This window comes from Malus sylvestris, chromosome 11 (genome assembly GCF_916048215.2).
Source record: "Malus sylvestris chromosome 11, drMalSylv7.2, whole genome shotgun sequence".
Classification (NCBI taxonomy): domain Eukaryota; kingdom Viridiplantae; phylum Streptophyta; class Magnoliopsida; order Rosales; family Rosaceae; genus Malus; species Malus sylvestris.
Window position 1 is genome coordinate 16,989,204 of NC_062270.1, and position 144,179 is coordinate 17,133,382.

The 144,179-nt window shown below is 39.2% G+C and overlaps 8 protein-coding genes across 9 annotated transcripts; 4 read left to right on the forward strand and 4 right to left on the reverse strand.

The window, feature by feature from the left end:
- Nucleotides 1–7,787: 7,787 nt before the first annotated feature.
- LOC126589632 (protein FAF-like, chloroplastic) lies at nt 7,788–61,101 on the reverse strand. Of its 2 annotated transcripts, none has more exons than XM_050254990.1 (2): nt 61,086–61,101; nt 7,788–9,070 (listed from the first exon to the last, which is right to left on the reverse strand). In XM_050254990.1, the coding sequence occupies exon 2, from the start codon at nt 9,022–9,024 to the stop codon at nt 8,050–8,052; it is 975 nt and encodes a 324-aa protein (XP_050110947.1). In that variant the 5' UTR covers nt 9,025–9,070; nt 61,086–61,101; the 3' UTR covers nt 7,788–8,049. The 2 variants fall into 2 exon arrangements, with proteins under 2 accessions (XP_050110947.1, XP_050110948.1); XM_050254991.1 differs by lacking the exon at nt 61,086–61,101 and adding an exon at nt 41,003–41,013.
- On the reverse strand, nt 16,832–23,157 carry LOC126589631 (rho GTPase-activating protein 5-like). Its single transcript, XM_050254989.1, has 5 exons — nt 22,433–23,157; nt 21,420–21,540; nt 21,133–21,252; nt 18,206–18,436; nt 16,832–17,679 (listed from the first exon to the last, which is right to left on the reverse strand). The coding sequence occupies exons 1-5, from the start codon at nt 22,855–22,857 to the stop codon at nt 17,095–17,097; spliced, it is 1,482 nt and encodes a 493-aa protein (XP_050110946.1). The 5' UTR covers nt 22,858–23,157; the 3' UTR covers nt 16,832–17,094.
- LOC126589638 (uncharacterized) lies at nt 44,932–45,823 on the reverse strand. Its single transcript, XM_050254999.1, has one exon. The coding sequence runs from the start codon at nt 45,690–45,692 to the stop codon at nt 45,135–45,137; it is 558 nt and encodes a 185-aa protein (XP_050110956.1). The 5' UTR covers nt 45,693–45,823; the 3' UTR covers nt 44,932–45,134.
- Nucleotides 61,102–67,531: 6,430 nt separating the features above from the next.
- LOC126589635 (germin-like protein 9-3) lies at nt 67,532–69,836 on the forward strand. The gene is made up of 2 exons (XM_050254995.1): nt 67,532–67,577; nt 69,247–69,836. Exons 1-2 carry the CDS (start codon nt 67,532–67,534, stop codon nt 69,834–69,836), a joined length of 636 nt encoding a protein of 211 aa, XP_050110952.1.
- Nucleotides 69,837–72,590: 2,754 nt separating this feature from the next.
- LOC126589634 (putative germin-like protein 9-2) lies at nt 72,591–73,326 on the forward strand. Its single transcript, XM_050254994.1, has one exon. It carries the CDS (start codon nt 72,591–72,593, stop codon nt 73,221–73,223), a length of 633 nt encoding a protein of 210 aa, XP_050110951.1. The 3' UTR covers nt 73,224–73,326.
- A 1,658-nt stretch (nt 73,327–74,984) lies between these two features.
- On the forward strand, nt 74,985–77,044 carry LOC126589637 (germin-like protein 9-3). Its single transcript, XM_050254998.1, has 2 exons — nt 74,985–75,270; nt 76,698–77,044. Exons 1-2 carry the CDS (start codon nt 74,985–74,987, stop codon nt 77,042–77,044), a joined length of 633 nt encoding a protein of 210 aa, XP_050110955.1.
- A 17,919-nt stretch (nt 77,045–94,963) lies between these two features.
- On the reverse strand, nt 94,964–99,161 carry LOC126589633 (uncharacterized). The gene is made up of 7 exons (XM_050254993.1): nt 98,951–99,161; nt 97,218–97,461; nt 96,258–96,496; nt 95,952–96,170; nt 95,742–95,837; nt 95,569–95,648; nt 94,964–95,472 (listed from the first exon to the last, which is right to left on the reverse strand). The coding sequence occupies exons 2-7, from the start codon at nt 97,267–97,269 to the stop codon at nt 95,469–95,471; spliced, it is 690 nt and encodes a 229-aa protein (XP_050110950.1). The 5' UTR covers nt 97,270–97,461; nt 98,951–99,161; the 3' UTR covers nt 94,964–95,468.
- Nucleotides 99,162–107,821: 8,660 nt separating this feature from the next.
- LOC126589636 (putative germin-like protein 9-2) lies at nt 107,822–108,436 on the forward strand. Its single transcript, XM_050254997.1, has one exon. It carries the CDS (start codon nt 107,822–107,824, stop codon nt 108,434–108,436), a length of 615 nt encoding a protein of 204 aa, XP_050110954.1.
- Nucleotides 108,437–144,179: the final 35,743 nt, after the last annotated feature.

Consider the following 144,179-nt stretch of genomic DNA (forward strand, 5'->3'; position numbering starts at 1 on the left):
TTCACTCATCAAGACCCAACAAATTGACAAGAGATTTTTCAACCAATTTAATATTCTCAACCTAAAAACTTCCTGGAATCCAAGACTAGGCGACCTTCTTTTTGAATTACCGCTACGTTGCAGTATGATTTTCAGTGCACGTTCTTCCTGACTGATTATCCTTCTCAAGGATTCATGCTTTAAGAGAAAATGAGCTTCAACTCACTTCATGACGAGTGATTTTTTAATCAAGGCATCCAATACTCTCGACCCAAAAGCTTCCCAGGATCAAAGACTAGGCCAAAATCTTTTTGAATTACCGCTGCTACCTTGTAGTATGATTATCAATCGACGTTCTTCCTGACTGATTATCCTTCTCAATCATGCATGCTAATTAATTTCAAGTCTTGCCCGATACCCATATCCACAAACTGATTTCTTTGATATTATCTGGCCGTACATGGTTTGATCTTGCCTTTTCCATTGTTTCCCTTTCATTTCAGGTGTACGTTTCTTTTTTATATTTTTTATCAGAATTATTATTAGATTCTAGTCCTTTACGTTTTATTTAAAGAATTGTACGCTTACTCTTTACCAATGGAATTATTAAAATTAGTTTTTATTCATCTCTATTCTCTTTAAATTCGAGCATACAACAATCAAAGATGTAAAGTCCTTAGCACTCAAGGCACAGAAAAGAATCTTTACTAAGCCAGCATCTCACAGACTCACAACACAGTTACAACAACAACAACAACAACAAAGCCTTTTCCCACTAAGTGGGGTCGGCTATATGAATCCTAGAACGCCATTGCGCTCGGTTTTGTGTCATGTCCTCCGTTAGATCCAAGTACTCTATGTCTTTTCTTAGAGTCTCTTCCAAAGTTTTCCTAGGTCTTCCTCTACCCCTTCGGCCCTGAACCTCTGTCCAGTAGTGACATCTTCGAACTGGAGCGTCAGTAGGCCTTCTTTGCACATGTCCAAATCACCGGAACCGATTTTCTCTCATCTTTCCTTCAATTTCGGCTACTCCTACTTTACCTCGGATATCCTCATTCCCAATCTTATCCTTTCTCGTGTGCCCACACATCCCACGAAGCATCCTCATCTCCGCCACACCCATTTTTTGTACGTGTTGATGCTTCACCGCCCAACATTCTGTGTCATACAACATCGCTGGCCTTATTGCCGTCCTATAAAATTTTCCCTTGAGCTTCAGTGACCTATGACGGTCACACAACACGCTGGATGCACTCTTACACTTCATCCATCCAGCTTGTATTCTATGGTTGAGATCTCCATCTAATTCTCCGTTCTCTTGCACGATAGATCTTAGGTAGCGAAAACGGTCGCTTTTTGTGATCTTCGCTAGATTGCTCCGGTCATTAGTATGGATAAGTATATAAATGGATAGAGATAGGAAAGCGAACACAAGATGTACGTGGTTCACCCAGATTGGCTACGTCCACGGAATAGAGGAGTTCTCATTAATTGTGAAGGGTTTACACAAGTACATAGGTTCAAGCTCTCCTTTAGTGAGTACAAGTGAATGATTTAGTACAAAAGACATTAGGAAATATTGTGGGAGAATGATCTCGTAATCACGAAACTTCTAAGTATCGGAGTGTGGTATCGTCTTGACGTGCCTTATCTGTCTCATAGGTAGATGGGGCATCTTCTCTGGAAGTACTCTTCCTCCATCCCGGGGTGGTATCTTTAACTGGTGGAGATGCACAAGGTAATGTATCAATTTCACTTGAAGCTTACTTGTAGTTTCAGGCTTGGTCAAGCGCGATACAAACCATGTAGTAGGAGTCCTCCAAGTCGCCGAGCTAGGGGATCTGCTGAAAGAGGTGACAGACAAGGTAAGCAATCATAGCTCCGGCTGATTGTTCACAGTCTCCCTATCTTGCAGGCAGCATGAAGGATAAAGAGAAGAAAATGAGAAGAGATGATATGGGATACTTTTGCTTTTGAAGAAGTAACTTTCCACAGGCTTATTCTTGAACTGAGCTGGAGGGTTTTCTGGTTTCCTCTAGAGTATAAGGCCGACTGAAGAATTTGAGGGTCAAAACAAGTCCATCAAATCTAGAGTACGTTCGACCCTGCTGATATGGGATACTTTTGCTTTGACAGAGTAATGGATGTATCGGCACGTGTGCTGTTACGCTTGTCTCCACATGTTTCCTTGTATCCTTCTCCCTTGCCCTATCTGTTCCTCAGGCAGATGCGGTATCTTCCCTGAAAGCATAAGATGTTGAAGATGAGTACTCGAGAGCAATGTCAGGTAAGTAATCAGGTAAGGGGTTCCAGGCAGTCAGTTCCTGGCTGGAAGCTTGATTCCAAGTACTGACTGATTGCTCTCTTTCTCCTTGTCTTGCAGGTAAGAACAAGGTCCAAGGAAAAGACAGGGAAAAAGCATGATATGGGATACTCTTGCTTTTAACCCATATGATATGAGATATTCTTGCTCTAGTATAGCTTGTTTGCAGAGGGATTATCGGGGGGAAAGAAAGCTGAATATTTCGAAAGGCTTCGTTGGGAGTGCCCTCTCAGATATGAGGAAGGGTTGAGCATTTTTGCAGGTCTGCCTGTCCGTTGGGGATGGAGGTCGACATATATAGGAGTCTCCTTAACAACAAGTAGTAATGCTATTCCTTTACCCTACTTGGTCATAGCACGGTAGTAAGAGCTGTCAGCTTCACATGTTTTAACGCTGTCAGAGCACTTTGAAAAAATGGTTTGCGGTATCTGGAAAGCTGATGTTGCGTGTGAAGATTACAGACAGCTTTATCCAAGGAGATCCGGCTCTTGAAGTTGGGAAAGTGTTGCCTCTTCGATTTTCGAACAAGCAATCCTATCGGGGATCTGGCTCTCGAGATTCGGAGAACGATGCCTCTTCGATTTTTGAGAAAGCAATCATGCTGGGGGTCTGGCTCTCGAGATTCGGAGAGCGGTGTCTCTTCAATTTTTGAGAAAGTAATCATGTTGGGAGTCTGGCTCTCGAGATTCGGAGGGCGGTGCCTCTTCGATTTTGGAGCAAGCAATCTTGTTGGGAGTGTTTTCTCGAATGTGAGTAAAGGTTGGGCATGTTTGCTAGTCTACCTTGCCACGAAGCACAGAGGTTGACACACAGGGACTTTCCAATTATCCAGCAATGGTACTGTTCCTTTACCCTCTTCGATTTTTGAGAAAGTAGTCATGTTGGGAGTCTGGCTCTCGAGATTCGGAGGACGGTGCCTCTTTGATTTTGGAGCAAGCAATCTTGTTGGGAGTGTTTTATCGAATGTGATTAAAGGTTGGGCATGTTTGCTAGTCTACCTTGTCATGAAGCACAGAGGTTGACACACAGGGACTTTCCAATTATCCAGCAGTGGTACTGTTCCTTTACCCTTGTGGGTAATAATATGGTAGCTAGACCTTCAAAATTTATGTGTCTAAACTTTGTTAGTGTTGTTTCTTTGCTATTCTTTTACCCTTCTTGGTCAGAGCGATGTAGTGGGAGCTACAAGCTTCACGTGTTCAACTTTGGCAGAGAGCTTTGGCAAAGTTATCTGTGGTACCCATGAGCTACTGTTGCGTGTGGGAAGTGGGTGATTGAACAGTAAAACTCATGTGCTTTCTACTTCACCAGAAGTCTTCGACCGAATGCCCATAATTTCCGCAAAGCTGAGTGTGCGTGTGACAGGTGCTGACAAGGCTGGAAAAGTAGGTGCCTCTTCGATTTCTGAGATCGGCCCTCATGGTCTCTGAGCAGCCCAGCTTTTGAGAAAGCAAGCGCCTCTTCGATTTCTGAGATCGGCCTTCGTGGTCTTTGCGCAGCCCAGCTTTTGAGAAAGTAAACGCCTCTTCGATTTCTGAGATCGACCCTCGTGGTATCTGAGCAGCCTTGCTTTTGAGAAAGCAAACGCCTCTTCGATTTCTGAGCAGGCGCCTCTTCGATTTCTAAAGCTCCGTCGAGTGCAGATTTTTATAGGGGCTGGCATTAAGTTCCAAAGCACACTTGAATCTCCACCAGTAGAAGCTCCATTCTTGCACTTCTAAGATCTTGATTTGTCCGACCTCTTCTCTCTTCAACACTTTTGAAAATGTCTGGCCCCTCCGACCGTCGTTTTGACTTGAACCTTGTTGAAGAGGCAGCCCCGCCTTCTCCTGACAACATATGGCGTCCATCCTTCGTCTCCCCTACTGGTCCTCTTACCGTTGGGGATTCCGTGATGAAGAATGATATGACCGCTGCGGTGGTGGCCAGGAACCTTCTCACTCCCAAAGATAACAGACTACTTTCCAAACGGTCTGATGAGTTAGCTGTTAAGGATTTTCTGGCTCTCAGTGTTCAGTGTGCAGGTTCTGTGTCTAATATGGCCCAACGCCTATTTGCTCGAACCCGCCAAGTTGAATCATTGGCGGCTGAAGTGATGAGTCTCAAACAGGAGATTAGAGGGCTCAAGCATGAGAATAAACAGTTGCACCGGCTCGCACATGACTATGCTACAAACATGAAGAGGAAGCTTGACCAGATGAAGGAATCTGATGGTCAGGTTTTACTTGATCATCAGAGATTTGTGGGTTTATTCCAAAGGCATTTATTGCCTTCGTCTTCTAGGGCTGTACCGCGTAATGAAGCTCCAAATGATCGACCTCTGATGCCTCCTCCTTCTAGGGTTCTGTCCAGTACTGAGGCTCCGAATGATCCCCCTCCGGTGCCTTCTCTTTCTGGGGCTCTACCGACTGCTGAGACTTCTCCTAAGCAACCTTTGTGAAGGCTCCCTCTTGTTTGTTTATTTTGACTTATGTATATGTACATATTTGTAGCTTATCGGGGATATCAATAAATAAGCTTTCCTTCATTTCAACGTATTGTGTTAAATACACCAAAGCCTTCTTCGCTAAGTTCTTTGAATTTTCTTTTGTTGAAGCTTTGTGAGTGGAGCATGTAGGTTGAGGTAGTGTTCCCTTAATTTCCTGAGTGAGGAAAACTTCTCGGTTGGAGACTTGGAAAATCCAAGTCACTGAGTGGGATCGGCTATATGGATCTTAGAACGCCATTGTGCTCGGTCCTGTGTCATGTCCTTCGTTAGATCCAAGTACTCTAAGTCTTTTCTTAGAGTCTCTTCCAAAGTTTTCCTAGGTCTTCCTCTACCCCTTCGGCCCTGAACCTCTGTCCCATAGTCGCATCTTCTAATCGGAGCGTCAGTAGGCCTTCTTTGCACATGTCCAAACCACCGTAACCGATTTTCTCGTGTGCCCACACATCCAACGAAGCATCCTCATCTCCGCTACTCCTACTTTACCCCGGATATCCTCATTCCTAATCTTATCCTTTCTCGTGTGCCCACACATCCAACGAAGCATCCTCATCTCCGCTACACCCATTTTGTGTACGTGTTGATGCTTCACAGCCCAACATTTTGTGCCATACAGCATCGCCGGCCTTATTGCCGTCCTATAAAATTTTCCCTTGAGCTTCAGTGGCATACGGCGGTCACACAACACGCCGGATGCACTCTTCCACTTCATCCATCCAGCTTGTATTCTATGGTTGAGATCTCCATCTAATTCTCCGTTCTTTTGCAAGATAGATCCTAGGTAACGAAAACGGTCGCTCTTTGGTATTTCTTGATCTCCGATCCTCACCCCTAACTCGTTTTGACCTCCATTTGCACTGAACTTGCATTCCATATATTCTGTCTTTGATCGGCTTAGGCGAAGACCTTTAGATTCCAACTCTTCTCTCCAAAGGTTAAGCTTTGCATTTACCCCTTCCTGAGTTTCATCTATCAACACTATATCGTCTGCGAAAAGCATACACCAAGGAATATCATCTTGAATATGTCCTGTTAACTCATCCATTACCAACGCAAAAAGATAAGGACTTAAGGATGAGCCTTGATGTAATCCTACAGTTATGGGAAAGCTTTCAGTTTGTCCTTCATGAGTTCTTACGGCAGTCTTTGCTCCTTCATACATATCCTTTATAGCTTGGATATATGCTACTCGTACTCATTTCTTCTCTAAAATCCTCCAAAGAATGTCTCTTGGGACCCTATCATACGCTTTCTCCAAATCTATAAAGATCATGTGTAAATCCTTTTTCCCATCTCTATATCTTTCCATCAATCTTCGTAAGAGATAGATTGCCTCCATGGTTGAGCGCCCTGGCATGAACCCGAATTGGTTGTCCGAAACCCGTGTCTCTTGTCTCAATCTATGCTCAATGACTCTCTCCCAGAGCTTCATTGTATGACTCATTAGCTTAATACCCCTATAGTTCATGCAATTTTGTACGTCGCCCTTATTCTTGTAGATAGGCACCAAAGTGCTCGTTCGCCACTCATTTGGCATCTTCTTCGTTTTCAAAATCCTATTGAAAAGGTCAGTGAGCCATGTTATACCTGTCTCTCCCAAAACTTTCCACACTTCGATTGGTATATCGTCTGGGCCTATTGCTTTTCTATGCTTCATCTTCTTCAAAGCTACAACCACTTCTTCCTTCCGGATTCGACGATAAAAAGAGTAGTTTCTACACTCTTCTGAGTTACTCAACTCCCCTAAAGAAGCACTCCTTTCATGTCCTTCATTGAAAAGATTATGAAAATAACCTCTCCATCTGTCTTTAACTGCGTTCTCTGTAGCAAGAACCTTTCCATCCTCATCCTTGATGCACCTCACTTGGTTTAGGTCCCTTGTCTTCTTTTCCCTTGCTCTAGCTAGTTTATAGATATCCAACTCTCCTTCTTTGGTATCTAGTCGTTTATACATATCGTCGTAAGCCGCTAACTTAGCTTCTCTCACAGCTTTCTTCGCCTCTTGCTTCGCTTTTCTATACCTTTCACCATTTTCATCAGTCCTATCCTTGTATAAGGCTTTACAACATTCCTTCTTAGCCTTCACCTTTGTTTGTACCTCCTCATTCCACCACCAAGATTCCTTTTGGTGTGGGGCAAAGCCCTTGGACTCTCCTAATACCTCTTTTGCTACTTTTCGGATACAACTAGCCATAGAATCCCACATTTGGCTAGCTTCCCCATCTCTATCCCACACACACTGGGTGATTACTTTCTCTTTGAAAATGGCTTGTTTTTCTTCTTTTAGATTCCACCATCTAGTCCTTGGACACTTCCAAGTCTTGTTCTTTTGTCTCACTCTTTTGATATGTACATCCATCACCAACAAGCGATGTTGATTAGCCACGCTCTCTCTTGGTATAACTTTGCAATCCTTACAAGTTATACGATCCCCTTTCCTCATTAGAAGAAAATCTATTTGTGTTTTTGACGACCCACTCTTGTAGGTGATCACATGTTCTTCTCTCTTCTTAAAGAATGTGTTGGCTAAGAAGAGATCATATGCCATTGCAAAATCCAAGATAGCTTCCCCATCCTCGTTTCTCTCCCCAAAACCATGGCCACCATGAAAACCTCCATAGTTGCCTGTCTCCTTGCCCACGTGTCCATTTAAATCTCCTCCTATAAATAACTTCTCCGTCTGAGCAATTCCTTTGATTAAAATGTTAAGTAATGGCACTCCTCTCACACACACACTAGCACTCATTATCTGTATGCTGGCGGAATTTAGTAGTGACACACTCACACACGTTAATAATTTACAGAGGCAATTTAACCCAATCTAATTGAAACGCCAACAGGAGGGAAGGGTGCTTGAGCCATCAAATATACAATGTTCTCTGATTGAATAAAATGTTCTCCAAATTGAGTGAAACAGTAAAATTTGAATAAAAATGGGTTTGGGCCTACTTGTGTTGAAAATATATAAATAAAGCAAAACAAAATAAAGATATACAGTAATAAGAAAAAGAAGAATATAATTTACTGCTAAGAGATGAACAGACAGAGAGATCATGATTATCTGACAATGGCAAAGGCTAAGGCAAAGCGATACCTATACATTTTTGTTTGCTTTCTTTTATCTAACATTATTTGCAATTCCTTACCTATTGGGAGGAATTAATCACAGAAGTTGAAATGAAGCCTTATTGGCATCACATGCTACAAATTCAACACTGAAACTTTTCCTACCTAAACCAAGCAACCTCATGTTTGTAACTCATTAATTATTTGTCTTTGCCTCATCATTTCCTTCTTTATTTATTGAATCACGAGCAGCATCTGCATCTAGATGATCTTCTTCTTCTTCTTGTTCTTCGATCTTGTTGGATAGATCATCATCATCGTCATCGTCTTCCTCACCTCGAATTTCGTCGTCGGGCATGACGAAGTGCAGCTTGAGGCGCCCATCTTCCCTGTGAGCATGCAAGAACTCTTGGGTGGGGATTCTGATTTCTTTGAGGACAAACCTGCCATTATGCCTGTAAGACTTGAAGCAAACCCAAGGCTTCCCGCTGTTGCTTATGCAGGATATCGGCGGAGGGAATCCCCCAACACTAGTACTCCTTGACCTCCTAAACCCTAATTCACCACCACAACAATTATTATTATAACTAATTTCTGATACTGGAAAATATTGCTTTGTAAAACTAATCTTCTCCTCTTGAACAGTAATGTTTTCTTCATCCTCATGGTATCCATGATCACTAGGAGGACTTTCCTTGAATAGTTCCTCAACCTCGTCCGAGCTTTCGAATCCAAGTCCCTCCGTGCACAACTGCAAGCTCTCCGAATTCATTGATGAAAAGCTATCACTGCTTTTGTGAGACTGAGACCTACTGTAATTGCTCGAAAAAGACTCCTGTGAGGGGCTCTTCTGGCCATTCATCTTCTTCATCTCCTCCTCATTTTTCTCAATCTTGGTTTTTGGGTCAAATTCTACGTCCGGAGATGTCAATGAGGACGAGGAGGATGACATAGAAGGTGATGAAAATATTGGAGAATTAACATTGTTATTCTCTTTGAAATGAAGCTCTCCAAACATCTCAGTGAGGGTCGACGATGGATTATTGTCAATGTTGGATGATTTGAGAGGCTGGATTTGATTCCATGAGGAGGAGAATGATTCAAGAAGGGTTGTTGGGCTATCGGATAATGGGGTTTCAAAAATGTGATGAAGGCTTCCACATGCAGCCATGGCCTTGATTTGTTCTCAACTGCAGTACTACTACTACTACTACTCTCTCTCTCTCTCTCTCTCCAAGATGATGCTTGGGACAAAAGAAAGAAAGAATTAAAAAGAGTATTATGCCTTTCCAGAAAGAAATGTAAGACGATGAGATTTTGATGGTGGAGAGGAGGAGGCACGGGATCAGACGTGTGGTGTGAGTTGAAAAAATCAAAGGGTGTGTTGTTGCTCTTAATAAAGATTGGTGGTACGTGTTGGTTCTTCTACGCCTAAATTTTGGTGGTTATTCTTGTACCAGGGTTTTTTTAAGCTTTTGAATAGGGCCTATGGCATTTTCTGTTGCTTTCTACAAATAATTTAGTTAGTTTATTTGGGTTTTTATTGTTACTTCATTTCTTCAACTACTCGATGTTGTTACATTTCACAAGGCCTAGCTTCGTTTTAGCTTATACACCAAACTCCCACTTTTCTAGACTTTTAGTATCTACGTTTCAGCTAATATCTTTCTACGCAATACTTTCTCCGCAATAATTCTCCACTTTTACGTTTTAGTAATGTTATATTTCACTTGCCTTACGCTGATAAATTGTGTTTCAAGAAAATCGTGTTTCAATATGTGATTCTTATGAATATGTACCTAAATATGAATTGGCATGCATCCAGGTTCCAAATTCCCTTTCTTATAGTTCAAATTAATTGAATTAGTTTAACAAAGTAAATCCCCAGCATCTTCTTTTTTTTTTTTTTTTTTTTTCTCAGATAGATATATGTATCCATCATTTCTGTACGTTCGAAATTATTTTCTTCTAACAATGCTATCTAGCAATCCAAACCATCAATTGTCAAGTCCCTATTTCAAAGACTATTCTAAGTTTCTAATACTGTAATATACTGACAAACACAATGAATAAGACCAATCAAAATGTTTATAATGATATGGAAATATGAGTTCTGAGTTTCAAGCGATGGTTTTATAATATAAATATAAAAATTAGACGATTCCAATAATCAGACCATATTGCGAGTGGCTCCAGAAAATGTCATCTTGATGCCTCTCATGATCGAGACTTAAATCGTATTGGCTCCAACAATTTCCATCATCCAACCACATGGTGCCACATCATTGTTATATTGTGATATGGGCGGTGCTGATGTGATTTGCTGGAGAATATGAACCCATAGCCTTTTGCATGGATCAGTTTTTACATCATCTCTACATTTCTTGTCGATGCCTCCCAATAAAAGAAACGAAAGTGACTTGGTAGAAACACAATAAATAATGGAATTAGGAATTGTCCTTGATTTGTTTTAGGATATGTGGATATAAAATGCATGATTAAGATATTACTCATTTTAAATGATTGCATCACAAATTAAAAAAAAAAAAAAACCCCTTTTTTTATGTTAGAAATTAAATTTCAAATAACATTTTTTTTTTGTAACAAAAAAGTTTAGGGGAAGGAGAGGCTACCCCATCCTAGGGCTAAGACATACCACAAGTCTCCTTGAGGACTTATAGAGGGACTCTTAGTCTCTCTCTAAAGATCCCCACCAAGAGAAATTGCTGACAATGGAACTCAAATCTAAACCTTGGTCAAGCGAAGAGAACAAAACATTCTTTTAGTACTTGAAATCCAATTCTTTCTTACAATGGTGTTCATGAGTTATAATTGCACCTGAGATTTTGTTTCCATTCCACCTTTAGTGCATCTATATGAGACTTTGTTTAGATAGTAAAAAATATACTTAGTTGATAAAATTACTCTCAAAATATTTCTCTTCTTCAATCGTTCTCCATGAAATAGACGAGTTTAACAAAAGCTAAGCAACATCGTCATCTCTCCAATGTAACTCTATCACTCGATCCTCATCCAAGATATCGGGAGTTGATTATCCAATTTGATTAAAGGTCCATTAACCCTCCCTCCTTCCAATCGTGTTATAAATTTGAGCTCCCAACCCTATAAATATATAATTTAACTCTTTGTTTTATTCCTAAAGGCATAACTAAAAGAGCATTACAGGTGCATGAATGTATGCCTAAGCACAAAATGGTATGAGTCGGCCAAGTGCTCGACAAAATGTCTCACTGTAAAAATTGGAAAACAAAATTTTGGCTCTTTGCACGCTATTGTTGTGATGCAACAAGGATAGAGTTATGTATTTTCCACTACAGTTGTGCTCTCAGTGAAGTAACTTTTTGGCTTCGCCCCTGCATTCAAATACCAACATTTTTTTATACGACAATATATAAACTTACACTAAAGAGTTGGGAGAAAAAAATTTTGTGATCTCATCATCCATGAAATTTGAACCTAAAACACTAAGTGGCAATATCATGAATTTTGTTTACATAAAAGTTTAATATTTATGAAATTGAATTAACGGTTTCTACTAATTCCAAATCTTAATCCATCATTTTGATCATTTTAAAGGATGGAGTTTTTCTTTTTAATGAAATATGTCAGAAATTTGATGTTAAATCAACAAGATGAATAGTATGCTGCTTTCAAATGTCTGCCACAGACATCAATTATGTATCAATAGGATTTGTTTTCATCAAATTTGATCACACAATGCAACGAATGTTGTAATTTCGTACATGAGGAAAAGAAAACTTCCCAACAAATTATAAGAGTATTGATGTGTATGCTACGTTCATGACATTGAGGAGTTGTTAATTTGTTACCTCCAATCTAAAATCTGATTTTCTATTGCATAATGTGACTCTTCAATGTAGGGCACGTGCATGAACCAGAGCAATGTTAATATCATGGTACAATTTAGTTTAAACTAGGAGCATAACCAAAGCAAATCAAAACTGATCATTCTCTTTAGTATTATTTTAGCAAAGGAAAAGTCATTATTTTTATCATTTCTTTTATATTTATGACTGTGTAACAAAATATCCTGTCTAAGGCATGATGAAGCACTAATATGATGATCTAGTTTTCTTATTTTTTTTCTCTCTGTTGATTACTCTATGTCTTTAATTGGTTACTTGATGCAAATCAGAGTAAATACAATCCTAAATTTGAGGGTTGTTTCTTGCGGGTAAGAGATGTAATTCTTCTAGATAAATATCATACTCATTTACTAGGTGTTCGTACTTGTACAAAATACCATGAAAAAGTTGTATTATATGGGTTAGTCTAAATACCATAGGTAATCTATACAAAAAGAAAACTAACCAATATAACATCAATCGGATTAACAAACGGATAGGTAAATATGAAGCTAGATTGGACTTGATTTTCAAAACTCTTCTTGTCATGTGTTTACATGATTTTAAAATCTCTTCTAGTGTTCACAAAACTTGGTTTTCAAAAGTTTTTCGTTTTGTGTTTATATGATTTCTTCTTAAATTTCTTGTTAATTTAATTATTAATCAATGATTCGTTTGTTTTTTTCAATTAAGTTCTGCATGATTAATTGGTCAATTTTCGTGGAAATGGCCTTGTTTTTCCGTTGTTGTAATATTGTTAGTTTTATGCACTTATGAGTATTACTAGTGTTTAATTTATTTATTTCATAAAACCGAACTCAAATCCAATGTTTTAAAAAATGCGCCCGCGGCGCGCCTAGGCGGCTTCAGAAGCGGGGCTTCTATGAAATCGCTTCTGCGCAGTGGGAGTAGGTGAAAACTCGCCTATATGTGGTCAAGGCGCACCTAGGCGGTTGAGGCGTGCCTAAGGCGGTCAATTAGGCGTTGTTTTTGTGTAAGAGCTGCTAGAATCTGGAAAATTTTCGATTGAATATGGAAATTGCAAGGACAGTAAAGCTGCTTGAAGAAGATGAATAGCATGGTGTTGTTTGCTGTGCTTTCATTTGCTTACTTTTTGTTTTTTTTATGTATATTATTTTTTTGGCTGATTCTTTTTTCTTTAAAGTGACTTCCAGCTGTCTAGCATCCCAACTTTCAGCATCCTAACTTCCAGCATATTCTTCCAACATGTTTATAAAATTTAATATTATTTTATAGATTTGAAGACACTCATTCATTTCTATACAAGTATCTTATAACTTTATATTCCTTAAAAAGTAACTTTGTATTATTTTTGTGTAATGTTTTATTTTTTTCTTCTTAAAATGTTTATTCTTGTTTTTTTCTTTTAAGACTCTTTAAGTGTTCCACCAAAATATTACATAATATATAATTATACTGTAACTCTTAAGTCTAGTGAGGCTTCACCTCACGCCTCAAGACTTTCGCCTAGACGGGGCAATCAGTAGAACGCCTCACCTACGACGTCGTCTTTTAATACATTGCTCAAATTATATGTTATGTGTCTGAATTTGATTCTAAACAATTTGTATGTTCCAATTTTCTTTTTGTTCATAGAAAGAAGGCTAAATATAACTCAATCCAGTAAGATTGAACAATCTGTCCTAAAAATTAACCTAGGTGGCTGTGCCACATCCAACCATCGTCTTACATTTCCTCCTGTAATTTCAATGTCACGATGAGGTATATTCGAGTGGTTCAGTTACAGTTGCCACTTCTTTTTTAAGACAATGGTTGGCTCCTATCACGCAATGGTGATTCCTCATCTAAATATACAATTATTATATACAAACAAGCCACTGATATTTGATGGATGCAGATATTTGATGTATACAGATACACTACTCAACTGAGTATATCAACTCCTAGTGTTTGTGGAGAGTTCCATAATCCGATAGATTTTGTGTCCTGCTGGTATGACGTATGATATTCTTTCCGCGTGACGTTTATAGCTCACGGGCCATGAATTTGTAGCCTACCGCTCATATGATGGGAAAGTACTTAGGTAATCTCCAATCAAAGCAGGGCTAAAAGATCATGTTTAGTCCTATAGTTCTGTAAGAAATTATATTTTAATAAACAGTGTTAGACCATATTTTGTACCATCTCCAACCGAGGGAGCCAAAAGACTATAGGCCGATAACTTAATGGATCGTGTCGTGTAAGTTAAAGTAAACGGGTAATATGACCCAACCCGAAATCAACCCGTTAATATTATCAGGTAATATGACCCGACCCGTTACCCGTTAAGAAAAATATATTTTAAATCAATAAAAATGAAAATGAAAAACATAATTTGACCCAAAAAAATGTAAAACATAATACTATATTAGTATATACATACTAAATTTCGGAGTTGACAACTTCATGAAAGTTATAAAGCTTTTCCTTACGAACGATTACATTTTTCACACTTCTACAATAATTATTATTAATTTTGCACTCAAATAAAAAACATTGTTCATGAGATTTGGAGGGTTTAAAAAATCTAAACAACCATGTAACCATCGTCTAAGCGTTGAGGATGCAATTATGAACATTTTTATGCTTTGAGGATGCAATTATGAACATTTATTATGCTTTCACATCTTTCAGACTTATACATAAATGATTATGAATTTTGTTTATTTTGAACTCTCTTAAAATACTATTCATGAGAGTTTGTATGGTTTTAAAAACTCACACGATCATATACCCATTCTCAAAGCGTACAGAATGCGACTACGAGTGTTTGCATTTTTTTTATATTTTTCGCACATGTAAATTAATTATTATAATTTTTTTAATGTGTTTGGTATTTTTAAACTACTTGATATTTTTATTTTTAATGTGTTTTATGATTTTTAATCTCAATCTTTGCCTATAATATACTATAAAAATAAATAAATAAATAAATAAAACTTCAATTTTAAAATTTATATAGAATGATAATTAATAAACAATATATACATATTCATTATATCTATTGTATTTTATAGTATGTTTTTTTAGTAGTTTAAAAAATTCAAATCATCAAAATAACATTTTTCTTATCGTGTCGAAACAGGTTACCCGCGTGTCACTCTCCTGTAAACCTGTTAAGGACCTGTTATTAATAAGTTATTATCGTGTGACCCAATAATGACCCGATTAGTTATCGTGTTGATCCGAAACCCATTATTTTCGTGTCGTTTATGTGTCACGTTAACTGATCGTGTAAGAAATTGCAGGTCTACAAACGGTCATAGGCCAAACATAATTAATATATATATATATATATATATATATATATATATATTATTTTAATTGAATTAATATGGTAATTAAATTAAACTACCATATTAAAAAACAGGTTTTCAGATATATTTTGAGTGCCACTTGTCGCTAAATGATTAAGTCTCCGGATTTCTTATCTTTATATAATCTCAATAATTTTTCGCATAGGATTTCGAGTGACACGTGTAGCTAACATGAGTAATTCTCCTGATTTCTTATCTTTATGTAATTTCAATAATTTTTCAAATAAGATTTCGAGTGACACGTATGTGAGAAATTAAAGGAAAGACGTGGCCATTTGAAAATTATTGAAAAAATTAAAAGAAAGATTATTGGAAGAGGTAAGAGAATGTGAAGAATTGAAATAAAATGAGGTGTATGGAATGGTGAAAAGTATGTGAGAAATGATGTAGGAATGACTTAGGTATTTATAGGGAAAAAAAATTAGAACTTTTTTTTTTAAAAAAAAATTTATCCCAAAAAAAAAAAAAATCCAACGGTAATATGATGCCATCATGACGTCGGCTAGCGGTTGCATTTGAAATGGGCCAGGCTGGAGGGCTAGCTGGAATAGGCCACCCCGCTGGCCTGATTTCAGTTTTTTGCCCTAGTGAGCCCCACAAGCCCTTGGTTGGAGATGATTTTCGTGTTATTTCGAGCTATTTTTAACCATATGACCATTTGGCTGGATCGGTTGGAGATGGCCTTACATGCATGTGTTCGGACATCATAGTAGCATTTTATAATGTTTTAGACTAATAGCACAATGTTATGCTATGTCCATATCTTTATTCACGTGATATTGTGTTACTAATTTAAGATATACTGCAATGGCAATTTAAATTTAACACTACATTAAAAACTTGTTTGATAATCATTTTGTTTTTTGTTTTTAGTTTTCACTTTTGTATGTTTTGAGATATGAGAAGGATACCTACAAGAAATGTGATGTAACATTCCACATCGCCTAGGGGAGTGGATCATGTAAGCCTTGTATGTATATTCCTATCTCTACCTAGCACGAGGCCTTTTGGGAGCTCACTGGCTTCGGGTTCTATCATAACTCTGAAGTTAAGCGAGTTCCGGCGAGAGCATTCTTAGAATGGGTGACCCACTGGGAAGTTCTCGTGTGAGTTCCCAGAAACAAAATCGTAAGGGCGTGGTCGGGGCCCATAACGAATAATATCGTACTATAGTAGAGTTAAGCCCAGAATGTTGTGGGGACCCAGGTCGGGATGTGACATGTGAGCCCAAGAATCTTCAAGAGTGTATTTTAGGACAATATCGGCGGTCAGTGAAAACGAGTTACCTAACAATTTTTAGCCCCCAACCTCTCACACCATTAGTAACAACTTTTGAGAGTGCTAAATTTTATGAATAATGACATTTTGACAGGCCAAATAAAGCCTTTAGCCCCTAGCCGTTGCCCTTTCCACTAGACTTGCTCTTACATCCCTCTATCTCCAACCTTCCTTCCTCCACCCTTCTAGTTCCCCCATTTCTTCCACGACTTTTTCCATAACATAACACAAAAATGAAAACTAAAAACTAAATTAAAAACAAAATAATTATCAAACGGACGCTAAAGTTTTTAAATTTCACTGAACTTTTCTGGTAGATTTGCGCATTACTCATGACCAAGTTCTCATTGGTTGTGAATGATAATGTTAAAAAGGGTCTCCGGCAATGCACTCACACGTGCACGTAAACGACTAATGCTAGTATAGTTTCTGAAAGCGAGAAAAATGGTTCCAGAACTCAGTTTTCACAGGCCAATTTAGAAAGTAAAAGAAATGTTTGATCACAAATACATCAGGAACCACACCAATGGAAACTCCGATTAACAATGTTAGTTGATAGTAAACAGTGTCATCCATGAAATAAGAAACAGGTTAAGTAAACCACCACCGAGCAAGACAGAAAACGCATACATGAACATATCACACACACTCCCACAATCTTGCAAATCAATCCAAACTATATATTCACACAATGTCATAGAATCAGTTAAAGCTCCAATCGTTGGGCCGAGCTTTTCTTTACCTCCAGGCTTCAATCCGCTCCATCGTTGAATCTATGCGACTCAGAGTGCTGATTCCCCTAGCCTTCTCAATAAGCCCTGTTCCCCGTATTACAGACTTCTGATCACTTAGTTGTTTAGGCCCCGTTTTGATAGTTAAATTACTCGACTGACCAGGTGTGTCCGCTTGAACTTCAGATGTCATGTTGTTGACTCTGCCAGCTTCCATTTCATTAACCAAGTAGTCATCTTGCACTGCATTCTCGCAACACCCACTGCTGTCAGGATTTAGCTTCTTAACCAGGCTCACCGAACTGCTAGCCTCTCTATTGGTTAGGTTACTGACTCGGTTAGAGATGGAGGAACTTTCAGATTGAGGTTCTTCAGTAATCACTGACTGCTCTTTCTCTTGGTTACATTTGCCAATATCTTCCTCGAAGGACTGGGAAGGGCTCTGGTGTCCATTATCGTCAGAGGGCTCTACATTGCACACGGGAGGCTCTACCACAGAATCCTTTCTTTCTCGCAATGTCTTCAAAATAAGTGTTTTGAGGAAGTTCATCACTTGGACTGCATACATCAATGCAGTCAATGGATCTGCCATCTGAAACCAAATAACTCAGTAAAATCTGTCAACGCTCCAACCATTCAGTAAGGGATTAAAATTATACTGTTATATTTTATTCCTTTTTTTTAATAAGGGATTAAAATTAACATGATAATGAACGTAGTCCGAAATCATTTAATGACCTTCTATGCAAAACTACAATGATCCAAAACCTGGGCAGTGAGAGGTGTCTCGGTGATGCTTTATATCTTTGTATGTCATATAGGACAAAGCTTAGCATACAACATATGACATAGTAATATCCTCAACCATTAAACAAAAAGAAGATGAGAACTAACTGGAAATTTAAAAAAGTTATACATGTCCTAAACTAAATAAACAATAAGAATAAAGAACTCATTCATGCAGCGAAAGTGTGTATCCAAATTAGTGATTTGATTCTAAGAAAGTCTACATGCAATCTTTTGGGAAGATATTAATTATGCTTTCAGACTAGTGCTGTTATATCAAATGCACTCTTCAGGGAAGATGGAAAAAACAATGAACAGGAAACCAGACACACCTGAGTCATGTTTGGTGCAAAAACCATGGCTATGTTGCGTGCATTCATCTTGTTTAGATGTTCCTGTTGAACAACATCAGCCATAAGGTTGATGGCCCAATCCAGTAGAGAAGCTTCAGTCGGCGGCAGAAGCCTCACAAGTTGTGAACAGTCAACTTCAGTCTGGCATTGCATTACCTGCTCAGGCGATAGAGAGTCCAGAACCCCAGCCGGGAGTTCCCTAAACCAAGCCTAAATATCCAAGTAAACATCAGGCGAATGTATAAGGAATCAAGATAATGCAAGATGAGATAAACAGAAGGTACAGCAATGAAGAACATTGCAAATCTAAGTGTTGACTTCACAAACCAAATTATGTATCTTAGTATAAGGAGAGTAATAAATAGAGGAGAGAGACCAGGTAAACAGAAGAAAGGAAGCGAAGATCAATAGGGAACCCAAATGGTTTCATTATTTCGTAATTCATGCTGTCCAAAAAGAGTTGCACCATGACCTATTTATGAGGCCAATTTGAGAAGCCTTCAAAATCAAATTCCTTAGTGAAAAAACTCTTAACAAAATCAAATCAGTAAACAAATCCTTAATTTACTTTCTAATGAAATCCCTAAAATAGGATAGAAGTCTCAAAATAGTAATTATTCTTTTTATACTCTTCACCACTCTCCCTGGACCCCTGCTAGACGAACTTGTCACCTGCGAGTTAATTTCTGGTCGAGAACAAAAAATGAGCATGTGATGCCAGAAGTATACAAAATTCAAAATCATTCTCCAGCACTTCCATTCATTATTGAGGAAAGGGTACACAAGATAGTGACAACTGACCAAGTAGGCTCAAGGGTTCCTCAACAAAACAATGATCATGCTCACATTTGTGTACTTGTCGTGTATTAAACTGTGCTTTTAGCATGAGCCTTTGTGGCTTTTTAAATAGAATTCACAATAAAGTTCAACACATCTGAGTAGAAGACAATTCATAGAGGCAGATAAACAATGAACACAGAAAAACATTCCATAAACCCAATCTGCAAAATAAGAAGGATTTGAGAGAGAATTAATTCCCGGTGAAATGTTCCTACAAGGGCCTCTCCAATTGGAATCTCACCTTTTTTTCTCTTTATTTTAATTCTTTGTCCCTAACTTTAAAGAGCCAGTCTGAATCCCACTAAATCAAATCCCATAATCAACTCCCTTGAAAATTAAATCACTAATTAAGTACTACTAAATATCTGAATATAGTTAAGTAATTATCCTCAAGACTCTCTTTACCTGGAACTTTATTTTAGAAAGTATGTTCTAAGTAGACCGGTAAACGGGTCGGGTTTATTGACCCAAATACTAATATTAATGGGTTGGGTCCAAAATGCCAGGTCTAGTTCTAAGCAATATCAAATATGGCAATTTGAAAATTTCTTTTTTTGCAGACTAACTAGAGGTCTACATTTAGACTTACAAATGTTGATGCCAAAATCAGATCAACCAATCAAATCAATGGAAAAGTGGGATCATTAGGGGGGAAACTGTAAAGTCAGCCAATGACCTCGACAATCAAATCAGTCAAACAAATGTGAGGAAGCATAGATGCATAGTTTTGGCTTAGCAAAAGACTAGAGCGAGCATACACTACTCTTCAACAGCAATGTGGTATTCATAGGCTTCCTTCTGATCATCCTTGGTCCTTTCCTAAGAGCTAATCTGGCAAAAGGTGACATCTACACTGTGGATGACAATACTCCTTGGTATCAGGGATGGCTCCCTACTCCCATTGTAGCCTACAACTGTTTTCCCACATTACAACACCATATGATGTTGTATCTTGAAGATATGTTGAAGCAGATTACAAAGGACCTGAGAACTACCCAGAAAAGTTACATACCAGGACATCATCAAACTTAATTTTCCTGTTATGATTGTCATGCTATAGAAGAGTTTTTTTTTTTTTTTCTCTATCAAGATTCATCAAGCCAACTACCATGATAATCAAAGGGCTAATGTACTAGTAGAAACAGTCACAGCATAACAAAAGTCAGCACAATATTAATGCAATGGCTTAGAATAGTCAAGAACCTTTTGATCACACTATTCAAAAGATGGTGGTATAAATACCAAGATGGTAAGGGTGGAGGTGGATCGCAAAAGCAGTCAGTGGTGGTGTTAACCTGATGCAACGCTTAGAAATCATAATAGAGTAGGATTTCCTTTTAACTTTTCCTTTATTGAGATGAGTTTCAGGCACGACACCCTGTGTTAAATATAGGAAGCTTTTGAACTCCTTGCTCTACATTGCAACACAATAACATACAATGCAGCTGCCTGTGTGTAGACATCTATCCATATGTCCTTAATGTAGCAAAAGCAATCCATATAGTTGGGGGGCATACCACAGAAAGCTGATTAGTTGGACGTACTTAAAACCCACTTTGCCAACAAGGGTGAAAGGGTCATCTAGAAAACATGTCTTTTGCAAATGAGTAAAGTAGCAAAAGGACTCTAGCTTTGATGTAATTCCTGACCAAAGATACAACAATTAACAAAAGTTCTATATGTTTTATTTTGTTCAGATGTATAACTGCAATGGTTGTATAAAATAGAGTGTAAGATTGACACTGAAATTAAAAGTTTGTAAAACGAACTGACAAGAAACATACACTTGAAGTTCATTGTTTAAGTCTTAAAACACGTCACATTTGTTTAAGACACATTAAATTCATATACACATTGAACTTCATTTTGGGACTTTTTTGGCACATAAATTTCTGAAAACTTGAAAAGGAAATAATTAGTCCAAAAGAAGCTATTAATTAAATCCCTGTATCACTATCCTAATTCATCACTCAGATCATCTCACTTTCACGGCTTCACATATTTCATGGAAACAAGCATATGGCAAATATGATGCAATACATTAACTATCAATCATAATGCTGTACCTTGATCAGTCCTGCCAAACAGTGTATATCGATGCCTTCTGGTACATCTCCCCTATTTAATTGGTCCCTTACATGCTCCTCTTGACTGTTTTCGGCATTAATTCTGAAAATACCTTCTGCCTACATGTATAATCGAACAATTTGAGAAAACTTCAGGGGCAACAATATAGAAGCAAAATTACCCCATATCACACAGGAAATACAAAAGATGAAACACCTATAGTTTTACCAATTCTTAAATAAGAATTCATGATATGAACATGGAAAGCATGGAGGGAAGTGAATACCTGAAGGCCTCCTTCAGCATATAACCGTCCTTGCATAAGCAAGAGAATTGTTGGCACACTATTACCTCTAGAGTCGTATGACAGCTGCATGGACTCCGTGGAAACTCCAAAAACAGTTGTACTACATAGTAAAAACTTAAAGTCAAGGGATTAACAAAGCGACAGAAATGATAATACTTGAATGATTATCTTTCTAAACAAAACAAACACTACCAAGCTTTGATTCAGGAACAAATAGTTGAGCTGATGTAATGTTGTAAAGAGTTTACACATTGTACAATTGCAAAGTTTCATCTCATTCATCTGCGATGATGCTGAATGAGATTGAATCCGCAATTGTCAATGTCATCGCCCTTACTCAATCAAAGACACCACTCGACCAACCCATCGGGAAGGTAACACCTTTAACCAATCCACAACTATGCCGAAATCAAGGAGGTTAATAGAACATAATCAGGCAATGCATGTACCTCAGAATGTCGAGGTTTAATCAAATCCAGCCAAACCAAAAAAATCAGAAATCGATTGTAGTGTACCCTCACAATCTCAATAATTCCATAGCAATACACAAACAATACTATATAAACAACATGCACTATTTAAATTCAAGAAATTCACAAAATTTCAATATCAAGAAAAACCCATCAACCAAAACCAAATACAAGCAAAGCCCATCAACCAAGGACGGAGCCACCATGGGCCTAGGGGGGGCGGATGCCCCCACTGAGATTTTTCTGACGCTGGGATGCTGCTCAAATTGAGCTGGGTTTGCAGCAGCAGAGCCCCCACTGAACTGATCTGGTTCTGCTCTCCGACCTGGTTCTGCAGAAGTTCTGGCTTTGTTGTTTGAGGATGCCCCCATTCACACAAAGTTCTGGCTTCGTCCCTGCCATCAACTAAAAACAAATGCAAGCAAAACCCATCGACCAAAACCAATAATTAATTAACTGCAACAACTGGGTTAAACCCACATTGACATTTCACCCAGAAAGGTCAAAAAAAAAAAAAGTTACCTTGCACTGGGAGGCCTACTGGGCACTTCAGGTTCAAACTCCACGGGCAAACCCAAGAACCCATTGAACCTATCAAAGGTGACATGGGCAACGTGCCGCACATTGGTTGGCCATCCGATCTCCATAGCGCAAAGCTCCCTCCTGTCACTCCTGCACGGAATCAAAGATTTCCTGAAAAAGGTGACCAGCAACGCCAACAGAGAAAGCTGCTCCCTTCTGCGCTTGTCACGGTCCTTCGCCTCACAGTCAGTCACCGCAGACTCGCAATCGTCGTCGTCTTTGCTGCGCGGGGGTGCCCCGGACAAAGAAGACGGGGGTGCGCAGGACAAGGAGACAGATGAAGAATTGGAAGGAGGAAGCGGGGAAGAGGAGCTGGGTCTTGGGGAGGAACAAAAATGGGAAGGGGAATGGAGAACCTCTGTCATGGCTGGCAACGAAAGCAACCCCTTTTCTTTTTCTTGATTAAAAAACAAAAGAAAGCGTTTTCAAGATTGTTTCTTTGGCTTGGTCTTGCTCAAGGTTTTACAGAGGAGAGAGAGAGAGAGAGAGAGAGAGAGAGAGAGAGAGAGAGTTGGATGATAATTGGATTGAAAGGAAAGGAAGGGGTGTCTCATTTGGGGAATGCAATGTGGGACGTGACTATCATTAACTGAAATAAATATGGTTTTTTTTTGTTTACAGAGGGAGAGAGAGAGAGAGAGAGGGTGTTGAGGATTTGGTGGGAAGTCATGAGAGAGAGGAAGTAAAATACGGTAGGTTTTGGACGGCTTTAATTTTCTACGCGTAGGTTTTATTTAAGCGTCCACAATCCACGTCGCCGTTTAGTTTGGCAGCTCACTGTAGACTCTAGATAGAGTTGGAGAGTGAGATTGGCTGGCGGCAGGTATTTGGGTTTTTGCGATGGACACCCGGCATTAGAGAAGTTTGTAAACTGGGAATATTTTTGCTGGCCTCTCACTCTTGAGTGGGCATAAAAACCAAAAAACCATGAAACCGAACCTAATCGAATAAAAAAATCATAACAAATCGGGTTGACCAAAACCGTTCAAATTTGGACCAAAAATCGGGTTGACCATTAAAGCGGTACCAGTTCATTAATTTTTTTTTTTTTTCAATTTCATTCTTTAGCCCTTGTTTTACATAAGGGCAATGCTAAGGAGACCTAAGTTATAGACAAAATTTTGGAAATTAAAGAACATGAAAGTTGATAATTAGTTTATTACTTAAGCGTTGATAAACATGTTCATTTCTGTTGGTAACACATTATTCGTTTGCATATCTTATCTTTAAATTTAATGTGCCTAGCATTACCCTATATATAAATACTAAACCCAAACTAAAAATCTATAGAAAAAATTCTCAAGTACAAAAGTCAAACCTTTGGTATTTACCTCACCTCATCCATTCAACTATAGTCCTTAGTTCACATTTCAATTTTCATCCCTCCCTCTTCTCTTCTTTTTCTCATTTATCTATGCATTATGTGCACTTTAATTTTATATTAGGATGTACACTTCGACCTTGATCTGAAGTTTTCTATCTTTTGATTTATATTTATATGTAAACTTTCTATCTTCCGGTCACAAATCTTGTAGATCTAGCAGTGAGAACTCAAATTTGCTTGAATTTGAGGTTAAAATGTGCTGGATATTGGAAGTAGATATATATATATATATATATATATATGTAATTTTGGTTAGAATAGTAAACCAGCATAAACCGAAGTGTACGGTAAATTGTCACAGCCCTTCTCGGAGAATTATTTTTCAACGGCATGAAATTATAATTATACCCTTGAACCTATGGTGTGTGATATGTTGGTTCAGGTTTATTCTAAAATTTTCCTAAGTTTTTGAATACTTAGGACTTAGTTTTGTTTGGTTGTGACCAACTAGGACCACACACACAAACACCCATACCTTTTTCTCTCTCTCTTCCCTATCGGATTTCCTTGCATTTCTGTACGAACCGTCCGGTCAACCTCAAAACCCTTCAACTAGTCGTGGATTGACGTTAAAAAGGTGATGTTCTTGTTCCCTACAAGCTCCTGAGTCCATTCGTACCATTTTTAGGACTTGAAAGCTTGTAAAACCCGAGAAACCATCACCCTCTGATTTGAGCACTGTTCATGCAGTCATAAATGCATGATTTTTAGAGGATTTCAAGCTTGTAGGAAGCTTTAGAACGTCCTTACGAAGCTCGGAGAAGAAAAAACAAGTAATTTGGACGTCGGAAAGTCGAGTTTGACGAGCTGTAAGTTTTGGCCGGATTATCGAGTCTTCTCCGTCATTATAGAGTCTTCTCCATCAATATTCTGTGGATTTCAAGCCTTGAAATTGGTAAGATTTTGTTCGTCTAGTTACAAGCTTCATTTTAGGATAAATTTAAGGTAATTTGGTCGAGTATTGACTGAGATATCAAGGTTTTTCGAATTCGCAGCTTTTCGACGACGACAACAGTCATCGGAGTCGAAGGAAGAAGATGAGCGAATATTCCGTCAAACTTTGACGGAATTTTCTGACGCCGTCAGGTAGAATTAACGGTTTTTGTTGCTTTTTAATGGAATATTCCTAACGGGGTTAGGGGATTCCGTTAGGGTTCCCTACGGGTGGCCATGCTTAGGGCCATGCCCTTGTCGGCACGTGACGGCTCCAAAAATTATTTTAAAATTTTAGGCATGTTCATGGAGTTGTGTAGGTCACGATGGTATATTTATATACCTCATTTGAGCAATGTATGAGAAGTTATTAGCCAATATTGGTTATGTGCTTTAAATTAACGTTTTTATAGTTGTTTCGCATATAGGGGAGACTTATCCCAAGGATGATCGCAGTCAAGGGCGACTCGGGGGCTACGACCCTTCGACATACTAGTGAGTGGGCTTTTGGTTTTGAATATATATGTATATGCTTGATATATTTCCCAGAAAATGCATTTAAATGAGTTATGACTTAAATTGCCATGCCAAATGTTTTACATTTAGAATATGCATATGATGTTTGCATATATATATAATTGTGGTGCTGTGGACGCTCAGGTAAGCCCCAGGTGAGTTATGAATTGTGAATGTGAATAATGGTTATGATTAATTGAGGAACATAGGGCTCATAAACCTGCACCCTGATGTCAGTGAGTTAGCCAAAGATATGGCACATGCCCGTATATAATGTCACCTCCCACACCATATGCTCAGATTGGATCTAATTTAGGTGCACAGTCTTGTCGTACAGACCATTATATGTGGTTCCAACTCGTAGGTGACTAGTGATTTATCGCACAGTTATAATGAGAATGTAGTAAGGAGCATAGTTATATTACACCCAGTCCTATCGTACAGACCATTTTAGTGGTTCCGACTCATGTGCAGTGTAGTGCCGTATAGGTCACTTGCAGTGACTCGGCTAGATTGACTAATGAGCTATGAATTCATCCGTACAAACCTCTGCAGGGGTTCCGGCTAATATGTTATTTTCCATGAATTTATTTTCACCTGAGTTACTCATTCTGTTTTATATTTTGGCATGGCATACTTATGAGAATGGATATGTGAAGCATGAATTGAAATATATGCATATATATATATATATACTTATATATTTATATTCCACTTCTGGGAAATTTATACATGTTTTATGGCGAGGGGTTAGAGCATTTGATAATAAAATGGTTTTGAAAAGCTTTGTTTTTGCCCACTCACACTTTTTGTTTTTGCGCCCCTCCAGGTTTTAGATAAGCTTGTTCGTTGGTGGCTCACGATGATTGATTGGAGGTTCTGACAGACTATCACAAATGTAAGGCATCTTTGGGTGTTGTTTAATTAGTACTTATTTTCTGGACTGAACTTAGGCTACTTATGTTCTGATTGTGTATTCACACATTTCCTAGCACTTACCTTAGCTAGTACTCTTATGAATTGGTTTTTAATTATTCGTATTCTCTATTATCATTATTGCTTCCGCACTGTGCACATGGCTACGTCACCCTCACATGACAACCAAGATGCCCTGATTCGGGAATGGGTGTGTCAGTTTGGTATCAGAGCTTAGGTTTAGCAGTCCTATATAGTTCGTGAATATTCTAATCATTATGATATCTTATGTTAGAACCATGCCGCCTCGTAGAGAGCCACGTTACCCAGCTGGGCCTAGTTTTCCTGATATTGCTCAATTATGGGAAGTTATAGCTAATGCCATTCAATCTTCGCTCCGTCCTCCTCAAAGGACACCTCTTGAGACTGTGTATAATCTGAAGCTGAATCATTTTATGGGGAATGAAGGGCATGAAGGAGCGGAGAAATGGATCAATCATATCGAGAAGACTTTCTGTGTGATGCAGAGTCAGGGGAATCTTCCTCCTGATAGGTGGGTCAAGACGACTACTTGGTTTTTGGGTCGGAACCTGCATCTTGGTGGGGACAAGAGTCTTATTAGCTAACCCCAGAGGAAATTGCGGACTAGGAAGTGTTTAAATAGTTGTTTCAGAAAATGTTTATTCCCCCTGAGTATATTGATTGCAAAAAGCAAGAGTTTACTTAATTAAAACAGGGGAAGATGACGACAAATGAGTATTATAGGAGATTCACTAACTTGTCTCGCTATCATCATGAGGTTGCTGCTAATCTGGTTGAGATGCTCAGTCATTTCAAGTTGAGTACTAAGAAGAAATGGCACTCTATAGCAACATCGACTCCCTGTGGCACTTACCAGGAGTTTTATGAGGTTTTACTACGGATTGAGGACTCAGAGAACATGCCCAGTGACAGTGAAGATGAAGAAGAAAAGAATGGGAACCAGAGGCAAGATGATAAAGGTAAGGGTCAATCATCTCAGGGACTTCGTAAGACTAAGAGTTTTAAGAGAAGTGGTGTCAGTTCTAGCTCTTCTAGTGGAGGTTTGAGCTCTAATGTTCAGAGGAGAGGCAGTAGATTTTCTGGAGGCCCTAGATTTCAGAGACAGAGATTTTGGTGGTTCAGGTGCTCTTTTATGCCGCATATGTAATAATAGGCCAGAATGGTCGTGGTGGTGCTTATCATTATCAAGGCGACGCCGCTCCTTATACTACAAGGCAATATCAGTACTCGCAAGACCATCATTATCAAGGTGGTTACCCTCAGTATCAGGGATGTTCTATGCCATATCAGCCACATTTAGCAGGTGAATCCAGTGGTAGCAGGGGGGACAGCCCTAGTAGATAGAGATTGAAGGAAATTTTGTGAAAAACATGTTCATTTAAGCAACATCTATAGCATGCAATTAACAAATTAAAGGCGGAATCATGCTTGTATGCACTTAAAAACAAAACATTAACCATGAAATTCAAAGCCTAGTAGTTGGGTGAACCAAGACTCAACTCAAAACAAAGTGAGTTGAGAAATTATACCTTTGTTGATTCCTCTTTGCATAAGCAAAGGATAATCACCCAAGAGATAGGGCCTTCATTCCTTGCTTCTTAGATCCATGGATTTGGATGGAAGAATAGGTTTCTCCAAGTTCCCAAAATTGAGAACCTCTACGTCTCCACACCAAGGTAAGATGTGAAGAAGAGATGAGTGACCTTGGAGGAGAAAGATTACTAGCTAATCCCTCCAAGGGTGGCCGGCCTCTTTAGAGAGAAAAGAGAGTTTGTGTTCTCATCTTTTCTCCAAAAGAAACCCTAAATGAATTTTGGCTATAAAGTCATATTTATACCTTTATTCATTGGAGTGGCAAACTTGTAATTAAGTCCAAAACCCACTCCTTTAACAAAATGGCCGGCCATAGGGTTTCATTGGGCTTTTTAGGCCTTTTGTGAATTATTTGTCATTAAGTTGTCATACAACTTAAGTCAATGGACTTGACGTTCAAAGCCCATTGGGCCTTAAGGTCCAATACTATCCCTAGGTCTTTAACGAACTTATTCGTTTGATTAATTAACATATTAATTAATCCTTGCCATAAATAATTAAACCATTTAATTATTCTTACTCATCTTCGTTGTTTCTTCAATCTCTACCTTACATGGTGTACGATCCATTAGGTTCCTTTTAGCGAGGCAGTGGGCGATTAAAACTCTTTCAAATCGATTGTGAATTGAAACTTACTTTCAATTCTCCCTTTAGTGATTATACACGTTTAGGGCTTCCACAAACCATGAGTGACACCTAGCAGTATGTCATGGTTACCCAAGCTAATCAGAAGAGGTGGAGAACCTATTCAGTTTAGGATTACAATGCAATACGGTCTTTCTCTAATACAATACTCTTGACCACATTGTTTGGTTTGATAGTTTATTCATGTCTACTATCCAATGTGATTCATTTACTTATATGATTATCTTGAATGTAATTTGGAACGACTTCCTAAATCTCATTCATACTCTGGCCAGATATTCTTAATCATATCATAGAGTATTCTCCCTCAAACGGTTTGAAGGTTAGAGATCCCTTGTTGCGCATTCACTTGCCTTCATGGCTAAGTGGCTTAACCCCAACTATGCTGTGGACACCCGCGAATGGAGTGACTTTGACATAATCAAAGATCAAGGACCTAACCACAAGACAACTATGATGCCTCAGGTCAAAGGACTACTTTGCATTATCCCAACCATGAGTTCTCATGTGACATGAGTATGAGAACTCCTCGTTGATCGTGTTCAGTAGACTCATTCGTTATTGAGCACCTACATGCTTATCTTGATGTCAATCACACCAATGACTAGAGACCAGTCACTCTCACTAAGAGAAGACATAGCACATACTGATCTTAACGGACTGTCAATGCCCAATTGGCAATCCTATGATCATGAACGTTTAGGATATGTATATGAAAGAGAATGGTCTCATAAATCTAACTTGTTTAAATTACATTCTCCTAATTACATATTCCTTGGACTTATCGTTTAAGCATATAACATTTATATGAGACGGCTTAAAACAATAATCTATGCCCTTGATATTAAACTAGATTAGTTTAACATGTGAAATGTCCGTAAAGTATCATCATATGATTGGTTTTAGGGCACATTTCCAACAATCTCCCACTTGCACTAGAGCCAATCAGCTTGGTCATCAGTGATGATACCTCTTCTGTAGTCATTTCAAAAATGGCTGAGTAGTAAGCCTAGACAATGGATATCTATATGTTATCCATAGAAGCAACCTTGAGAATAACGACGTCACCATTATACATGATTCTCAATCATGTGGTTCAGTCTCTCATTTAAGTTTGGATCGTGATGAGACCTTGATTCCTTGGCTTGATCTATCACCCCATTAGTGTCGTAGTGTCAGTACACTAGAGACACTTTCTGGTTGGAACCGAATAGAGAGTTCATAAATGAACTTTCCCATCCAAACAACATTGTTGTAAGCTTCTATATGGCAATATATTTTGCATTCACAATGGAACACACTAAAGTCATTACTTTTAATGTTTCCATCCAAATATCTCTTTTAGTCATAATAAAGAGATATCTGATTATCTCTTCATTCATAATGAAGAAACATCCAATGATGGATTAGATTCATAATCTAATACATTTACGCTTCCATTACGTTACTCTAATTCTTCCTCATTCTTTGAGGAATCTATCCTTTAGTATTTCTTAAATACTCAAGGACTCACTTGACAGTTGCCATGGTTCTGATCCTGGGCTTGCACTGATATCGTCTTGTACCTTTCTAGGTACAACTCATATCAATGTTTTTCATACAATATGAAATACATAAATCACCTTTCTGCGTATGCATAAAGGATTCTATTTACGCATTATTTATTTGGGAGTCAAAGGGTACGTTCCCTTTGAGAAGGGCAACTTGCTAGTCTCATTAGAGTCGTCCTTCTAATTGAAGTTTATCATCATATGAGAAACTTCCTAGCATCTCTTGTCTATTATTAGGGATTGATATAATCGAATTATATCTTGAAATATATCATTATAGATTTCTATCCCATGTATTTAGACTATATCTCCCATATACATTCTATCGTTATAGAATGTTTAAAGTCATAACTTTAACGAAGAAGTATTCTTTTCATTTCCAAAATTAATATATCATATATGTGTATATATATATATATATATATATATATATTTAAATTTAGGAATATGATTAACTCCCACTAATCTTTTGTAAACCTAGTAAACAAAAGATTCATTCACATCTTTATGAGAAATCAAACGATTTGATCTTTCTCTCATAAGATGCTTATAGCTCCCACTAGCTTGCTAAGATCCATGATGGATGGATCTCTACAACTTACATGTCTTGTGATTCATAGTTTTAGACATATATATTATCAAGACTATCTTAATAATGGTTTCGGAAACCCATATAATGTCCAAACATTGAATCACCATTTAGTTGTAGCTAGCAATCTTCGAATTAATTGAAACTAAGACTACGTCAAAGATGGTTTCTTCAAAGTCAACCAATCTCTTTGATTGTAGTCACCTTAAGCTACCAATTAGCTATGAAGGTTTCATCATTTCGTTTCAAATGGTACTTTACCATTTCCTTGAGTATATCTCGTATATACACTCAATGTAGTCATAAGGATTTTCATTCTTATTTATTTCGAATTAAGAGGTGTAACTCTATGACATAGCCATAAAGTTCAAACCATTCAACTGAGACAGTTTATAAATCCTTCTCGACTACCTTGGAGCTTGTGGTGTAGAAACTAGGTTGTTATATTTGTTGATTATCATCTTGTCTCTCAAAGAACCCGTTCTTTGAGTTCTATCTCTTGTTCATTTGCGCTATCTTAGGCAAATCCTAGTGTAGGATTACAATGAACTACCCAACAAAACAACATTTGTTAGTTGGTTTATAAAAGTGATATCCAAAGGTTAATTTAAGGATATCCACAAGATAATTCTTAAACAAATATTGCTTATTGTCACACAACCCCAAATCTTAACATGATTAAGATTTGTCTTTCTTTCCAACTACATCTTATGGAGTCATGAAAATTTTGGAAGATCTTCTAATTGACAATCATATTGTCTTAGAAGCATATATCCTATATATGGGTAATTGATAACATCCAACGAACTAAATCTTATTCAAGTTCGTTCTTCTCCTAATGGAGAAATCCATTATCTTTTGATGCTTCTTTCCTTGATGTTTTTCAAGGAAACTGTTCTAAAGTGTTATCTTTCCTTGGATCAAATCTAAGGAGGCAAATACTTTAGACGTCTTACTCATCAACTTACATTTCTTGAATTCTTTGAAACCTTTTGCAAAGTATTCGGACTTGTGTTTATTCAAAATAAACTATAGTCCAACCGAGAGTGATCTTCGGTGAATGTCATACAACATGAGTAGTATTATGTTGTGGACAAGTGCCACTAACATCTAAGTGAATTATCCTCAACAACTTTGTGATTCTTTCTTCTTTCCAAAAGAACAAAGATTCGAACATTTCGCCTCTATACAATTTTAATAAGAAGGTATTGGATCCGGATCTAACGATCCAAAGCATCCATCTATGATCAACTCGTATTTTATGTTTTTGAGGTATCACAACTCAGTTGGGATTAGTCACTACCTTGCAATCTTTTGGGTTTTAAGCATCGTTATATTCTAAACAGTTAACACTACCATATCATCTCTACTATAGAGATAATTAATTAGATTACAATAATCTAATCATTCATTAATAAAGAACAATGTTTTGTCAAACAAAACATTCATCCATCCCTTATAGTGATGGAATTAAGTTCCTTAAAATTGGAATGTAAAGACAATCTTTGGTTTTTCCAATTTCTTTGGTAGTTCATATGAGGAAGTAAGTACCATCTGCTTTCGCAGAGATCTACATTTGATTCACGTTCCGAATGTGAAGTACTTTCTCTTCTCTCATTAATCTTCTACCTTTTATTAGCCACACTTTTACAACAATTGTAAAACATAGTTACTAATACGGAATCAAGCATTCAAGTAGAAGGACCAACTGTTTTGAACTTTTCAAGAACAATTTACAACACCTTCGAAAGGTGTGTTCTTGACACTTGCAAGACATTTCTTGCAAATACCCTTTCCAATGTCCATCCTTTCATAAAGAAAGTTTGTTCCCTTGGAGTTATTTCGCCTTCTTCATTTGACTTCTCCTTTGACTACAATAGTCATGGTCCCTAAACTCCCACTATCTCTCTTGAAACTTATTTCAATTGTGTTATACACATCAAACGATTTGGAGAGCGTGTGGTTATTGTTCATTATATAGTTTACAATAAACTTAGTGAACCATTTGGATAGGGACACAAAGGTGAAGTCCTTGCCTAGTTTCCGTCTCGTGAAGTGGTTTAACACTTCAACACTCAATGATTCAAAATCATCATAAGTCCATGTTGTTGGACTATTTTTGTCAACCAACCATTATGTTCTAAACATAATTACAAACTTTCAAGAGTTGTTCAAGGCAACTCTCATTTCTTTATACAACAATTTGTAAGTGAAGAATCATGGCACATAAAGTGTCCATGCCCTTGTGCTTACTTCTCAAGTTCTTTGTCCATTTAACAAAGAAACAAGCACTAGTGTTTGCATTAACTAAGGGTTGTTCAAAGCAACTCTTATTTCTTCATACAACGATTTGTAAATGAAGAACTATGACATTAAAAGTGTTGTCCTCTTTATGATAGACTTATCTAACATGTTCTTCCAATGGTACATTATCAATAGGAAGATTGTGAGGATGAGACTACTTAGGTACATATACAATCCATTTAAGACAATCTTTGGGATTGTTGTACCAAGTCCGGAAACTAAAGCATTCGGCTTTTCTTTGTCAAGTTTTGGATAGCGTTTGCAAATATATCGGTAATTAAATACATAACGAATATAAATTGATTGATTTTAAGCCATTTGATCTGGGTCTTTAAATCAAATAGCACCACCCACTATTTTTGGAAAATTCCATATCCCTCATTGGAATTCGAGAGTTTTGGAGGAAACTCTTAGTAGGGTATGGGAGACTCACTATTACCAAGCCCACCTCACAATGATATGATGTTGGCTAGCATTAATAATAACGAGAGAGTACGCTTACTCATTTGCATCTCTTGCAAGTACCCATCTTATTTGGCCTCTAGAGAATGTAGCCTCACAATGATATGATGTTGGTTCCATTGCATTTAGTTAAGTCATTCCCACCATGCAAGTTCGGGTAGGGGTTCAAGAACAACCTCACAATGATATAATGTTGATCATTCTCGTTGCCTACCTTCACAACAACATGTATGCATATAGAATTCCTCCTGAGTGTAAGCACGCACTTGGTACTCCCCCATGATAGGGTGAAGCCGGTGTACGAGTCACAAACGATCGGAGCCTACCACAGTGGAAGGCCACGAAAGAGTGTTCAAAGCACTCTCACGCTTATCAACTTAATAATTGTTTGGTTGAGGGTTTTAGGTCTCATCATATAAAAACATACATTTTAATCTTATTAAAACAATTTGGTCCTATTACAACTATTGGTCCATGTGATTGATTTAGTTGTACATGATACTCCCACTATGCTTTGTAAAACGATTTTTAAAGCAAGAGTATATGGTACTACTAACATAAGGTTTGCATTCATTGATGGACTATATAGTTGCCTTAGGGCCTTAGGATGACTATGAACCTTTTAATTAGATCCAACACGAGCCTTGTGTTGAATCTCGGTCTAGGGATGGTGATTGATTTTAGTTACGCGTTTAATCATATTAAGGCGTGTTTTTCCTATTGGGCGTTGGACCCAACTACTCCAATTTCATGCATATCAAATAAAACAAGAAAGGAGTACTTCAAAGTAAAGATGAGCTTATGCTCTTTACAACATTTGAATAATACAAATTACTTTAAAGTAAAGAAGAGCTTATGCTCTTTTACAACATTTGATCAAATCAAATTACAACCAAAATCTAATCTACACATTCCCATGGTTCAAACAAATTTGAAACGGCCTTCTCACATAGCTCAATTATCGTAGGCTTAGGTTCATAATCACCCTTTAATTAATTAACGCTTTAACTAATTAAACTTTGAATGCAACATTGTCATTTGGTTTTTGTATCCATAGAATTGATTTAAATGGAGCTAAATGAAATGAAAATCCAATTCTCATTTAAAGAGACAAAACCATTTTGTTCTCAACCTAATTTGGGCCAAAATGCAATAACCTCAACCTTTTGGGCTATGTTGCAAAACTTAAACTTTTGAGCTCATTTTGTAAAAACACAAAAGTCCACTACTTCATGTAATTACAATTAGAACCCAAAAGTACTCCCTTTGAGGGAGTGGCCGGTTTTTAGAGTAATGAAGCCATCAAAATTTTGAAAATTTTTCAACTAAGTCATAAAGCCATGCAAGTGGAAATAGGTTGGTGTGAATAAAGCCATGCAAGTGGTGTGTGTGTAAGAGAAGTACTTCTTACACATCCATCACCATTTCTATCACCTTTCAAAAATTTCAATAAATGTTTTTGTTGATAGATAAGTCACACCAACCAACACAAAACAAAGACTTTATGAAATCATCCAAAACTTTGAATCAAAACACCAAACCTTTTTGTTCTTGGTAAGAACTTCAAGAACAATGAAGAACATCCATGAAAACCCATAAGAGTTCCATGAACATTTTCAAGCAATAAAACTCAAATTTTCACTACTCAAAATGGGGTTAACATCCTAGGGTACTTAGGGGTTCCAAAAGTCACCTTAAAACACTTTTAACAAGTCAAACAAGAACCCAAAAATCCACCCTTTGGATTTGGCCGAAAATCCCCACAAACATGGCACCAAATTTTAGCTCCAATATTCATGCTCATATGAACTGCATCTACAACATTTGAGATGGCAAATTTTCTAACAAAATTTACATTCAAATAAGCAAGAATAAAGCTTGTAACATATTACAACATTTAAATCAAAGACTATGAACTACAAAACCCAAAAGGATTCACCAACTACTAGACCTAGGCTCTGATACCACTTGAAGGAAATTTTGTGAAAAACATGTTCATTTAAGCAACATCTATAGCATGCAATTAACAAATTAAAGGCGGAATCATGCTTGTATGCACTTAAAAACAAAACATTAACCATGAAATTCAAAGCCTAGTAGTTGGGTGAACCAAGACTCAACTCAAAACAAAGTGAGTTGAGAAATTATACCTTTGTTGATTCCTCTTTGCATAAGCAAAGGATAATCACCCAAGAGATAAGGCCTTTATTCCTTGCATCTTAGATCCATGGATTTGGATGGAAGAATAGGTTTCTCCAAGTTCCCAAAATTGAGAACCTCTAAGTCTCCACACCAAGGTAAGATGTGAAGAAGAGATGAGTGACCTTGGAGGAGAAAGATTACTAGCTAATCCCTCCAAGGGTGGCCGGCCTCTGTAGAGAGAAAAGAGAGTTTGTGTTCTCATCTTTTCTCCAAAAGAAACCCTAAATGAATTTTGGCTATAAAGTCATATTTATACCTTTATTCATTGGAGTGGCAAACTTGTAATTAAGTCCAAAACCCACTCCTTTAACAAAATGGCCGGCCATAGGGTTTCATTGGGCTTTTTAGGCCTTTTGTGAATTATTTGTCATTAAGTTGTCATACAACTTAAGTCAATGGACTTGACGTTCAAAGCCCATTGGGCCTTAAGGTCCAATACTATCCCTAGGTCTTTAACGAACTTATTCGTTTGATTAATTAACATATTAATTAATCCTTGCCATAAATAATTAAACCATTTAATTATTCTTACTCATCTCCGTTGTTTCTTCAATCTTTACCTTACACAGTGTACGATCCATTAGGTTCCTTTTAGCGAGGCAGTGGGCGATCAGAACTCTTTCAAATCAATTGTGAATTGAAACTTACTTTCGATTCTCCCTTTAGTGATTATACACGTGTAGGGCTTCCACAAACCATGAGTGACACCTAGCAGTATGTCATGGTTACCCAAGCTAATCAGAAGAGGTGGAAAACCTATTCAGTTTAGGATTACAATGCAATACGGTCTTTCTCTAATACAATACTCTTGACCACATTGTTTGGTTTGATAGTTTATTCATGTCTACTATCCAATGTGATTCATTTACTTATATGATTATCTTGAATGTGATTTGGAACGACTTCCTAAATCTCATTCATACTCTGGCCAGAGATTTTTAATCATATCATAGAGTATTCTCCCTCAAACGGTTTGAAGGTTAGAGATCCCTTGTTGCGCATTCACTTGCCTTCATGGCTAAGTGGCTTAACCCCAACTATGCCGTGGACACCCGCGAATGGAGTGACTTTGATATAATCAAAGATCAAGAACCTAACAACAAGACAACTATGATGCCTCAGGTTAAAGGACTACTTTGCATTATCCCAACCATGAGTTCTCATGTGACATGAGTATGAGAACTCCTCGTTGATCGTGTTCAGTGGACTCATTCGTTATTGAGCACCTACATGCTTATCTTGGTGTCAATCACACCAATGATTCGAGACCAGTCACTCTCACTAAGAGAAGACATAGCACATACTGATCTTAACGGACTGTCAATGCCCAATTGGCAATCCTATGATCAGGAACGTTTAGGATATGTATACGAAAGAGAATGGTCTCATAAATCTAACTTGTTTAAATTACATTCTCCTAATTACATATTCCCTGTTCTTATCGTTTAAGCATATAACATTTATATGAGACGGCTTAAAACAATAATCTATGCCCTTGATATTAAACTAGATTAGTTTAACATGTGAAATGTCTGTAAAGTATCATCATATGATTGGTTTTAGGGCACATTTCCAACTGAGATTGCTACTAGCAATGTAGGATCTTCGAGGCAGTCTGGCCAGCCAAGACAATGACGTGGTATTCATGCTAACAGAGGTCGTGGTGGATAATAGTAGAATCAGGGACGTATCCATAACATGACACTGCAAGATGCTCAGAACAATCCTAATTTAATCATGGGTACGTTAAATATTCTTGGTCATTTTGCTAGAGTATTGATTGATTGTGGTGCTACGCATTCTGTTGTTTCTCATACATTAGCTCAAATGAAGCAACCTCATCCTACACCTCTAGGATATGATTTATAGTTTTCTATGCCTAGAGGGGATAGATGTTATGTTGATTGGGTATATCCAAGATGTCCAGTGATGGTGGAGGATGCTGTTATACCAGCTAACCTTATTCTGTTAGACATTGTTGATTTTGATGTGATTTTTGGGCACTGATTGGTTACACTACAATCGTGCCAAGATAGATTGCTATTGAAATATAGTTACCTTTCATTGTCTTGGATTGCCTGAAGTTACATTTGTAGGAGAGCCTAGCGGGGCGAGGCATGGTGTTATTTCCACCATGAAAGCCAAAAGATTGTTGTCGAAGGGTTGTCAGGGATATTTGGCTCATGTGGTGTTGAATGATAATGCTCCTAGTAGTGTGGAAGATGTACGTGTGGTTAGGCATTTTCCGGATGTGTTCCCTGATAATTTGCCTGGATTACCGCCAGATAGAGATTTGGAGTTCACTTTTGATCTGCTTCCTGGTATGGATCCTACATCTTGGACTCCTTATAGAATGGCTTCTGTTGAATTAAGGGAATTGAAAGTTCAGTTGCAAAAATTAGTGGATAAAGGTTTTATTTAGCCTAGTACTTCACCCTGGGAGCTCCAGTCTTATTTGTGAGGAAGAAAGACGGAACTTTATGGCTATGAATTGATTACAGGCAATTGAACCGGGTAACAATTAAGAACCGTTATCCATTGCCACGTATAGATGATTTGTTTGATCAACTTCGAGGTGCCTGTGTGTTCTCTAAGATTGACTTGAGGTTTGGTTACTACCAGTTGAAGATTAAAAGTGAAGATGTCCCTAAAACAGCATTCAGGACTCGATATGGTCATTATGAGTTTCTTATAATGCCATTCGAGTTGACTAATGCACCAGCAACTTTCATGGATTTAATGAATCGAGTATTCCAACCATATTTGGACAGGTTTTTCATTGTCTTCATTGATGATATTCTGGTATACTCTAAGACTAGAACAGAGCATGCTAGACATCTTGAATTGGTGTTGAAAAGTTTGAGGGAACACCAGTTATATGCTAAGTTTAGAAAATGCCAATTCTGGTTAGATTAAGTGGCATTTTTGGGACATGTTATATCAGCTCAAGGTATTTGAGTGGATTCTCAAAAAGTGGCAGTTGTGGAGAATTGGGAGCAACCTCGAACCGTCATTGAGGTACAGAGTTTTCTTGGCCTAGCAGGCTATTATAGACGGTTTGTTAAGGATTTTTCAGTTATTGCTAGAAAGGAAGTTAAGTTTGAGTGGGATGATAATTGTGAGCAAAGTTTTCAACAGTTGAAGTATTATCTCACTCATGCACCTGTTTTAGCACTCCCAGATGATAGTGGTAATTTTGAGGTCTACAGTGATGCTTCTTTGAATGGTCTGTGTTGTGTATTGATGCAACATGGTAGAGTGATTGCTTATGCTTTGAGATAGTTGAAACCTCACGAGAAGAATTACCCTACTCATGATCTAGAGTTAGCGGCTATCATCTTTGCTCTGAAGATTTGGAGACATTATCTTTATGGTGAGAAATGTAAGATCTTCACGGATCATAAGAGTCTTTAGTATCCTTTTACTCAAAGGGATCTAAATTTTCGGCAGCGGAGGTGGATTGAGTTACTTAGCGATTATGATTGCACGATTGAGTATCACCCTGGTCGTGCAAATGCAGTGGCAGATGCACTTAGTAGGAAAACTCCGGCTAGACTTAATGCCATCTATGATTGTCATGTTCCTTTTCTTACGGATTTGAGGTCCACTGGAGTGGAGTTAGGAGTGGAAGATCGAGAGGAAGCCTTACTTGCAAATTTTCAAGTTAGGCCAATTTTAATTGATCGTGTGCTCGAAGCCAGATGAATGATGAAGAGACCCAGGAAATAATTCAAGTAAGGAATCGGGGAAAGAAGAAAGATTTCAGGATTCGAGAAACTGACGGTATGCTTATGCAAAGAAAACAGAATGTATGTGCTGAATAATGCAGAGTTAAAGAAAGAAATCCTTGATGAAACGCATATTTCGGCATATGCAATGTATCCAGGAGGTACCAAAATGTATCATACCATTCGACCATTTTATTATTGGTCGAGTATGAAAAGAGAAATTGCTAAGTATGTGAGTAGATGTGTCATTTGTCAGCAAGTTAAAGTGGAAAGAAAGAAACATTTTGGATTGATGCAGCCAGTTCCGGTTCCACAGTGGAAATGAGAAAATATTACCATGGATTTTGTGTATAAACTTCCTCGTACACAAAATGGATATGACGACATTTGGGTGATAGTTGATTGACTCACTAAGTCAGCACACCTTATTCCAATGAGGGAAAAATACCCTTTAAGTCGATTTGCTAAGTTATTCATATCGAAGATTGTGAAGTACCATGGTGTTCTAGTTGATATTATTTCGGATCGGGATCCTAGATTCACTTCTAAGTTCTGGGTAGCGTTCCATGAGGCTCTGGGTACGAGATTACTTTATAGTACCGCATATCACCCTCAAATAGATGGACAATCTGAGAGGACTATTTAGACATTAGAGGATATGATGAGATCTTTAGTGCTGCAGTTTGGCGATGGTTGGCATGATTGCTTGGATTTGATGGAGTTTGCCTACAACAACAGTTACCATTCGAGTATTGGTATGGCACCACTTGAGGCATTCTATGACAAGTCTTGTCGAATGCCATTATGCTGGTTAGAAGTTGGTGAAAGAGTTTTAATGGGCTTAGAGATTGTGGATGAAACTACTCAGAATATTCAGGTAATTAAGTTTATCCTGAAAGTGGCTCAGGATCGACAAAAGAGCTTAGCAGACAAGCATGCCACTGACCGGATGCATAATGTAGTTGATTGGGTATTTCTGAAGCTATCACCATGGAAAGGTGTGGTATGGTTTGGGAAAAAGAGTAAGCTAAACCCTAGATACATTGGACCATATATGATCACCGAGCGAGTCGATGAAGTTTCTTATAGACTTGAGTTGCCTCCAGAGTTGTCCAAAGTGCACAATGTTTTTCATGTATCTATGCTTCGTCATTATATCTCAGATCCTTCGCATGCAATACATCCTCAACCTTTGGAAATTAATCCGGACTTGACTTACAATGAGGAGCCAGTGACTATTTTGGATTGGAAAGATAAGGAGCTGAGGAATAAGACAGTGCACCTAGTGAAAGTTCTGTGGAGAAACCATTCAGTGAAAGAGGCTACCTAGGAGAGAGAAGATTGGATGAGAGAGATGTATCCACGATTGTTTTATGGTTATTAGTGAATTGTAATGATTGTATAAATTTCGAGCATGAAATTTTATTAAGGTGGGTAGATTGTCACAACCCTTCCCAGAGTATTATTTTTCGACGGCATGAAATTACAATTATACCCTTGAACCTATGGTGTGTGATATGTTGGTTGAGGATTATTCTAAAATTTTCCTAAGTTTTTGAATACTTAAGACTTAGTTTTGTTTGGTTGTGACCAACTAGGACCACACACACAAACACCCATACTTTTTTCTCTCTTTCTCCTGTTGACTCTCTCTCTCTTCCCTATCGGATTTCCTTCCATTTCCTTACAAACCGTACGGTCAACCTCAAAATCCTTCAACCAATTGTGGATAGACGTTAAAAAGGTGATGTTCTTGTTCCTTACAAGCTTCTGAGTCCATTCGTACCATTTTTAGGACTTGAAAGCTTGTAAAACCTGAGAAACCATCACCCTCCGATTTGAGCACTATTAATGCAGTCGTAAATGCATGATTTTTAGAGGATTTCAAGCTTGTAGGAAGCTTTAGAATGTCCTTACGAAGCTCGGAGAAGAAAACCCAAGTAATTTGGACGTCGAAAAGTTGAGTTTGACGAGTTGTAAGTTTTGGCCGGATTATCGAGTATTCTTCGTCAAGATTCCGTGGATTTCAAGCCTTGAAATTGGTAAGATTTTGTTCGTCTAGTTACAAGCTTCATTTTAGGACAAATTTTGAGGTAATTTGGTCAATTATTGACTGAGATATCAAGGTTTTTCGAATTCGTAGTTTTTCGGCGACAACAACGGTCACCGGAGTCGAAGGAAGAAGAAGAGCGAATATTCCGTCAAAGTTTGACGGAATATTCTGACGCCATCAGGTAGAATTAACGGTTTCTGTTGCTTTTTAACAGAATATTCCTAACGAGGTTAGGGGATTCCGTTAGGGTTCCCTGCGCGTGGCTGTGCGTAGGGCCGTGCCCTTGTTGGCGAGTGACGGCGCGTGAGGGCTCCAAAAATTATTTTAAAATTTTGGGCGTGTTCACGGAGTTGTTTAGGTTACAATAGTATATTTATATACCTCATTTGAGCAATGTATGAGAAGTTATTAGCCAGTATTGGTTATGTGCTTTAAATTAACTTTTTTATAGTTGTTTCGCATATAGGGGAGACTTATCCCGAGGACGAGCGCAGTCAAGGACGACTCGGGGGTTACGACCCTTCGACATACTAGTGAGTGGACTTTTGGTTTTGAATATATATGTATATGCTTGGTATATTTCCCAGAAAATGCATTTAAATGAGTTATGACTTAAATTGCCATGCCAAATGTTTTACACTTAGAATATGCATATGATGTTTGCATATATATATATATATATATATATATATATATATATATATATATATATATATATATATATATATATAATTGTGGTGCTGTGGACGCTCAGGTAAGCCCGAGGTAAGTTATGAATTGTGAATGTGAATAACGGTTGTGATTAATTGAGGAACATAAGGCTCATAAACCTGCACCTCGATGTTAGTAAGTTAGCCAAATATATGGCACATGCCTGTATATAATGTCACCTCCCACACCATATGCTCACATTGGATCCAATTTAGGTGCACAGTCTTGTCGTACAGACCATTATATGTGGTTCCAACTCATAGGTGACTAGCGATTTATCGCACAGTTATAATGAGAATGTAGTAAGGAGCATAGTTATATTACACCCAGTTCTGTTGTACAGACCATTTCAGTGGTTCCAATTCGTGTGCAGTGTAATGCTGTATAGGTCATTTGCAGTGACTCCGGCTAGATTGACTAATGAGCTCTGAATTCATCCGCACAAACCTCTGCAGGGGTTCCGGCTAATATGTTATTTTCCATGAATTTATTTTCACCTGAGTTACTCATTCTGTTTTATATTTTGGCATGGCATACTTATGAAAACAGATATGTGAAGCATGAATTGAAATATATGCATATATATACTTATATATTTATATTCCACTTCTGGGAAATTTATACATGTTTTACGGCGAGGGGTTAGAGCATTTGATAATAAAATGGTTTTGAAAAGCTTTGTTTTTGCCCACTCACACTTTTTGTTTTTGCACCCCTCCAAGTTTTAGATAAGCTTGTTCGTTGGTGGGTCACGAGGATTGATTGGAGGTTCTGACAGACTATCACAAATGTAGGGCATCTTTGGGTGTCGTTTAATTAGTACTTGTTTTGGACTGAACTTAGGCTACTTATACTCTGATTGTGTATTCACACATTTCCTAGCACTTACCTTAGCTAGTACTCTTATGAATTGGTTTTTAATTATTCGTATTCTCTATTATCATTATTGCTTCTGCACTGTGCACATGGCTACGTCACCCTCACGTGACGGCCAGCATGCCCTGATTCGGGTCGGGGTGTGTCATAAATTAATTAGGGTTTAGGTTTGTAAAAATCACCATCGCCAAAGCTAACATATTAAAATTGGCTGCCATAGGTATATAGGTATGTAGTTTGTTAAAATTACCTTTGTTTTGTAATTATATAATCAAACTTGAAAAGATTTGCGAAAAGAAAAAAAAAAAGGCTCTATAGGTATGTAGTATGTCTCACCTAATCCTTATTTACGTTGTTTTCTCTCTTTCGATTGTAATATCTTTTATTATTAATATGTTATTGTTTTACAAAAACATCTTTGACGTCATAGATGAAAATCGGACAAAATGAACAAAAAATAGTATGACGTGGACACAAATTACGTGTCAAAGAATTAAGTGAAGTATCCTATGGGCGTGTTTGTTTAGCTTCACTAGACCTCACTGGACTGGACTGGACTAAAAGCTAGTGTAGTCCAATGTTTGTTTGCAAGAGGGACTAAGTTTAATGAGACTAGATGGAATTCGCTTTGACTAAAACACTCGCTAGGTGGTCTTAGCAAGACCCCTTGAGAAAGAGGGGACTGCTAAGACCCTCTTCTCATTCGCTTCGCCCCTACCCAGTCCTTGCTTCTCTCTTTCTTTTTGTATTTCCTATCTCTACTTGAAGCTTCAGATGTTCATGGTGGCTGCACTATCGTTGATCAGAGGCGATGACCCAGATTCTTCCACCACCGACATCAGCCATGGGGGTTGGACAGAAGCAGCCTCGTTGCTCATGGTGACCCAGATTCTTCTGTCGACATCACCGTTGATCAGAGATGGTGACCTGGGATTTTGAAATTAACAAGTTTTGAGTGCAAAAGGTTAGGTTGGAAACATAGTATAGGGAAATTTCGTTCAAAAGATTGGTGCAAGATTGAAAACTTTAGCATCGGGTGCAGTGAAGTTGAGTAATTTTTCTTGCACAACTATGATTTGCCTACAAAATAAAAGTACCAAATCTAAAGAAAATGGAAAAATAAATACAAAGGGAGGGATGGGAGAAGGGACACTAGTACAGAAGTAAAACTGAAGAAAAAAATGGAGGGGAGGAAGACTGGTATAAAGAAAATGAGGGACAAAAATGGGAGAAAGGGGGAATGGGGAGGGAGAGGCGGAGCAAAAAAAAAAAAAATGAAAGAAGAGATTATAGAGGAAGATGATTCTAGAAAAAGGGAGAGGATCCTCTCCGAACCCAAGCCCTCCGGATCCTCCTTCTTCTCTTTCTTTTCTGCAATTTTGCTCATCCTTCTTCTTCTTCATCAATCTTTCTTCTTCAACAATCCTTCTTCTTCAATTATGCATCTTCTTCTTCACTTTTTTTTGTTTGTTTATATATAAACTTCTACACGCTCAATTTTATAGAACCACAATCGTCGACAACTATTACGTCGACGTTGTCGGTAACTAGCGCTGAGGAGGCACAACACCAACTTCGAGGAAGCACGACGTCGACTCCAGGAAAGCCACGACATCGACTCGACCTTTTAAGAAGAAGGATCTGGAGGATAGAGAAGGTTTGGATTCGGAGAGGATCCTCTCCCTTAGAAAATTAAGAAAAAAGATAAAGTAATAATAAAATATTAATTGATATATTAAATTAATAATAAAATATTAATATTAATAGATTAAATAATATAATATTACAATCATGCTTCTTAGTCGGACACTATACCAAACGCTTCGCTAAATCAATCCAGCTTACTCTATTTTAAGTCAATCCAGCTTAGTCCCTAAATCTAATATATTCCAAAATAATTTGTTACAATAAACACACCCTATAAGTTTTAAAAGCATTTCAAGATATAAGCGTGACATTAAAAAGAAAGTCACGTCTTCTCGCATATTCATTTCATATTATTTAGAACAAATGTCAAAACACCGATTTAACAAATTAAGCTTAGCATGAAAACAGAACGTAAAATGTAACCCAAAAATACAGAAAACAAAAACGTTAAACAATTAAAATATAATATTAGTGCCGGGAGAAAATATCGGCTCAAGTATGAAGAAGACTAATCTCCATCTCAGACTTATTTTCCTGATCAATAACATCAAGAAAAACCGGATCAACGGTCAAGTGACTATCCACGTGGATCTTAAACTTGTGGTCCCACCACAAAACCCTTGCCGCACCGACAATATCCACAGCGGCGTCCAGCACCATCTCCCGCCTCGCCGCGTCGGCAATAAAGCTAGCGGCGTGGTGGGCCATCTGGAGGCCGTAGAGGCGAGCTTGAAGGAGGATCTTCTGAGAGGACTTGGCGGGCTGAGAGCCTGCCTCGACTTGGGCGGTACCGAGGAGGGAGCCCTTGTAGAAGATGGACATGGTGGTGGAGGAGTAGTGGATGGGGGCGATGTTGGGGTTGGTGACTTGGACGGTGAGGATGAGCTCGGCGTCGAGGAGTGGGAAGTTGAGCTTGAAGGAGGTCAACTTGATGGACATGACGTCGAAGGTGGGGTCCTTTGGCTTGGAAGATATTACAGCTGTTGCGGCTACGGCGGTCGCCGCCCCGATGAGAGCTTTGTTCCAGCTCCATTCCACCTTCAAGTCCATTTGCTACTCGGTTTGCTCGGAGTTCAGACAGACAGAGTGGCGGCGGGCGTCGGAGTTGAGATGAGTTAGGATTGGGTTTTGAGTTATGAACTCAAGTGTGTGGTCTTTAAATAACGTCGTCTTGGAGTTCATTTTGGGAAAAGACGCTTCAGACAAAGTGCACGGTTTTGGGGAGGATAATGAGACCAAAACTTTAAATTAAAAGTTTTGCCCAGTTGTTGATAATTGAATTAAAGAATCCTAAGGGGGTGGATTGTAAGATCCCACATCAAACAGGGGTGAGGATCCTATAAGTCTTATATGTATACTCCCATCTTTACCTAGCACAAGGTTTTTTGAGAGCTCACTAACTTCGGGTTCCATCGGAACTTTGAAGTTAAGTGAGTTCGCGTGAGAGTAATCTCATGATGGGTGACCTACTGGTAAATTCTCGTGTGAGTTCTCAGAAAAAAAACCTTGAAGGCCTGGTCGGGGCCCAAAGTGGACAATATCGTGCTACGACGAAGTTAAGCCCAGGATGTGGTGGGGGCTCGGGCCGGGATGTGACAATTGTTTGTTTGGTAGTAGAGCCCTAGGTTTACAGTCCTGCATATCTTGAGAATTTCTAATTAATTTGATGTCTTCTGTCAGAACTATGTCGCCTCGTAGAGATCCACGTCTTTCAGTTGAGCCTAGTTTCCCTGATATAGCTCAGTTAGGGGACGCTATAGCTAATGACATTCAGTTTTCGCTTCGTCCTCTCCAAAAGACACCTCTTGAGACTATGTATATGTAGACATCAAAATTTCGGTGAAATAAATGTTGACCAATAATTACAATTTCAATGCTCACGTGTCACATAAATTTTATACATAGTGTGTGACTAAACGAAAAATCAAAATAAATCGGAAAAGTCATCAAATAAGGACACGTGTCAACACCTGGCAGAAATGATTTATTTCATCTGAATATTATATTCAAAATTAGGCCTTGAACAATTCTATAAATATAAGGCCATTTCATTCATTTTGGGAGGGCAATTCATAACCAATTCATAACCAATTCACATCACACCAAAACCTTGAAACTTTGAAACTCTAAAGCTTTCAAGTAAATCCCGAAGGATCAAGAAAACTCTATTCGTTCTTCGTCAAATCCTCCTTCAAGATCAAGCCCTGACGACCCTTGAAGAACTTTCACCAATTCAAGATGAAGCCCCGACGACCCTTGAAGAAAGTGTTCATCGTTCATCATCTGTTCATCCTAAGATTATGCCCCAATGGCCTTCTAGATCAACAACATCAACAAATCCACACATCCAACCGTTCTTCAAGATAAAGCCCAAAAGCCCTTGAAGATCCATTAATCAACTGTTCATCAAGATCAAGCCCCAAAAGCCTTTGAAGATCCGTTCATCAACAGTTCTTCAAGATCAAGCCCAAAAGCCTTGAAAATCTGTTCATCCATCAACCTTCAAGATCAAACCCAAAGGCCATTGAAGAAACTTCCCTTGACCTTCAAGATCAAGCCCCAACGACCCTTGAAGAAACTTCTAACCGTTCATCCAAGATCAAGCCTCGACGACCCTTGGATCAATTGCACATCCACAAATTAACACCTTACGGAGATCGAATCAGAGGATCAAATTTGAGAGAGATTGTAACCCCAAAGTCATTAATACAAAATATTATTTTGTACATGTGTTCTTATCTCATTTATTTCAGGAATTATCGTGTTTACAAATTTGGCACACCTAGTGGGATAATCACTACCTCTCATCTCTTTCTCCGTTCAAGGAATCCAAACACACCTCAAAGTCAATGGCATCAAGCAAGGGACAAGCCGTTATCGTAACCACCAAGGGAAGGATCCTGAGCACTTATGCTGCAAACGGACAATCCATTGGCGCCACTACCGCTCCTCAACATGCTGCTTCAAAGTTGGTGCCACTAAAGGAGCAAGGGGAGCATCAAAAGCCTGAGTCCGTCATCAACTTGACCTCGCTAGGGGCATCGAAGCATGCTGCTAAGGCGCACAAGATGACATCCCAAAGCAACCAACGACGTTCTTCATCAGCATCCTGGATGTCTAAAGGAAAGACACGTCTATTGGTTGCACAAGTCATGACCATCGGCATTACCTCTATTGAATAACAATTGGCTCAAATGAATGAAGCGATCGCAAGACTAGCACGAACTATGGAAAAAAAAGACTTGCAAATCGCTGCACTCGTCAGTTGACTGGAGCCATAGGACGGCGAAAACCCCGACCTAAAGGTTGATCCATTAAAGAGAGGAGCTGACAAAGAAGAGGAGCCTCCGGTGGAGAAAGTCGATGTGAAGCCAGAGCCAGACCCAGTAGCAACACTCATGGGATCTCTTTATATCCAGTAGCTGCAAGAGATGATCACTAACACCATCAAGGCATAGTACGAAGGGAGCTCACATACCTCCTTGTTCTACTCGAAGCCTTACTCCAAGAAGATTGATGCCTTGAAGATGCCAAAGGGTTATCAACCACTAAAGTTCATGCAGTTTAATGGAAAAGGAAACCTAAAGCAGCACGTTGCACATTTCGTCGAAACTTGCAACAACTCGGGGACGGATGGAGACTACCTCGCCAAGCAGTTTATGCACTCACTGAAAGGAAACGCCTTTGAGTGGTACACGGACCTAGAGCCTGAGTCTATCAATAACTGGGAGCAATTGGAAAGAGAATTCCTTAACCGCTACTACAGTACCTGCTGCACTGTAAGCATATTGGAGCTCACAAATACAAAGTAGTGGAAGGATGAGCCAGTCGTTGACTACATTAACCGATGGCACACTCTAAGTTTCGACTGCAAAGATAGACTTTCGGAGACCTCCTCGATCGAGATGTGTGTTCAAGGCATGTAGTGGGGATTACACTACATCCTTCAAGGAATCAAACCACGGACATTTGATGAGTCAGCCACCCACGTCCATGACATAGAGTTGAGTATTGCCCATCATGGGAAGAAAGAATCGATCGTCGACTACAAGAATGACAAAGTTTTTGGGTCAAAGGTGGAAAGGCTGCATGAAAACCCACCAAGGAATCAATGACGATCAACACAGCTCCCGTCAAAATCTCTACACGAGGCAAGGCGATTCAAACCGAAGCTTTTCGTGATCAAGAGATGCATAAATGCACTTTGAAGGAGTTTGAGGAGAAGACTTATCCATTCCCCAACTCTGATGTGGTTGCCATGTTGAAAGATTTGCTTGACAAAAAGGTGATCGACCTACCTGAGTGTAAACGGTCAGAAGAGATGAATCGTACTGACAGTCCAAGGTACTGTAAATTCCACCGCTTCACCAGTCATCTGACGGAAAAGTGCTTTGTGCTGAAAGATCTCATCATGAAACTGGCTCAGGAAGGAATCATCGAACTAGATCTTGAAGATGTGGTGAAATCAAACTATACCACTGTCACTTCTAGCTCTTTCGACTCAAAATCTTCACCTCAAACATTGGGGGAATGCTCCAAAACCATGGCAGTCAAGTCAAGTTGAAGGATGAACTCATGTCACTCCAAAGAAATTGCACAAGAAGCATAAATCTTCTCCACAAGTTCACCAATCTGAAAGTGGGCAAAGCAGCTTTCGCCAACCTCCAAAGCAATGTGAAACTGTTGAAGATGAGGAAATTTCGACACAAAGATCGTCCATGTGCGATCTCTTCTTCCTTAAATACTTATTGAATTACTCGGTCAAGGCTCCTTGCTACGAAGATTGCGAGGAACACTTCTCCAAGGTCGCTTCGAAGAAATTGGACAAGCAACAACCATCTCTTCCAAAAGTTCATCAGTTGGAAAGGGGGAAATCGACTCTTGTCAACCTCTAGAACAATGTGAAAGTGTTGGAGATAATGAAATATCAACACAGAGATCGTCCATCCCCATCACAATGTGTGACCTCTTCCCAGAAAACTTCTTCAATTACTCAGTCAAGGCTCTTTGATATGAAGATTGCGAGGAACAACTCTCCCAGATCGCATGACAAATTCACACCAAAGCTTCTCGTTCACACGAGCCTAAAAGGCGACAACCAAAGCTCCCTGTCCGCACGAGCATAAAAGACGACAACAAACGCTCCTTACCTGCACGAGCTGAAATTGCAAACGGCACCAAATGTTCCCTGTTCACACGAGCATAAAAGGCGGCAACAAATGCTCCTTGCCTGCACGAGCTCAAACTGCAAACGGCACCAAGATGCTCTTGGCCCGTAAGAGTTGAAACTGTAAACGGCACCAAGATGCTCCTGGCTCGCAAGAGCATAAATTATGTATGGTACAAAAGAACAATATATATATATATATATATATGTATTTGAACTACGTTATGACTTGATCTCTTCTTTGGAATGATACGTAGGCAACTCAAACATTCAACTTTGAGTTCAGTCACATAATAAAAAAAGGTTTTATTAAAGGCTCGACTAATGAAAGTCAATTTCATTACAAAAAAAAAAAGAAAAAAAAATACAAGTTTTCTTTGTACCAAAAAAAAAAAAAAAGCTCCAAATGGTGGGTTAAATTGGTGAGGACAAAGCCCAAAACAAATGAGCACGTCTCTCTTTCTCATGGTGGGCTGGACTAGTGAGGGCCCAAAACAGCATGTCAATCCTTTCTATTTCTTCACCATCTGCCCCTTCCGCCTTCCACTTTCACCAGAAGCATTCTCCGCAACCAAACAATGGCGAACAACTCTAAGGAAAGCCCACAAACTCCCACAGGCCCAGGCCCAGCTCTCTCAGTCCATACCTCATCTCTCAGGCCCGTTTCTCAAATGCACCAACCGCAAGTCTACTGTCTCTATCCCAAGGTTAGGGTTCGGAGATCAAATCAACGGGGCAACAATCGTGCTTCGTGGAGCGTGGCATAATGGTCCTCGCAGAGCACTATGGACTTCCCTTCTTCCATCCCTTAAACTGCGAGCCCACTTTACATATTTGGTTTATACTCATCACCCACTCCTCAGTCTCTACGTCTTCTTCGGCAACACAACAGGAGTGTCTGATATTCCGGTGGTTTTGCGCCTGCCATTATAGTACAGACTAACCACCGCAGTAGTGAAGATTAAGAAAGTACCACGAAGCTCAGCGCTTGCTGCACTACTTCCTTTGTCAGTCACAATTATGTTACTCTCGCACGATTCCATTGACGGCATCCAAAGAAAAGCTTGACTAGTGGAGGTGAAGTTCCACAAGAAGGCGTTGTGGATTTGCGTTTGGTTTCCTTTTAAAGCTGAGAACCCAACACACATGTACTCATTGAGAAATAGTGAGAGATCAAGAGGGCTCGACCTGCTTGCTGTCTTAGATGATGGATATCATCGCCGCAGCGTCAGAGTACTAATCATGATCATCGGGGATCTATGTGGCTGGTGATGAGCTTGGGATTTTGGCATTGCCCATGAGCCTTAGATTGTGCAAAACTCTGGTTTTGTTTTAAAAAAGTTAAAATCTTGGAAATTGAGATGCTTCGTTACGTTAACAACAGATCATTTGGAATGATGCTTCTTCTCATTACCTTGAACAAGAACAAGATAAGCCAAGCAAATCTTCGATCCCAAATTGGTACTCGCCTTCGACCATTCCGCCTCCCATGCCTTCTCCGCCATCCTCAACACCATTGCACACCCAACTACAAATCTAAACGACGTCACAGACACCGGCATCGCCACAAGTTTCCCGCATCTCCTCGTTGCAATTAAAGTAGACCAAGTCACCATCTCCGCTGCTTAAGCCATTCGCAGTGATCAGCCTGCTATCAACTCTTCATCCTTAACCGCATCAGCAACATCATCATGGGCAGTGCGCTTCTTGGCTCAAAGCTCAGCAACAGCAGCAGCACCGGCAGCTTCGAGGTCGAGTCCCGGAAGCTCCCTTCCTCCAAGTACAAAGGCGTGGTCCCGCAGCTAAACGGACGCCAGGGCCCACAACATTGCTGCACAACGCTTCTGTCGCCACAACGCCAGCATCAACTTCGAGCCTTTATCCGTCGAACCCATCTCCTGGCTCTTCCTCGCCGCTGCCAACAACCTCAAGCTCGGATCTTCAGTGACCGTTGTAAAACGACTAGCCGATCGCAAAGCTTGACACTTTACACTCTGCCTCAAGCTCCAACTGCTTCTGCACTTCTGCCATGGCTGCTACCTTTGAATGTGATTGACAAAACAAAAGTTTGTCAACTCACACCTAAAGACCTCTTTTGTCTGTCTTTATCGTCCATGCAGCCCCTCCTTCTTCTTCTCTCCGACTCGACTTGGATTTCCACCCATGAAAACAAGCGTGACAGAGCACTATAAAAAGAAAAAAAAATGGGGGAGAGTAAAAAAAAAAAAACAAAAGGGCAAAAGCTTATGGAATGGTGCATGGGCACCAACTAAAGAAATAAAAAAATAATATAAAAAAAAGTGGGTAGCCGAAAGTGGACAAAAAAGGAACTACCATATGAGGAAAGGAATTAAAAAAAATGGGTAGTAATGATGGTGCCAGCACCACCGAAAGCAAAGAAAAGGATGATGGTGGACGACACCATGTGAAATATATATATATATATATATATAATTTTAAAGTCATTTGGTGCTTCTGGCACCATGTTTAAAAAAGAAAAGAAAAAAAAAGTACACTAGATGAAACTAAGTTCGTTTATTGATTTCTCTGTGAAATTACAGATATGTACGTACATATGAAAAAAAAATACAGGAGGGAGCCTTCACGAAGGTTGCTCGTGTGAAGCCTCATCACACGACGGAGCTCCGGGAAGCAGAGGCGCCGGAGGTTAACTGTTTGGAGTCTCAACACTCGGTAAAACTCTAGAGGACGAAGGTAATATGTGCCTTTGGAGTAAAGCCATAAACATCTGATGGTTACTCTGAATCCGACCTTTGGATTCTTGCAACTGGTCGAACTTTCTTTTCATGCTCGTTGAGTAACTATTTGTGAGCATGTGTAACTCTCTGTTTTCATGCTTGGGCCCTCTAATATCTTGCTTAAGACTCGCCACCTCAGCTATCAGTGACTCAACTTGACGAGTTCGAGCAAGAAGGCGTTGGCCCATATTTGATACGAAGCCCGCACATTGAACACTGAAAGCCAAAGAGTCCTGAACAGCCAGCTCATCAGATCGCTTGGAAATAATCTTACTGTCCTTGGGGGTGAGAAGATTTCTAGCAACCACCACAGCGGTGATGTCTTTCTTCATCACAGAGTCCCCAACCGTAAGAGGACCAGTAGGGGATAAGAAGGACGAGTGCCATATGTTATTTGGAGAAGACATATCAACATCTTCCCCAACATTCAAATCAAGATGAAGATCAGATGGGCAAGCCATTTGCACAAATGATGAAAGAAGAAGAGGTTGTGTAAATCGAATTCTTAGAAATACAAAATGAGGGAAATTCCTACATGCGGCAACTCTCTAAGTGTGTTTTTTGAACACGATTCATGTCTCTATAAAAAAGAAAAGGCAACAGGGCCTGTTCAGAAATTGAAGAGACAATGTGGCCGTTTAGAAACGAAAGTGGTACCTCTCCCCGAATTTCAAAAGCTGGGCCGTTTGTTCAGAAATAAAAAAGGCAACAAGGCCACCGGTTCAAAGATCGAAGAGGCATTGCTCTCTGAATTAAAAAAAACTGGATTTGCCAGATCAAAGTTTGTCGCCACCCTTCACACGCAACCTCAACTTTGTAGAAAGCACGGGCAACTTTGTCAAAGATTTATGACAAAGTCGAAAACACGTGAATCTTACTATTTCAATTACCCAACAGTTGCCGACAAGAGTAGAGGAATAGTGCCACTACTGGCTGTTGGAAAATTCCTATATATGTCGACCTTCGTCCTCTATAGCAAAGCAGACCTGTAAAAATACCCAACCCTTCCTCACATCCGAGAGTACACTCCCAGCAGAGCATCTTGAAATACTCAGTTTTCTTCATCTCCAAGAATACCCTTGTAAACAAATGACATCAAAGCAAAAGTATCTCATATCATCAGGGTAGAAAGCAATAGTTTCTCATATCATGCTTTTTCCTGTCTTTTCCTTTACTCTTGCTCTTACCTGCAAGACAAGGAGAAAGAAAGGAATCAGTCGGAACCTGAAATCAAACTTCCGATCTGAAACTGATTGCCCAGAACCTTTGCCTGGTTGCTTACCTGGCATTGCTCTCGAGTGCTCATTGCCACTGAGAAGTAGTGCTCTGAAAGACCATTTAAATGTAAAAGTTTCATTCCACTCCTGCATCGGGGGTAAATACTGCAAGAGATTGAAGCAAAATAATCAATGATGAGCCAGAATAGATCACTATAGCATGACGCCCTTCCCTACAGAACCACATAACCCAGATGGAGGAGTCTCAATCAAAGCCAAGCTCGACATCGTTGCCCTAATCAAAGAGCTCGAGAAGTTTCAATAGGCTTTCGCTGGCAGTATCACCGAATAGCAAAGCCTTGTTGTGCAATGTTGTCAAATCGTCACCACTTATTCGAAAGCAAGAGTATCTCATATCATGCTTTCACCCTGTCCTTGTTCTTACGTGTAGGACAAGAAGAAAGAGAGCAATCAATCAGAACTTGAAGTCAAACTCCCAGTTAGGAACTGACTGCCTGGAACCCTTCCTTGATTACTTACCTAGCTTTGTTCTGCTGGGGAAATAGACAAGTCTAGCAGGAGATACCACATCTGCCTGAAGAACAGATAAGGCAAGTGAAAATGATACATTAAAGCATATGGAGACAAGCACAGTAAAACACGTGCCGATTCATCTATTACTCATATCATCAGGGTTGCAAATGCTTTAGATTTGGCGGACTTGTTTTGACCCCCCAAATTTTTGAGTTGGCTCACTAGGCGTTGTGAGCTGCACGTGCCGATTCACCATCCTTGAATCAAATCCTTAAAGATCAAGTCACGAACCTGAAGAAATCACGTTCGATTCAAGATCAAGTGTCCACCATCCTTGAACCAAATTCAACTCAAGATAAAAAGGGAAAATCCTGACATTTTGGGGTAAGTCTAACAGAAAAAACCCCAGCCCAGTTCAAGAATAAGCCTGTGGAAAGTCAACAATTGAAGGAAACCAGAAAATCCTCCAACATAGTTGATTAAAGCTGTGGAAAGTCAACAAGCGCAACAAAATACGTGCCGATTCATCCACTACCAAAGCCAAAGATCATCTACAACGTGAAGCTCTTTGTGGTCCAATTTAATACAAGATAAAGCCTCGCCGGCCCTTGAAGAAATTTCAAATAAAGTTCAAGAACAAGCCTTAATGGCCCTTGAAGAAACTTCCAGCCTAACTCAAGATCAAGCCTCAACGACCCTTGAAGAAATTTCTAGCCCAATTCAAGATCAAGCCTCAACGACCCTTGAAGAAATCTCTAGCCCAATTCAAGATCAAGCTTCGATGGCCCTTGGATCGACATTTACACTAAGGGACTTCAAAACTCATCACCTACACTTGACAAGTACATGTATACGACACGCCTTGAAGTGGGGGCATTTGTAGACATCAAAATTTCGATGAAATAAATGTTGACCAATAATTACAATTTCAACGCTCACGTGTCACATAAATTTTACATGTAGGGTGTGACTAAACGAAAAATCAAAATAAATCGGAAAAGTCATCAAATAAGGACATGTGTCAACACCTAGCAGAAATGATTTATTTCATCTGAATATTATATTCAAAATTAGGCCTTGAAAATTTCTATAAATACAAGGCCATTTCATTTATTTTGGGACGGCAATTCATAACCAATTCACATCACACCAAAACCTTGAAACTTTGAAACTCTAAAGCTCCTAAGTAAATCCCGAAGGATCAAGAAAACTCTCTTCGTTCTTCGTCAAATCCTCCTTCAAGATTAAGCCTTGACGATCCTTGAAGAACTTTCACCAATTCAAGATGAAGCCCCGACGAACCTTGAAGAAAATGTTCATCGTTCATCATCTGTTCATCCTAAGATCAAGCCCCAATGGCCCTCTGGATCAACAACATCAATAAATCCACACATCCAACCGTTCTTCAAGATAAAGCCCAAAAGCCCTTGAAGAACCATTCATCAACTGTTCATCAAGATCAAGCCCCAAAGGCCCTTGAAGATCCGTTCATCAATAGTTCTTCAAGATCAAGCCCAAAAGCCTTGAAGATCCGTTCATCCATCAACCTTCAAGATCAAGCCCAAAGTCCCTTGAAGAAACTTCCCTCGACTTTCAAGATCAAGCCCCAACAGCCCTTAAAGAAACTTCTAACCATTCATCCAAGATCAAGCCTCGACGGCCCTTGGATCAATCGCATATCCATAAATCAACACCGTACGGAGATCGAATCAGAGGATCAAATTTGAGAGAGATTGTAACCCCAAAATCATTAATACAAAATATTATTTTGTATACGTGTTCTTGTCTCGTTTGTTTCAAGAATTTCCATGTTTACAGTATAATTTGAAGCTGATTCATTTTATGGGGAATGAAGGACATGAAGGAGTGGAAAAATGGATCAATCATCTTGGGAAGATTTTTGTGTAATGCAAAGTCAGGGGAATCTTCCTCCTAATAGGTGGGTTGAGACGACTACCTGGTTTCTAAGTCTGGAGCCTGCATCCTGGTGGAGACAGAAGTCTTATTAGTTGCCACCAGAGGAAGCAGTTGATTGGGAAATGTTTAAACAGTTGTTTCATAAAAGGTTTATTCCCCCTGAGTATATTGATCACAAAAGCAAGAGTTTACTCAATTAAAGCAGGGGAAGATGACAGCTAATGAGTATTATAGGAGATTCACTGACTTGTCTCGCTATCATCCGGAGGTTGCTGCTGATCAGATTGAGATGCTCTGTCGTTTCAGGTTGGGTACTAAAAAGAAATGGCGTTTTATAGCAACCTCGACTCCCTGTGTTGCTTACCAGGAGTTTTATGAGATTTTATTGGGGATTGAAGACTCAAAGAATATGCCTAGTGAGAGTGAAGATGAAGAAGAAAAGAATGGAGCCAGAGGCGAGATGATAAAGATAAAGGTCAGTCTTCTCAAGGACATCGCAAGACTCAGAACTTTAAGATGAGTGGAACGAGTTCCAATTCTTAGCGAAGGTTTTAGTGCCACTAGTTAGAGGAGAGGTGGTAAATTTTCAGGAGGTCCTAGATTCCAGAGGCAGGGAGATGTTGGAAGAGGAAGTGCTCATTTGTGCCGCAGATGTAATAATAGGCATTTTGGGGAGTGTATGAGAGGTAGCAGTGGATGTTTTACTTGTGGGCAGATGGGACATAGAGTTATAAATTGTCCCTAGAGTCAGTAGAGGCCCCAACAGCCTTCTATGCCACCACCAGCGCCTATCCAGCAAATTTCAAGGTCTGGTAGTTATGGTCAGATGGGTCGAGGTGGTGCTTATCATTTTCAGGGCGTTGTTGCTCCTTATGATTCAGGGCAGTATCAGTATTCACAGGATCCTTATTTCCAAAATGGGTATTCTTAGTATCCTGGAAGGTATACACCGTATCCACCCATTCCAGCTGGTGGATCTCAGTGGTATCAAGGAGGACAACCCCAACAGGTAGAGATTGCTTCTAGTAGTGCAAGATCTTCAAGGCAATCTGGTCAGCCAAGTCAGGGGCGAGGTGTGCAGGGGCGAGGTAATCAAGTTAATAGAGGTCATGGGGGACGACAACAAGCCCAGGGACGTATTAACAATATCTCTTTGCAAGATGCTCAGAATCATCCGGACTTGGTCATGGGTACATTAAACATTATTGGTCACTTTGCTAGAGTTTTAATTGATTGTGGTGCTACGCATTTTGTCATTTCTCATACATTTGCTCAAGTGACGCAACCTCATCCTACGCTTCTAAGGTATGATTTAAAGTTTGCTATGCCTAGATGGGAGAGATGTTATGTTGATTGTGTATATCCAGGATGTCCAGTGATGGTAGAGGATGTGGTTATGCCAGCTAATCTTATCCCTTTAGATATTGTTGATTTTGATGTAATCTTAGGCACATATTTGTTGCATTATAATCGTGCTGAGATAGATTGCTACGGGAAAACAGTTGCTTTCCATCATCCTGGATTACCTGAAGTAACTTTTGTGGGTGAACGTAGTGGGGTAAGGCACAATATTATTTCTGCTGTAAGAGCAAAAAGGTTGTTATCGAAAGGTTGCCAAGGATATTTAGCTCATTTAGTGCTGAATGATGTTGCTTCTAGTAGTGTGGATGATGTTCAAGTAGTCAGGCATTTTCCTGATGTATTCCCTGATGATTTACCTGGATTGCCGCCAGATCAAGATGTGGAGTTCACTATTGATTTGCTTCCAGGTACGGATCCATATCTTTGACTCCATATAGAATGGTTCCTGCTGAATTGAGGGAATTGAAAGTCCAGTTGCAAGAATTAATCAATAAAGGTTTTATTCAGCCTAGTACTTCACCCTGGGGAGCTCTAGTTTTGTTTGTAAGAAAGAAAGACGGGACTTCAAGGCTATGTATTGATTATAGGCAATTAAATCGGGTAACAATTAAAAACCGTTATCTGTTGCCGCGTATAGATGATTTGTTTGATCAGCTTCGAGGTGCTTATGTGTTTTCTAAGATTGATTTGAGCTCTGGTTATTACCAATTAAAGATCAGCAATGAGGATGTCCCTAAGACTACTTTTAGGACTCGTTATGGTCATTATAAGTTTCATGTGATGCCGTTCGGATTAATAAATGCATCAGCATATTTCATGGATTTGATAAATCGAGTATTCCAGCCATATATAGACAGGTTTGTCATTGTTTTTATTGATGACATTTTGGTATAATCTAAGTCTAAAGCAGAACATGTTCGGCATCTTACTTTGGTATTGAAGAAATTAAGGGAACATCAGTTGTATGCTAAGTTTAGCAAATGCCAATTTTGGTTGATTCAAGTGACATTTTTGGGACCTGTCATTTCTGCTCAATGTATTCAAGTGGATTCTCAAAAGGTAGCATCGGTGGAGAATTGGCAATAACCTCAAACAGTCACCGAGGTACAGAGTTTTCTGGGCCTAGTAGGCTATTATAGACGATATGTTAAGGATTTTTCAGTTATTACTTTGCCATTAACAAGGTTGACTAGAAAAGACGCTAAGTTTGAGTGGGATGATAATTGTGAGCAAAGTTTTCAGCAGTTGAAGTATTATCTCACTCATGCACCTGTTTTAGCACTTCCAGATGATAGTGGTAATTTTGAGGTCTATAGTGATGCTTCCTTAAATGGCCTAGGTTGTGTGTTGATGCAACATGGTAGGGTGATTGCTTATGCTTCACGACAATTGAAGCCTCATGAGATGAATTACCCTACTCATGATATGGAGTTAGCAACTATCATTTTTGCTTTAAAGATTTGGAGACATTATCTTTATGGTGAGAAATGTAAGATCTTCACAGATCATAAGAGTCTTCAGTATCTTTTTACTCAGAGGGATCTTAATTTTTGGCAGCGGAGGTGGATTGAGTTGTTTAGTGATTATGATTGCACGATTGAGTATCACCCTGGTTGTACGAATGTAGTGGTTGATGCACTTAGTAGGAAAACTCCAGTTAGATTTAATGCCATTTATGATTGTCATGTTCCCCTTCTTGCAAATTTGAGATCTACTGGAGTGAAGTTAGAAGTGGAAGATCGAGAGCAAGCCTTACTTGCAAATTTTCAAGTTAGGCCAATTTTAATTGATCGTATACTTGAAGTTCAGATGGATGATGAAGAGACCCAGGAAATAATTCAAGTGAGGAATCGGGGGAAGAAGAAAGACTTCAAAATTTGAGAAACTGATGGCATGCTTATGCAAGAGAATAAGATGTATGTGCCAAATAATATGGAATTAAAGAAGGCGATTCTTGATGAAGCACATATTTCAGCTTATGCAATGCATCCAGGAGGTACAAAAATGTATCATACTATTCGACCATTTTATTATTGGCCGGGTTTGAAAAGAGAAATTGCTAAATATGTGAGTAGGTGTGTCATTTGTCAGCAAGTCAAAGCAGAAAGAAAGAAACCTTTTGGATTGATGCAGCCACTTCCCATTCCACAGTTGAAATGGGAAAATATTATTAAGGATTTTGTGTACAAGCTTCCTCATACACAGAATGGTTATGATGGCATTTGGGTGATAGTTGATTGGCTTACTAAGTCAGCACATTTTATTCCCGTAAGGGAGAAGTATTCTTTAAGCCGATTAGATGAATTATTCGTATTGAAGATCGTGAAGTACCATGGGATTCCAGTTAGTATTATCTCGGATCGTGATCCTAGATTTACTTCTAAGTTCTAGATAGCATTCCAAGAAGCTCTTGGTTCGAGATTACTTTATAGTACAACATATCATCCTCAGACAGACAGACAGTCAGAAAGGACTATTTAGACATTGGAAGTTATGCTGAGATCTTCATTGTTGTAGTTTGGTGACGCTTGGCATAAGCGGTTGAATTTGATGGAATTTTCCTACAACAACAGCTTTCATTCAAGTATTGGTATGTCGCCATTTGAGGCACTCTATGGTAAATCTTGTCGTACACCCTTGTGTTGGTTGGAGGTTGGTGAAAGAGTTTTGGTGGGCCCTGAGATTGTGGATGAGACTGCGCAGAATTTTCAGGTGATTAAGTCTAACCTGAAAGCAGCCCAGGATCGACAGAAGAGTCTAGCAGACAGACATGCCACTGACCGGGTGTATAATGTAGGTGATTGGGTATTTTTGAAGCTATCACCATGGAAAGGTGTAGTACGTTTGGAAAGAAAGGCAAGATGAGTCCTAGGTACATTGGATCGTATATGATCACCGAGCGAGTCGGTGAGGTTGCTTACAGGCTTGAGTTGCCTCCAGAGTTATCAAAAGTGCACAATGTTTTTCATGTCTCTATGCTTCGTCATTACATCTCAGATCCTTCTCATGTGATACCTCCTCAACCTTTAAAAATTAATTCGGATTTGACTTATGATAAGGAGCCAATGACTATTTTGGATTGGAAGGATAAGGTTCTGAGAAATAAGACCGTGCGCTTAGTGAAAGTTTTGTGGAGGAATCACTTGGTGGAAGAAGCCACTTGGGAGACAGAGGACCGGATGAGAGAAATGTATCCAAGGTTGTTTTATGATTATTAGTGGGTTGTATTTATTGTGTGAATTTCGAGGATGAAATTTTCTTAAGGGGGTAGGTTGTCACAACCCGTCCCGAAATAAATTTTTCGATGGTGTGAATTGTCTAGAATACCCATGGATGTTAAGTACGTTGTGTGATGTTATGGTTTGAGTTTGGGTTTTAGACTAATCTAATTAGTTGCTAAATTTTTGGAACTTAAAATTTGTGGTTGTTGTTTGTTGTGATTGGCTGCAAATTGGACCACACACACACACCAACCCATCCTGTTGACTCTCTCTCTCTCTCTCCTCCCTCTCTCGGATTTTATCCATTTTCCAATACAATGTATTGACAACCTTCAAACCTTCACTTCTAGTCACGGATCGAGGTTGTAGTTGGCACCTTTGAACTCCTAGTAAGCTCATGAGTTGTTCTATACCATCTTTGGTATGTGAAACCCTTGAAAACCCGAGAACCCAAGAACCTCGATTTGGAGCACTGTTCATGCACTCGTGATTTTGAAGTTTTCAAGGAATTTTAAGGTTATAAGAAGCCTTAAAACACCTTCACGAAGCTTGGAGAAGAAAAAACGAAATGTTTTGGACGTCGGGAAGTTGAGTTTGGCAAGTTTCAAATTTTGGCCGGATTATCGAGGTTTCTTTGGCGAAATCCTGTGGATTTCAGGGCTTAAAATTGGTAAGGTTTTGTTCTTCTCGTTGTAAGGTTCAATTTGGTACAAATTTCGTGAATTTTGGTTGAGAATCGAAGAAGATATGAATGTTTGATTATTTTTCCAGTTTCTGGCGATAGCAGCGGAACCGGCGTCGGACTCCGGCGAACCAAAGGAAGAAAGAGAAGAATATTCTGTGAAAGTTGACGGAATATTCTGACGCAGTCAAGTAAACATAATGACATATTCTAGTTTTTAACAGAATATTCCCTAACGCCGTTAGGGAATCCGTTTGGTGTGCCAGGCATGTGCCTGCATGTGAGCCGCGCGTCTGGCCGTGCCTTGGGCAGTGCGTGAGGGCGCGTGGGTTCATGAATTTTTTTTCTAAAAATATAGGGATGTTCCTGAGGTTGAGTAAGTCATGGTGGTATATTCAAATACCCCATTTAAGCAAGATATGAGAAGTTATTTCCTAGTTTTGTGTATGTGCTTTAAATAACGTTTATTCAGTTATTTCACATATAGGTGAGACCTATCCTGAGGACGAGCACCATCAATCGAGGCTCGGGGGCTACGACCCTTTGACATACCAGTGAGTGGGCTTTTGGTTTTCTGTATATATCGATATGCTTGAGATTTTTCCCAGAAAATGAATTCGAATGATCATACGTTTTGAAATTTCATGCAAAGTATCTGCCTATTTTATTTATGCATCAGTAGTTGCATATATTTAAGATTGGTGCTGCGGACGCAGAGGTAAGTGTAAGTAAGTTCATAAATTAAAGATATGAGATTGCTTCAGTTATGCGAGATATGATGTGGTGTATTGAGAGCTCATAAACCAGCACCCCGGTGTTAGTGCTCCCGCCCAGAGTTAGGGTATAGTCCTTCACGTGATGTTCACCTCCTACACCATATGCTCACCTTAGATCCAAGTTAGGTACACAGGTGCTTGTCGTACAGACCACTATAGGTGGTTTGGACTCGTAGATGACCCGCGATTATTCGCACATCCTTAACATGATCGTAGCACTAGAGCATATTTATTTTACACCTAGTCTTGTCGTACAGACCACTTTAGATGGTTCCGACTTGTGTGCAAGATTTGATTTGATATGATTGAGATTGGTTATGAGCTATAGACTCAGCCGTATGGATTGAGGTTGAAGGATTTGGCTGATGTGATATCTGACATTGATATACTTTGTCTGGATTACTCATGGTAATGCATTGAGATACTTTGGCATGGTATACATCTATGGATTTTCATCTTGAGTATGATTTATGATACAGCTTATTATTATTATTATTATTATTATTTTCTGGGAAATTATACAGGTTTTACGGCAAGGGGTTAGAACTTTTGAGAAATGAAATGATTTTGAAAAGCTTTGTTTTTGCCTACTCACACTTTCTGTTTTGCGCCCTTCCAGGTTTTAGGTAGGAGTGCTTTGGTGGCTCACAGGGATTTCGATGGTGGTTCTGAGAAAACATCATAAATGTAGGATCACCTTTAGGTGTTGTATAATTAGTACTTGTCTTGCCTTATTGCACTTAGGCTATTTATGCCTTGATTGTGTATTTCACACTTAATCTCACACTTGCACCTTATCTTATCTAGTACTCTAGTTGATTTGGTTTTTGGTTTTTTCGTAATTCCTTATATCTCTATTGTTTCCGCACGGTGCACATGACTACGTCACCCTCATGTGACGACCAGCATGCCCTGATTTAGGTCGGGATGTGTCACTTAGAGTGTGGACAATTGAAGGAGTTCAAATTATTCATTACTCCTAGCTAGCGTATTATTTATTTATTCATTCTTTCTAGCTAGGAAATATTTGCTCTTAGTTATTCTTCTTTAATCAAGTTTGGAAGTTCAATTTAAAAATCCAGCATGCCCTGGGCTTTGTTTGGTGGGCAGGATGAGATGAGTTATTTCTAATTAAATTGGACTTATAGCCCAGCCAATATTTGGTGAGAAAAATTGTAATATGAACTGGATTGGCTACAACTCTGAAATAAGGGAAAATATGATGGGTTATGTAGGGGTTATGTAACTCATCCCTCCCAATCCAATCATATCGCCATGGCCAAATTCCTGCCCACCAAACAGCCCTAGTGGTTTGTTAACTTTGAATTGATGAGGCAGATTAACTGAAGGGGGTTGTTTTGTACTATTTTACTTTGAATTCCTTTTGTCTTCATGTTTTGTTTTTCGAATTGAAAACTTTCAAGTTTTCAATTATAGTTTTTATGGACAATGAAACATATAATCCATAAGACACAGTTGAGGAACCATCTGTTTCATTTTTAAGGACAATGAATTTGAACTAGCTAGCCTCGTGTATCAAGACAAAGCACGTCTGTTTAGTTTCAACGTAGAAAGCAATGAAATGTGCTCGAAGATGATCCCGGCCTACGTTCTTGAAAAGCTAGCAAAGAAAGGTGTAAAGCCTGATCATATGCTCAACCGAACGGATGAACATCCAACAGTAGGACATCTAGGAATATACTTCAAGGCTACCACCAACGAGGAAAAGTAGCTCAGCAGAGTGAGCGAGGATGCGTGTGTGGTGGCTTGGTAGTGCCATTTAGGAACTGATGGACGGCATACGAAACAATGGCAAATGAAAAAATTAATAGTGAGAGGAATCTGAGGCTGGAAGTTCTGGACGCCATTGTTAAAACCTCATTAACTAAATTTGAGTTGGATGAGATATTTGTGCTTATAGGGACTATATAGAGGGTGATGGTTGTGTCGATTCTAAAGGCAACAACATTCGAATTTATTAATTTGTTGCTGCAGACGTTGCTGTAGTTGCAATTTACAATATTAATTTATCTCGTGTTAACTTAGTCGAACATTACGTGTTTACCAACCAGGGTTGGAATGAAATGAAAGGGAATCATTCCCGATTGAAAGGATTCCAGTGTTTACTCACATTTTGGGAATGAAAACATGGTGGGGTCCACCAGAAAATAGGAATTCAATTCCAGAATGTGGAGGAATTGGATTACTAGATGGAGGTGGTAATCCCACTCCGGATGAAAGCCTCCTTCCGCAATCATACTTTCCTACCCAAAATACCCTTATAATACTTCAAGACCTAGCCCTCCATCTATTTCTCTCTCTCGCTAACTCCCTTACAACTTCAACACTCAGACCCTTCCATCTGCACATGCACCGTATTAGATTAAACTTTGAAGCCGCCATCAGAAGCTCGTCTGCGCTTGCACCGTTGTAGGAATCCAAGGTTCTGACAAACTATATATTTCCGAATCTGACGTTCTAACCCACACTGAGATTTCCCTAAAATCTAACCCACACCGACAAAGGAGCAGGAACAGAGAGAGGAAAGAGGAGATGAAAAAAGGGAAAAAGAATCAAAGGAAGGACGAGATGAAAAAAAAAGGAAAAAAAAATCAAGGGAAGGACGTCAGAGAAAGGAAGGACGAAGGAGCAGGAAACAGAGAGAGAAAAGAGGAGATGAAAAAAGGGAAACAAAATCAATGGAAGGAGGAGATGAAAAAAGGGAAAAAAAATCAAAGGAAGGACGTCAGAGAGAGAGGAAGGAGATGAAAAAGGAAAAAGAATCAAAGAAGGAAATGCGGTTGTAGTGTTCTACAGCCATAGATAAATCACTTTTTTTTATTTACTATTATATTATATAAAATTGTATTAAAAGAAATAAGCATAAAATATTTGATTTGTGACATGGGCATTTTAGTAATTGTAATGTTTTATACTCCGATTCTGTTGAATTAGTAAATAGTTTTATGGATTCACTACCATTTTTATTCCAATTCTAGAACATTTTAGTAAATAGCTTTTATAGAAATTTGGATTTTGATTCTTCTCAATCCAATTCCCTCTCAATTCAATTCCTCCTCAATCCAATTCCTTCAATTTTGATTACGATTACGTAAACGCCCCATTAGAGTTGTAGTTAGAACAGTTATGGAGAAATTGAGTAAACAAGAAGGGTTGTTTGATGTGGTGTGTATGTGCAGGGTGTGAGGTGTATGTATAGTGTGGAGTGTGAGGGTAGTAAAGGAAAATATGTCAAGTGTCTTAAGATAAGCTTTAACTGAAAAAGTAGATGTGGGGTGAATTTAATGTGTGAGGTGTATTCAACAATATGTGGAGTATCAATAAAATAGCCAAAACAAGAAAGCAATAAACTGTTTAAATTATGAATTAAAATTGCGCCTGCTTGATAATCAATTTTTAAACCCTCCCACCACCTCCCCCTCTACCAATGTTAATTGAACGTCTTGTAGAGTATAGACGTAAGTTATTAAGTGAATGTTTTGAAATTATCCATTTTCATAAGAGTTCTATTAATACATCTTTTTTTACTTCCCACATACCCTTGTTAATTTTTATTCATTGATCTTCTTCAATTCATTCGATCTGACGGCTGAAAATTGAGACATGAGTGAGAGAGGTAAAACTGGATGTATGGATAATACCATCCTTTTCATAATTCACTTGTGCGATCCATACCTTCACATTTAATAATGTTAGATTATGAATTAACGACGACCAAGTGAATGATCCTAATTGAAGTTAGTTTTATACACTTGTTAGACAGTCAACAAAATCATTCCGGCCAGTGAATAATAACTCATATTAGTTTAAAAGATAGATTTGTTTTACTCAATTTTAGTTTCATCTAGTTTTCCTTGATTCCACCATGTTGTTTTTCTGTTTTTCTTGCCCTGCAATTTTCACTTATCTTTTCTCTAGCACTAGCAGTCTAGCAATTTCTGCCATGCAATCTTTATGAACAACGACCAACAAAACAATTAGAAAAACTTCTTGGATACTCTGGAGAGCCCGCTACTCTGGGTGTTAACCATCACGATTCATAGGACCAACACCGTTCGAAGGTGGTGGCCTTGTTGGGGAAAAAAAGACTTCACTACTTTGAAGATATTTATCTCACAAAGAAGAATGTAATGCAGCGGAATTGATAAGCAAGAAAAAGAAAGAATACTCAAAGTATTACACAAGATTTTTATTCACTTACAAACTTAGTACAAGAGGAAACACTCAAACACTCTTAGAAGCTTTGTTGCTTCTTCTCACTTCTCACTACTTGCTCTCTTGGTTGTTACATAGCTTAGCACCTCACCTATTTATAGGCCAAGTTTGCTAAGTTTCCTTATTTCTAGATCTTTCTAGTTTTTCCTAATGTCCACACAATTTTACAAGATTCTAGGTCTTTCTACAAAAGACCGTAGATATTTTATGCATGCATTCAACATACATGCTTTTTATAGAATTCTCTAGCATTTGCATGAATCATCCATTGTGCTTGTGTTGCCTTTTTCAACATGGGCTGAATCCATTGTCTTGAGCCAAGACAAGATTACAATTCAATAGGCCTACCTTGCCTAAAACAGTCATGTTTGACTGGGCTTACACATATTCACTAACTTATGCTATCCCCCGTCAGCTCACCCTAGCCTCGAGCCTTTTGTTCTTCTAACGTAAGCTCTAAGGCTTCACACCAAAAATCAAGATCTAACTAGTAAACGCCCAGAGTATCCAGTACATTGGAGCACCAAAGAGAGTCCCCACAAATAGACAATAATAAAGTTTGGCAAGTCTCTGTACAAAGCTGTTCTCTCTATAAACAAAGGTTAAGCTGGTATTAACGTCTTGTGGGTGTCAAGAATCAGAACTGAATGAACATATACCCTATTGTGTTGTAACATTATTACTCAACAAGGAATATTTGTGAACTAAGCCAAATGCTCATAAGCATATACTTCTGTTCTACTCCATCTATATATTTAATGCTGATCAAGATAAGCTAGAGCTCTAACTTTCATCGTTTCCTACTGTAACTACAAGGAAACATTGTAATGTTAGACTAAGTTAACACGAGAAAAATTAATATTGTAAACTCCAACCACAACAAGGCCTGCAGCAACAAATTAATAAATTCGAATGCTGTTACCTTATCTTTAGAATCGACACAACCATCACCCTATATATAGTCCCTAGAAGCACAACAATCTCATCCAACTCAAATTTAGTTAATCAGGTTTCAACAATGGCCTCCAGAACTTCAAGCCTCAGACTCTTCTCACTATGTTTGGATCAAAACTTGAACTTTGGGCTCAAGAAATGAGCTGGCCCAAAAGGAGGCCCGAAGGGAAAGACAGCCGAAGCCCCAGTCAAAGCCCAGAAGGCAGAAATGGCCTTTTCTGACTTGGTGCAGCTCATGAATACCACTTGCTTACCTACCCAAAGGCCAGGTGGTATAGACTGACCAGCTACACAGCCCATAAAGTACTTTATGATGGCAGTACATGTAAAAAAACTGATGAGTCATCACCCTTCAAACCGCATTCGGGCAAGGTTGCTGCTACAGGAGACCAAGCTGAGTTGTCTATATAAGAAGAAAGAGAAACCAGGAATAAGGACACTCAATCAAACAAACAAATGCAAGCACAAACTCTGCTCAAAGCCAGATTTGTCTTCAAAACAAAGTTGTAGTCAGCCGAAGCATTCATCCCTCTCGGGACAAGCCTTCATCCCTCGCGGGATAAACCTTCACTCAAACCTTTGTAATAGCTCTGCTACCTTGTTCAACCTTGCTGTAGTATCGATTCATCTTTTGTAAATCTCTCTCCCTGAAGCTTTCATACCCTTGATAAACCACAAAGATAGGAACCTGCAAGACGACCAAGCTTGCCTGACAAGGTTAAACCTTGCCCGACCTTCTTTGTTTTTGTCTTTTCATTCATTAGCCTAGCAATATGTTGTATACTTCCAGTTATATTCAAGTAGTTATTTCTAGCAAAATGACTATTAAAAGGCTTTCTCAGTACTTGGATCCGATTTGAATATATCTTCAGTGTTCAAACCAGATCCAAGTCCTAAGCCCTCGGGCATGTAAATCTGATTAGTTAAAAGTCCTTGACCTCAAGGCATAAAAAAGAACCTTATGTGGACTTAACTCATCCACAACAATCCTTGATAAACGAGAAGTCCGAAGTTACTTGGGGCGCAAGTAATCGACCTACCTCTTAGTCTTATTGCTATTACATTATGATTATCATAGAACGCTTAAGCATGGGAAAGATTCTGATAGGAAGCCTCAAGGCCTACACCTAAGGCCCCACGAAGGCACCTATTTGGATTCATTCCGTTCTGCGGTCTAGAATGTTTGAGTATAAGAACGAACTCTAATGGGAAGCCTCAAGGCCTACACTTAAAGCCCTACAAAGGCACCTATTTGGGTTCATTCTACCTCTCGGACTCGGGTAATCAGAAGTGTAATAGTTATAAAGACTCATGCATTCACGAGAACAAATATGATGTGTTCGAGCACTGGTTTAGTTATTGATAGGAAGCCTCAAGGCCTACACCTAAGGCCCCACAAAGGCACCTGTTATTACTAACACGGTTTCTCGGGTATATACATATACAACCAAAACTCGACATCCATTTTACATCTGCCATACTAAAGATGGCAGTGGCACGCCTGAGCACTTAAAAGTTAACCTTGATTGTGAGCCTCAAGGCCTACACCTAAGGCCCCACAAAGGCACCTCTCAAAGTTAACTCTGTCCTTCTCTTTCAGCCTTGCCCGACGAGCCTTGCCCGAAGAGTCTTGCCCGACGAGACTTGCCTGATAAAGCCCGACAATGAAGTAGAAGCCCGACAGCAGCCCTCAACCGGCGCCAACCTCCCGGGGAGCTGTGTGCTCGTTGGCTAGGAAACATCCCCGACGGAAATTCCTGACGCGAACACACTAATAATTTTTTTCATTTGCCATTGTCCAAATGGCAATAGCCGGAGACCCGGACATTATTACTGACTTCATAGTGCCTCCAAATGCAAATGGAACTGTAAATGGAAACTTCTTTACATACACCGGCTTTCGTGCCCTTGTTGAAGGAGACCCTCCCATAGCCTTCAAGGCTATGAAGGCATCCTTGGCTGAATTCCCTGCTCTTAATGGGCAGAGTGTTTCGTATGCCGTCCTTCAGTTTCCAAATGGCATTACCAACCCACCACACACTCATCCTCGCTCTGCCGAGCTACTTTTCCTCGTTGGTGGTACCCTTGAAGTTGGTTTCGTTGACACAAAAAACAACCTCTTTACGCAGACGCTTCAGACAGGTGATCTGTTTGTGTTTCCCAAGGGACTTGCGCACTTCCAGTACAATGCTGATGCAGAAAACCCAGCCATAGCAATTTCTGCATTTGGAAGTGCAAATGCAGGAACTGTATCAATCCCCTCCACCTTGTTCGCCACGGGCATGGACGACAATGTGTTGGCTATCTCCTTCAAGACTGATGTTGGCACCATTCAAAAGCTCAAGGCTGGTCTTGCTCCGAAGCCGTAAAGATAGTCACATAATCAGAGAATTGATCACCAGTATTACATTGTTTGTTGAATAATTACCAATAATGTGTTCAAAGGGTGTGCCATCAACTTGTATTACATTGTTTGCCATAATTAATTTATTCTCGACTATATCATAACATTTCCTTGATTATTTGTGATGGATTAATTTTTTTTTTTTTTTGTATTAAATAATATTTTGCTTTTACAATTCAGTATAAAAGTATATAAAAAAAAAAAAAAATGGGCGCATGAGATTCATAAGACTTAGAGCTCTAGTTGGACCAGTTCTGGGGAAATTGAGTAAACAAGAAGGGTTGTTTGATGTGGGCGTATGCGGAGGGTGTGAGGTGTATGTATAGGGGAGTTGGATTCTCTCCCCTCTTTTCCCCCTCCTTCCCTCCCCTCCTATTTGAACAGTCACGATTAAGCCACGTCAATATCTTATATTAATTTTATATAAAAAAAAGAAAGACAAAATAGAGAATGTGAGAAGAGGGGAGTAGAGGGGATGGAAAGAGGAGAGAAGAGAATCCTAATTTGTATGTATAGTGTGGAGTGTACTGGTAGTAGTGGAAAATATGTGGATGATGTATTGAGATAAACTGTAACTGAAAAAGTAGATGTGGTGTGAATTTAGAATGTGAAGTGCATTGGATAATGTGGGTTGTCAATAAAATAGTCCAAACAAGAAAGCAATAAACTGTTAGTTTTACAATAAATTATGATTTTGAATTGCGTCTGCTTGACAATCAATTCTAAGGGTAATGTTAGAGAAACCAAATTTTTTAAATAAATTTGTAAACTAAATAGTGTGTCACCAATAAGAAATAAGCATGTTAATTAACACTTATTTAATAAACCAATCATCTACAACCACAACATTTAGTTTGCAAATTTGGTTTAAAACATTTAGTCTCTTTAGCATTACCCTTCTTTTGAACCCTCCCACCACCTCTCCCTTTCTCCACTCCTCATTTCTCTCGTATACTTTCTCCGTTAACTCTAAGTAGAAGAAAACTAAAAGCTAAGCCAACGACTTGTAATGATCATTCTCTTCCCAAGACCAAAACCTAGTTTCGAGTCCTGCTGTCGAAAATTCCTCTTGGTCGGCATTCTGTAAAAATAAAAAAGGAGCTAAGACCCCTCTTTGTAAGTTCCCAGATTGGCTTGTGGTATGCCCTGGACCTTGGATAGGGTAGCCTCCCCTCCCTTGATCTTTTAAAATACAGAAAAAACTAAAAACTAAAGCAAATTACAAAATGTGCCGTAAAATTTTGTATTATTGAATGAATTCAATTTTTTTTTTAAATTCTTATTGTGTTATTTGCGGCTAGAGGCTGACAAAGACTATTAACAGTCTAAGAAGTATGTGACTTATGTCCAGCAGCAAGAAGTTCTGATGCTATTTGAGTTAATTGGTACCCAAAATACTAGTTTTTGTTTTCTTTTTTCTTTTTTCCGAACCAAAATACTGATTTACACCAACCTGGGACGCAATTGGTTGAACTAAAATACTAGATTGTTGGTTGTTCCAAAATTTTGCAACAAGATGATATAAAACTGGGCAATGGAGGAATGGAGTTTGGCCATACAACCACTTTGATGTTATAAGCTGCAGACTGCAGGTAATTAACATTGATTAACAGGTAGCAATGGATGTTGTTAATTCAGCCCATACCTTGAACCAAAAAGGGTCTAACCAACAAACTAAAAAACAAAAAGGGACGTCGAAACATACATATACTGCTATTAATATTTATTTCTACGTAATATTAGTATTGGAGAAGTTAAGCAAGAGTTGTTATATTCTTGTTGTTAGTGTATACGTCTTTGAGCTAATTGTGAATTGATTAGAAATAAGTTGTGATGTTAATATGTGTATGCACTTAAGTTAAATACTAAGTGAGAAGGTATATAGATGTAAAGGCCATGAGTGCCATGTGTAATGATCTTAGCTATTGGCTAAATGAGTGGCTGAGATCTATTTTTGATTGTATTGATCCAGCTCAGTTTTGTAAAGCAATATATCTCTCCTTTGCAGGTTCTGTGTGATTGTAAGAGAGACAATTAATGAAAACAAATTATTCCTCAGTGTCTCTGTTGAAGAAAGAAAACAACCACGTTCTTCTTCCTCTGTCTTCCTTATCTTCTTCCTTCGAATTAACCATAATCAAACACTAACACTTGTTTCTATTCCAAGAAAAAAAAAAAAACAAATTAACAACTGTGGAACCGCAGCTACGACAACGATTACATTGTAATCTCCATCTCCAGTTTGGCAAGTCTTTCTGTACAAAGCTGTTCTCACTATACTTTTTCTATAAAGCAAAGGTTAAGCTGGAATTAACGTCTTGCGGGTGTCAACAATCAGAACTGAATGAACATATACCCTATTGTGTTGTAATATTATTACTCAACAAGGAACATTTGGTGAACAAAGCCAAATGCTCATAAGCATATACTTCTGTTCTACTCCATCTATATATTCAATGCTGCTCAAGATAAGCTAGAGCCCTAACTTTCATTGTTTCCTACTGTAACTACAAGGAAACATCGTAATGTTCGACTAAGTTAACATGAAATAAATTAATATTCTAAACTCCAACTACAGCAAGGCCTGCAGCAACGAATTAATAAATTCGAATGCTGTTGTTGCCTTCTCTTTAGAATTGACACTACCATCACCCTATATATAGTCCCTAGAAGCACAAATATCTAATCCAACTCAAATTTAGTTAATCAGGTTTCAACAATGGCCTCCAGAACTTCCAGCCTCAAATTCTTCTCACTAATAATTTTCTCATTTGCCATTTTCCAAATAGCAATAGCGGGAGACTCGGACATTCTTACTGACTTCATAGTGCCTCCAAATGCAAATGGAACTGTAGATGGAAACTTCTTTACATACACTGGCTTTCGTGCCCTTGTTGAAGGAGACCCTCCCACAGCCTTCAAGGCTATGAAGGCATCCTTGGCTGAATTCCCTGCTCTTAATGGGCAGAGTGTTTCGTATGCCGTCCTTCAGTTCCCAAATGGCACTACCAACCCACCACACACTCATCCTCGCTCTGCTGAGCTACTTTTCCTCATTGGTGGTACCCTTGAAGTTGGTTTCGTTGACACCAAAAACATCCTGTTTACGCAGACGCTTCAGACAGGTGATCTGTTTGTGTTTCCCAAGGGACTTGCGCACTTCCAGTACAATGCTGATGCAGAAAACCCAGCCATAGCAATTTCTGCATTTGGAAGTGCAAATGCAGGAACTGTATCAATCCCCTCCACCTTGTTCGCCACGGGCATCGACGACAATGTGTTGGCTATCTCCTTCAAGACTGATGTTGGCACCATTCAAAAGCTCAAGGCTGGTTTTGCTCCCAAGCAGTAAAGATAGTCACATAATCAGAGAATTGATCACCAGTATTACATTGTTTGTTGAATAATTACCAATAATGTGTTCAAAGGGTGTGCCATCAACCTGTATTACATTGTTTGCCACAACTAATTTATTCTGGACTATATGAGAACATTTCCTTGATTATTTGTGGTGGATTAATATTGGTTTTGTATTAAATAAATAATATTTTGATTTTACAATTCAGTATAAAGGTTAAGAAAAAGGCTTTTTTAACCTTAGTCCTTGGAAAAGATAAAAATTAATAAAAACGTAGTGTCAGATTACATATTGGATATAGTCCCTTGATGTGTCCTTAATTCAAATTTGTAGTGTAGAATGAGATTTTTAGAGTGCTAATAATAATTCCCTTATTATATTATAATGTTTAATTATAAAATATGAATGAAAAATAAGAGTCAGTCAAGTGTTAAAAGTTATGTATCAAAGGGTGCTGTAAGGGGAGCCATCCCTTTTAGGACTGGTTTGGTATTGTCGTGCTTTGAAAAAAAACTACTTCTGCTGTGCTGTGAGAATATGCTCAGTTTTGCTGCTTCACGTTTTCAACTTTTTTTCACCCAAAACTGTGAAAATAAGTTGTTTTTAAGTGTTTACCAAACACCTTTTTGAGCTCAGTTTTTTTTTGGGAACTTTAACGAAAAGCACCCGGTACTGTTCACTTTAACGAAAAACCACATTTTTACACTAAAAAGTCAATCCTGGTACTATTCACTTTACCCTTTATTTTGTCCTTATCATTAAAACTCAAAGTTTTCAAGCCCTTTTCATTAGTATACCCATTTTTTATTAAAACACTTTAGTATCAAACTAGTACTTAGTGATGTGTCTGTTAGAGGGTATTACTTAACTACCTAAACCCTAAACGATACATCTCTTCGGCAAACAAAATATACTTGAGTTTTATAAAAAAACTCAAGAACTATTGTCTTTTAAGATATAGAATGAAGAGAAGAGTTTTCTTCAAGGTCTTTTATTCTTTGTTAGTCAAATTCCAAGTTGTGTCTTGAGAGTACGGAATGTATGAAGTTCGCTAGAATCCGAAGATTGAAGTGCTTTGACTTCGGATTATAGATTGTTGAATCCTAGGAGAAGAATACCTACCGAACTACAAGCACAAGAGTAGGGACGAAATTCTGTCTTTAGGACAATACTGTATTTATGCAAGCCTCAATCTCTAAGTTTGTCAATTTTTCTAACTTTCTCTCTAGTTGTTTATATTAATCTTATATATAATTGATGTTGTAAATTTGTTTATTATTATTAGAATTATATTGTTATTTTTTCATATTCTCTAATATTGCTCCAACAACTAACATTAATTAGCAGAGAGCAATGGATGTTGTGGATCCAGCCCATACCTTGAACCAAAAGGGGTTCTAACCAACAAAATAAACAACAAAAAGGGACGTCTAAGAATGTGTATATATATATATATATATATATCTATTATATATTTATTTCCATTTTAATATAAGTGTTGGAGAAGTTAAGCAAGAGTTGTAACGTTCTTGGTTCTATTCCAAGAAAAAAAAGAAAAATAATACAAATTAACAACTGTGGAACCGCAGCTACGATAACGATTACATTGTAATCTTCATCTCCAGTTACCATTAGCGCGGCCTGCAGCAGTTACGCAGTCAAATCGTAAACCCTATAAATAGTGCCCTTTTATAGAGCTCCAATCATAGCAATAGCGTATCACATTTCTAAATACTAATCAAGTTTTTTCCAGCCATGGCATCAAGAACTCCCATGATCAAATTCCTCTCACTATTAATTTTTTCATTTGCCATTGTTCAAATGGCAAGTGCTGGAGACCCCGACATTATTACTGACTTCATAGTGCCTGCAAAAGCAAATGGAACAATAGATGGAAACATTTTCACATACACCGGGTTTAGGGTTCTTGTAGGAGAAGCTCCTCCCACAGCCTTTAAGGCTATGAAGGCATCTTTGGCTGAGTTCCCCACTCTTAACGGGCAGAGTGTTTCGTACGCTGTACTTCAATTCCCAAATGGCACCAGCGGGGAAGCCAGGATTTCTCGCGGAGGGGGGGTTGAACTTAAAAGAGTGCAAGGTTAAAGAAAAATGGCAACAACTAAATCTTTTTATACAGTAATGTCTTCCATAATTAATCAATACAAACAAATTACAATTATTGTCGGCGAGGTTTCATGTCATGAAAACATCACATAATAGGCTCATTATTAATAAAAGCAAATACATCTCTCTCAATGTAAACAACCATGCTATCACTCAACCATTGATCTCCCATTTTGTTATGCAATGGTGTTTTCACAATCTTCATAGCAGAAAAAGCTTTCTCCACCGAAGCGGTTGCATCCGATAACACCAAAGCCAATGTAAGAAGCTTATACACTAACATATAGATTTCACACCTCCTGGTCTTCACTAACTCTTTTGCAAGATCACTAATTCCTCTCATTGATGAAAACTCACTAGGCATCTTCATATCATGAATGTAATTGTTAAGTTGAATTGAAAGATTCATGAGATCCATACGATCAAAATCTTAAGGATAAAGTTAGGCTAAACGAACAATTTTTGCTTTGTCAAAAGATGCAAAATTATTCATCGGACTCAAACATGCCATACAAAGAAGCAACTCGGTATTTACCTCATTCAAGCGATCATTCAATTTCTTTAGTTGCATATCAAGGACTTGAAAATAGAGGTCCATATGATAGTAATGGAAGTTTGTGATTTTTGGAGCTTTACGCCTTGATTTTCCAGGTATGAAATGCAAATCCTCCATGTTAGGAACGATAATATCATGCTCCTCACAAAACCTTTCTACATCATGGAACAAGTTCTCAAAGTCATCATCTCTCAAGGATTGTATAGTCTTTGCTTGCATACTTCCACTAACGCCATGGCATTCACAATATCTTGATCTTTCTTTTGCAATGCTTATGATAACTCATTTGTAATTCCCAATATAAGTCTCATCAAGAAAAGGTGAAACGCAAAATCAAAAATTTGTATGCCTTTGAATAGCCTAGTTGCTTCACAGATTATCTTGGTTGCGATCACTTTTTATCCATTCAACCACCTCCACCACGGCTTCAAACATAACAATAATACTAACTATAGTACCATAATGCGAGTTCCACCGTGTATCGCATGGGCACATGAGACTACTTTCTTGATTTAATCCTTTACCCATTTCAAGATTACCAAGATCAAGAGCTTTTTGAATTTGTTCTTGTTGTTTCTCTCTAAATGCATCACGATGCCGTTTTGGCCTGGATTTTAAAATTAAAAAAAAAACCTGTGTGCAGGGAGCTGCGCAAGTTTCTGGTTTCAAAACCACTGCAGTGCTAGTTTCCGGCCGAACCAAGGGGGTTCAAGCATCGCTCCTGCCTTGGTTTTCAGGCGAGCAGAGGGGCGGCTGCCCCCTTTCACTCCTATGTAGCTTCGCCCCTGCTACCAACCCACCACACACTCATCCTCGATTTGCCGAGCTACTTTTCCTCATTGATAGTACCCTTGAAGTCGGTTTCGTTGACACCAAAAACATCCTCTTTACGCAAACACTTCAGACAGGTGATCTGTTTATGTTTCCTAAGGGACTTGCGCACTTCCAGTACAATGCTGATGCCAAAAACCCGGCCCTAGCAATTTCTACATTTGGAAGTGCAAATGCAGGAACTGTATCATTCCCCTCCACCTTGTTCGCCACCGGCATTGACGACAATGTCTTGGCTGTTTCCTTCAAGACCGATATGAGCACGATTCAAAAGCTCAAGGTTGGTCCTGCTCCCAAGCCATAAAGAAAGAATCACATAATCATAAAATTGGTGGTCAGTATTAATTACATTAATTATTTGTCGAATAATAACCAATAATGTGTTCAAAGGGTGTGCCATCAACCTGTACTACATTTTTTTGCCATAATTAATTTGTTGTCGACTATATGATAACATATTCCTCGATTCATTGTGGTGGATTAATACTTTGGTTCTGTATTCAATTTTTTTTTTTAATTTTATTTTACAATTCAGTATAAAGGTAAAAAAAAAAGAAGAAAAAAGGGGTGCATGCAGTGGCAGACTAATCCAAGAAATTCTTAGAAAATATGAAGCCAGATTCACTTAGCATGAATATTGGGAGCTCGTTCAACCATGCATGCTGCGAATTGTGTTGATAAGAATTGCTCAATATGATTATCAAACAGTGGTTGATTATCCATTAGTATCAAGACGTGATTTATTGTTCACGACAAAGGCTTTACAAGGCGGCCATCATGCGGTTCGGTATTATAAATATGAGGCGTTTTGCAATGTGCTAACCCCTTCAAACAACACACAAATTGCCCTGAGCAAAGCTTCTCAACAACCTTGAGATTTTTTCCTCTCCCTTTTTCTTCTCGCCAACACATCTTTAGTTTGGATAGACAGCACTGGAGTCGTAGAATCAGCCGACCGAGGAGCACCTTTAGTTTGGATAGACAACACTGCTTTGAGATCGATTGGTTATTTATCCAAGTCTCGGTCAACAAGGATTTCTGAGTCCTTGTTGGTAGAGGTCATCTCATCAACCTTCTCGGTGAAGTGAGGTGTTACCAGGTTACTACATTCGACACATTGAAAGCCAAATTTGAAATTGAACTTCACAGAACTAGCAGCCTTGTCTTCAGGCTCCAGAACCCAAAGGCTGAGACATGTTTCTTCCTCGACCGCGCTCGCAATATCAAGAAGTCAGCAGCGCGCCCAATGCCACATCAACATATTTTACTCCTTGGCCGAACTTGGCCAACGAGTTGGCACACCCCGCACATAACCGAATGATGTAGTTAGCTTATTAATTACTCGGCTTGCGTGCCATGTAGGCTTGGTAGTTTTTAGGGTCAACATTTTGGCACGCTCGGTGGGACCCAGTTCTAAAATTACGAAGTTCATATGATATATCAGGATGTCAATTCAGCTCCTTTCAGCTGATTGGATGCATTCCTAGTTCAACTTGATGCGGAACAAATCTTTAAAGCATGTGAAGAAAGACAATCTTTCTCTCAAATGATAAAGGTGAAAGTTCATCACGGCCTACATGATCAATGGTTAAATGAAAATAAAGCTTGATTTTATGAGTGGCTCGATAAGAAAATGCTTTTTTGGTCTTAGGTTCAAATCAATTCCATTTGCAAAGGAGATGGAGATGTTATAGACTTACAGTGATATTGCAATCCAAATCATTTGTGAGTATGTTGTAGTAGTAGAATAACACTGGGGCTTAGCCTAGTACTTAAATTATTGACTTTGTTGCTTAGCCTAGTACTCTGTAAGTCTGTTATAGTAGTGGTGTAGTACTTTGTTTAGTTTGTACTATTGGATAAAAATGATTCACGACTACTAGAGAACATCGTATTTGACAAAACATCTTTTACGATAGGGGCTTTTACTGCTTGGGGGCTCACGCCATGAATAACCATTTACAGCACTCTTTGTGCGCCACAAAAGACCAATTCTATTGTAGTGATTTTCTCTACTTAACTAGTTCAGGGGCCATCATATGATTAGTAAATTGAAGATGTTTCCCTCAATTTTATTAAATAACTTGAGCTTGAATAAATCTGGATAACCCATATATTTGGAATATGTCCATTGTGATAAAAAATCAGTGGGATGATCCACTTTGCTTCTTAGGTATGTGCATGAGCATGTCTTGTTCTGATTGAGATGTTAAGGGAAAAGCTCCAATGTAATAAAGAACAGTTTGTACGAAGGTCTCTCTATCTCTCGCATGCGCATGAGCATGTTTTGGTAGATTTATGAATCGGGTTTGAATTGGATTGCGTGGATGTTGGAATATGTAATGCAGTGTGTGGGTTATAGTATTAGAATATTTAAAGTATGTACTATGCTAGCTTTGTGGCTGGTTTTGGATCTCATCATGTGTGTGGTTCAGTTTAACTTTTATGTGAACTTGTGATTTGGCATGTACTTTAACTTCTTTGTGAACATGTGATTATGGTTCAGTTTATGTATATAGTGGTCCTTATAATCCTGAAACTGTGAAACATCAGAATTGTTAAACTATGCATATAGTTTTACTTGCCTTATGTTTTTTAGATTCTTTGGATTTATGAGCATCCTCTGATCTTAGGGTGGTACAAGAAAAATTGAAGAAGATGTGTTTAATTTTCACTTCAACTACTCACTTGCATTATTTATGGTATAGATTGGTGGTTGCTATGCTCACACCTTGAGCTACCATTATACAAGGCTCTTCATTACAGCTTATGTTTATTTTCTGATTTTGATTGTTTGGGTTTCTTACCAATTGACAATTATATTGTGCTTGATATAAGTTTTATTTTATTTTATTTTTGCAGAATAAAGATAATAATTGTGGATCAATGTTCGTAGCACTACATTCGAACTCCTTGACAGTTGGGTAAAGTGGACATGAAAAACTAGTGTTATAAGACATCATAGGATTGTAACAAGTAAGACATCATAGGATTATAACAAGTACTTGTAAAATTTTTACATTGATTTTTTGTTTATATATGTAGTTGAATATATGATTATTAATATAAATCAATTCTTTCAATAAAAATTGGCATTGAAAATATTATTAAATTTAAAAAAAAATTGTATTCGTATCCTTTTATTTTTGCCAACGAAGTAGGATCAACGGAAATGTTTCCAACGACTCTTGACCCTCACAAATATGTTTTTGTGCATATTTTCGACAATTCTTAATTGACGGTAATCGTAATTGCAACATAATGTTAGAAAATAACATTTTACTGTTGGAAAATCATTTTTCGACATAATGTTTTGGTCGTAAGAAAATCATCTCAAAAAATAGATGTCGTTGTTTGAAAAGTATATTTGATGGCCATACAAGTATTTGTGACCACACAGACATGTTGAAAATAAAATGATTTTGTCATTTTGAAAAATCAATTCCAACAAAAAGATAACTAGTAACGACAAGCCACAAGTGTCGAAGCATTTTCGACTGTTGGTCGAAAAAAAAGTATTTCCAATGAATCAATTTGCGACGCCCAACGAGGGCTTTTTCTTGTCGTAAATAAGTATTTACGATGGCAAAATGCCTTTTCCGATGACAATTGACCCTTGCAAATGACCCTTTTTTTGTAGTGCAATTAGATGTCGGCCTAAGAAAATTGTTAATTTGGCCGAAGAAAAAGATAGGCCACCTATTTTTTTAGTTGAGATGGAAAATATGGTCGGCCGAGAAGAAAAAGTTAGGTCACCTAATTTTTCAGTTGAGACTGAAAATTTGGTCGGCCTAGAAGAAAAAGTTCAAGTTTCAAAGCCAAATACAAAAATTGACTCAGAAAATGATTCGTCAAAGGAATGCTCCAATGACGAACAAGGCCGAGACATAGGCCTAGCCCAATCGATATGATTATTGGCGATAAGGCCGATATGGAGAAATCCCGTTGGGCTAAGTTGCTTGAGTTAAAAATCAAAATTGGCAAAATAATTATGCTCAGGGAGAATAATTTTTCAATGCATTCGGCAACAGAAAATGAAAAATATTTCGCCAAGTAAAAAATATTTGGAGAAAATTCTTTATTTGGCCTAGAGCAAAATCAATTTGAAAATTTTGTTATTACAAGATCTCGACTCAGACTAAAGCATTGTTGGCCTCCTCCTTTTTATAGTTCAGCTACTTGCATTTTCTTTTGTTTAAAAAAGAAAATTGAATAAGAACACTTATTTTCTTAACCATGTGGCTGCTCAGGTTGATGCTTAAGAAAATAAGGGGGCACATGTGGTATAATCAGCGGTTAAAATTCAATTTTAGTCTCACCATGAAAGAAGGCTTGTAGTGTGCTTAATAAGACAAAGGGCCACCCATGCTAGGTGGTAGGCCTGATGGCTAGCCATCTTAATCATTCGGCTTTTCGGGCCGATGCATAAGGCTGACAGCTTATTGATATATATATTTACCTTGCATCAAATTTTTCTTAGAAGAAATTGATCACTTTACCACGAAGACCGTACTTGCTATCAGTAAAATGTGGTGCTTGCTGTGATTCCATTTGAGACCACCGAATGAAGTGGAGAGGTTTTTTCAGAGTCGAGATATTTATGGTATTTTCACATTGAGCTCAGCGGTCAAGTCTTTGCCGAGTTTGTGTACCGAAAAATTTTGGAAGGGTTTGGCTTTTTGACAATGTTCTTCAGTGATAAGTTGATTTTATATTGCCGACGTGCAGAGCAAGGCTCAAATTGAGTGTGCCATTGTTGATGGTATACACCGCGAGCTATTGAGCTATGGAAAATTCTGGAGTAGCTTGCTGGCGGTTTGTTTTCGCTGAGTTGTGTTTGTACTCGGTGAGCAAGTGTTATTTCCATTTTCAGTGGGATGTTCAAAAGCTTTAGACTACTTGATGAATTCCGTGGAATTTGTCCTCTATGAAGTTGGAAGCCCAACTTCGGTCAAGCAATGCATTATGTTCAGGTCCTATTGTTTAGACCCAAAATGTTATTTTGGGCTGAGCTCAGAAATATTCTCGGCCCAATGGTGTTTATTTAAAGTCTTGTCATGGGCCGATCCTATCGAGGTTGGCCGAATCCTGCTACAAAGAAGATTATTTCGGATAAAGGTGAAGTAGCCGAATCCTGGTATAATAAGGAGTCTCAAAGCTAAAGTACTTGGGATTAGGAGATGAACCTGGTTTGTTTGAAGGTTTGGTTCAGAATCCTATGGAGATTAGGATTGGTCAGAGTTTAATCGGATTGGGTTGAGGAGTCCTAATCAGAGTATATGTCTAGTTTGGCTAAAAGCAGGTTCGTTTCTATAAATACAAGACACCGTGCAACATTTGAAACTCCCTTCAATTCAACACACAAATTGCCCTGCGCAAACTCTCGCTCTATGCGAAACCTCTCAACAGCCTTGAGATTTTTATTTTCTTTTTCCTGTCGACACATCTTCAGTTTGGATAAACAGCAGTGTGAAGGCAACCGATGACATCTTCAGTTTGGATAAACAGCACCGAAGCCGTAGAATTAGCCAATCAAGAAGCACCTTCAGTTTGGATAAACAACACTGCTTCTCTGCCGATTAATTACCTATCCAAGTCTCTATCGGCAAGGATTTTTGAGTCCTTGTTGGTGGAGGTCATCTTATCAGCCTTCTGGTGAAGTGAGGTGTTAAAGATTATTGGGCTCAGTGCATTGAATGCTGAGTTGTTTTATGATTGGATATTCATAAGTTAGTTTTAGAGTTCGGTATTCTGACTACCGAACCACATTCATCATCAAGACATACAAGTTGTGTCTGTATAGTTTGGTGCCAGTTGGGTGTTCTTATACTCTTACGAATATAATCACCGTGACCGAACTCGGTGCCAACGATCCATGAACTTTGCAAGACTAGCAGCCTTGTCTTCAGGCTTTAGAACTCGAAGGTCGAGACATGTTCCTTCCTCGGTCGCAGTTACAAGATCAAGAAGTCAGCAGCACGCCCAACGCCACATCAAGATATTTTACTTCCTCGCCGAGCTCGGCTGAAGAGTTGGCATGCCCCGCAGACAATCGAAGGATGGAGTTAACTTATTAATTACTTGGCCTGCGTGCCACGTAGGTTTGGTAGTCTTTAGGGTTAACATTTTGGCACGCCCGGTGGGACCTAGTGCTTAAGCTACGAAGTTTCATGACCATTGAGACACGGTCAGTAAAAAAGAAAATAGGAATGGGTAAATCGGTGACTAACCTTCCACCCATGGTCCAAAACCCAGATCATGATGGTGACAGACACAAAATCCTCTTGCTGCCATCACACCCGAAGCCACAAGTGCGACACGCCGAGAAAATAAGTCAATCTCAACGGACAGGCTCGTGATGCAGAGACAACCACTAGAGCGACAAAAGGAATTTTTGTAGAAGGAATAGTAGAGGATTGTGATGAGGATGGTGGTGAAGCATATAATCCACCAACTAGGTCATTTTTCCGAAGACGACTTGAAGAGCAATCTCGGCAGTTTGAGCAAACGTTTAGCCAAGAAATAAAAGGGATACTCAAAGAAGTACGTGGTTATAACACCATGCACACTAGATTGCTTGAGGTTCTGTTTAGTAATACCCAGAAAATTGGACAAACCGATCGATCTAAACAACCTATTCCAAAGAACAATCCAATACCGGCATTACCGGTCGAGACAGGATCTGCTCGGCTCAAAATGATTGATCTGGAAAAAAAAAGTGGATCAAGCAGCAAGGTGGATGAATTCGATCGAGGAGCAGAAACGACATCCGTCGATATGGTTGAGGTCCAAAGAATGATTGATTCGGCCTTGAAAAAGGGGCCGAAGTTCCCAAAATTCATTCATCCATACCCAGCTTATGTAGAAAAGTTTGAATATCCTAAAGGCTTTAAAATCCCAGACTTTAGCCTTTTTGCTGGAGAATCGTCCCTGTCTTCGTTAGAACATGTAGCTCAGTTCATTATGTAATGCAGAGATGTTAATGGCGACTTCCATAAACTATGACTATTCAACTTTTCGTTGATGGGCACAACATTCATGTGGTACATCAGCCTCCCACCTAACTCCATCCAGAGTTGGGAGGAACTGGTCGAAAAATTCCATGAGCAATTCTATCGACTAGGAATGGAAATGTCAGTTTCTTCATTGACCATGATGGCTCAAGCATCCGACAATTCACCGATGGATTATCTTACAAGGTTTAAATCGGCCAGAAACTAGTGCCGAGTACCTCTCCTTAAAGTCGAATTTGTCAGGTTTGCTTTGAATGGGCTAGACGTGGAATACAAAAAGAAATTCCTGGGGGCAAATTTTTAAGATATGTATGAGCTGGCTCAACACTTCAAACAATATGATTGTCTGCTTCGAGAAGAAAAGATCTCAAAATCCTTATCTCGAGGGACGATTTATAAGAACCCTGCAGTCAGTTATGCATAGGTCGAGGTCGAAGAACCTCAAAGTGTCAACATAGATGCAGCCGATATAATGATTGATAAACCTTATGTATGTAAGGCATTGGCACACGCCAACTCCAAAGATGTCAAAACCCGCTCAGCCAGTGTGGGAGCAGCTGCTAAAACATCAAAGGTCTACACTTTAGTAATAAATAAGGACGACGCCATTTTCGACCAGTTACTGATCGTGAAAATTGTTAAGTTCGGCCGAGACATAATATTCCCAAGGCCGACGACTTAAAAGGGAAAATTTATTGCAAATACCATAACTCAGACAAGCATACAATGAACAACTACGTCATGTTTCAAGATGTCATCCAAAGTTGGATCGATAACGGTAAACTTAACTTTCTAGAAAAGAAAATGGGCGTCGACACTGACCCATTTCCTACGATGACAATAAACATGGTAGATGCTTGTTTGGTCGAGTTCGTCCCAAAACAGAATTCTCAGCCACGAGTGAAAATTGATTTATTCTCAAATAAGCCACCCCAAGATTTAACTGGACTAGCTGTTATCAAATCAATCTCAAGTTCTAGCACTGAGGAAAGTGAAGAGCCGATGATCCTATGTAGTCAGTGTAAAGCGAATGTCGAGTCGAAAGAAAAGCCGTGTCGGATAGGAATACCACAACAAGTGCCCACAGCTGCAACGACGCCTAAAAAAGTGCTTGGAATAGGCCAACCCCATAAGGTCTTTGATAAGCTTGGTCCTCATGTCCAAGATACTAAGCCATCTTCTGCAAGAGGATGCCTTGATTTCAACGTGCCATTTTATAACGAAGATTATTATGCGCGCAACTTTAGTAGTTCAAGTTCACCCGTGAACCAGCGCACCTTCAGACTTTCTAAGCCACGCGATCAGCGTTGGTATACCTATAATTCCCCTAACGGTGTATACACCACGATGTCCAAATCATAGAAATATCGGCGCCAAAGAATAGACTATATGGCCAGCCGACAAGCAGCCCAGGGTACCTCAACCCCCAAATGACAGCTGAAGGAAATGGCTAGCAATGAAATGAAAACGGATCAAACTCCTTATTCGGCCCTGAGAAATGAAAGCTTGCCTTGAGTACTTATGGGAGGAAGCCAAGAGCAAACTTGGTCTGCTACCCGCACATAAACTGTTGATTAGAGTCAGACGAAATCTACACCCACCGTTCCTCGGGGAGGCTTTAGAATACATGCAGGAGTTTCATAAAAAGAATTCGACTAATGACTTATACGGTTTGCGAAAAGCGTGCCAAGATACTATTGATCTCGTTCTAACATGCCCAGATGCTAAACAAATCATTCAAAGAACTTCAAACTCGGGGTTGAAAGCGAGGTTCTAGCATATACGCGAGGCTCGAGTCCTTGGCTTTGATGTATATCAATACACTGATATTGACGCGGCCGAACTTCCCTTCTCCCTTGAGGACCTCCAATATTTACGGTACCATTTCGAAGTCTTTTCAACCGTCTCCCTCTATAACCTTACGACCAATGAAACAGAATGCAACACACGATTAAATGCTTACCTTGACACCAAAGATGCCTGTATCACATATTATGAGCAAGCTCATGCCACAACACAAGTCCTGAACCCAATTCCACCTTCCGGTGAACCCCAGTCCAATGAACAAACCGAGAAGGCTCATGTAGACATATCGCAGGAACATACTCCAGCGACAGCAGAGGAAAACCAAGCCAACATTATCCACATGAAGAACACATTGCCAGAAAGTCTGAAAGTAGATCACGACCCGATGGGCCATTTAGTCATCGACAACATGAAAATCAGCATGGTTCATGTCTTACCTGTCGAGTTCCAGCCAACCGCGTCCCAACATTGATAAGCTTGGTTGCTGAAGAAACCACATAGATCGATTTTGTGGACACTGAAGAGATTGAGTTGACCACAAAGGAAGACAAACTCAAAGCAGTTATTGCCAAGCTATTTCACCGTTCTTCTTCGGCCAACCTCTATCATTTGAAGCCGTTGTATGTTACAGCTTACATCGAAGGATATCCAAATTCTAAAATCTTCGATGATTGCGGAGCAACGGTCAATATCATGCCCGTCTCCATCATGAAAGCACTACATCGCTCTAACGACAAACTTATTCCATCAGGGTTCACCATAAGTAGCGTCATCGGTGACAAGTCCCAGACCAAGAGGGTACTTCCGTTAGAAGTAAATATTGCAATTCGTAATCACATGATTGTGTTATTCATAGTCGACTCAAAGATCGAGTATAACGCATTGCTCGGTCGGGACTAGATCCATCAAATAGGCTGTATCCCTTCATCTTTATATCAAGTCCTCATCTTCTGGGATGGCAAATCGGTTGTGGTTCATTTGGCTTACAGTTAGCCATTCGAAGCTAACATGATCCAGGCACATTAGTATGATGACCACGTCGGCCACATCACCTTGCACAGTTTCAACGATAAAGGATGGCCGACTTGGATTTCAGTTCAGAAAGCCATCGAGGTTGGCGCCGAGACTGTTTACCAAGATTCGGCGAGACTCGCGTCAGCTGACCTCATTACTGACCCCGATGTCTAACACCAAACAGGCCGATTGTTGGGCCGCGATTTCATTTACCAAGGAACAACTGTTGGCTCGCTAGTATACTATTTCCAAACAACTGAATTTAGGTGTAAACCTCGTGGAGCTTCTCGCTGAAGGAGATAATGGTCCCGTCTTTTCCTCTGACAAAGTACAAGCTGACCCGATCGAGCTTGAAGACAGTCAACCCTAAGTCAAAGATCCACTAGAGGAAATAGATGTAGGAATGGCCATGACCCTTGGCCATTTTTTATTAGTGCGTTGCTACCCCAATCCATGAAAACTGAACTTTGTAAATTACTCAACGAGTTTAAAAATTGTTTATCTTGGAGTTACCATGAGATGCCTGGTCTAGATCGAACCTTCGTTGAGCATGAATTACGCATCAAAGCTGGATGTAAGCCTTTTCACCAACCCCCTCAGCGCTTCTCGACTGAAGTACAACTTGGCATAAAAGACGAACTAGTTCAACTTTTAAAAGATGGGTTTATTCGGATAGCTCGATACGTCGAATGGTTGGCGAATATCGTACGAGTGTTAAAGAAAAGTGGCGCTTTACGCATTTGCATCGATTTTCGTAATTTAAATTTGACAACCCCCAAAGATGAATATCCGATGCCAATCTGAAATTTGTCAATTGACGCCACAGCTAATCAAGAAATGTTGTCCTTCATGGACAACCATGCTAGCTACAACCAGATCTTTATCGCCGAAGCTAATGTTCACAAAACTGCCTTATGTTGCCCAGGGGTACTTGGGACCTACGAGTGGGTAGTCATGCCACTTGGCCTTAAAAATGCTGGTGCCACATACCAACGTGCTATGAACACCATCTTTCATGACTTGATTGGTACTATCATAGAAGTATATATCGACGATATGGTAGTTAAATCGAAGGGCCTCCAAACGCATCTAGATGATCTTCGGTAAGCTTTTCTTCGTATGCGCCAACATAATCTCAAAATGAACCTGGCCAAGTGTGCCTTCGGTGTATCGGCCGATAACTTCTTTGGTTTTCTTGTACACCATCATGGTATCGAAGTGGACACAAATAAGGCTCACGCAATCATCGATGCTCCATCTCTGATGACCAAAAAGCAACTCCAGTCTTTACTTGGCAAGATAAATTTTCTTCACCGTTTCATAGCTAATTTGGTGGGAAAAATAAAGGTGTTCTCTACGCTTTTGAAACTCAAGGATTCGGACAGGTTTAAGTGGCGTGAAGAACATAAAGCAACCTTCACACAAATTAAGGTTTCCCTTACAACCCCACTCATCCTCGTACCGCCTAGAAGTGGTAAACCTCTTAAGCTATATATTTCGGCAGCTGAAGAGTCCATCGGTTGCCTAATTGCATAAGAGAACGATGTCAGACGTGAACATGCCATCTTTTATCTCAGTTGAAATCTTAACTCACATGAAATCAATTATTCAGCTGTAGAAAAACTCTGTCTGGCTTTGTTTTTTGCTGCATCTAAACTTCAGCATTACATGCTCCATTCTGTGACTCAGGTCATCGCCCAGACTGATGTTATTCGGTATATGCTAACTCGAGCAATAGTCAAAGGCCGAATTGGGAAATGGACAATGGCACTGTCCGAATTTAGTTTGCAATATGTGCCACAGAAAGTCGTCAAAGGGCAAGAACTAGCCAATTTCTTAGCCCAACATCATTCTCTATATGGTTTCGGGGGCAATGACGTCGAAATTGGCATGGTGGAAACGTGTGATAATTATTGGACGATGTATTTTGATGGCTCCAGTACTTCAGCCTTGGCTGGTGTTAGGATCGTTATTCAATCCCCAGATCAACATTGCTGGTATTTTTCTCTCAAGCTTGATTTTGATTGTACAAATAATCACACCGAATACGAAGCCTTTATCATCGACCTCAGCGTCCTTCACGTTCCTAAATTATTAACTCATTGTATTTAAATTTCATAACCCTTATTTACTTCTTATTCTTAGCTTTTATATCAATTAATGGCTTTCGTCACCCTCGGGTGTCGGCCAGCACGTGTCTATCCTGGTATTCGGGGAATATCAGGGTCGGGGCGTGTCACTTTTGTATCTATGAACAACATCTACTAATTCAGTTTCAATCAGGATTCTCTTATACCAATATCTCAGCTTATAGTGAGGGCGAGCGTGATCACAATGGTATTTTTCACCTACTTGTCTAGAAGATAAGGATAAATCTAAATCCTCTATTATCATCAGAGGAAATGCCATGGACCAAGTGAAATGATTGTCAACTACCGCCTTCTCCTTGCCTTTGTTATAAGGGAGAGGCGTTGAAAGGGGATTTAGATTTGCTTGGGAGGATGAAGAAAAACCCTTTTGAATAGAGGCATAACTTTTCCTAGCAAGCGCTAGAGCTTGCTCCTTTTTTGTGTTTGCACTGAAAAAAATTCATGAGTTGAAAAGTCAGGCAAAAAATTTGATTCACCCTTAATATATTCAATATCAAAGTCAAATGCTGACAAGATCCCTTACCATATACCAAAAGTTTTCTTTGATGCTAAATTTTTAACATCTTTTAGTAAAATATCTTTGGCGGCCTTACAATTCACTGTAATCAAGAATCGTTTATTAAGAATGTCACTTTTGAATTTTGTGACTGTGTGAACTATAGAAGGTAACTCCTTCTTAACCGTTGAATAGCTATGATGGCTGATTTCTAGACTCCTGAAGTGAAATGAACTAATTGTTCTTTACCATCACCATATCCTTCTTCAAAAGCATCAGTTTCTACAATTTTAAAAGCTTCTGGGTTAGCTAAAGCAAGACATGGATTCCTTGACTTTTCTTTTCAAAAGTCCAACTGCATCGTTTTGTTCTTCACCCCATGGAACATGGGTTTTCTTTAACCTTTGATATAAAGGTTTGCTGTCTTTGGCAAGATCCTTATAGAAGTCTCCATCATAATTTAGACTTCCTAAGAATCTCTACAATTGTGTCTTGTCCAATATTTCATCTAGAAATTTATCAGCAAACTTAATAGCACTGTCAATAGGCAAAAATATTGGGATATTTGGTGAAATAGCCAAAATTTTGATCCTGAATTGAATTTTAACCAACTATTATAACTTTTTATAATTATAACCAAAATTTGATATGAAAATACTACAATACCCTTTTTTTAATTAAATAATTACACAACTACATCTTCTCCATCTATTATGCAGTCTTTCCGATTCTTTCCTGCAACACGGTCAGTATTGCTCTGCTCTCGTATTGATTTTGTTTCTTTCAAAAAATAACTACATAAAACCCTAAAACACCACAGCATCCATCCCATTGTCAATTTAATGTTTTTTTTTTCAATAACGAGCCTATTGGTCGGAATTGGATCGATATATCTCATATGACTTGGATAAAGGAATCGGTTGATAGGATCTTAATTACCAGTCATCACGAAGCTCGTTTGTGAAGGAAGGAAATGCTTCACGGTAATGTTTATTTTATAGTGATTTGATGTTTTTGTTGATTCTCCGTTTTCTTTTCACCAGAATTGAATCTACAAATCTCCGATGACTTCAATAGACGAATTTACCGACTGACAGTTGACGAAGATGAAGAAGCTATAGGTTTCTGTAAACTTGAGTGAAGAAGATATACTTTTGTAATTATTTTAGTTAAGAGAGGGGAATACCATTTCTGGGAAATTAATTTATCAATACTGCTGACAAATTTCAAGGTTGAGATGCTTGTGTTTGGATCAGTGAGTTCTAGTACTGGTTCAAGGTTTGGCGACTTCTTCTTCCTTACCATAAAATTGCCCATCAATTCCTGAAACTCGCTTTTACTTTTTATTTTGCTAGCTTTTGCTTTGAACTTCATCTTCTGGAGAGAACTGATAGAGTTCGAGGACTTGAACCCTTTGTTTTAGTTGTCAGAGTTCTCCGTTTGTAGCATTGATTTAATGTTGTAGCTCATTTACAGTTGGTTCCTTTTTTACCGAACTTTCAAGTATTCTATCAATTACTATTTTAAAGCTATAAGCTTTTAACTGGTTGTTTTACTATATTTTTCTGAAGTTTCACATTTTTCCAAAGGATCTTCTAACTTATCAATTAAGTCTAAAATCAGACTTTCTTCTTTGATAATAACACAAAGATTAAGATTTTTCATATGACATGAACAATCTTCTTCTTCTGAGCTAGAACTACTATTTTCAAATGTAGACTCAAATGATTCTCCATTTTCAAGAGCTGCGACCTCATTTTCACTTTCTTCAGAATCAGAGTTCAACATCAGTTCGCACAACTGTCACTTTAATCCTTCATCAAGATTAAGATTATTAATCTTGTATTTCATCCTACATTGATGTTGCATGTGTCCAACTCTTCCGCACTTGTAACAAACAAGAGGCTTTTCTTGTAATCATTTCCTATTCCCTTCTTGTTTGCGAGAATGATATTTCTTTTTCTGGAAAGACCTATAATGTTTTGAGGATTTTTAGGACTTTCTTTTGAATACCTTTTGTGAAATTTTTTATTTTTCTTAAAAGGTTTTCTTAAGGAAGATGATTTATGTTAGGCTCAAATCCAAATTGCTCAAAGAAATCACCCATTTCTTTTTTCTCTATACTCTTTTGCTTTTCAAGGTGCTTCTTAATTTCATATCATTACAGAGTGCTAAACGTTCAATACAAATTTCAGCCATTAATTCTCCATAAGTTCGTCTATCATATGCTATGACTCATCCACACTTATTTCTAAAGTCTGCTTCGCATCTTCTCTGCAAAAAGAGTAGGTAATCTAGAAAGAAATTTCTCTTTTCAGAAATCTGTATTACAATCAGATCTAATGAAAACTTTAGAATAAAAGACATCTTTATACCATCAGAAGTGAGATAGTGTTGGACATTTTAGATTCATCAAGAGTTCTCTAGATCTATCAAATTGGAGCTCAGCTATTCCATAAAGTGAAGTGTAATTGTATAAATAAGGGTATTAACTGAATCTTCTTGTCTTACAACTTCTCCATTTATTTCTACCTGGCTAGTTGCTGAAAAGATTTGTTCTTTTGCTTCATTGCTTAGACGAAAATCCCACCATCCACAAAGTTGTCCAATAAATCCCGCAGCCATAATCTAGGCGATGGTTTCATCAAAATTTCCTTTTATCTTACCAGCTGTTGAGAACATAAACATATGTCTCATGGTAATAAGGATCTAATATTTTGTATGGTCATCGATGTTCCATTCAATCCATCGTATTGAACCCCTTCTTCCATATCATTTTCTTTGAATTGAAGGTCTACTAGGGTTGGTTTGGGATAATAATTCTTTGTGATAGCCATTCTTTCGACTATCCTGCCAAATTTTATCGTATTTATCTCCGATTTGGGTTTACGCTCTATGAATTGCTCTTCTAATTTTGAAATTTGAGCTACCGAAATTACCGAGATCTTTGGCTCATCTAACTTTATCGAACATAATCTTTTGGCCAAAGCATCTACAAAGCTATTATCAATAAATGGGTGTTTTTCCAACTTATGATTCTTAAGTTCAGGGTTATAGGTTGGTTTAAGCATGGCTTTTCTAAAACTATTCTTTTCCTTTTCATTCTTCTTTTCTTCAAAAGAATTGGGAGATGTTCCTGTAGAAATATCAGAGAGACGGGCCATAGGGTCCACTTCCAACAACACCAATATTGTCCCCAACTTGGTAATTACCACCTACACAATCCGTCAGGTGTGGGGTTTTATCACAAAAGGCCTCGGTATTAGTTAGAGTGGGATTAGGATATTTAAACTATCATTTTTCTTTTTGTATGGCCGATGTGGGATTCAACACACCCCCTCATGTGGGATCCAATTAGTGGGTCACACGCGGAAGATTCACACATCGGCAACCACGTGGAGCCAATGGGACTCACCCTACACGTGGGGCCAAGGGACCCACCATCATCGCGTTGGGCCAAGGGGACCCACCCATCACGTGATAGTACAGTGCGGGCCCACTTCCTGGCTCTGATACCATGTAGAAATATCAGAGAGACGGGCCATACGGCCCACTTCTAACAACACTGAGCTTGTCCCCAACTTGGTAATTACCACATCCACAATCCGTCAGGTGTGGGGTTTTATCACAAAAGGCCTCGGTATTAGATATTTAAACTATTATTTTTCTTTTTGTATGGCCGTTGTGGGATTCAACAGTTCCTTGTACTCTAGGATTCCAAATTCTAGATTTAAGAGAATCATTACTCTTTAATGAGTTCTCTATCCTCGAGGCTTGTCTTCTTAAGGATTGAAGGAACAAGTTGGTATAATTATATTTTGCTGTATCACAGCATCAACTCCAGTATGCAGAGAAGCATTTTGTCCTCCATCTGGTACTTCTTTACAAGGAGAGGCAATTGTTCCTTTTGGATTTTTTTGAATAGCCTTTTCTGGCTGATGTATAGCTTTTTCTTCTGTTCCTTGTTTTGTTGTATAAATTCTAAATGAGTTGTCTAGAGTACTTATATATTGAGTATATTCAAGAAACTTGTATTTCTTAGCACATCATTCAAATCAAGGAAGGAACCTTTTATTAAATTATTTTTGTATTATAAAGGTCTAGTGAAGTTTTCTCAAGAATACTCTTCTTTCTGACCCTTCTTTTTTCAAAGCACTTTCTTCACTGAGATAATCTTTCTCAATGAATTAGTTATCTAGCTCAAATTTTGTTGTTACACATATGTTAGATTCAACATCATCCCAAGATAATGCTGGTTGGGGCGGATTCCTAGAAGGTGTTGTGGCTCCTGTGTTTTCAACTTTGTACAATGGAAACTGGACTTGTTCGTTGGTCTTGCTAAAGCCTTCTAAAATGATTTGCTCATAGGAATTCGATCCTGAAGTTGATTTTTAACCGAATTTGTCCTAAATGGGATAGGTTGGGTTACGCTTTGAAAATCAACGCTTAACCTAGGACCTAGACTTAGTAGGGTCGGCCTATTGTTTGAGAATTGTATTTCTACATCTCAGTCTTCGTATTGATTAATCTGATACGGTTCTCGATTTTGAATGAGTTTCGGGGGAGTTGCCTCCTGCAACCTCCATCTTTTAGGTAGAGTCATTCTACCTATTTATTTTTTAGAAAACTTCATTTTAATCCTTGGCAAAGATGACTTTTTGATTAAAACCATGAGTAAGATCAAAATCTAATTTTAGTCCCTTGATACATTAATAACCTCATTTATTAATTATATTTTGATTTTTTAATTATTTATCTTTTTCTTTCTATTTTTTAATGTATTAATTTTATTTCATTATAATTTTTATTTTCATTTCATTCATCGTAATATATTTTGTTGTGAACATTTAGATAAACTAATTTTTGTTATACAATATATTTTGATGTACTTTATCTTCTTCATTTAGGTATATTAAATTCATTATAATACATTTTGGTGCATACATTTAAATATATTAGTTCAATATAATATATTTCGGTACTAACATTTAGGTACATTAATTGAGTCTTTCAAGTTTGAAGAATGTTAAATAAAATTAATAAATTAAAAAACTCTTTTTTGGTCAAAAAATAAATTAAATTTGTGTATTAATAAATTTAAATATTTAATGGGATACATTAAATAAAATGCACATGAATTATTTTGAATTAAGTGCACATTAGGGACTAAAATCAATATTTAATCTAACATCAGGTTTTTTTTTAAAATTTTAATCTTCTGGAGGGATTAAAGTTCAAAAACCCCTTTATTTTTTGTACTACCGTATGGGCTTTTCCTAAATTGGCCTGGAACAAAGTGGTCTGTTCCTTGTTGTCCATGACCTTGGCTTTAGGTACACTACTACGTTTTACTATTTGCGCGTTCGTGCGCAGAATCCGTCCCTCAAAGATAGTGAAGAAAGACTTTGCGTGACGAAAAACATCATTGGTCGCAAAAACACGGCGCGACGGTTTACCTTTTGTCACACACAATTTTTAGGAACGAATGTTTTCTTCGCACAAAATACTAGGATACATACATGGGGCGACTATTATTCGTCTCTATAAACTTTGCGCGACGACAATTTATTATTGCGCGATGAAACCTAATTTGTCGCTTGAGTTTTGCGAGATGCAGGTTTTCATCGCGCAAAAATAAAACTATATTTTTTTAAATTTAATTTTACATTCTGTTTTTTTAATTTTGTAATAAAAATAAATTGCATTTTTTTGTAATAAAATTGAATTGCAATTAAAAAATGTAATGAAGAGAAAACTAATATATTTAAATTAATATAAATGTATGTACTATGTACAAGAAAAATGTTTAAAAAGTAAGGAAGTAAAAAACTAAGAAAATAATGCGGCGTAATCTACGTGGTCATCATGCGGAGGTGGTTGGAAGGTCACGAGGTTGTCGACAGGCTCAGAGGTCGAAGGGGCAGAGGTGTGGGCATGCTCGGGTTGGAGGGGCTCAGAAGTCGACGGGGGACGAAGATCCAAGAGACGAATGTCGGACTGACTGAAGGCCTGTACAAAGTTGTCACCTAACTCTTTAATTACAACGATGAAGAGGCTCTAGGTTCCCGCCGCCGAGCATTCCCCATTCCCCTACAATATGTCTCCAGCCTCAGCCCGAGAGTTTGATCCAAGGTCTCCATAAGGATCTGAAACCCCGCATCCTCTGGGGATCTACAAACTCGAGTAGAGTCTCGGGAGGAAGCTGGGAGGCGAACTCATGAAGAACCAACTGCCTCTTCTCCATCATTGTCACCTGTGTAATATAACATCAAATATTAATTATAACATTCATATAATAACCATGAAACTTGAATGTGTAAAATAATAATTAAAATTGAAGAATACTTACATGAAGGGACTCGACCAACTAATCCCTAGGTCGAACGTAAACGTCGTTAAAGACATCAATCTCTGAGAATTTTGAACCCTCTTGAATAGAACAAGAGAAGAAAAATGTTAGTACGAAAAAAAAATAATAGTAATGACATATTAAAAATTGAATATGAAAAACTTTATTATTACCCGCTGTCGCGCCTCTATCTTATATGAGAAGGGCTTCGAACCGAAATGGTGGGGAAAAGTCTTCTTCTCCCTATTGCTCTTGTTGGCTTTCACCTTCTTCCGTTATACAAAAAATAAACATATTAGTTCAAATTTAAATGAAATATAAAAAAATAAATAAACATTAGTAAGAAACGTATAATAATTTTAAACTTAATACAAAAGAAATACCACATAGCGGGGCTCATGAAAATAACTGCAGAGCCATGCCCAATTATCCTCCCAACCCTCAAACTTCATTGGGCAACCCTCCTCAAGAGCAACTTGCGGATCATTAAATGTCTCAAAATATTGGTGCAAGTCGCTCTTCCACTGCTTGTACCATTCAGAGAAGAGCCCGTTGACGTACACCAACATATCGTCGTTGATGTCCTCGAAATTGTAGTTTGTCTACAATGTAACAAATTAATTACATACATTAAGTAACATAAATATATAAAATTTGAAGGAAAAACAATTAAAAGGTAGGATACTCACCGATAACTGTGCGCTAACCTTTGTCCTCACCTCATCTGGCATCACCTTCCAATACTTCCATTGCATAGGGCAATAGATCCGAACGATGTGACCAATGTTGTGGGCCAATGCGCTATGTTGCTCTACCGTTGGTGTAGCCCGATGCCGGTCGTTGTATCTGATAGTGATATGTCTGTTGGTCACCCAGGTGATCTTCGTCGTCTTCAACTGGCGACAAGTTCCCCATGTGTTTTTCTTGGCTACAAAGAAATATAAAATTAATGTTTTCCCAAAACTAATAATAAAACCTACTAAAATTTCGGCATAACCTCCTTATAATTAAAACATATCCCAAAACCCTAAAACTAACATAAACAATATATGTATCCAACTAAATGATCACAACTGTTTAATAATAGGTTCATAACGATGACATCAATAAACAATATATATAATAACTGTTTAATCCTTAAATGACATAACTTAACATACTGAACCTAAAATAACAAAACTAAGTTAACCAAATTCTTATCATATTTCATATTTGGTATTCCTTATAAGGTTTGTACTTTTGCCAACATTGTATGCATTGTTACAAAATGTAAATACAATCCAACTCCGTGATTTGCATAAGTAAACAACAATTACTTTTAGTTCATGGAAGCATATGCATTTGAAAAGCACAATGATACATCCGCTTTACACATTTTCTTTTTACTTACCTAAATAACTAAAGATCGAACTTAGAGTAGTTGGAGCTAAAAATTTTTAACAAAATTAAGCTAGTAAAACTCGGAATTAAGCAGAAAAATTGGACAAACATTATTAGAGACACGTTGTTCTCTACAAAGAAATAATGACCACCCTCTTAGCATCATTAGGCAATCCAATATCACATAGAACAATCTATATGGAGAAATCACCAAGGTACTATAGGAAAAAAAAACAGTTATCAACGTGCAGGGCGTTATTAAACTTTACCTTGTTGTGACCTCAAGGCATCAGTAGTGGATGTTGATGGTGTGTCGGGCATGCAAAGGTGGCGGTGACCACGCCTGGCGCTAACAGGTAGCGTCACTGATGAGGCTGATGACGCCGGCACCTGAGAGACCCCCAGGACCAACCGGCAAGTGGTTTATTTAGGCTAGAGCAGTGGCAGCTGACGGATGAACCAGGGGAGGTGAACAGGATGTAGTCGTCATCGCCTTACGCCGCCTTATGACTTCTAATAAGGTTTGACATATGCACAATTAGAAGAAAAAAAATTCGGTAAGTATACATAAATCCCATCACATGCCAAATTATATGGCATATCACTCACACCAACCCCATGGATAACTAAATCAAGCATTTGAACCATATATATACCGTTAAACATAAAACAGACAACTAAACCATAAAAGCTGCTAGACCTATATGCATTTCATTCAAGGAGAAACCAAAAGGCAATCCACTTACTTATATGCATTTCATTAAAGGAGAAACAAAAAACCAATTCACTTACCTATATGCATTTCCCCATTCAATTAAACAATAAGAAAACAAAAATATATACGGTACATAGAGCCAATTGACTTGAGCAGCAGCTGTCTTATGTAGGCCTCGAAGCATAAACACAAACATATCCTTCAACATGCCTAATTCTGTGGCAGATCACTCACACCAACCCCATATAATCATCTTGACCTATATGCATTTCATTAAAGGAGAAACAAAAAACCAATGCACTTACCTATATGCATTTCCCCATTCGATTAAACAACAAGAAAACAAAAATATATATGGTACTTAGAGCTAATTCACTTGGGCAACAACTGCCTTATGTAGGCCTCGAAATATAAACACAAACATATCCTTCAACATGCCTAATTCAGTGGCATGTCACTCACACCAACCCCATAAAAGCATCTTGACCTATATGCATTTCATTAAAGGAGGAACACTTACCTATATGCATTTCATTTAAGGAGAAACAAAAACATTCCCAAATAATATCACTGACATATTTAATAAAGTCCCAAAAGCTTACAAATTTGAGGAAGCATAACCACGCCATATCTATCACTTTCATATGCAATCCAACAAAATTTCTCTTCGATAAATTATAGACTAAACTCAGGTAAGTCAATACAAGGTCATTGTTTGTCCTAATAAACCCACATTCTCTACCTGCCTTATATAATAAACATGTATATATACACACATATTAACAAACAACATCAACATCAATCCAAATCAAAAAACAAATCCACCAAACTTGCTCATCCAACATAAAATCAACTAATTAATCCATACAGTACCAATAGATTCCAGTAAATTGTGCCTTCATATCAAAGTACCCAAAAATCAACTAATTAATCCGTAAATTCACAACGCACAGTTCATAATTTAACTAATTAATCCCATAATTCTTCACCCATGTAACAAAATTATGTGGATTGGGTGGGATTGATAGGACCACCAAATCCCCTAAAATATGAAAAATTGTAATCCCTAATCCCGAAATTGTAAACCCTAATCCCCAAATTGTAAACCCTAAAATCTGAAAAATTGTAAACACTAATCCCCAAATTGTAAACTCTAATCCACAAATTGTAAACCCTAAAATCTGAAAAATTGGAAACCCTAATTCTCTAACCTAATGGTCTATAAATTGGAACCCCTAATTCCCCAAACGAAAATTGAAATAAATTAATAAAATTGGAAATATTTACCATGTTAGCAACTAGAGGGGGAGAAGGGGAGAGGGTGAGAGGCCGAGAGGTAGGGTGAGGGTGAGAGGTCGAGAAGTGGGGTGAGGGTGAGAGGCAGAAAGGTAGGGTAAAGGTGTGTCGGAGGAGGAAGAGAGACTGCGAGGAGGCGAGAGGGGGAGAGGGTGACATAGAGGGAGGGTGTGTCGGAGGGAGTTTACCAAAGACGAAGAGGTGAGGGGAAAAGTGTGTGCAATTTCAGTTTAATCCTGACTTTCTTGCGCGACAAATATATGATATTCGTCGAGCAAAAGATTCAAATTTTAACGAAATAATTTTCATGCACGCCAAAAAGTCAAAATTTTCAACTCCTTTAGCGACAAAACAGAAACTAATCGTCGCGCAAATAATAGTTGTGCGATGAAGGGTTCTTGGTCGTCGCTCTAGGAGCTGAAAATTTATGTTTGAACTTATATTTTCAAAAAAAACATAAACAATTTTTTTATAACATAAGATAAATAAATTACAAAAAAAATCATTTAATATGTTTTACATAGCAAGTAAAAAATAAATTGCATTATTCATCATCCAAACTGTAATAACTTTTGTTATTTTCATGATAGGATTTTTACTACTCATGTGAACGGGCTTAAATCTCCTATTTTACTTGCAAGAATCACAAGGTTATTGTAGTATAAACGGATCTAGCAAGGTCGTCTCCACATGGACTATTAAATAATTCGAAACTAATCAGATTCAATTTAATTATTGTAAAGTAGAAATTGAAGTGATTGATTTTATAACCTAATTAAAATAAAAACGAAATTAATGAATTAAAATAAACAATCTGCACTATTAGAGCTAGAGAGAAAAGAAAACAGTTTTGGGAGTATAAAATTAAGAAAGCACTAGGGTTCCACCATCGCCTAGCAATCCTATGAATTTTTACCCATTACTTATGATCTATACATGCCACTTTGAAGGTTAGATTTTCCTAATTCATATTCTACTTGGAACCTCCAACATAGAACGTATATCTAACATGCAACCCGTCCGGACGTTCGGATCAAATCTGAACATGAAAGACTCATTATGCTTTATGAAAATCCTTTGAAAAACCATGCAATCCTTAAGACGTGATATTCATCCTAAGTGAAATTACAATTATTAATCACAAGAAGCCAGCGTCAATTTCAAGGAACCTTCCGACCAAAATTGCATCAAATTACTTTTCTAAAGATCCTAATGGTGATCAGGCATTAAGACAATTAGATAGTTTTTATCCCGGTGATTAACAATTCAACGTATGCATGCAATCAATCATAAGCAATTAAATAAAAATCACATATTCATGCTAAGGCTCAAGGTTTCGCCCTAGCAAAAGAAATTAGTTCCGCATATTCATAATTGAAATCATAGAAAATATATTCAAGAAAAGAATTGAAAGCACCTTCAAGTAAAAAGTCTCCAAAACCCTAACAATTCTCTCTGTCTCCAAAATTGCATAAAAGAAACCGTAAAGAAATATGGTAGATGGCCAAGCAATATATCTGCTCAGCCTCCACACAAACCCTAGGAAACTAAAATTAATTCCCATAAAATAGGAAACATAACCCTAAATTAAATGGTAAAATTCGCCTAAAATCTGAACAGCCACGTTTTGGACCCATAAACTGCTCCAAAACTGGCCCAATATAGCTGAATTTAATGTTTGGAATATTCTGAACACTTTTCCAGAAGGTCACGAACCCATCCGAGGTCATCTTGGGCTCCAAAAACGCAATTTAAGCCTAAAAACGTCATTTTCCAGCACTGCGCACTGCTTCTTTATTTCATTGCCAGAAAATAACCGCTTGGTGGACAAATCCCAAATTTTGATATGATCAAGCTAAGTGACTCACGAACGTCCTCCAACTGGAATTACTCCAAAATTCGTCCATTTGGTCCTGTTTTGCTCCAGAGGAAGTCGAAAGTCCTATATTGAAAATACAATTCAAAGTATCAAAATTCTTTCAAAATATTTACCAAAATAAACTAAGATTAAGGTAAAATATATAATATAAAATCTACTCATCACTTCACTATCATGACTTTTGGTCTCCTAATCCTCCTCCTCGATAGGTACGTCATCGTTGTCGTTCGGGGCCCATTGCATCATCGTATCACGGAAGAGCACCAAGGTCAATTGTAATTGACTGAATCGGTATTTCGATTAAAGACATTCCTTGTATCTGAAACGGTTATTGGATAAGATTTGTATCTCAAAGTGTTTCCGCATCATTTTCCATTGAAGATTCTAAACGTTGGTCAGCGACGTTGTCGACGTCATCATCAGTTGGGTCTTGTTCTGGTATAGTATACACGTTCCTCTGATCCATCTTCTGAACCACTTTCCAGCCTCTCTCGGCTTTAGGGTCATCTAGATACACGATCTGTTTTACCATGTTTGCTAAAATGTAAGGGTCATCATCGTACCAAGTTCTGTTAATGTTCACAGATAGTTAGCCATGGTCGAGTTTAACACTTCCTTGCCTATTTGGATTTGTATCAAACTATCGACACTTAAACATGATCACTTGGTATTGGTCCTTGTAAAGAAATTGCACGACATTTGTTAGTTTGCCATAGAAATCAATGTTCGAACTTTCACCTCCACTTGGGACATGGACACCGCTATTTTGCATGTACAACTTGTCATCTTGTGCAGTCCCCAAAAACTTGACGTCGTTAACATGGCAACCCGAGAACAATTCAGCGTGAATCGGGTTAAAAGCCAACTTATATAACTCTTCACTGTAAGTGGGGGAATTCGATGCTTTCAATTTATTCACCTAATATTATACAAAAACATACACATGTTAGTTTCAGAAAATTAAATGCTACAATATATATCACAAATAAAAAACACTTATAACTTACATATTTAAGAAACCATTGTGGAAACAATTCTCGGTGTTTATTGGCATACAAATGTGATGGATGTTCTCGCTTCATCATCTCTTTATGCTCATCTAAGTATGCCATTATCCCATCACAATTGTTCAGTATGAACCAATGCGCTACCTTCATGTAATTTTTCGAAAACGACTCGCCTCGTACAGAATCTCCAAAGGGTCGTGCGCTTTAGGCAAAAACATAAAGTTTCTCCTTTCTCACACCCTCGTCATTATTGCGCAAACAAAAAATTGAAAGTCATCTCCACATCTTTTAAATACATTCCACAGAAAGTAAGCGACTCATATTGAACCCAAGCCCTATAATTGATCCTTTGGGTTTCGCCCTATTGCGTACACTTTTTTTTAGCTCCCCGAGAAGCCTACCAAAATAAAACGATATGATACAAATTAGTAAGCATGGGCTAATGATACATAAACAAATGATGAGGATTATATACCTTTTTATTGGATCCAACGATCGTTGACAGGACCAGTAAGCAATGCCTCTTCAAGCAAGTGAACAATCACGTGGATCATACTTGTGAAGAAAGCTGGAGGGAATATCATCTCAAACTTGCATAGGACTTGGACAATGTCATGGCAAACCTAATTAACATCCATCTTTCGCAACGTTCTTGCCGTTAGTTGGGAAAAAAAATCTGGACAACAACATGATTGGCTTCACTATATTTTCCAGCAATAGGTGTCAAATACCCATAGGAAATAAGCGTTGCATAAACACATGGTAGTCATGGCTCTTTGTCATTCGGTTTCATGGAAAAAAAAATGCAAGATCCATTTTGACTTTATCACTGTCCCTATTCATCCATAAATCCCTCCATATGCCCATTTTTTCCAAATTAAGACGAGCTTTGATCGTGTCCTTTGTCTTTCCCTCGATATCTAGAATCGTGCCCACTAATGTGTCAAAGACATTTTTCTCAGCTTGCATAAAATCGAGGTTGTGTCTTAATTTTAGTTTCGACCAATACGGGAGCAAAGAAAACATAAGCTTGTGCGTTCAGTTCATATGTGTAGAAGGTCTGGTCCAACTCATTGTTTTCTTGAATGGAGCAATATCCAAACGATTAAGCTCTAGGTCTGAGGCGATGCTCTGTGTTCCTGACAAACTCTTTATCCTTTTCCTACCACTCGTGGTCCCAAGGCAACCATCTTCGATGACCAAGGTAACAAACTTTTCCAGCATGCCAACCAGATATTACATCATCCGTGTATACAAGGCAGGCCATATAACCCTTAGTGCTCAACCCGAAAACCATTGCATATGCGGCAAAATCATTCATAGTCCACATAACTGCTGCCTGCAAAGTGAACATCTTGCCAGTGGACTTATCGTACGTGTGCACACTGTTTGTCCATAAATCCTTTAGCTCATCAACTAACGGCCTTATGTAAACATTGATTGACTTGCTAGGATCCTTAGTTATAAAAAAAGTCATCATCATGTATTCTTTTTTCATGCATTTCCAAGGCGGCAAATTATATATGAATACGAAAATCAGCCAAGTGTTTTGGTGTTGGTTTAGAACCCTGAATGGATTGAATCCATCGGTGGCAAGTCATAATCTAACATTCTGGGGATCAGTAGCAAACTCGGGGTACGTTTGATGGAACTCTTTCTATGCCTCCCCATCTGCAGGATGCCTCATCACATTATCGTCTACCCATTTTTCCTTATGCCATCTCATGTCTGGGGTAGTATGCGTTGACATATACAATTGCTGCAACCTAGATTTCAAGGGCATATAACACATGACTTTTTGTGGGATCTTAGTCATTCTATTATGAGATATCATTTTGAACCTAGACTCATTGCATACAACATTTATTCAATGCTTTATTCTCTTTGTAGAATAAAATACAATTGATTTTGCAAGCGTGAATTTTTTCATAACCCAAACTAAGACCATTCAACACCTTTTGCGCATGTCTATGGTCTTTCGGCAAACAATTGTCCTTCGGAAGCATTCTCTTGAAAACCCCAAAAAAGTAATCGAAACACTGGTTCGACATACAATACTTTATTCTTCCGTGCATTTGTTCCACAATGGCCGTGGGGATAGAAAAGCTCTCGCACCCCGGGTATAACTCTTGGTTGGCATTTTTTAATTTTCATATTGTTCGAACTTTGCACTGTCCATTGGTGTAGGCACGTCATTTTTCCCTTCCTGATTGGTGTTTGTTGATACAAATGAAAAAGCATCATTTATAATATCCATGACTTGTTCATTAGGATCCACAATAGGTTCAAGATTGACCACTCTTGTGGCGTTTGAAGACGAAGCATTGTCTAATTGTTCCCCATGATGGTTTCAAGTATTATATGTCTCAATCATTCCATTCCTTACTAAATGAAATCGAACATTTTCAATTGTTTCCTTTAACGTGTTGTTACATCTCCTACAAGGACACCAGTTTCTAGTTGCACCCGTGTTGTGTGTACGTGCAAAGTCAATAAAATCCTCGACTCCATCCAAGTATTTGTCCGCACATCTATTCAGGTTCTGTATCCACATCCTGTCCATAATTCCTGGAACCACAATAATAATATAACAATCACAACAACTTCATACAAAATGATAATGTCACCTTATACCTCCGGCAAGGGCCTTATCCCATTCAGGAATGCATAGTCATGTCACGTAATTTACCGCTACAATACATTAGATTTTGACGTGGATGAATTTCGGCATCATCTCAATACAGTTTTTCAGGTGTACGACGTAGATATAAAATACCTATGTACCACTCGAAGAACGTACAGAGATGACACCAAAATGTCCACAACCGAAACCTAATGCTTCAACCATAAACTACGTGTCATAACTGTGCATTCCCAAACTATCCAAATAATGGGACAATTCAAGAATTAATTGGACCACAGTCATGCTTTCGCATCCATGCGCAAAATCCAACCAATCCTCAAATGGGAAACTAAGTTTTAATAAAAATAAAAAAAAACAAGTACGAAGTTAATTTCAATTAACTCCGTACAACACATATTTGTACGTCACATACAAATTTAACAACTTAATATAAATATAATTTCACAACACAATATAAACATAACAAACTAAGTTCACCATAATTTAATTAATTTTATGTTTTTTAAAAAATTAAACGAAGAAAATAACTTCTCAATCGTTCTCCACATATCGCTAATCACACACAATATCCCTATAGACAACGAAATTAATGGCGTTAGTATGAATTTACATTAATACTTTTACCCTAACAACAAAAAATGCTTACCAGACACGCTGAGATAGCTCGATCAACCTAGAGAAGAAGATGGAGAAAGTATTAGATGATGAAATTGAGAGAAAATGGAAATGACGGATGTCGGATTAAGCACAATCACAGGGATGAGAGCAAAGGCACAATTTGCAATTTTTTTGCAGTTTGCCTCTGCACATGGCTGAATCCAAATAAAAAGGTTCATTTTTTATTTTGCGCGACTAACAAGGTCTTCATTGCGCAAATATCCTTTTAGCGACTAACATGGTCTTTGTTGCGCAAATGTTATTTGCGCGACAAAAAAAGAAACATTCGTTGCCCAAGTTTACCATTCTTTTATTTTATTTGTTTTACTTTACAATTTATTCTTTTCAACAAATTGCGTGACAAAAACATGTATCGTCGCGCAATGTATATTTTTTTATTTTTTATTTTTTATTTTTATGTTTTTATATTTTATTTGTATGTATTGTAAATTTTTGTTTTATTATAAATAAAAAACTCAAGCCTAATTAAACATTAAATTAATTAACAAAACTAATTTCCTATCCCAAATAGAAATTATAATTAATGTAAATATTAATACTCATCCACATAACATAAATTTATTAATGAAATTAAATATAAAGTACACAAAATCTTATTAAAAAAAAAAGAAGCAAGCCTCCTCAACTTCAATCTTCCCTCGCCCGCAACACATCAAACTTCCACTGTCGAAAACTCTGCTTGAAAAGCCCATCCACATAAATCCGTTGCTTCTCATCAATTTCATCAACATCCCAATGAACCTACATTAATGCCAGTAACAATAAATTAGTAATATAGAAAATATTACGTTTTAACAAAAATAATTGTTCATTAGTTACTACAAAAAAATATTATGTTGGTCGTGCAAATGCCCCATTTTTGTCGCGCAAGTTTTTCGCACCAAAAAAAATTACCCTGCATTTTCTTTCTGACTTTATGCGATGACAACAAGTATTCGTCGTGCAATTTTTTTTTCCCTATCATTTCTACTTTACACAACAAAGTTTTTTTCTGTCGCCCAAGTACGTCTTGTGCGACGAAATATTGTTTGTCACACTAGCTGTTTTTTCTACTAGTGGTACTATCGTATTCATGACTTTATATGAAATCTTGACTTTATATATATATATATTATGTATATATATAGTTAGTACTTGAGTGCTTCTATAAATCTGTTGACCATAAAAATTACACAATGTACGACGCACGTAAGTCGAGTAACTTAATGAGTCAACCATATCCTTAGATGGTTGATTGCTGTCGACATGTCAACTTGCTACCCATCTTAGCCGAGCAAATACTTTTGAATGTGGTGGTATGATGGAATGTGTTTCCGACTCCGGAATCATGTGACCTTGGTCGAGGAAGCAACACTTTCGGCCTTGGATTCTATAACCTAAAGACAAGGTTGTGTAACTTGCAACGAAGTTCTAGGCCCTTGCACTAGGTTCGGCAACCTCAACTATTTTAGTGAGAATATAGGTCCCTCACACTAGAATTAGATTGTAGAGATAAAGATACTCAAATGAGATCAGTGTCTTTATAGTAAAAGTGGTTTGGCCGTTGGTATGTCGAGCTATGAATGTCACATAATATCCGATTATAGAACACTCCACTTCACCTAGAAAGCTAATGCAATGATGTCGTTCGACAAAAGAATAAAAAATTCTTCACCGGCAGAGACTTAGGATAAATAACCAGCCAAAAAAGGAGAAATTGTTGTTTAACCAAGACTCCTTAGATGAGCTAATTCTATGACTCTGGTGTTTAGCCAAATGATCACCTTCACCATTTACCTTTGGAAAATTCTGTTTAACCAAATTGTAATAGTCCATCGGCTGCCAATCCAAACCTGTTTAACCAAACTAAATTTGTGCTAACTTTGTTAGTGGAGCAGTTAGTGTTTATTTATTTTTAATATTTCATTTTACTAATATTTTTTTTATTATTTGATTAATTAGTTATAAGGGTAAAGTTGTCAATTTATTAGCACAATTTGACTGAATGAGTTATGTGAAAATGAATTAAACCTAAAGGGTATTAGTGTAATGTCTCAAATGTGTGGGGATTTTGAAAACTCGATAAACCTTAAGCGATATTAGTGCAACCAACCTTGGACAAGAGCGTGCATAAAAAAATAAAAAAAAAGGTGTGCACAAGTCATTTTTTATCTCTATATTCTTCTTGGTTTTTAAAAAGTTGTTTCTCGTTGGGCACAAACAACAGTATAAAATGCTTGATTTAGAATTTTTGGCTAAGGTGTTTGACTTGTTTCTCTGGCATTTTGCTTTCAAACGTTAAGGTAAGATCCCTTCAAAAAAGTTAACTTGATCGGGTTTAGTTGTCAAATTTGAGCATGCACTAGGAATTTAATATTTATTGGCGATGAAATGAGCAAAATTTGTAATATGTTTAGGCATGATCTTGTCCATAAAATGACAAAGAAACATCTGTAGAACTTCGATTACAAGAAGAAACATTGTAACCTTCATCTCCAATTTTGAAATCAGAAAGGCCTGCAGCAACAGGACAAACCCTATCACCACGTTTTCTTTAGGGTTCATTCAACCCTGAACCTTATAAATTTTGCCCTTGTGGCCAACCATCTCATCCGACAACCAAACATTAATAACACAATATTGAATATTTCTACAATTTAATCAAGTTTCCAACTATGGCAGCTCTCAAATTCTTTTCACTACTAATTTCTTCAATCGCATTTGTCCAAATGGCCATGGCCGGAGACCCGGATATTATTACCGACTTCATTGCTCCTCCAAACGGAACAGTAGATGGCAACTTCTTCACATACACCGCATTTCGCGCTCTTGTTGGGGGCGGCCCTCCCACGGCTTTCAAGATATTAAAGGCAACCATGGCTGAGTTCCCTGCTCTCAATGGCCAGAGTGTTTCATACGCCGTCCTCGAATTCCCATCTAATAGTACCAATCCACCACACACTCATCCTCGCGCCGCTGAACTCCTTTTCCTTATTGACGGTACCCTCGAAGTCGGTTTTGTTGACACCAAAAACAAACTCTTTACACAGACCCTTCAAGTAGGTGATCTTTTTGTATTTCCCAAGGGACTAGCACACTTTCAGTACAATGCTGATCCACAATTCCCAGCTCTGGCAGTTTCTGCCTTTGGAAGTGCAAATGCAGGAACTGTATCAATACCTAACACCTTATTTGCCACCGGCGTTGATGACAATGTCTTGGCTATCTCCTTCAAGACGGATGTTGCCACCATTCAAAAGCTCAAGGCTGGACTTGCACCCAAGCCATGAGGACAGAATTGTTAACCAGAAGTTCAATGTTCTGCTCAAGCAATTTTCTATCCTTTTTTTTCTTCTAATTCTGTTCGAATAATTTACCCTTAATGTATTCAAAGGGCATGTTCCTACAAATGATTATGGTCAACCAACTAAAATATTCACTTTCTTTTCCATTGTTTTTCCTTAATGCCAAACGTCCTAAAGTTAAACAGTACAGAGAAATAAACTCATCCGAGATGGCAAGTAAAACAGAATTATGCTCTAAGCCTATAAAACAAACCAAAAAGAAAAGGCAGCATATAAAATCGTACCCGTCTGTAAATACATATTCTTAACGTAAAGCTCGGTTTTTTTTTTCTTCGAACGTAAAGCTCAGTTAGCGAGGACAAAAACTACATAACATTCTAGTTCTTCAATGCTAACACTGCCATAAACTACATCCGCCCCCAAGGTTTATGTATAAAATCGCCGGAGAAGAAACATATGCAAGTCGCTTACAGTCTTCTACCTCTTCTGCCACCCTTTCTTCTGGTGCTGTCAGTGGGAATTGGAGTCGCATCCTCTGGAAAAGAAGAAGCAAGAATGATTCAAGACCACCACTGATAAAAGGATTGGCATACAAAGTTAAATCGTTCTAGGTTCAGTCGGTACATTACTATATCTCACAACAGAAACCCCTGCCAAATCTCCTAGGCTAAAACGATGACGAGGATAGGTTGCACTCTTTTTCATGCAAATGTCGTGCAATAGTGATCTTAAACATTCTTTTAGAAATAAAAGGGCTTATCGGTCCGGCCAATCCTCATTCCAGATCGAGCATGGGCCCGTAGTGGAGAGTGAAGACCAGGACCAGGAGTCTTGGTTTTGTTGCCTCCAGTGGCACGGAGCTTAATATGAAGAGCAGTAATTCTAAGTTCCTCTTAAGAATTGAAAGTCAACTCATCTTACTGATTAAACTATATCATTTGCTAGCAAATCAACCATAACCTATTCAGGCTGGCAATAGTATTCAGTTTCTAATCATGAACGTAGTTAATGGGAGATGAGGATGACCTTGCATCTCTGAGACACGTCCTGTGCAGCAAGCATGGCCGCATATGGTTAAGACTCATCCCCATCAAGCTCTGAAAATTTGGTAGAATATGGGGTATATATAAAGATAGGGCCAGCCATAGTGTTTAATGGAGAAATATTCTCTAAATATTCCAAAGATATTAAATAGAAAATAATATCTTCAAATAATGGAGTAATTATCCCTAATTGATTTAAATTAGGATTACTTACTTGATTGGAGTTGATTTTCAAATGGGAATGTATTAAAGATAGGATTTCGGTAATTAATCCTTATCTTTAATTCCTTGCCAAGGGCAGGTGAGTTATGGGCATTCATATTTAGCTGCTGACAGCTTCAGGGATGTGAGCTGCGCGTGGGAGAATCTGAAAACCTGCCCATTTATTAAGGGCAATCTTGTCTTTCTGGAATAAAAGTTCACGTGTTACCTCTAGGATTTTTGGGATTATTTTAGGCTCCACAAATGTCCCCACACCTACTGTGTTGCATGCAGGAAAATCATAGTAGGTGTAGGAATCCCAAGCTGCTTAGGCTTGTAGAATTGTTGCCCAATTTGAACTTGATATTCTTTCTTAATTTGGAGATAGACTTCTTCTAGGAAAAGAAAATTAATTATTCCCAATACCTATTTAATTCTGCCTTAAGCAGGGGATTAAATAAATTTGGAGAACAATTATTATCCCAACAAGAAAAAGAAGCCAGAGGAAATTTATATTCCCCCTCCTCTAGCGTTCTTATTTTCTTGCTCTTGCAAAGAGTCGTTTCTCGTTCTTCTTCTTTTTCTTCATGCTGCACCAAGGTAAGAAAATTTGAATTTTCTTCTGCTGGCGTCCTGCTGGTGTCTGTGATCTAGGCCAGAAGCCTAGGTCTACTTTGACTTGCGCTAGGCAAGGGAGAAAGAGGGGAAGGAGGCGTGGGCCTCCCCTATGTTGGGTTGGAACGGCTTGGGCCGTGGGCACAAGAGAGAGCATGAGGGCCGTGAGGCCTGGTGTGGGGGCACTGGGATTACGGTCCTTTTTTTTTTTTTAATCTCTTCTCGCGAGTTGCCTTCTAAATATTTTTCCTCGTGCTTTTTGCAGGGACTTTGAGATGTCTTCCTCCGATACCAAAAGTGACGAATATTTTCCACCTTTGCACTGTCAAGGTGGTTCCTCAGCAAGGTGGGTTACTTCGAGCCTGCACATGTCAAGATCAATTACGACGAGTTGTTTTGGGATTTTCTTGAGGCATACAAGCATGCAATTCCGTCAGGGGTTCACATGAAGTGGGTGAAAGATGACAGCGGCCATGAACCATGCTACGATGGCGTTATTACTAGGAAGAAGGCCATTAAATTCCATCTGTACTACTTTGTGTTGGGATTCACTTTCCCATAAACCACTTTTTTTCAGGAGGTGATTTGTTCCATGAAATGCGCGCCTGCTCAGTTCTCCCCAAATGCATTTCGTGCGATGGTGGGGTTCTCAAACTTGAGCACGTTCATTGATCTCCGCTTGGCCATAAATGAGTTTTGGTACTTCTTTGAGATCGACCATAAGGAAGGTGTGGGGCAGCTGAGGTCTCGCCATAGGTTGCTAGATGCTTCTAGCAAAGGCAATCATGAGTGGGCGAGCGACACATTGGAGGTGAGCGGAGAGTGGAAGTCTGACTCTTCTCCTGAGCTGCGTGTCCCAACTACCTTTATCAGCGGTAAGTGAACTGCTTCATTCTTGTCCTGCTTGAATTTTTTTGTTAAGCTACTCCATGACTTCAATTTATTGTTCGTATTTGTTACTTTACGTAGATTTGAAGTTTGGCTAAACTCCAAAGACTTCGGCAGATATGAAGAAGGTGCACGTCGCCTTGGGCATTCCTGCTGAGTAACGTGAGTGGCGCTTGGTGCTCAACCCTCTTCGTCGGGACAAAGGTGGCCTGCCTCTGAATGAAGAGATAAAGTGAATAAAGGATGAGGCGTTGGCTCACTCGATCGTTGTTGTAGAGCCCGCTACCAATGATGGTGAAAAAAAAGGTATTCCTCACCTGCTTGTGAGCCTTCAGTTGAGAATAAGCCAATGACTTTTTCTACTGCTCGTGGGAGCTCGTTTGCTGTCGAGAAGCTTGTCATTGATCTAACTTCCCCCAAGGGGGCGAAGAAGACCGTTGAGCTTGAGCCTGTGATACCTGCTACTCCGAAGGTGACCGCATCCATTGCTGAGAGACTTGCCTAGCGGAATGGTTCAGTGACGTCTCAGGTGTCCAGGTTTGTATTGAAACATCCATCAGAAGGTAAGTCTGGATTCGCTTATGAAAGGTTCACCGCTAGAAAGAGCGAGAAGGTGGATTCTGCCGCTAAGGTGGCACCTGAGCCTATTCCTTCTTCTACCATGACTGACTCGTCTGCTGAGAAAGGGAAATCTGTTCGCATGGGTAGTTGTGAGAGATCTATTGAGTCTGAGGCTAGAGATTTTCCCGAGGTTTGTGTGGTGCTGAAGGGTGACCTGCTCGAGGACGTCAATGTATGAGCCAAGTTTGTTGACAGTGTTGGGAAAATTATCATCCGCTCAAACTCCTTTGTGAAGCATCCTGCCTACTCGAGGAGGTCCTCCTGATTGCTATAATCCATAAGACTTTGATCCTGGCATCTAAGACTATGTGCATTGATTAGGATGTTGTCAAGTGTGCCAAGGAGGCAGAAGTGGCGTTGGTGGCTCTGCTTCGCTCGGCTGCTGAAAAGATAGAGAAACTCAAATCTGAACTTGCCGTTTTGAAGGGGTGTAATGTCTCTACCCCTACTTCTTTGTAGCTGGAGATCACTCATCAAGAGGTCGCCCATTTGAATGCTAGGTTTAGTGTGACTCAAGCGATGTTGGAAGCTGTAGAGAAGGAAGTCAGTTGTGTTTCTCTGGTGGTTGAGGACCTTGAGCATGTCAATTTGGAGCTACGATCTGCTTGCTTTGCCAAAGACGAGGAGCTTATCTTCATGCATGCTGAAATGTGTCGTCTCAATAAGGTTGCCAGTAAGCTTGAGTCCAATAAGGTGGATTTGTAAGGTGCGCTGTCTGCTAGTGAAAACTTAAAAAAGGAATTGGATGAGCTACAGGGTGCTCACATTGGGCTTGTTGAGGAGAATGTGCATCTGAAGAATGAAGAAGTTGGTCACGAAGTGGCACTTGCCTCTTGTCAGACCGATTTCTACAAGCTTGGCTATGTAGACCATCTTCAGGGCAAGCTGTCAGATTATGAGTTTTCCGAGAAGGACTTCGAGACTTTTTCCATTTCTCCCGTTAATCTTCTTGATTTCTCATTTGAGGGTGCCCTTAGAGGTGCAACTGAGAGTCAAGCTATCCAGGCAGGGGTGGCTAAGGATGAGTTGATGAAAGCTTTGGTTGCTGGGAGCAATGCAGCTGCTGAAGGCGTGGCAGTCGAGGAACCAATGGTTGCGCAAGCTACTAAGGAGTAGTCTTTTTGCTTAGACTTATGAGTTTTCTTTTCTTTTTTTTTTCCTTTTTGTTCTGCTTTGCTTGAACTTTGTTGGCCTTCAAGCCGATTTATCAATTTACTAGGAATTTAATAAATGGCGTTCCTTGTTTTGCTTCATCCTTTTATTTCGCCATATTTCTTGCAAAACTTTATCCTAGGATATTCAGTTGGGTGAGTTGCCTTAATGAAGCAGCTGATCCCACATCGTCACTTAGGTTTTAGCTTTGTCTTCGGGGCTTTGGGAGCCTTGCCTGCTTAAGGTGACTTGCAAACTTTGTTGTAGAACCGGTGGTTGTATTGGCTACTTTGATGGAACAGTTAACTCGCGTGGTCACTTTTAGGCTTCGGTTTTTGCTTTAATGCTCATAGAGCTTTGCCTACAAGAGGAAAAATACTAGATTTCTAACTTATAGAGCCGGCGGTCGAACTTGTTGCCTCAGTATAAAGCAGGCGAGTTCGCGTAGCTACTATAGCTGTGAATCTCAGCTTTGGATAGCTTCGTGAGCTTTAGCCCTCCCGGGGTGTACTACGAAATTTTTAACCTATAAGGCCAATGATCGAACAAGTATTTGGTGTAGAAAACAGATGAGTTCGGATGGCTACTATGGTTGTATTTCGGCTTTCGAGTGGCTTCTTGAGCCTTGGCCCTCTTGAGGCATGTTGCAAGATTTTTAACTTATAGAGCTATCAGCCAGACTCATGCTTTTTGTAGGAAGCAGAGAAGGTCTGCATAGCTACTATGGTCATGACACTTGACTTTAGTGGCTTCTTGAGCTTTGGCCCTCCCGGGGAATATTGCGAGATTTTTAACTTACAGAGTCGTCGGGCGGACTCATGTTTCTCGCAGGAAGCAGAGAAGGTCTGTGTAGCTATTGTAGTCGTACGTCAGCTTTGTCTCAGCAAAACTTAAACCATAGATTGTCAGGTGAAAGCGTTACTTTTAAGTAAATAAGTGAGTCCGCGTAGTTATAGTAGGTGTAAGTCTCGACTTACGGATTACCTTGGGCTGCCGGCCATTGGGTCATCGGCCGGGCTTCTTACTTACAGAAGCACACGAGCCGTTTAACCACTTCAGCCATCGTCTCTGGTTGTCAGAGGCATTTTAGGTTTTAGGTGTAGGCAAAATCACACCTCAGAGGCCATATCCTTCCGAGTCGCAACTTTGATTTCGCAGGTTGCTTAACTAGTATTGCAACACTTTAAAACTAAGTCATTTCATGAAGATTTACACGTTGAGGATGGACCATCTTGCCACGCGAATTCTTTCATGAGTAAGGATCCTGCATTTAGTGTCTCTTCTGGTTAAAGACCCGGGATCCTCCGGAATTGAATCTTTTAGTTAGCTAAGTCTATTCCAGGGGAAGGACTACCATGGCCAATTTTGGAAGTCGTCCGACTCAGGTAGTCATTGTATTTAGGGGAAACTGAACAGTCGTACCACCCATCGACGTCTAGATATTTCAGATTAATTTACCCTCTCGTATTGGAAAGCATATGCCATGTTTGAACGGGCAGAGGGCGTCTTCTACTTGTCACAGGTGTACACCATGACTGCACGGCAGCGGGAATTTTTTGCTTGTCACAGAGGTCATTAGTTTACCCTCTCACGCTGGAGAGCTTACGCTATGTCTGTAGGGCAGCGGGTGGCTTCTGCTTGTCACATGGGTGATTAGTTTATCCTCTATCACTGGAGAGCTTACACCATGTTTGTAGGGTAGCAGGCATTTTCTACTTGTCACAGGGTTGATTAGTTTATCCTCTATAGTTGGAGAGCTTACACCATGTCTGCAAGGAAACGGGCGTCTTCTACTTGTCATAGAGGTGATTAGTTTACCCTCTTACGTTGGAGAGCTTACGCCATGTCTGCAGGGCAGTGGTCGTCTTCTGCTTGTCACATGGGTGATTAGTTTACCCTCTTACACTGGAGAACTTACACTATGTTTGTAGGGTAGCGGGCGTCTTCTGCTTGTCATAGGGGTGATTAGTTTACCCTCTCGCGTTGAAGACTTACGCAATGTCAGCAGGGTAGTGGGCGTCTTTTTCTTGTTGCAGGGATGGTTAGTTTGTTTATGCATTTAGCCCAGGCTTATGAATAATTCCTTCAATCTTCATTGAAAATAGAAGCTTTTATTAACTTTGCTCGTGGGTAGTAATGGCATAACAACTGATAATTCTCGGCATGCGAGGTCTTGTTCGTTGAGATGCTTAAGTCTTCAAACTTTTTTCATCTTGAACAGGGCCCAAGGAATGGTGGAAGGTCACACGTAATACTTTCTCAGGTTGTAGGCATTCTACTACTTGTCAACTTCCTTGTCACTCATAGTGGTGAGGGTGTAGCTGCCTCTTCTGCCTACTCGGCAAATTTTGTATGGACCTTCCCAGATGGAAGCCCTTTTTTTGGAGCCCTCCCGTTGGGTGGTGATGAAAGCTTTTCTGAGGACTAAGTCTCATGGCTGGAATTGCCAGATTTTTGCCCTCATGTTATAGTTGGAGATGAGCTACTGCTGATAGGCCGTAATGCGGGTGATAACCTTCTCACGTTCCTCATCTACCAGGTCCAAGTTGGTGGCCATCTTCTTTTCATTTTGCTCTAAATTTGGCAGTACAGTGATGATACTTCGCACCATAACGTTGGTAGAAATGATAACCTCAGAACTATACGTCAGGGAGAATAGAGTTTCGCCAATTGCTTGTCTCTTGGTGGTGCGATATGCCCATAAAACACCCGGGAGCTCGTTTGGCCACTTGCCCTTCTTGTCGAAGAGGGTCTTCTTAAGGCAGTCGATGATGGTCTTGTTTGACGCCTCAGCCTGCCCGTTGCTCTGTAAATACCGGGGCGTAGACATGTGTTATTTGATGCCATACTTTTTGAAGAACTTTGCCAAGTTTTTACCCACAAACTATGGACTATTGTCAGTGATGATGGAGTCTGGGATGCCGAAACGGCAAAGGATGCTCTTCCATATGAAGCCCTCTATGTCTGTCTGGTAGTTGTAGCCATGGGTTCAGCTTTGACCCATTTTGTGAAGTAGTCAGTTGCTACGATCATCATGCCTCTACCCCCCAGTAGCAGGCGACATTGGTCCTACCAGGTCAATAGCCCACTGCATGAATGGCCAAGGGCCCGTCTGCTAGTGGAGCTCACTGCCAGATAGTGCAGGCACAGGCTTGAAAAGTTAGCAGCTTTCCCACCTTTGTACATGCTCTTTGGCATCTTGATGCATGGTTAGCTAATAATAGCCAACGTTAAGAGCTTTTTACGCCAATGAGCAGTTTCCTGAATGGCTTCCATAGACGCCTTCAAGGATTGAGCTAAGAATCTTCAGGTCGTCAGGAGGCGATAAGCAACAAAGATGTGGTCCTGAAAAGGATTTTCAAACGAGCATGCTGTTCCACATGTAGTAGCGTGCTTCCTTCATTTGGAGCTTCTTGGACTCTAGTATGTTTGCGAGGAATGTTCCATTGACTATGTAATCGATGATGGGATCTTGCCAACTCGGGGTTGTGCTGATTTGCACCATCTCGACCACTGGTTCCTCATCTATGCTTGGTTGTTCCAAGTACTAGTCTAGGATGGAGCACCTAATCTGTTGGTCTAGCACAGAGCCTATGTTTGCTAGTGCGTCTACATGGGCATTTTCTGCTCGTGGAACCTGAGTGAGTATGTACACCTAAAACGTCGCTAGCTATTCTTGTACCTTCTCAAGGTATCGAGCCATCCTTGGATGTTTTGCTATGTACTCCCCTGAAGTTTGGTTAGTGATCAGCTGGGAATCGGAATAGATTGCGACCTTTTTCACCGCTTGGTCATTTGCTAATCAGAGACCTGTTAGTAGGCCTTCTACTCTGCTTCGTTGTTTGACACCTTGAAGTTGAGAATGATTGCCTGCTCGAGCATCAAACTGTCAAGGGTAGTAAGAACTAGGCCTTCCTCCGATCCTTGATGGTTGAATGATCCATCGACTTGCAAATGCCAAAAATCTCCATCAGGTGGGGTTGGTATGACTATGGCATGCTCGGCTGCGTCCGAGGTATTTTTAGGCCGTGTTGTTGAATCATTTAAGCTTGGGGTGAATTCTGCTATGAAGTCTACCAACACTTGGGCTTTTATCATCGTGCGGGGTTGGTATGCTAAGCCGTATTGGCCAAGTTTCAATGCCTACTTCATCACTTATTGGGAAACATCTGGATTATGCAAAACCGATCGCAGTAGGTATTGGGTCATGACAATGACCGTATGCCCTTGAAAGTAAGGTCTGAGCTTTCGAGCTGCAACAACTAGTGCCAAAATTAGCTTTTCAATCTTCGAGTATCTGGTTTCCGCATCAATGAAAGCTTTGGATGTATAGAATACAAGCAGTTGGGCCCCCAGCTCCTCTTGTATGAGGGCAGAGCTTACTGCTACTTCTGATACCTCTTGATAAATGTACAGGTTTTCTGCTACTTCCAGCTTAGATAATAATGGAGGTGATGTCAGGTACTACTTCAAGTCCTGAACTGCTTTCTTGCATCAATCGCTAAAGGAAAAGATTGAGTGCGGCTGCTCGTCCGGTCAAACTTTGGATCTCCTTCAGAGTTACAGGTGATTTCATGTCCAAGATCGCTCTGATCTGCCTTGGATAAGCCTTGATTCCTCGTTAGGTTACAAGGTACCCTAAGAATTGACCTGAGGAGATGCCAAAAGTGCACTTGGCTAGGTTGAGCATCATATTGTATTCTCGGAGGATGGCAAAAGTTGCTGCCAAGTTGCGAATATGGTCTGACCACTGCTTACCTTTCACCATGATGTCGTCGACGTAGACTTCCGTGGTGACTCCGATCTATTTCTTGAACATCTTGTTTACTAGTCGTTGGTAGGTTGCTCTTGCGTTCTTGAGGCCAAAGGGTCTTGTAGCAGTATGTGCCTCGCTCGATCACGAATGCAGTATTTTCTTTGTTAGGCTTGTGCATGGCAATCTTATTATAGCTTGAGTACACATCCAAGAAGCTGAGCAGCTGGTTCTCGGATGTTGAGTCAACAAGCGGGTTGATTCAGGGAACTAGGTAGTTGTCTTTAGAGCATGCCTTGTTGAGGTCATTGTAATCCACGTATTCTTTCCATTTGCCCTTCTTTTTTTTCATTATTAATATGACGTTAGCCAACCATGCTGAGTGTGCCATTTCCTTAATGAATTCGGCCTCCAGTAACTTATTGATCTCTTCTTTAATAATTGCTACTCGCTCGGGTGCAAAATGTAGCTTTTTCTGGATAATAGGTTTGGCAGCCAGATTGACGTGCAGCTTGTGACAAGCTATCGCTGGATCGATACTAGGCATGTTAGAGGGTGACTATGCGAAGACATCGCAGTTTTTCCTAATGAAAGCCCTGAGTTCTTCTTTCTTCGTCGGGCTCAGACGTGAGTCGATTTTAACCGTCTTTTCCAGCTGGTGGGTGTCAAGAATAATGTCTTCGGCGTCCTCTTCGGGTTTCCATCCTGATTCATCTTCTAAGGCATTATTAACCTTGACGCCATCTTAGCGGAGGTAAAGTTGTCTTTCTGCATTTCAGCTGCTATTGCTGGAGCAAAAGACTTATTTTTTTAGTCCTTAAGAACTAGTACAATGCATTGCCTGGACATGGCCTGGTTGTCTTTGATCTCTCCGACTGCTCCTTCTGGTATGCGAAATCAGATTTTCTAATACTCGATCAAGGTCATAGCTCCAATCTTCACTAGCCAAGGTCGGCTCAGTATCCCATTATGGGGAGATAGGTCAGTAACGATCATGAAGGTTTACGATGAGACAATTGGTGAGCTAGTTACACTGAGTGTGATAGTGCCAATGATAGTTGAGGTAAGTCTGTTGAATCCGGTCAAGACCTCTGCTTTGCATTGGATCATGTTTTCCAGGCACATCTTTTGGATTATTGACAGTTGTAGGATGTTGACTGAGCTGCCGTTGTCTATCATAATTCTATCAATGATGGCATGGCCCAATTAAACAGAAATCACCAAAGCGTCGTCATGGGGAAACTTTACTCCCTCAACGTCTTGCTTGGTAAAACCGACAATTAGCCCAGGTACAGTATCTATGGCTTGAACCTGATAGACCGATCGCACCTGCTGGATCTTCCTCTTTTTGGAGTTGTCGATGCTCAGATTTGGCAAAGATTTCGTTGATTCAGATTGTCTTAGTTGGGGGTTAGGCATTGGCATTTGCTTTTCTCACTTTGGCTTGGCAGCTGGTTTGTTGACATACTGGTCGCACTTGCCTTCCTTCACGAGTTGCTTAAGGTACCTTTTCCATGTGGTGCAGTTATTGGTTGCATGCCCATTGCCTCTTATGGGTGGTGGTAGCTTGAACTATGGCTTGTCCTTGAGGTCGCGAAGGATCTGGTTGATCGAGACTAAGAACTTGGTGTACATCTTGGGCGCTGCGCCTCCCTTGGCTGTAGACCCATCCATGCGTCTGTCTCCTGGTTTGCTTTTATTGTTGAGTGGTTTATGGCTTGCCTTCTTCTGAGTCGCTTCCTCATCTTTGCACGGCTACTTAGTGGCTTCTGGAAGCATTTTTCCTCATCCTAGAGAGAGTGTTTTTTTCCAAAGCATAAAAGTTTGCTAGGGATAGGTTCTCGCCCATAATCAGTTCTTCGAAAAGTGGGTGATTTGCTGAGAACCCCTTTCGGAAAGCTGAGCATGCGATGCTATCATCGCATCCAACAATCTTCGCCTTCTCCACCTTGAATCTCTTGACGTAAGTACAGAGTGACTCATTTAGGTCATTCTTCATGTTGAAGAGGTGGTCAGACTTCTTTTTGATCGAGTGGTAAGACGAATATTCCTTAGTGAAAACTAAGGAAAGTTCACTAAAGTTCTAGATTGAACATGGTAGCAGGGTGTGGAACCAGTCTTGCCTCTCGCCTTGGAGCATCGTAGCAAAGATCTTCCACATGAGGGCGTCATTGTTGGCGTAGAAGGTCATGACGCTTCGATAGGGCATTAGGTGCCTGTTCGGATCTTCATCTCCCCTGAACGAGGTGAAATGTGGTAGGTTGAACTTCCGCGGTGGCTCTGTCTGCTTGATCTCGTCTGTAAATGGTGACTTATTCATGTTGGCCACGTCTCTACGGAAGCCATCGTCGGTAGTGTCAATGTGCTGGAATCTACGCTGCTGCTATGCTATGAGCCTTTGTACTTCGTCCTAGATTTGCCCATGGTAAGGCAACGAAGCCTCCAACTGCCCCCGGTGTTGACCTGCCGGTCTTTATTGCTCTTCGACTCGTCCTGCTCGTTTGTGTCGCAGTTGTGGTGCACTCAGTTCGCCCTGTGCTGCTTACCGCTGCTTTTGGCAGGGGTTGCCAATGGAACTTGAGCTAGACTGTTCACGTACTCTTCTCTGTACATCATGCAGCTGCTTACTCTGTTACCTTGTAAGAGGATCTCCTTGTGGGCCTAGCCTCGTGTTGAAGCTTCTCCCATAATGTCTTAAGTGAAGTATGGATCCAACCTCGAATGCACGCTGACTTGTGAGCCTAGTCGGGAATGAATGCTTCTCTGCGCATGTAGGCAGGAGAAGATGTTTCCCTGAGAGCCAAAACAAGAGTGCACACTACCTGAACATATGGTTCGTGGCGGGCTGAGTGGCTCATTGCCGGGATGTCGCTAGAATGAGTCACGTTTTTTCGCCTTTGTCTTGCTTCGGGACACATCATTTGGGGCGCGCTGCATCTCAATGTGCTCAAAGAGTTAGTTCACCAAGGTGGCCTCCTGCGCAAGGGCGTTCGTCAAACTGGTGACTTGCTAAGGTAGGTGGTGCTCGCCATTTGGATTGGAAGAGTTTGGATAATGGGCGTTTCCATGTGTTGTGGAAGTATATTAGACTGCAGGTACAAAACTTGAGCCTAAAGCAAGCATTCCTACATAAAAGCAGGGTGAAAATAACCGTGAGTCGATCGCGGAACCTGTGGTCAAAATCTTGTTAGCTAGAGGTGGCCTTGGAATGGATTGGGCCATGGGCCGAGTAATTTAGAGCAGGTTGTGGGGCGCGTTGGACAGACGCCTACTAACCTTGGGCCTGCATAGCCGTTAGCCCTCCTGGCCATTGGGCTGCACATCTTGGCCTGCTGGCTGGGTGGCTTGGGCTTAGGCCAGTTGAACTACCTAGCTAGTAGCAACTAACACATTATGGGCTTGGGTTTGGGCCTGCTGTGCAGTTAGGCATGTTGTTGCAAAGGGCTGGGCCTCCTACCCTGAACCTATTATAGCAACTGCCAAGTTTTGGGCCTCTTACCCATGGGCTTGGAAATGGATCTGGGCCTTCTGCCTAAGGTTTGGTTGACTGTGGCACAGTAAGGGCTGCAGCGGTGGGAGTGGCGCTATGGCCTGGTGGCCTTACTGTGGTTGCTGGGTCACAGTGTGATGGTGGTGGCGCGAACCTCCGTCGTGGGGCTATGTCCTCATCTCCACTATCCGGTCCAAATCCTTGCACGTAAGGGGTTCTATTCAATTCTGAATTTCCTACCATTGTATCCTTTCTCTAGCGATTGATCAAAAACTTTTCTAGGAAAAATTCATTGATACGACATGTGAGAAATTCAATGTAATAGAAAATTCAAGAAACAAATGTGAGAAGCTTCTTCGAGTGTTTTGAATCAACTCTCAATGAAAGCACCAATTTGTTGATGCAAATTTCTGCCGTCTTCAGTCTTGACGAAAATGCACCTGTAAAACAATCAACACCTTTGATCAAAGACCTAAGCCTCACGCACCCATAAGGTTGGGGGGGGGGGGGTTAGGTCAACGGATCTCTGATGTCTAAGTTAGTTTCTCTGAGAGAGTAAAATGTTAGGGCTTTTTTAGGGTTGCCAAAGCTCTAAAAATTTGGTAGAATATGAGGTATTTATAGAGATAGGGCCAACCATAGTGTTTAATGGAGAGATATTCTCTAAACATTCCCAAGATATTAAATAGGAAATAATATCTTGAGATAATGCTGTAATTATCCCTAATTGATTTAAATTAGAATTACTTACTTGATTGGAGTCAATCTTCAAATGGGAATGTATTAAAGATAATATTTGGGTAATTAATCCTTATCTTAAATTCCTTGCTAAGGGTAGTGAGTTGTGGGCACTCGTATTCAGCTGCTGAGACCTCCAGGGATGTGAGTTGAGCGTGGGAGCATTTGAAAAGCCTACCCATTTATTGAGGGTAATCTTGTCTTTCTTGAATAAAAGTCCACGTGTCACCTCTGAAAATTTTGAGATTATTTTAGGCTCCACAACAATGACAATACGGAAACAGTCATGTCAACTATTCACATCAAAATTGGAACCAACTGATAAACTACCTAGACCAGCAATCTTAAGCTTGAGAAACAATCATGACTAATTTTGACCACGCCCCAGTCCGCAGAACTGAAGCCTCCGTATAAACTCCAATATGACACAGAAAAAAATTTATGGGAAGTGTACGTCTTTCAAGGGGCATGAAAATTAAGCATTCCAGAAACAGTTTCTCCATTATCTAATGCTGCAAATATGCCTCGTTAGACAAGGCCCAATCGCAAGCAAATGTGGCTTGAATCGGATGTTACTGCATCTATAAATTTATCATGTTTGATACTCCAGATGAGTATCTACATGATAAACTTGGATATTAAGCAAGATCAGAAAGACAAACACAAGAATTATGGAATCAGAATCTCTGATATAATTGATGACGGGTCAAGCAACTTAGCTTGTCCTCGTACTATAAGCAGTACACATGGAGGCATATGATAATTTCGTACAATTCTAATGTACAGCTGTTACATCTTGTTAGCTTGATTAGTGAATTAGTAGTTAGTTACAAGAGAACCCACAAATGTGGCTTCGGCTACTCTTTGTTATCGTCTATAATATAGATTTGTACATGTGCTTTTGCTAAAGTAACGAGAAGTGGCTTAGACTTTCAAAGTGACTAAAACAATACACGTATGTTGGTTGTTAAAAATCAATGGCTGAGATTAGTTCATTTTACTTGGGCTTAAATGTGAGCAAGTGGCAAGGTATTATAGGGCTTTTGTAATGGATGGTGGGAGAGCTCTATATTCTCTCCAAGCCTAACGGCTATTTTTGTACTATTGTGATGAGTAAATGAATATACACACACAAAGCATGTTGGTTGCTTTGTGAGAATTGAATCCAATTTTGCATCACCATTTCCATTTTCTTAGCTCTGCCTTTCTTCGTGATGAAATCACTAAAATCCAACTAAAACCTTCTCAGATTCTAACAACGTAGCGGTAATGCGAGTACATCTGCGCCAGTGACCCAGGCCGGCCGATCTCCCAGGCAACTCCATAACCGTAGGTCCATAGTAGCCCCCCAGCATGTGTCAGCACCCGCCTCCTCCCCATCTCACCCTTCTCAGGGTAGCGCATAGGTTGAATCGACGACCGTGTTGGAGATGGAGGAAGGAAACCTCCCCACTAGCCTGAGGACTAAAAACCTCAAGGGTTTTGTAGGGGCTTGAAGACAACCAGATCACTTGGGTCACGCAGCAGAGGATCTATATTGTATACCTAGCCCAGCCATTGCCGAGTGAGAGTGTCAGAGTCAACAGTTTGTTGATTCACGATTGTGGTGCCCTCATCCGCACCAAGTACCCCATGAACACTGCTTCATGGATTACGTATAGGGACCCGATTCGTGCCAAGATGAACCGCCAACTTTTGGTAAGTATTGCTTGCTTAATTGTGTGGATTACCACTAGAAGACAAACCCACATCTATCACGGTGAATGCCTATGGTAGATTGCAATTCACCACAAACGATGTGCCCATTAAGTATCTGGATGTGATAAAAAGTCCTAACTTTTACCACGGGCAAAGCGCATTATTCATTATATTATAATCACGAACAATGCATGTGATAGATTTTAGGGTTCAGGGTTTAGGGTTTAGGTCTACTAATTGACCACGGCCAATGGCTGTTATAAAATATTTTTTAAAAATAAAAAAAATAACTAACTAAAAAATATATAAAGAAACAACAAAATTGCACATTTACTATAATACAATATTTCATGAATAATCATATGGTCAAAATGTATTACAAGATGTACAAAGCTAACAACACCCACAATGATTTAAACTACACATGAATTCCAAATAGGCTTTAATGACAAGGAAATTGTCACTTGAAAGACTTCACTTTTCTTTGAACACCTCCAAACGAAGTCCTTTGATAGTGAAATACCACTTGTAATGCTTGAACCTCACTAATTGCTCTCTTTATCTGTATAGACAAAAGCATGGATCAAAAGAAAATTTAATTTATCTAATAAAAACGAAGCATAACAAAACTAATAGTTTTAAACAATCCCATCCAACTACTGGAACATCAATAATTCTAATATCATAACATTTATTCATATATAAAACTTTGAAAGAAAAGTCATGTCTCAAGAACATCATATACAAATTCAATCTACAAACCCATCGATTTCACTAATATAAAAATAAAATAATAAATTAAAAAATCCAAATACATATATCAACTATATATCCCATTAGGTTTAATGTGAGCAAGCTTATGAAATGGAGAAAATCCACTAACTATTGAAACTGAGCAACACAAAATATTTAATAAAGCAAAGATAGTTAATTAAAATAAAATAAAAGGAATGAAGAAAGTGTTGTAGACATAATTCATTAAACAAATATGGAGGCTATAGAGAGAGCAAAGGTGCGGCATAGAGAGAAGAAGAAGAGAGATGTGTAATTATGGGTGTCTTCTATTCCACCCCATTGTGCCTTTATTTATAGTAGTAGGATAGGTAAAAACCTTTCCCTTTAGGATTACAACATTTAATAGGTAATCTACTCCTAATGGGAATATAAGAGATATTCCAAGATATACTAGGATTTACACAATCACATTCCTAATCTAATATGATTGCAATACCCCCCATTGAGTGTGTAAATACTCAAGTAAATGGCGCATCAGGTCTTCAGTGATGAAGCAAGTATAGTTGATGAAGTTGTCGGCACAATGAGCGAATGCGAGTCTCAAATCAATGGAAGAATGCATAAAAAGTAAAACTCACAAAACCTCACTATGCTAAAACCCAAGGTGGGAGAAAAACCCATAGTCTAAGGAAAAAAGTGAGAAATTGCATTAAGTCAAAACTATATGTCTTTTGGACGCAAGTAGAATAGCTCACAAGGGTATGACTAGCCCAGGATGTGTGCCTCGTTAAAACCTAGTTAGGTAGCAAAAACCCAGTGGGAAAAATGCTCCTAATCATAGGGAAAAAGAGTGCATTAAGATCAAGTGAGTATACTTCTGGATACTCCCCCTGAGTTTGACCTAACTTCCAAATGAGAACTATAAGCATTGCATATGAGTAGTTAGGCATACTAATTCCTCAGACAAGCTTCTGGAAGGTTGACTTCGGCAGTGACGTCGTGTAAAGGTCGACAAGGTTGTCTGGGATCGGCTTGCATGACTTTAATCTTCTGATGCTTTGCTGATGTAGATGTAGACGCAATATGTCTTGGCGTTGACTTCGTTAATGTATTATGGCTTGGTGAGGTGGATACATGAACTTCTAACCATGTCTCACTTATGGTGTAGTGAAGTAAGGTGAGTCTTGGAAAGATTCGAAGATTCGCAACTAAAGTCATATCATGGACCTCCAAGTTATTGCGATATCCTTTAACAGTAAAGACATAACCATTCGGGGATTTTTCCTTGTGCGGGTTTGATAAGTAACCTATGTTAGCATAACAAACAAGGCAAGCATCATTTCGAGAATCATGGGGGTTGGATCCGCTCAAGATCTGTTGGGATTTGCCCATGTAGTACATTCAGGGTATGTTTTTAATACCAATTCAGTGAATGTGTGTAGGCGCGGTGCTGCATCTTTACCAAGATCAACAATAAAGGAGATGTCCTGTCTAAATACAATGAGCTAAGTACAACGAAGCATAAAGTTGAACTTAGATATGGAATTTTGGATTCCATAACCTCTTCAAGGGTCTCATTTGCATATAACGTATGGACGATAAAAGGTATACTCAAGGGTGACACATTCGGGGTGTAGTTCGACTGGTAGACCAAAATACCGTCAGAACAATGCTTCAACTTTAGGTCAAGGCATAAACAAGTTTTCCCAAGATCTTTCATCTCAAATTCCATCTTCAGGTGCGAGGCAGTTTTCTCAAGCTTTTCCGGAGTCTTAGTGAGATTCGTGTTAACGACATAAACTGTAACTCTAGGAATTTGGAATAAGACTTGATAGTTTAACACGCAAGGGCATAATTCATATCCCTGACTGATCAAATAATAACTTAGACGGATGTACCACATCCATCGGATTTTTCAATCAATAGTGAATACCTCAAAACAAGTTAAAAAGGTGTTCCGTGGCTTTGGAACTATTTGAAACAATCCATGTAATTCTTTGAGAACTTACATGTAAATCTCCATATCTATGTCCGCATTGAGAAAACACTAACCATATTTCATAATGTTGCTGTCAATCACAGGACGTTTTAAGAGAAACCTTGCACCGTAAGACATGCATCATATTGCACTATTTCATTCATCTCAATACGCTTCCTTTCCCACTTGTAACACAACAGGGTTACCTTGAGCAGTGTAGGAACAACAAGTCCAATACACACTTTGGTATTGTAACTTTAGTTGTCCAATTAGTTCTACGTTGTCACTTAATCAATGGAACACGGTTCGATATCGTCGCTTTTCATTTATGTCGGTAGCTACCATATAAGTGAAAACATCATCAATGGTAATCTCATTTCAATTCCATTTAACTCATCCAAACTAGTATACTAGACCAAGAACTTTAAGTCTCGGGAGAAATCCGGATTAATCTCATGAGATGGAAATGATTTGAGACAGCGATCAAGTGTAGATTCATTTTGTGCCGTGCCTTCCTCTTCTAGGTAAGTGAATCCTACGAACCGAATGATCTGTTATGTCCAGGCCAAGACAGATTGATTGGCTATCCGTCGATGTACCAAACCATCCAACAAGGGCATCCAAACCGCCCAACAGGGGCGGTACACCCTCCAGAGATGTTGACTCAACGTCCATTAAGTACGTCTATCCTTGCAGGCATGTTTACAGTTGGTATATGATCTCATCACTTTGGCTAGATTAGAGGAATACGTCTGGAGCAACATTCTGAAATCTAGAATTTATCGCACTTACTTATCATACATGTGCAGTATGGGGATCAAGATGAGTTATAGTGGGTAACGTCCACCCAAAGTCGCGTCGTTCTACAGGAACGTTGACGTTCTTATCTCCCCCTAACGGCGGGAAGACTGTCTCATTAAAGTGACAACCGGCAAATGAGCGGTAAATAGATCACATGCAAAGGCTTGAAGAGAGCTAGTGTGAAGAAGAATCATGATCGAAAAAAGATACACATCCTTCTTTGAGGACCCATATTGGTACGTTGTGGCGGCGCAACTTGGCACATGGAATGCACACCCAAATGCGTAAATACGAAAATCGTCAAGTTCGTACCCAGTAACCAACTGTAACATCATATAGGTTGGGTGGCAATGGGCCTCAAGGCGGACCAACATAACTGTGTACAAGGATTGCATAGCCCTAGGCAAAAACCGAAAACTTGGTACGTTTACCAAAATTTGGGCAATCATTTCAATTGCACTTTTATGATCGCTAGGCGAGGCTATTTGGGGTGAACATGGGTATTCGATGTTCAATTATAAACCCAAAATACATGCAATACTTTATCGAAAAACTGTAGATATAAAACTCTCTGGCATTATCCAGTCTCCCAGACCTTAAGGGATAAGTAGGGTGGTGAACCCTTAATCGGCCATGAGGTTTAGTAGCAATGTGTGTGAACAAACATGTGACTAGTTTGTCGATTCATCAACCAAAACCATAAGTATTTATATGGTCTGTGTTTTGGTTGGATTAGTCCACATATATTCCCTTGAATCCACTGTGAAAAAGAAGTTGTGTCGTATCTTTGCTAGGGATGATTTAGAAATCACGTGTTTAATTAAATTGGTCACATGTATTAAGAAACATGATTCAATTAACTCATATTCGATGACAATATCAATAAGATTATCCATAAGTAAAACATACACCAAACTTGAATCCAAGAACATGGAAAAATGTTCACAAAGTAAATGGTTTACTAAGGGGATTCAAGCAACAAGGCCATCCATGTCAAAATGTTTCTTTTCCAACAATGTTGGGTGAAGCAAAATTAGTCTCACATATTGACTACTAGAATGGTACTCCTCAACAACATTGGTAAAGGCACGAACAGGTGCATAAGCAATGGTCTATTCCATTGATATAGGAGTAGATTTAGCAGGGTTGAGATTCGGGAATACTATCCCTTATTCTTGAAGTTTTAGGTCTTAGGTACCAAGGATCATGCTTCGGGCATGATGCCATACCTTGGCAGGCCCTGATTCTACCATATGTTGCAAAAACAAACTTGAAATTGGATTGTGAGAGAATATGCCATTTGGTGTATCCCTATCAAAGCAGTGCCTCACCATTTGGTAGGCTTTGACCGAACTGGGTCGAGCAATTCGGTAGACTCCTGCCGAACTGGGTCCATACCTTTCTTTCACATTTTGTGGTAGTAATCAAATCCGAGAATTTGGTAAACTTCCGTTATCTACACTGCTGCTTTAGGGCTGAGTTAGAAACAAGGAAGGACGAGAAAAGTATTCTCCAGTCAAAATTCGATCAGATTTCTAAACTTCAGAATTATACTCATTCGTGGACGGAATCATGGTGTGCTTCAGGCAATGTCTTTCATGATTAGACAATCCATAGGAACGAGCCAAAGAGCCATGGAATCCTTAATCGGGAGGTATTTCCATTTGTAATGCTTTAAGCATAAGTCTTCAAATGAAGATCATGGTGGAGGCTTATTCAGCTCTTCCATGCCATTGTTGGCTTCAATGGTTTCTCAGCTTCTTGATACTCAAGTGGAGATTCACGTCTTGTACCCCACATTAAGAAGTTTCTATTAGAAACGTCCAAATCAAGAAAATCGAACTTATGACGATTTGACTATCCACTGAATTGGAGAGAACAATATTGTGATTAGTGCTATGGGAATGAATCATCCATAAGCATCAAATTGAGAACATTCAAGTTCTAAGACATGGTTTTCATGAAAAATGTCGGGTTTTCATGGGTGTATTGTTTTATGAAATCTTCGAGTTTCAAAGGCACTAAATTTGAAACTACATGTTCAATTTAATTTATGAACGTTTAGTTCATAAAAGAGAGGTTCCTGCAAGAACACAAAATGCAATATACATCTAAGTGTAGTGGATTTGAGGTTCTTCGGAAACTCAAGTGTGAGCGCTTCGGAACTACGAAAGTAAGTCAACAGTACAAAGTATAAAAATAAATTATTGAATCGTTAATGTCCAAAAGTGATCTTCATGTCAATAATTTTGGATTCATTATCAGATTAATGGACTACAGGTCACTTTTAATTAATTCAATAAATCGGGTCATATAGGGTCGATTGTAGAAGCAAAAATAATAATAACATTTGGGTTAAATTTATTTAAAATGCGAAAAATTAGCATTGGGTTCGAAAAATTCCCCCAAAAAAAATAATTGGGCATGGGTTGGGTGCCTTGAGTAAAAGGCATGGCCCAAAAAGGGCCTGGGGTGTGAACTTCAGGTCACGGGGTGAGGGAGAAACCCCAGCCACAGCTGGGTTTCAATTTTGGACTGAAGGGATGGCACGAGAGCAAGCCCAAAAAGCTTATGGGTAGCAAGGGACACCCCAACTATATTGGGCTGGCATCATGCATGGCAGGCAGTGGGTTATGACACGGGGTCTAGCAAGATAGGCTTGCTGGCAGTGGACCGAAGGCCAGGGCTAGAGGCTCGTGGGTGTTGAACAAGCCCAGTAACCATAAGGGTTACAATGTGCGTCGGGAAAGAAAGCCCATCCAACTGGGCTAGTTAGATGATTGCAGGCCAAGGTCAGCGTGCACGGGCTCGAGGCTTCAGGCCCTGCCGAGGTGAAATCCAGGTCGTAGCTTGGTTGTTGTGTCCATAGTGATGGTGCGGTGGTGTGCCGCACCATATCCCATATCCCATTCTCCTTTTCCTTTTTTTTTTCAAAAATCCCTTAGGGTTTAGTAAACCTTACATATGCTTGTAATTTATTTTGATTCTTTGACTCACAAATTCCACATAGCATATATACGTAATGCATGAAACAAATATATATATTGACAAATATATGGAACATACACAATACATATCGGAAGGAAAATATAAACATAGGGGGGTTCATGGTTCACTGTTGTTTCAAATATCTACTTTATTTTAAGCGTACCTGATCGGCAAAAAACAACAAAAGCCTTTGAATTTGTAGAAGATCATTCTCGGAAAGCCGGAATTGTATTTCCAATGCATTGTATCACGTTCAACATAGATTAAAACGTAATACTCCCCTAATTGAAGAATAAACTCTAGTTCAGCATCAAGAGCGTGCTGATAACATGTTGTAGGCATAATTTACTGAACAATTATGGAGGCCATAGAGAGAGGGAAGGTGCGGCATAGAGAGAAAAAGAAGAGAGATGTGTAATTGTGGGTGTGTTCTATTCCATCTCATTGTGCCTTTATTTATAATAGTAGGATAGGTAAAAACCTTTTCCTTTAGGATTACAACATTTAATAGGTAATCTACTCCTAATGGGAATATAAGAGATATTCCAAGATTTACTAGGATTTACACAATCACATTCCTACTCTAATAGGACTGCAACAGAAAGAACATTTTCACAAAAGAATTCTACCAGATTCCTCCCCAAGGAGCACCGCTCCAATTTGGTCTTTGCCCCAGCCAACTCAATCATAGAAAGCACTATCAGCCAATACTTACCCTAAAATTTTAAAATAATATATTGTAAACTCCAAATCTTGAAGCATAAAAATCAAACCTAAATTATAGAGATTCATTTAACAAAGGAAGAGTAAATAGATGGAAGATTTGCTATAGAACCCAGCCTATATATGATCCACGGATACTTCTGTTTGGTCTCATATCCCATATCCCGTATCCGATACTTGATCAGATACGATACTTGCTCGATACTCTCGAATACTGGTCCGACACGTATCCTGGTTGATGGATACGAATTTGACATGATGGATATGCGTATCCTACATGTAAGATACACGTATCCATCTTTTATGATACATTTACACTTTCAAAAAAGGTAATGAGGAGAAGAAAATTAACATGAGACATCTATATTTGAAAGTTGCTAAACACAAAGAGCTTCCCTCTAATTAAAACCATGAATACGCCTCTCACACTTCTTCTATTATATAAAGAGGATTAGATTTTGAACTTTTCTTCTCTAACAACTCAAATGTACTTGAATTTGAACGATGAATTATGTTTTAAAATGTATATTTTTGTTACTATGTACATTTTTATTTGCCGTATCCATAGCGTATCGTATCTTACTTTTTCGATATTTTTCGTATTGACGTGTCGTGTCGTATCGCCATATTTGTATATGTATCGATGCTTGATAGAACCCAGCATACTTAAAAACAAAATAGGAAAGGTTCGAAAACAATTGACTGATGTCAGAGTAGATGGAAAACAATTGACTAAAGCTCCTTCAAATTGCAGAGTTGATGGAAAATGAAAATAATCAATTTTCGTCAAAAACCAACCATGCCAGTGAAATCGTAGGTGGATTCACTCTTGTACTGGCCAGCCATTGTACAATCCTGCCGTGAAGTCGATGAAACAAGACTGGAAAAATCTAGCTTTATCAAAACCCCTAATAAACAGAATGGAGGGTCAGAAATACATGAACCGAATTTGAAAGATTTTAATGGATTTATAAATAGAAAAACTAATAAAAAGGGTTTCATCAGGTACTACCTTCACTCATGTCCTCATTGTCTCCGCCCATTGACGCCGAACAGCATTGCATCAGTGTCTACAACAACACCGTTGGAGTTTCCCGTCGAGATTCACCAAGAGAAGAGAGTCTAGGTCTCGAAGTTGATCTTCGGACACCTCCTGACCAATATCAACTATGATGATACGGTGAAGAAGACCACCGGTGGACGCAAAGGCTACAGCGCCAAGCTTACGAACATTTTCTCCATCGAGTTCATCATCGAGACGGTGAACGGAATGCGATAGAAGAAGTATAAGCAAGTATAAAATTGTGGATTCTCTAATTTATGTGATGTTTGATTTGTGTTTTTAGGGTTTTTGTGTTTTGTGGAATTTAGGAATTAGGATTTGGTCTTCTATTTTAGGGTTTGGTGTGTATAAAATTGTGAATTTTAGGGTTTGAATGTTTGGTGGAATTGTAGAATTAGGATTCAGTCTTCCATTGTGATTGTTCATTTGATGTAATATCGTTTTGTAACTTGTGAATTATTGGGGATTACTGTGACTAATTTTTCTATGGGTTTGACTAATTTGTGATTGTTCCTTTTATGGACTTAAAAGTATGTTTATCTTGAGCACCTATAATAGGTCTTGAGAAGATGATGAACATGGAAATGGCATTGAAAGCAAACAGAAGAGAATTTTAAAGAATTTTGAGATTTCATTTTAATGAATCCACATGTATATATATGCACACATTTAATCAGAAATATGAATATATACTAGTTAGTATGCATATAGTTTTTGACGGTGATTAGTAGTTGAATTGAACCATTAAATAGAATTATATATAAAACTATAACAGAAACTTGGCAACGGCATAATCAAACCAAAAGTTTAACAGAAGTGAAGAACTTTACCCCGATCCCTTAATTAATTTTTTTTTGGGATGGATACTTTTAAAGATGCATGGTGTACTTATCTGAGACATAGAGTAAAAAATGACGGGGTTATATAGCTTGAAAGCATTTTCTGCATAATGATTTTTATTTTTTTTAAGTCCAGTGTCTATACAAGCAAATTCTTAGACTTTTCCTTTTAAGAGTTAGGGGTGTGATATTCACACACCCTTTTTTACTTCTCTCGCACCCTTTTAATTTTCGGTCGTCGGATCGGATGAATTAAAGAAGATCAAATGACAGAAATTAACAAGAGGTGTGAAAGAAGTAAAAAGAGGTGTGTGGATAGCATACCCCTAAGAGTTATTGTGAAATTATATTGGAAAGTGGTCTTGTTATGCATCATGAAACTAAGTGTTATACTTTGTGTTCCTTGTCAAACATCCACTGCGTAGTTTAATTAATAAATATCTGCTCTCATTCTTCCCACCTAATAAGCTCCTTATTCAATGGAATTTATAGGATCCTGAAACAAAAAAGCCTCGTGTGAAGCAATTTTGACAAAGCGACCGAAAACAAAAAGGGAGACACACTTGTTACATATATGAAGGTAACAGTACTTTTTGTTACTATTGCTGCCTTTGTGATTGTGTTTGGACCTAATTTTACATTTTCAGTTCAAGTAATTGAGGCCATCGGATGATTATGAAAATTAAGAGATTTTCCTTGGCATTACTATTGATTTTAATCATAGTAATTATCTTGAAAATATCCTTAAAGCTTAGAGAGTTCTGCGTGGGATTCTTTTGCAGATAACCAAGAGTTTTATCGGATAGTGGAAAAATTAAAGGAGATTGCACAGTTGGCTGCTTGCCAACCCCTTACAATTAACACGGCAGTAAGGAAAGTTATGTGAGGGCTTGCCGTGCAGCTTTAGGATTCTATCCTAATCAAAATGGTATCTAGTCAGTTGCATGGATTCCATATTTGAATGGGTTTGCATGCAGAACCACGTGGAACAATGGTACAAGGATGTAACTTTGGATGATTAGCATATGGATATGCCATTTTTTATCCGTTTAAAACATTAAGATGGTGATGTACTGTGAAGATTAAAAGGTCCAATGCATCGCAATGATTAACATTATGTTACCACCAAAAGTCAAAAGATAATGTGTGGTAGTTCATGATTATTATTTCACAAGGTATGGTTCGCGGATGACTTTGCAACTTGGTTATTTGGTCATCATGAAAGTTCATCCTTATAAATACATGACGATCTGCAATAAGGATAGCTCTCTTCAAATCAACACACAAATTGCCCTACGGAAAGCTTCTCAACAACCCTAAGATTTTTTTCATCTCCCCCTTTCTTCTCGCCAACATATCTTTAGTTTGGATAGACAATAATGTGAAGGCAACTGGTGACATCTTCAGTTTGGATAGACAACAGTGGAGTCGTAGAATCAGCTGACTGAGGAGCACCTTCAGTTTGGATAAACAGCGCTGCTTCGAGACTGATTGGTTATTTATCCAAGTCTCGGTCAACAAGGATTTCCGAGTCCTTGTTTGTAAAGGTCATCTCATCAGCCTTCTCTGGAACGCCCCGACCCAAAAAAAAATTATTTCGGAAACTAATTCCGGAATTACAATTAGTGGTAGGCCAAAAATAAACTCTTGTTTACTTACTACCATTAATGACAATTTATTTAATAAATTCTTAATTTCTCACAAAATCTATAACTAAATTTATTTACCAAAAACATAGGGTTAACCTTTAAACTAAACACCCAATCCCTTTTCTTCTTTCTAGTTTTCAATAAAGATTAATCTAGGTTATTTTAAGGCTGCATCTAACTCTTGTTAGACCGCCTACGTACCCTTGAACGGGATCAAGCCTTTCGTAATTCACAATTCCTTTTTAAACCATTTCCGGATATATTCTAATAACGGAAATATTCAACATTAGCTTTCATAATGAATCACAACACATGGGTACCAATTACGAATTAAAAGTATCAAAATTTGCATGAAAAGGCAGTGTCGGCCCACTAGCCACGCACCGTCGCGGGTGGCGGTCAACCACCCAGACTTGACGGAAAATTCAACTATTTTAAAAAATTACATGTAGATCTCAATGAGTGGAGCAACTTTCAATGGTGTTCCTTGATTCGTCCTCAAATCGACTTCGACGCTCCAACGAATGATTAGGCATTGTTCCTGAGCTCAAGGGAGGTATTTTGATGGTGAGGATCGATGTGGAGGGTTGCAGAAAACAGTGAATCACCACTGGGTTACCACCGCACCCACCGATGCTTTTTCCCACAAAACCCAGGCCAATACTTTCGATTTTTGGTTGAAATTGGAAGGGGGAGGATTGTGGAATATTTTTCTAGGTGGTGAGCGGCTTCAATTTGCTGGAAAATCATCAGAAATGGCGTCGGAGGCCATGGAACCTGCCGGCTCGGGTTGCGGGTCAAAAAAAGGGTCCAATTCCCTTTTTTTCTTCTCCCTCCTTTCCCTTCCTTTCCTCTCCTCCTAATTTGCCGGTCCCATTCCTCCTTTCTCTCCTTCTCATCCCAGCCATCCATCTTTCTCTTTTCTTTTCTTTTCCTTTCATCCCAGCCACACACGTGGCATATCATATGGCTCTAAAAAATCTGGAGTCTTCTAAAGAAGGCAAAAATTACAAAAATGTCCCTAACTTTAAACGTTAATAACCTCTTTGCTATAACTCCGTTTCACGAACGGTTTGCACCTATGTGTTCGTGAGATCGAGCTCTATTCAAAAATATAAATTAAGACCTCGAAAGGTCTATGGATTTTAGGAAATAAATTTCCCAACCTCAATCTTCGTAACTAGTTTAATTTAAAACTAAATTCAAATAAATTAATATAAATTCTTGAAAAATAATATAAAATCTCAATAATACAAATAAGTAAATTATAATAATTTCTAGTAACAAAATTTTTAAATTCCTCAATTAAATTTTGATAACCATAAATCGATTTATTTTCAATTTTCTCCACATATTCATAATTATGAATATTCTATTTCATATATTTAAATTTTTAGGATATTACATTCTCGACGAAGTGAGATGTTACCAGGTTACTACATTCGGCACATTAAAGGCCGAATTGGAAATTGAACTTTGCAGAACTAGCGGCCTTGCCTTTAGACTCTAGAACCCGAAGACTGAGATATGTTCCTTCCTCAGCCCCAACGCCACATCAACATATTTTACTCCTCGTTCAAACTTGGCCGACGAGTTCGCATGCCCCGCACACAACCGAAAGATGTAGTTAGCTTATTAATTACTCGGCCTGCGCACCACGTAGGCTTAGTAGTTTTTAGGGTTAACATTTTGGTACGCTCGATGGGACCTAGTGCTAGAACTACGAAGTTCATATGATGTATCAGGATGTCACTTTGGCTCCTTCAACCGATTGGATGCATTCCTAGTTCAACTTGATGCAGAACAGATCCTTAAAGCATGTGAAGAAAGGCAAAAATCTTTCTCTCAAATGATAAAAGTTCATCACAACCTACATGATCAATGGTTAAATGAAGATAAAGCTCGATTTTATGAGTGGCTCGATAAGAAAATACCTTTTGGTCTTAGGTTCAAATCAATTCCATTTGAAGAATGGTTGATCCAAAAGATCGTAGGGGTAATTTTCCACTCCGGTCGCAATCAGACGTCGGCCTAAGAAAATTGTTAATTTGGTCGAAGAAAAAGATAGGCCACCTATTTTTTTAGTCGACACTGAAAGTATGGTTGGTCGAGAAGAAAATGTTAGGCCACCTAATTTTTCAATCGTGAGTAAAAGTTTGGTAGGCCTAGAAGAAAAAGTTCAAGTTTATAAGCCAAAAATCAACTTAGAAAATGATTTGTCGAAGAAGTGTTCCAATGATGAACAAGGCCGATACATGGCTTCGGACGAAAAAACCACATCAATTGATATGGTAATTGGAGACGTGATTTTAGACACCGAAACCACGCCAATTGATATGATTATTGGCGAAAAAGCAGATATGGAGAAATCCCATTCGACCAAGTTATTTGAGTTAAAAGCCTAAATTAACTAAGTAATTATGCCTGGGGGCATAATAATTGTTCAACACATTAGGTGGCGATGAAAAACCTTTCGTCAAGCCAAATATATTTGGACATGATATTTTACTTGGCCTTGGAAAAACTCAAAGTGAAAATTTTGATATAAATGATTTCGACTTGGAATAAAACATCGCTGGCCTCCCCTTTCTCATGGATTGGCCACTTTTATTCCCGTATGTCAATTTTTTTTTTTACTCTCTTATCCATCTGGTTGCTTGAGTTGATGCATAAGAAAATAAGGGGGCTACAAACTGTATGCTCGGCGGTTAAAATTTTAGTCTTGCCGAGACTACATATAATATTGTTTGGGCCCAAATTAATATTATGGGGCTGAGCTTAGGTTTGTATTCGATCCAATGCTCTTCTGAAAATACTATGGGTCGTCGAAGCCGTCATAAGCCGCCAATCAGGTTGCTCGAGTCTTATTGCAGGAATGATTGATTTGGATAAGAGCGAGGAAGTCAAGTCTTGGTACAACAAGGGGGTTTCAGAATTAAAGGCGTTTGGAATTTGGGAGTGAATCTAATTCATTATAGAGCTTGGTCCAGAAACCTATTAGAACTAGGATTGGACGAATCCTAATCAGATTAGATATGGGAGTTTTAGTCTGGGTATATCTCTGGGTCAACCAGTAGTAAGTTCACTGCTATATATATAGAGGGGAGTGCATCATTCAAAGCCCCTGCAATTCAACACATAAACTGCCCTATGCAAACTTTCGCTCTACGCGAAACCTCTCAACAACCTTGAGATTTTTATTTTCTTTTTTTGCCAACACATCTTCAGTTTGGATAAATAGCACTGTGAAGGCAACCAGTGAACATCTTCAGTTTGGATAAACAGCACTGTTGCCGTAGAATCAGCCGACCACGGAACACCTTCAGTTTGGATAAACAGCATTGCGTCGAGGCCGACTGGTTATCTATCCAAGTCTTGGTCGAGAAGGGTTTTCGAATCCTTATTAGCAGAGGTCATTTGACTAGCCTTCTCAGCGAAGTAAGGTGTTTCAGATTATTGGGCTCGGCGCATTGAACACTAAGTTGCTTTATGATTGGATATTCACAAGTAAGTTTTAAAGTTCGGCGTTCTGACGGCCAAACCACATTCACCATCAAGACATACATCTCTTTTAAGTACTTGTGTTCTTATAGTTTGGTGCCAGTTCGACGTGCTTATACTCTTACGAATATAATCACCGTGACCGAACACGGAGCCGACGATCCGTGATCTTCGCAAGACTAGCAGCCTTGTCTTTAGGCTCTAGAACCCGAAGGCCGAGACATGTTACTTCCTCGGCTGCATTTGCAAGATCAAGAAGTTAACAGCGCGCTCAACGCAACATCAACACATTTTACTCCCCGGCTAGGCTCAGTCGACGAGTTGGCACTCCCCGCACACAACTGAAGGATGTAGTTAGCTTATTAATTACTCGGCCTGCATGCCAAGTAGGCTTGGTAGTTTTTAGGGTCAACAAATATATATATATATATATATATATATGTATATATATATATATATATGTATATATATATATAGAGTTTTGGTGTTGGACAGAAATCATGTGGCATTTGCTGAGTTTGGTAGTGTCGGTTCATGTGATGGTGTCAACGAAAAAAAATTGTTTTCTTAATCATTTGGCCATGCAAGCCGATACTTAAGAAAATATGGGGGGAACATGTGTTATTCTCAGCAGTTTAAATATTCATATTTTGTTCTCTTGCCAACAAAAATAGGGTAAATCGCCAAAATGGTTCTTGAGATTTGCATAACTCATCACTTTGGTTCCTGATATTCCAAATCAATAAAAGTGGTCCTTGAGATTGTCCACCGTCCATCATTTTGGTCCTTCCATTAAGTGTCCCGGAGCTCTTGGCCGGAAGTTTGGGCAACTTTCAAAACTTCGTAACTCAATCGTTTCTGAACCAAATTCAACCCATAATATATCAAAATGAAGATGGGAAGGTGTAGAATAATATTATACCTATGTCAAAGCCCAATGGTTGCTGGAGATGGCCGGAAAATTGTCTCAAAGTTGACTGGTCCGAGTAAAAACTTGAAAACTCGTTGGAAACTGGGTAAAGTTTAAACGTTCATAACTTCTTCAATACTCAACGAAATCAAGTGATTCAAAAACAAAAATCATATTTCTCAACGAGCTGAAGAGAATGGTACCTTTTTTAATGGCTAACTCACAGTGGTTTGGCCGGAAAACAGCTTGAAAGTGGCTAACTCGAGACCAAGATAGCCCGTTTGGAGCCGTTTTCCATCCACACCATGGCGATTTAGCCATAAAAAGGTACCATTCTATTTGTCTCATCGAGAAGTATGATTTTTCTTTTTGAATCACTTGATTTCGTTGAGTATTGAAGAAGTTATGAACGTTTAAAGTTTACCCAGTTTCCATCGAGTTTTTAAGTTTTCACTCGGACCAGTCAACTTTGAGGCTATTTTCCAGCAATATCCGACCACCATTGGGCTTCAAAATGGGTATAATCTTATTCTACACTTTCTTATGTTCATTTTGATATATTATGGGTTGAATTTGGTTAAGAAACGATTGAGTTACGAAGCTTTGAAAATTGCCCAAACTTCCGGCCATGAGCTCTGGGACACTTAACGGAGTTTTTAACGGAAATACCAAAATGATGGATGGTGGACAATCTCATGGACCATTTTATCGATTTGGAATCTCAGGGACCAAAGTGATGAGTTATACAAATCTCAAGACCATTTTGACGATTTACCCACAAAAATATAATTAGCGTGTTTTTGTTCACTGGAAAATATGAAAGTTGGTACAGTAGTGTCAGCCAAATTCATGATGGGGCGCATGGCATGTATTCAGGCCATAAAATTCAGTTATATAATTGGTGGGCTACATATGGTCCATCATGATGTATTTTATATTCTTGCCTTAGTGGAATATAGTAGAAGGACAACAGTGAGACCAAGAGGGATTTGGTTTTTTATCGCCACAGAGAAAAAAAACCAGAGCATCTGTCAAGAAGGCAAGCGTCATTCATATTGACGAAAATGGTGATAACAAGCGGCGGCTCCTCCTCACCTCATTCTACACCGTCGCCTGGAAATACCCTCTTCAAAATTGCCAGGGCCCACCTGGTGTTGTTCCCACTATACCCTCTGAACACTATGAGCAGCGGTGGGTGAGAGACCCCGAGCCGCCGTCGCTGAAAAACTCCTCGATGATGGAGTCACCGAGGGTGGTTTAGTCATTTCATTCGGTGAGGTTAGTCCGATAGCCTAATCTTCCCTACGTCGGCCATAAAGCAAAGATACGTTTTTCTGGGTTTTATAATAAAGTCATGATTGAGAGAACAAGGGGAATATGCAACATTTGAAAAATATATATATATATATATATATATATATATATATATATATATATCTGTGTGTATGTGTGTGTATGTGTATATCATGTTCATAGCCTACAACTTCACATCAAAAGAGGCGAAAGAGAGATGGCATTCAAGAAGACAACCGCAAGTTCATGCGATTAATGAAAAGCCACCCATTTTAAATGGTAGGTTTCCACATGAGCTAACCATCTCATTCGGTGAAGTAGTGATTCAGTGGAGTTTATTGTAGACATCAAAATTTCGGTGAAATAAATGTTGATCAATAATTAAAATTTCAACGTTTATGTGTCACATAAATTTTACACATAGCATGTGACTAAACGAAAAATCAAAATAAATCAGAAAAGTCATCAAACGGGACACGTGTCAACACCTGGTAGGAATGATTTATTTCATCTAATTATTTAAATCCAAAAAATCAAGTTTTGGAATTCTATAAATAGGAGGCCAAGGCATTCATTTTGGGGGACCAATTCATAACCAATTCACCTCACACCACAACCTTGAAGCTTTGAAACTCCAAAGCTCCCAAGCAAATCCCGGAGGACGAAGAAAGCTCTCTTCGTTCTTCGTCAAATCCTTATTCAAAATCAAGCCCCAACGGCCCTTGAAGAACTTCCACTAATTCAAGATCAAGCCCCGACGACCCTTGAAGAAAGTGTCCATCATTCATCATTCGTTATCCCTAGATCAAGCCCCGATGGCCCTTTGGATCAACGACGTCAACAAATCCGTACAACTGTTTATCCTAAGATCAAGCCCCGACAACCCTTTGGACCAACAACATCAAATCCACCTATTACAAAGATGGAATCAGAGGCTAAATTTGCAGAAGAGATTGTAACCCCTAAATCATCAATACAAATATTATTTTGTACACGTGTTCTTGTCTCGTTCATCTCAAGAATTTCCATGTTTACAAATTTGGCACGCCCAGTGGGACCATCTCTACCTTTCATCTCTATCTTTGAATCTGCAAAAAGCATAAATGGCATCAAAGAAGGCTCAAGTTGTTCTCGCAACGAATGCAAGGAACAAGAGTGTCATCAACGCAGGCGGTGTCACTTCGGGCGTCATAACTCGAAGCAAGGCAATAGCTTTTTCTGCCGCCTCTTCTACCCCTACATCAACTCCGCCAAAGGAACAAGAGCACCCAAGGCACAAACCTGTGATCACCCTGGCCTCGCTAAAGGCGCTAAGGAAGGAAAGCCCAAGGAAGTACTTTGGTTCCACTCTTTCCGATGTTGACTCAAGTGGCAGCTCAGCCATGCAAGTCATGACTACTGAAGCTACTTCAATAGATGAGCAGCTGGCTCATATGAATGAAGCGATCGCAAGGCTAACACGGATTGTGGAAGAAAAAGACCAGCAAATCGCCGCACTCGTCAACCAACTAGATGTAAAGCCCGACGTGAAAATCGAGCAAGGGGATGATTCAGTAAAGAAGGAAAACGACGAGGATGAAGAGCCTTCGGTGGAGAAAATCGATGTGAAGCAGGAGCCAGGCCAAGCAGCGGCACTCACGTGATCTCTTTCTATCCAACAGCTGCAAGAGATGATCGCCAGCACCATCAAGGCACAGTACGAAGGAAGTTCACATGACTCCGTACTATACTCAAAACCCTACTCCAAGAAAATTGACGCTTTGAAGATGCCAAGGGGTTATCAGCCACCAAAGTTCATGCAGTTCGATGGAAAGGGAAACTTGAAGCAACACGTCGCCCATTTCATTGAGACTTGCAACAATGCGGGGACAGAAGAAGATTATCTCACTAAGCAGTTTGTACGCTCGCTGAAAGGAAATGCCTTTGAATGGTACACAGACCTAGAGCCCGAATCTATAAACAGTTGGGAGCAATTGGAAAAGGAATTCCTCAACCGCTTCTACAGCACCCGCCACACCGTGAGCATGCTAGAGCTTACAAGCACGAAGCAATAGAGGGATGAGCCAGTCGTGGACTACATCAACCGATGGCCCAATCTAAGCCTCGACTGTAAGGATAGGTTCTTAGAGATCTCTTCGATCGAGATGTACGTCCAAGGCATACAATGGGGGTTACACTATATTCTTCAAGGCATCAAACCACGGACATTTGAAGAGTTAGCCACCCATGCCCACGACATGGAGCTAAGTATTGCCCATCACGGGAAGAAAGAACCGATCACCGACTTCAAGAAGGATAAGATGTTCTCCCCAAATGTAGATAAGACTGGGAAGAAACCCCTCAAGGAAGCGTTCACCGTCAGCACTGCGCCCGTCAAGACTGCCTCCGCACCTATCAAGATCTCCTCCAAAACCAAAGCAAAGGAGATAAAGAGAAGTGAGCCTCCTCACACCCAAGAAAGGTACAAAAACACCTTGAGGGAATTGGAGCAGAAGGCGTACCCTTTTCTTGACTCAGACATGGATGCAATGTTAGATGACTTGCTGGAAAAAAAGGTAATCGAGCTACCCGAATGCAAGCGGCCTGAAGAAATTAATCGCATAAACAATCCTAAGTACTGCAAGTACCATCGAATCGTAAGCCATCCTGTGGGTAAGTGTTTCATCCTCAAAGAGCTCATCATGAAGCTAGCACAACAAGGGCGAATCAAGCTCGACCTCGAAGACACGGCCACAACACATACTACTACAATTGCATTTGAATCTTTCGATCCTGTGCCTCTCCAAACAACACCTGACCATTCCTATCAATGCTCAAGTTGCACGATACCTTCTGCGTAACCATCGCCGAGGGTAAACGAACAGGATGCACATACCGATGATGAAGAAGGATGGACATTGGTGACTTACAAAAAAACAAGGAAACCAAAACCACAATCCACAAGACCAAAGGTGGAACAAGTGAGAAAACACCGTCGCCGCAACAGTAGGAAGCCTAAAAGAAACGTAAAAGTTGATAAGCCAACGTATGATGGAGAACCTATAAAGCAAGAGCCACGCATTCCTGTCTCTTTGCACAAGTACTTCCCGAATGACTTCTTCTAACAGTGCACTATCACTGCATGCCACATGGTCGAAGTAGAAATGGAAGAACCTTCAAAAGGAAAAGATATCACCACTGAGGGAGAAAGAACTCTCACGCTCGAATAAGGTCTGCCAACACACTTTAGCATTGAGGAAGCGCTACGATTGCCAAAGAAGATGCGAAGAGCATTTGCAGCGGTCTTGGAAAGTCCCAATGACCACGAAGTGCAAGAAAGCAAGAATGAAGGCTTGAAGCTTCGGCCACAAGAATGTGCCATATGTTGTGCCACCTATGATGCAATCAACTTCACTGACGAAGATTTACTGTTGGGATCAAAGCCTCATAACCGTCTTCTCTTTGTCTTGGGGTACGTAAGGGAGCACAAAGTCAACCACATGCTTGTGGATGGTGTATCAGCCATCAACATCATGCCAAAGTCAACAATGGCTACAATCGGCATCAAGGTGGAGGAACTGTCCCTAAGTCGTCTACTAATCCAAGGTTTTAATCAAGGAGGACAAAGAGCGATGGGCATGATTCGAGTGGAGATGACTATTAGTGAACTCAAGTCAAGCACGATATTCCACGTGATTGATGCAAGAACTTCCTACGACTTGCTCTTAGGAAGGCCTTGGATCCATGCGAATGGAGTAGTACCGTCCACCCTTCACCAATGCTTAAAATTCTACCGAGAATGAGTGAAGGTGATTTATGGCGACACCAAACCATTCACCGAAGCCGAATCACATTTTGCAGACGCCAAGTTCTACATGGATGAAGACATGGTGCCCGAAGCTCTTCCAAAAGAGATCAAATCCACGGGCAAAGCAACACCTAAAAAGCAGGAGTGGCAAGCCATGCCCAAGAAGCAAGAAGGAGAAGCCATGCCGTCTTCAAACAAGAACGATGATGAGCTTGCTAAACCTGCAACAACCAAAGGGAGTAGGACGCCCTCAAATGGATCA

Excerpts from the sequence above, each read along its gene's own strand:
- LOC126589632 (XM_050254990.1), bottom strand. The coding sequence starts at position 9,024 with ATGGCTGCATGTGGAAGCCTTCATCACATTTTTGAAACCCCATTATCC.
- LOC126589631 (XM_050254989.1), bottom strand. The coding sequence starts at position 22,857 with ATGACAGAGGTTCTCCATTCCCCTTCCCATTTTTGTTCCTCCCCAAGA. Across the intron at positions 21,541-22,432 it reads AGTAGGCCTCCCAGTGCAAG|TACAACTGTTTTTGGAGTTT; the intron begins GTAACTTTTTTT and ends TTTACTATGTAG. Across the intron at positions 17,680-18,205 it reads TTGCACCAAACATGACTCAG|ATGGCAGATCCATTGACTGC; the intron begins GTGTGTCTGGTT and ends ATTTGGTTTCAG.
- LOC126589638 (XM_050254999.1), bottom strand. The coding sequence starts at position 45,692 with ATGGACTTGAAGGTGGAATGGAGCTGGAACAAAGCTCTCATCGGGGCG.
- LOC126589635 (XM_050254995.1), top strand. The coding sequence starts at position 67,532 with ATGGCCTCCAGAACTTCAAGCCTCAGACTCTTCTCACTATGTTTGG. Across the intron at positions 67,578-69,246 it reads ACTCTTCTCACTATGTTTGG|TTTTTTCATTTGCCATTGTC; the intron begins ATCAAAACTTGA and ends CACACTAATAAT.
- LOC126589634 (XM_050254994.1), top strand. The coding sequence starts at position 72,591 with ATGGCCTCCAGAACTTCCAGCCTCAAATTCTTCTCACTAATAATTTTC.
- LOC126589637 (XM_050254998.1), top strand. The coding sequence starts at position 74,985 with ATGGCATCAAGAACTCCCATGATCAAATTCCTCTCACTATTAATTTTT. Across the intron at positions 75,271-76,697 it reads ACTTCAATTCCCAAATGGCA|CTACCAACCCACCACACACT; the intron begins CCAGCGGGGAAG and ends GCTTCGCCCCTG.
- LOC126589633 (XM_050254993.1), bottom strand. The coding sequence starts at position 97,269 with ATGCCCGACACACCATCAACATCCACTACTGATGCCTTGAGGTCACAA. Across the intron at positions 96,171-96,257 it reads AGGTTAGCGCACAGTTATCG|ACAAACTACAATTTCGAGGA; the intron begins GTGAGTATCCTA and ends GTTACATTGTAG. Across the intron at positions 95,649-95,741 it reads AGATAGAGGCGCGACAGCGG|AGGGTTCAAAATTCTCAGAG; the intron begins GTAATAATAAAG and ends GTTCTATTCAAG.
- LOC126589636 (XM_050254997.1), top strand. The coding sequence starts at position 107,822 with ATGGCAGCTCTCAAATTCTTTTCACTACTAATTTCTTCAATCGCATTT.